Source organism: Aythya marila (genome assembly GCF_965140915.1).
Source record: "Aythya marila genome assembly, chromosome: 5".
NCBI classification, from domain to species: domain Eukaryota; kingdom Metazoa; phylum Chordata; class Aves; order Anseriformes; family Anatidae; genus Aythya; species Aythya marila.
The window spans coordinates 41,439,528-41,583,706 of record NC_139046.1 but is presented as its reverse complement, the minus strand read 5'-3'; the positions used below and the strand labels follow the sequence as shown (position 1 = coordinate 41,583,706).

Genomic DNA, 144,179 nt, shown 5'->3' with positions numbered 1-144,179 from the left:
GATGCAAATGTCCCTGAAAATGTATGCAAGCACAAACCTTAAGTGTTAATTAAATTTTAGATCAAATTTAGATCAAATTGTTTAAAGAGTCACATAGGTGGTGGTTGTTGTTCAATAAATGCTTTTAGTGAGCATAAAATGGCAGATATTGGTAAAAAAAACATTCTTGGTCATTGCTAATAACAAGTTCCTGAGCTCATTCCTCCTATCTCCTACACCAGCAAAAATGATTTTGTGCTTATACAGTGAACTGGGTCAATTTATGCTCTGTGTATAGCTGCTAAATACGGGTCACTGTTTCTATCGAGTGAGAAATTCCTTGACTTTTCCTTTTTCTTTCTTCTTTTATGATAACATTTTCTGTAGGAGATTCTTCTGTTTAACAGCCCCAGCGCCATCAGCAAATTCAAATTTCTGCAATCCAATGCACAACTTAAAAAATTATTTAACTGAAACCTTCATTTTTTGCTTCCTCTACTATAATCTGGCATAAAAATTACTTAATTTATCAGGAAATTAGGAAATATTTTCTCTTCAGACAGTAATTTTATGCTGTTGATAATCTCCTTTGTTGAGTAAAACCTTGTATAAAGAAATGAAACCAAGTCTATTTTGGTTCTTATGTGCCAGTAACAGATGACAACATATAAAATATTGCATATATCTGCTCAGATTTCCTGTTGCAGTGAAGAGGCAGAAAAGTACCATTGATCACCACTGCAGATGAATCTTGTCTTTCTTAAATGACAGCAGAACTAGAACTTGCTATCTAGGTCCATACCAAAACTAATTTGGGAACCTTGCTTCTGTGCATGGTGGAAAACAAGATACAACATGAAATTTCACAGGCCAGAAAATGTGATAAGAACAATTGGTACACATTAGAATTCTTCAGATATCATCAAATTATGTCTGGAAAGTTGCCAAGCAAAAAAGGTCATGGGGGTACTGGTGGACAGTTGGCTAAATATGAGGCAGCAGTGTGCCCAGGTGACAAAGAAGGCCAATGCCATCCTGGCTTGTGCCAGGAATAGTGGGGGCTGGAGGACCAGGGAGGTGATTGTCCCCCTGTACTTGGCTCTGGTGAGGCTGTACTTCGAGTACTGTGTTCAGTTTTGGACCCTTTGATACAAGAAGAATAATGAGGCGCTGGAATGCCTTCAGAGTAGAGCAACAAAGCAGGTGAAAAGAGTAGACAACAAGACATATGAGGAGCAAATGTGGAAATTGGGGTTGTTTAGTCTGGAGAAGAGCTGAGGGGAGACCTTATCACTCTATATAACTACCTGAAAGGAAGCTGCAGTGAGGAGAGTATCAGTTTCTTTTCTCAAGTGACAAGCGATAGGATGCAAAACAATGGCCTCAAGTTACACCAGGGAAGCTCAGGTTGGATATCAGGAAAACTTTCTTCACAGAAAGAGTGTTTAGGCATTGTTACAGGCTGCCCAGGGAAGTGGCAGAGATCTCATCCCTGGAATTATTTAAGAGACATGTAGATGTGGCTCCTAGGGATAGGGTTAAGTGGTGGACTTGGTAATAATAGGTGATGGTTGGACTTACTTGATGATCTTAGGGGTCCTTTCCAACCTAAACAATTCAATGATTTATGGAAGTTATTTTTGGACAAGTGGGCAAAATATGCAAAGGAGTGTGTCAGAGTCTCCTCTGCAGTCCTCTGCCCTCTGCCTCACATAATTATGACAGCCTGATTTTGTGGAACCTTTCTGGTCCCAGGTTAGGATGAACTTATGGCCATCCAGAGGAAATAAATAAGTGAGGTGTTATCTTTGGTACAGGTACTGCATTGTGGATCAGCCCAGACTAAGCACATTATCACTCCTTCTCCAACATGAAGAGTTTTACCATTTGTTGTGGGGCTTTCTGGAGCTGAAGTGCTTTTTAATTCTGGTTTTACTTCCAGGAGGGTATCTCAGGCTGTTTAGGAGATTTTAAAAGAGGATTTCAAATAAAAGTTTGGTTTTGGTTTCATTTTCCTGTAAGATTTCTGCATTAGTGCCAACTCACAGGTGTTGTGGCTATGCATATATTGAGGAAAACAGGCTCAAAACAGGCTCATAGTCCTTTAAGAAAAGTGGTGTGCTTTTCGCTCTACAGCTTACTCCCTGGTAATTTATAAAGACAAGTGAAAGAAAAATATCTGCCCTTTCTGGCAGTGGAGCACCATGTTTTAACACTCTCATATTTCAAGTCTATAATGCCTAAGACTGTGTCTGCATATTATGCAGGTCTGCAAGTGAAAAGTGTTTTCTGTGTCCTTTTTGGTTTCTCATTAACATCTATGCAAGGACAGCAGCCTCTCAGGAATCATAGAGATTAACTATCCACTGTTCTTGTAGACAACCATATCAGCTGCAACATAGATTTTACTGGTTTGAAGCTTAGATAGAGAATGAAAGTGCTAAGGCATAGAAGTGCTAATGTAGAGCAGGAATAATTTTCAAGGTAAGATACAGGCAATTTGGTGCCTGCAATTAAAACAATAGAAACAAGTATCTAGAAATAAGTAACTTGCAAACTAAATTTCCAATCTATAATGCAAATTGTCTTTTATTTTTCATTAATCTCATTTTTATAGAAAGAAATAGTGCTAAATTCATTAATATGTGTCTTTTTCATGCATTTATTCCAGGGTTTATGAATGCTCGTATTAGCTCTGAGTGGGTGGCTGGGTGGCTGCTGGAATGGGCACTGACACTGATACCAGGATGCCTTATCATTTCTTTCATGTGTTTCCCTCCTAGCCAGAGAAGAACTTCTCCACCCCCTCATCCGGGCTGCTAAAGCAAGCCCAACACTTTTGGTATAGGCAGAACAGAGGTTTGGTTACTTGTCTTGCTCCAGCTGCAGTGATAATTGGAGGGCTGTCCAAGTCATACACTTACTCATCACATGATTACATAACTATTTTTTTCTTTTTTCCCTTTTCCTGGTCCTCATTTTCTCCATCAGTGTACCTCCTTTCCTCCTCCAAAATAAGCAATCTAGCCCAATTTTGGCCCCAGTTATATCTGTAATCAAATTTGATATTTTTGATACCATTACCTAGGTAATCTCAGCCTTATATATAATTATCAACATGCTGTTCGCTTGCAGGATTGTACTCCTCTGAAATTAGGTGTGGTATTTAGACATTTCTCACGGTGAGTCACGGAATGATTTAGGTCAAAAGACACCTCCAGAGGACACCTAGGTCAATACCCTGCTCAGAGAAGATCTAATTTTATCAGGTTTCCCAAGGCCAAGTCTAGTCAAGCCTTGAACACCTTGAAGGCTGGAGATCCACAACCTGTCCCTCATGGGAAAATAAATAAATAAATAAATAACTTTTAAAAAAATCGTTATAACTAGCGTTTTTCATATTCCAGTCTGTGTCTGTTAAGTTCTCTCCAAAAGCTTTCTCTTCTCAAGGCTGAACAAACCCAATTATTTTGGTTTCTTCCAGTACGTCCCATCCTTTTTCTTGGGAGAGACAGCCTGCATGGCACTACCTTGTCGGCTCCTGTCAGCTTCACACACTATTATCTGTCTCATCTGAAAAAAAAATAAAAAATAAATAAAATAAAATTAATAATAATAATAATAATAATAATAATAATAATAATAATAATAATAATAATAATAATAATAATAATAATAATAATAATAATAATAAACCTGACATTTACTTTTGGGTGTGAATAACAAAAACTCATTACCCTGGCAGCTATAAAAAAGAATTACAGCATTCATAAAAAGAATGCCTACAACTGATCCTATATAAAAAAAAAAACAACTATTGAGCATATTTTTAAGCCTCACAGAATTCTAAAAATTTTTTCAAGCATTTTTCTAAATGTAAATAAATTTGGTTTGATTTTACAATGATAGATGAGCTCCAACTAGAGAAAATAATGTTTGACTTTTTCAATTAGAGAAAAATATGAACGTATAGAAAAACTGTTTTCAAATAAAGATTTTTATATGAGCTTTATATTACACTTAGAAAATTTCTGTACATGTAAGAAAGGAAGATTAGTTACAAAACTATTTTTAAAATTGCACATACCACATTTATATTCATAATGTCTCTTGGAATTAAACTATAAATATTTATGAATTAATGTTATTAATTCTGTAGCAAAAGAGATTTTCACTTAAATATTTCTGAAATAAGACTATTATTTTCTTGGATAATAGAATACAAATGATTAAATAAAAAATATTCACTTATAATAAATATCTAACATGATAGTTTACAAATAGATGTTTGATCTGCTTTTTATTACTATCACATATCCTACTAAATTGTGTACTATAAAAAGGATCATTATAGTAGGATAAAGCTATTAAACTGGCAAACTAAACCGTTAAATAATATGTGATATTGGAGTATTTTTTGCCTGAACAAATCAAGTTTAATCCTACAAGGGGGCCAGCTTCTTAGACACTCAATAAAACCAAAGAAAATACCTTCAGAACCTGATTTAGCCTATTAATGTATTGCCTTCCACAACTGTTAATTGCCATGGGACTTAAGAAGGGAACTACACTTCTGCTAAAATTAATGGCAACATAATTTCTTAAAACTTTATTTCTGTGAATTATTTTTCTCTGTGCAATATATTACATGCTACAGAAAAGATCTCCAGAGACTTAAGAGCAAGTATCAGCAATTTACAACTGAGTAAGTAGTAGCTGATTACCACTTAATTATTATTAGACGTTAGCTAATAATGTATTAATTCTGTCCATGAAAGATAACATTAAAGTATGTAACAAATGAAAAGTTTATATCCACCAATATGGGGAGCTCATATGACATTAGAGGATTAAATGCAGTTTGTTTAGGAGCCTTGCTAGGTTACTTGCTTGTGATGCGTAGATTCTTGACAAAGTTTAAATAAAAAGGAGCACCTTTGTACCGTAGCCAAAGCTTCCAGAATTTCTGTTTTAGGTCTCTCCTCTTCTATTGGTCAGAAGACTGAGAAAATAGACTTAGATATGAAAGAGGACTGCCAATATTTCATTATTTTGTTTAATTAAAAAAAAAAAAAAAAAAAAAAGCAACCAAGTAACCAGCATACAAGCTTGCCTATACACATAATTTCATGTTTTGCCCCAGAAGACAGTGGGGAAAAAGAAAAAACAAACAAACAAACAAAAAAGTAATGAAAAATAAAAATCTTCCAGTGATGGAAAACTTTGTTTCCTATATAATTTTAACAGGATTTTTCATCTTTAGCAACTTGAAATGGAAACTATTCCCTTTCTACAGCCAATCTAGGAATAACTTTCCAGACCATGAAAAAGAATGAGACACCCATTTTATTAAAAGACAACACCCAGTATGACAGAAACAAGTTTTGAAAGTGAACACAGTGGTTCAGAAGGTGGCACTGTTCCCCTTGCTGAGTTTAAATGCTGGCACGTGTACTGGGACAGGGTACAGCTATCTCTAATCATCCACTAATGTATATAACAAGGAAATGGAAAACTAACATGTATTTTGCTTAATGTTTTGCTTATCACAATGTGAGCCAAGTAATATCCTATTGCAACTCATTATGTCTGTTACCTCTACCTTCCCCGCTTATAGGATGCAAAATCACCTCTTCACATTAGAGAAATACAGGCAACAGAATTTCATCAAGAATATATATATATTTTATTGTTTTTCTCAAGGATAGGCATTTTTGATATGGTCTTTTATGTTTGTTCTGCCCACAAATATACACCAGACTCAATAAATAGAATATCTCCTATTTCTGTCTTATCTCACCTCTGTAAACTAGTTTATTATTGCTTTACCTAATAAATAAAACAATATTTATAGCTTTTAGTAGTTTTCAGAAAGGAAAATAATCCACTTTCTAGCTGTAATGCATTAACTGAAAAGCTGTAAAATAACAGATGTCAGTGCAGATTGGATTTATTCTTTCCAATATGCTTTTAAATGAATGAATGTGAAGCTGTTAATACTTGTTGTATCCTAGAAAGTTGGTTATATTTACGTGATTTTGATGTGTGTTTTTAATGCAGTCACATATGTGGGAGGTAACTGATGTCTGGCAGTTCCCCAAAAGAGCTTTGCTGCTATGAGCTTGTCATTTAGGATGACAGCCATCTTTTCTTTCCTATTTATTTTGTGATTTTTTTGAATCAGACATTTTTTTTTCCACAGTTAAATACTGAATTTATCATTTCTACTCACATTAGAGCTCAATAGTCAGGTAAGTGTTCCAACATTGCAATAGCAACAAAGGAAATAAGGTACATATATATTTTTCCTGGGAGACATTCTAGTCTCCTGAAATGGTCTTGTATTGTTGAATATAGATATACTTTCCTCTTGATACAGATAAAGAAATAGATGATGGTGCAGTGCATGAAAGCATCTTGAGAATACTGTAAAATGAGATCCACTAGTCAGCCTGCAAAGGTTATAATCAGGAAAAATAACATTGTAAAGAATGACATCCCACTACTCTGTATACATTCTTGAATACTGTGGAGTCAAATATACTTACGTTAATGGCAATTACTTTTTTTTTTCTTTTTTTTTTTTTTCACTTCAGTATTAATACAACTATATGAAAAACTGCAGTTTTCCTCCTACATCATCCGAATTGTCAGCTTAGTTCTGTCTGCAGAATCCTCATTAGTAAGGGAACTGTAGGGACAGAACAGCTTGCTTTTTTCAGATTCCAGATGGAGTTTGTAAATTTGACAGGTGGGGAAAAGAAATGAGTGGGAAAGAAAAATGTTCATACTTGTAAAATGACAAAAATCTGCCTAGAAAGTCTTGAGAAAATAAATATTGGACAAACCAGGTTTGTATACTACATCTTTCCTGAGTATATCAGCATTTGAGGAGTTAATCATTCAAAAATACTTGTAACTAATATCCAAATAATGTGCAATTAGAATATATAAAATAAATATAAATAAATATAAATAAAAATAAATAAAAATAAATATAAATATAATATATAAAATAAATATAAAATGCATACCAGCTGAAATTGTTGCCCTTGAATACATTACTTTGCATAAAGACTTGCACTAGTAGGTGTCTCATTTGAACTTAATTTTCATGTATTCTCCATGTACAAAATATTTTTCTGCTGTAGAAATACCAGTCTTAGGGATGCAACTTATATATTTCTAAAATTCAATTCCCTAACGTGTTTTCAGCCATCAAATAGCTATGCAGACCCAGGAATGCACTTTTTGCTTTGCTCCACTGAGTTTTTTAAGATTTCACATTTAATAAGGACTTTCAATACACTGGATCCCTTTCTGAGATTGCAAGCATGACATTGTGATTTTCCAGATATGGGTATGAGACAAAACTGCACAGGGATCAAACTAGGTAGTCCTCCATCTGGAGATCAGTACTTTTCTGCCTGCTTACTTCACACCTGACTATGCTGCTCATCTTGAAATGAATCAGACTAAAATATATACAACAGTTTATAAATCATACTTTGTGTCCATGATCATTTTCAGATACTGAAGGAAATGGAAAGGAAGTCAGATTGCAGGCTTAAATGCTAAGCTTTGTACTACAAGACAATTAGTTTCTGTATTTCCCAAATGTATTTGAAAAGCAAAAGGTAAGGTAAGAGCATGACAAAATTTGAATGTATGATGCTGAAATATATGAGTGAAAAATCAAATTTCCTTTTGTAGTCTGTGAACATATACATGGACATACCTGATTGTACTGCAAATCCAAACTAAGTAGCTATGCCACACTGCTGGCAACAGCAGGTGGATATAGACCAATAAAAAATATAAAATAAAGAAACGTAATCTCTGAAGGGTGAACAAAAGTTACTGACCTTAGGTGTATTCACATGCTTAACTTTGAGAACATGAGTCATCATGCTGACTTTAGTAACATTATTTTAATGTTTCAGAAAAGACAATCCACTAAGGCTCTTGCAGCCTCAGGATATAAAACAATGCTTTGACGTACATATTCTGTAAACAGAAACAGTCTGAAGTCTGGTGAGAAGAGACTGAATGATTTATTTTTTTCTTAGTTATGGAATGCAAAACTTCTCTTTGGGGCTTTAACTGTTTTTTGAGGTGCAAATGGACATGAGGAGGAACAAGTGCCTCAGAAGCATCAAGATTGGTCATAAAGATCATGAGAAGCAGGTTGCTGGTACATCTAGTAGTATTAATGTGCTAGTGAGTCTTTGTTAAGGAAATCAGTAAATAGAGAACAGGAAAGAAAAATCAGGGTTGATGCTTCTCTGCTTTCTGTGGTTTGGAGGTGGGTTTACTTATCAGGATCACAAGAAAATTTACCTGCTATCTGCAATTATTCAGATATAGATGATTTACTTGATCTAACTTATTTTTCTGTAGCCGTTGGCCTTTCACTGTTTGGACTTGCATTTATTACAGCAAGTATCTTATGGCCTTCCATGCCTACGGGTTTTCAGAGCAGTTGTGGAATTCTGAACCAAAAATTTTACTTCCTGGCTATCTATCATTTTAGGAAGATGAACTACATCACCCATGTGGTTTCTTCCATCATATTTGGGAATAATTGGAGTGAAATACCTGATGATGCTGAAGCAATTCCATTAATTTTAATATGTCTGGATTTAATTTTAATTTACTTTAATTTCATTTTATAGGCAGGCTACTGTGTTTCCATCTGTGAAGTTTCCTATATATTTACATATATATAAATAAAAATATGTATTTATATATTCTATACAAATATATGCATTTTATACATTATATATGCTAATATTTATAATATAGATAGAAGTAATCCATGTCATATATATATAATATGTGTGTTTGTACAAATATATATACTTCTAGATCATAGCATGTCATGATACAGACTTTAGATGGCTTTTAAGCTCCTCCAGAGCATTAATAAATACATGATGGTTAAAATAAACAGCTATGTGTCACTGTGTTGAGCTCTACAGTACTTTATGGCATTTAAGATTCACAGCACAGGTAACTCACAAAATTCTTTTATGTCACTTATGATCCTAACCTTGACCTTTTTAAAGAGTGACGTGCACACACACACAACACTTAGTTTACCTAAAAGAAAATGGAATATGATTATATTGAAAATAAGCAAGTTAATCCTGAAAAATAATACACTCCTTACCGTATTTCAAGATATTAAGACAGAAAACTTGCTTTCTGTCAGCTTGTCACTTTTGTATTACACTACTAAATTGAAATTAAAAAAAATAATAATAATAATCTAAGTTCCCTCTAAAAATTTGCACCATTTTCCTGTTTTGTATACCATTGGTCTTGGAATACATCTAATTTATGAGTATTACATTTTCTTATTATGGGTTTTCTTATTGCATGTTTCACTTGAGGTTTCAAGAGGGAACCAAACACTGCTGAGTTTAGGATACAAACACTGCAGGAGAAAACTGAAATGCAAGGAATGTTACATGGGGTCAGGGCAAAGGTCTATCTAATCCCAGCAATGGCTGGAAACAAATGCATAAGGAAAAAGTACAAGAGCCAGGGTGTTTATATGTTCCTTCCCCTCCTTGATTCTGGTAGATCAGTACAGCTGGAGGTTTAAAAGCAGAATGTTGTGCCTAATATATCAGTGCAATTATCTTCCAAAATTATCTTCTCCTACTTCTTTTAAAACATTAAAAGGTTTGTATTTATTTTTTCCTTAGAGTGTTTTACCCTTAAGCTTTTAAGTTTACCCTTAAGCTTTCAAGCTTAGAGTGTTTTACCTACCTGTATTAGAGTATGAATTAAGATGACTGTGCTTTTGCCTAACAGAATTGTCCCTGAAGCTGTGAGTGTGTCAAATGCAGTCAAAACACCTAGAAAAACTGATAGGTAAAAAGCTGTTTCTATGGACCAAAACGGTCTCCTGGCAGAGTTTCAAAATCCAGATATAAATTCCTTCTGACCACAGAAGGCCTGCTTCTGGGTCACAGAACAGCAAGTGCTTTCAAGGAATACAAGACTCACGATTTTGCTCTTGGTGGAATGCAAACTTCTAAAGGCAAAATGCCTGCAGCCCACATTCAGGAAGAACTATGACTCCTTCATATTTACAGAGAAATATTAAACTCCTAGATATCCTCTGTGGAAAAATGCATATGCTGTGAAAATATGTGTCCTGCCTCTGCAACCAGAAAGCATTGCATTAATGCCTGTATAAACTGTGGAAAAATATTTGGGACTTGCTATACTATGTTGTACACCAGAAATTCCTCAGATTTTTTTGTTACAGTTTGTTATATTTGCTGTAGTTGGATTGAGAAAGCAAAATACCTTTTGAAGTAGTATGCCACACCTTGTTGTCTTCAAAGTGTACAGAAGGAAAAGGAGTGTTAAGAGGTTGACTCAAAGAATTCTGATTTCTATACTGATTACTGATTTTGCATCTTTACGGATTAATCTAATCTCTTTAGGAAACAGCCATACTATTTATTCTCACAGAGGCCCTAGGTCAAGATTTATTAAAAGCATGCTTTTGAATTTTTCAGATTAATATACCATTGAAATGCTAAATGTCCTTACTAATTAAAGAAGTTGCAGCCTATGTAGACAAGGTAAAATGTATTTCATAAACTTATGCTGGAATCAAAAGCCACTGTATTTGTTTCCAGAGCATGTATTAGTGGTATGTAGTAAGAACTACCCATGTTTCACTAATTTTGTTTCCAACCAAAAAACAGGTATTCTAAAAATATGCTTAAAATATTGGGCAGCCTCTGAAAGCACTCAGCTTCAAATTAGTCATCAAGTTCTGTGGTATAATTATAGTGCCTTAACATGCTGGATGTGGGGATCCATAGTGGTTCTCTTTGCTGAAGCACAGCCAATGGCTCCAGAACGGTCCTCCACCTTTGGAATTCTAAACATGCTGTTTGGAAGCATGCTGAAGATACTGTGTAGCTTATTTTTTTAACAAAAAATGTCCACGACAAGCGTGACTAGGCTTGTTAGGTGCCCTGGGAGGCTGCACCTTAGTTGCCAGAGTGAGAAAATTGCTTCAGATTTCTTTACATGACATAGTATGTATAAGCCCTTTTAATGGGCATTAACCATTTTGATAGGAACTCTATACTAGTCTAGAGAATTAAGAGGAAATTTGTTGTATCAAATCACTGATTTTGCTGTCTTCTTCAGTAGCTGTCTTACACTACCACACCACCAGAGGCCCAAATGTGCTTATCAGCTTGTTTTACCAGTGCTTCCTGGTTAGCTCACATACTGGCACCAGTATCATGTTGGGTTTGAACTCTAAAACAGTGAGTTTGGTTTCCATCTGACAACAGTATCTTCTTTCTCCAGAAATATCCCCTAAGCCTCAGGACCCTCCCTCTTCTTCCACTTCTAAGTTAGCTTTGCGTGCACTAAAACTGTCACACAGAGAAGCCTGAAAAACAACCCTCTCCTTTCTGAGGCAAACCCATATTTCAGGTAACCAGCAACCACTTGACATGTACAGGCCTTTTTTGCTCAGTCTATGAATGCCCGCATTATACACTGGTTTTGGAATATTTGGCATATAAAAAAAAAATCTTAGGTGGTCCCCACAAATGCCTTTATCACCACCATACTTCAACTTCCACTGAAAACTGAACTGTACGTAGTAGCAATCTGCTCTATGCAGAGATAGCAGATGCAACATGCAATCCAAGCACTCTGATGTTTGGCAAAGATGTGTATGTTGGTGTCAGAACATGATATAAAGAATTTGGTTTTGTTCCTCTGTCCCCTTGTCAATCCCAGATGAAACTTCATATTTTTCTCCAACTCTCTTTTCTCTCTTTCCCTGTTCTAGAATGGCCAAGACATCTCCAGATTTGGCAGCTTGGAGAAAATCACCTATATTTTTATCGAGAAGTTGCACAATGTGCTGGGGACAGGCTGCTATGCTTCAGTGATCTCCCTCATGGTTTCTCCAATTTTTTGGCCAATAGTGGAACTCCTGCCAGATGGAGAGGTGTTTAACATGCAGAAGGAATGCTGGATAGCATGGAAGTCTGGACAAACATGTAACAACGGGAAAATTCTGAAGTAGCAAGTCATATATGTGATGCCTCCATCTAAGGAAAAGAAGCACACAAAGCACATCTGTTGCAGGCAAGCCAACCATACAGCTGGAGTTCAGATGTTCATCCTAGTTTCCAACAAGGCAAGGAGCTTGTGATGAATTTACCATTGTCTCTCATCAGGAGAAATATAACAGAGGTTAGTAGAGCATCCAAGACCAAGAAAAGAAAAAAGCAGACCTTTCTTTTCCTATTTCCACTTGCTTACACTTCTTAGCCTTTCCTTTTCTAGAGGAATAGCTAGAATAGCCCTGAGTCTCTTTCAGAAACCAGGATCTGATCTCCAATGTGGAGTTCAGCTACATTAAGGTCACTTGTGCTTTTTCAATGGAAATAAAAGTAGACTTCCACAGTCAACATCATCTAAGGCAATGCAAGAAATGTTTTCAAAGTATGGCAACATATTGAAATTATTTTTATGTCAGACACAATAGCCCACAAAGACATTAAAACAAACAAACAAACAAACAAAAAACTTCAAGTTTAAAATTTTCTTCATTTATCTGAGAATGGAATTTTAGCTTTATTTTTATTTTTTTTTTCCTGTGATTTAAAAATCAAGTAAAATATAATATCGTTAGACTTGTCTGCCACTGAAAAATCAGGAGTCTGAGCTCCTGCCCCATCCTTCTTTCACTCATGAAAGTATATGTTCACTATTGTAAACAGTGTGTTTTTAAAGCAATTTTATCTTATTTGCAGGTTTCTACTTTTCTGAAGCAATGCAGAACTCAGATATCAGTATTCTTATATGCATATTGACCAAGTCACATTTTTAACTTTTGAAAAAGGATTTCACATATACTGGGGGCAGAAAATCCAAGGGATGGTCTCTTTTGTATCCACTCCTCACAGAGATGATGGGCAAGAGATTTCCAAGTGGTGAATGCCACCTCCTCAGTTATTTAGCCAAATGATAGTCAACAGCAAGCTTGCTGGCTTCCGGAAAATATCTGTCCTTGGAGGTCAGTTGTTTACTTCAGCAGCTAAGGGTGAACTCAGCACAGACTTACATGGACATCAGCTCTTTCATCCGGAAGCTCTCCTGTCACTGATGTCCTGTCCTGTCCCTACAGCCCTCAGTCTGTATCTTTTTCACGGTCCTGGGTATCTGCAGCAGATGTCTGTACCTCTGCATGTTTATGAGACAGAAATCTGGCAGACAGATTCACTTCACTGCACAACTCCATAACCACTCGTAGGTCTGCTGTCAGGTTTCAGACTGGAAAGGCTTCTAAAAAGCACTGTGGAAATGACTGGGCTAAAAGATACCAGTATCCTGGTAGCTCATTGTTTGGGAATTTGCTGCAGGGCTGACCTCAGATATGGGAAAGTCTATGAACCAGCTGCAAAAAGCCCTCCTCAATGTGCCATGCAGGGGAAAAACATCAGGCAATCTGGAAAAGCAGGCCATATGCTCACAGAGCATGCAGGTATATATGCCATATTACGTGCTCTCTTTATTCATACCTGATCCTATATGAATCTGTACTACTTAATGATCTGGGAGTATATAGGTCCCCTATAAATGAAAATGGATGCGTGGCCTTAGATGCAAAGAGTACCCTTTCTTTCCAAAAACCTTTTCTCTAGTTTAGTTTACCTTTCTGTTATGTTAAATTATAATTCTATCCATTCCTCTCATTTTTATCATCTGAGAACAAAATCACAGTTCACTGAGTATTTCAAAATCAAATGTGTTCTGAAAAAAAATACAGAATTTCATTAAGTTTTCAGTTTATTTGAATGGTCTTAACTTCTTAAAGGACATGGTGAAGTTATCTGTATATAATGTTATGCACGATTGCAGTGTATTCTTTATTATCTTGGGGAGAAGGCTTTACTATCACAAACACTTGCATCTTACACTGTTGCACACCAGAATATTAAAGACATCCAGATAAAAGATGCCAGTTGAAAAGAAAAAATGTCTTTTGGCCTACAGGCTAAAAGTAGGGGAGGGACTTTGAAATCTTATGTCTGTATGAAAAGCTGAACAAAAATATATACATGTATTTCCAATCTTAGAAATATTTTCACTGGTATACAAGGAAAACATTTACTTTATTAAAGGAAAATGAATAGAAAATTTGGGGAAGGTTGCTAGATGAAAAGATAAGCAACCTCATTGAAATTGGCTAGTTACAAGAACCCGGTGAAGTCAAAGTGCACATTTCAGAGCTGGGCCAGATCACCCTGTAGAATAGTTGTCATCAGCACTGATGATGAAATGGAAAAAGGTAAGTTAGCTGCAGTGATATTCTTATTCTCAGAACACTAACTTTTAAAATTATCATTTGGATATAAGCAAGAGCATATTATTTCATGTTTTTCTCTTGCTCAATTGTCCTTTTAACTTAGGGATATTTTTTTGCCTGACTACTTTCTTCTACTCCCCCATAGTGAAAACCGAACATTATGTGACAAAACCTGAGAGGAGAGGGAGAGATAAAAAAAAATAATAATAATTAAAAAAAAAAAAAAAATGCCTTTAGGCACAAAAGCTAGTAAATACAGCAAATTTCCAAAAGTTTTTTTCACTTAAATAAGATAGTGTTAATTAATGCTGATTTTAGCACTGCTTATCTAGACACTAAATTGCTTATAAAAGAGAGATTTTACCTTTTTTTTTTTTTTTTTTTTTTGCCTGCCAGAGCTATGCAGGTTATAAATAGCACCATAGTGAAACAATGACACTATGACAATGTGCCAGATGACAATTATATAGCCTAGAAATGGAACAGAAATGAATTGCATGTACAATATCAATGAATTGCATGTACAATATCTTCTCACATGCTCTCATTTTCTACACAAATTCTCTTTCCTTACCTATCCTGTAAAATAACATTAGTCTTGAAAGAGGAATGTTTAACATAATGCAGAGTTACTTCACTTTGGAGATACGCTACCATAGATCTGGGGTTGGAGAGTGAGGGGTTGGGAGCAATTGCATTGTTGAAAAAAAAGCTGGATTATATTCATTACATGTATTCAAAATTAATTCTCTTTCTTCAATAGATTTATAATAAAAGGTTACTCCAAAATTTTATGTATCATTAATTACAGGTACTGAAAGTATTTTGAAAACAACTGACTCAAGACATTGATTGTGTTTAGTTTATTTATTGATTTATTATTTAATTATCTCTTCTCTTTCACAGACTGAGAATGTTTTACTATGTTTTTGCTTCCCTTAGCTTGCAGGGAGTAAAGTGTAGCTGAGAGCAACCAATCTGGAATCCTTTATTTATTTATTTCAGAAGTGTTAACAATAAAGGTTAATGAAGACAAAGCTTAGGTTGCAAAGAGGGTCTGCCTCACTTATTCTAACAAACATTTATAATTAACATTAATAATGATATGAAAGGAAGTTAGTTTGATTATTGTTACTATTATTATGAGAATTAAAAATTCTCAGATGAATTGCACTTTGAAATTAATCTCTGAGTATTCAGAGCAAACTTCAAGTACCTAGGAAGCTTATAAGCCTTCTCAGGAAGTTAGCATCACTAGACATTATATAGGTGTGTAGTAAAATCAATTTTCTTATATGAAGGAAAAGTAATTTATTCTTTTTGAAAGCCTAAAGCCCAAACATTTTTAAAGCACCTTTCATTACACATGGTCAAATCCTTAAAATATTGCATTGTAAATGCATTCACCTTTTTGTTTTTTTCCCCTAAATTTATTATACAGCTGTCGAATCAGCATTATTAATCTTTAAAGAAACCTGATGGTGCTGTGAATTGTGTTATTTGGTAAGTGATTTTTGGTGTAAGTAAAATCATGGGATCAATTAGACTTCACCTTCGAAAGAAATACACTGGATATCTATTGCTTTATTTTTCTGTGCATATATATATATGCATATATATGTATGCTGGTTTTGACATATGTTGTTGTAGTGGGTTTACATGGCAAAGTTTTGGTAGCAGGGGGCCATAGGGGTGGTTTCTGTGAGAAAGATCTAGAAGCTGCCCCATGTTTGGGAAGGGCCCCATTTTTTTCCAGAGCTGAGCCAATAAGCGATGTTGTTTTGCACCTCTGTGAGAGCATATTTAAGACAGGGAAAAAAATGCTGCGCCACACAGCAGCTGGGAGGGAGAGAGCAGTGACAAATGGCCTTGCAGGCACCAAGGTCAGTGTAGAAGGAGGGGGAGAGGTGCTCCAGGCGCCGGAGCAGAAGTCCCCTGTGGCCTGTGGTGAGGACCATGGTGAAGCAGGATGTCCCCCTGCAGCCCATGGAGTACCACGGTGGAGCAGGGTTCCATGCTGCAGCCCGTGGAAGAGACCACGGTGGAGCAGGTGGACCTGCACCGATGGAAGCTGCCGCCTGTGGAAGACCCCTGCCGGAGCAGATTCCAGGCCGGACCTGTAGCCCGTGGAGAGGAGACCACGCAGGAGCAGGTGACCTGGCAGGAGATGCTGCCCGTAGGGGAGCCAGGTTGGAGCAGTTTTCTCCTGAGGGATGGACCCCGTGGTACGGACCCATATCTGGAGCAGTTCTGGAAGAGCTGCTGCCTGTGGGAAGCCCACGCCGGATCACTTCATCAAGGACTGCATCCCGTGGGTGGGAATCCACAGCACAGGGGACGAGAGTGACCGAGAAGGAGCAGCAGAGAAGAAGCGCTGTAGACTGACCATAACCCCCATTCCCCTGTTCCCCTGCGCCGCTCGGGGGGGAGGAGGTGGAAGAGGGTGGATGGGGGGGGAAGGTGCTTTTGGTTTCTTTCTTTTGTTTCTCACTTCTCTAGCTTGTTAGTAATGAGCAATAAATCTTACTATCTTCTTATGCTGAGTCTGTTTTGCCCGTTACAATAATTATTGTGTGATTTTCTTGTCCTTATCTCAACCCTTGATGGGTTGAGATAAGGACAAGATAAATACACACATATTGTCTCCCCATTCCTCTTTGAAGAAGGGGAGTGAGAGAGCGGCTGTGGTGGAGCTCGGCTGCCCACTCGAGCGGAACCACGACAGTTGTCTGACTAGCTCCCTCAGGGAATGGTGTTATTAACCAGCTAACAAGGAGTGCAAAATTATCTATTGAGCATTTGATTTGTTGTCAGAATACACAAGCCCATTTCACCTGACTTTTTTCAAATGCTTGGAGGGGATGGGTACTACACAGTGTATGATTTGAAATTTGATTTTCTTAAATATAAGATAAAATTCAAAAGTTATTGAGTATACTTTAAAATTTGTTAAGCTTGCTACTGTTTTTTTACTGTACACAGTCAGATACCTTTAAAAGTTTGAGATATTTACAGTGCTTGAACTGATCAAACTCCAAGGCTCTTCTCTCTGAAGTCTCTTCTCCTGACGGTCCAGGTGGGTAACAGAGGGTAAGTACACAGCTTCACAATGCTCAGGCCTCACCACACAAGACTGTTCCATCTCTAGCACAGAAATCCCCAGGCACCTGTACTGAGCCTTTGAGGACTGTTATTAGCTCAGGAAGCTAATAATGTTCAATTATCTCCCCATAAATGCACACATAAATATATATGTATATAGGTTACAGATACAGATATATACATAAAAAAACATATATGTTCATTAAATAGGCTATGAATTTCATTCTTAAGACCACTGATTTCATTCTTTCTGCCTCTAAAGACAAGATTTACTTTATTGTCATTGATATTGGCAATGTATCTTACAGCTTTCAGATTGTAATTTGGATTCTGTCCAATAATCCTAATTATGCTAAAAAAGCACATTCCCCCCTCACACATACTTTTCTATCTGTTCATCTGTCCAAGGAACCTGTTCACAGAAATTGTGACTAATATAATTTCCATGTAACCTCTAGCACTGGCTATCACTGGACCTCTTTTAGTGGTAACTAGTTAGCAGAGCCTATAGTTGATTTTATTAGAAACAGATTTAAATCTAATCCTGAATTTAACCCAATTTATTTCACATATTAAGTTTACCATACAGAGAACTTTGAAATTATTTTTAATTTGATGTGTTCTCAGAAAAAGCAGACAGATGGTAAATGGTGGAAAAAGAAAGGCAAAAAAAAAAAAGGGGGGGGGGGGGAGGGGCAGGAACTCAGGGCATGTGCCTGTATTTGTATGTGCATACCTGTACTCAGTTATGGGCCCAGGCACTTGCACACACAAACAACATTCATCTGTCCTGCACAGTCAGCTGAAAGGCAAGACAGTTTGATAGCAGTTCTATTTTCTATGCATCCTCCAGCATGTAGTATATCTTCAGTTATCTGTCTATACTACCTTTAAATCTTGTTATTATCAAGCTGTTTCAAATATGATCTTTAACTTGAGGAAAATACATGTCTTGTATGTTTTATGTTTTAAATATAAAATCACATATTGGTTTATGCTCAAAAAAAATAAATAAATAAATAAATAAATAAAATAAAAAAGGCCTATAATCATTGCCATGATAAAAAATGAAAAATGAAAGGTTTTCTGCAAAAACCAAAAATTTTCAAAATCAGTTGGATTTTTTTCCATTCACAGATTCAAGTTGAATTGAACAAGAAGGTAATCTAGGAAGTGATTTAGGAAGGAATACTACAGAGCTAATAAAATATTCTCCAAGTGCTTTGTAGAAGCATCATAGAAGCATCCAGTTCTGTCTGCTTTTTCTCCACTTTACTGTAAAATTTATTTTTCAAATAATTTATAGGTACAGATTGCTAGGTACTCTCAACTCCAAAGCTAGAAATAAAAAATAAAATATAAAATCCACAGCTCTCATTGTTTTAAAATTAACTATTATGAAAGCACATTTCTAACAGTTCTGAACTCCTCACATTTCATACTCAGCCCAATGACCTTTAGCACTAGTCTCCACATGGCTATGATACTAAGCACTTAGTGATGATAAACAGAAAGGCATGCCACACAAATGATAGATAATTTGCTGTTGCATTCCCCATACCATATTACAAATCACACTACAATTTCTGTGGTCAAGTCATGTCCATCATCAGGCCAGGCAGCAGGTGACATCACACCTGTGAACTCCCCTAGTAAGCATTACACATAGACCTTATCTACTGTTCAAGAGAAACCTGCAATTAGCGTCTAAGCCAATCAGGTCTAATAAAATGTTACAGTCTTCATAGTCTCATAAGCAAGCACTAAGCAAAACCTTTTAAACCTCCTACTGGTGTCTAACCCACAGCATGACTTGAAAAGGACATCATGAGAACTTTAGGAAAATGTCACAAACTCTTCCAAGACCTCTGAGGTTCATTTGTGCTTCTTGCTGCATGTTCCAAAGCTTTCTGAAATATCACTGGTATTGAAAGACAATTCTTCTTTGTCTCATTTTTAGGTAGGTATCTTTAAACTGGTCCCTGCACATCCTGTGACAATAAACTTTCATGTGTTTATTTGAGGAAGCTGAGCAGTTCTAATGTATCCTAGTATTTTGAGATTCTGATTTTACACATACACACACACCCCTATATATATACACCTTGATGTTATCTTAATTAGATTTGAATCAAGGGCTATTTCTTTTGGACTGTGTTTATTCTTAATTAAACACTGTAATTTTCAGTTGGAGATAAGACTTAGGGGAGATCTGGGTTTGCAGCTAGGGATATTACTTTTAATCTAAACAGGAAATTAATAGACATCAGAACATACCAGTGAAAAAACCTGCTTTTTCTGTGAACACTAATAATTCCTATTAATTCTGTGTAGCAGGTTGTACACAATTTCTTTTTGTTAATCAATATTTATTAATACTGAGCACTTCCAGAAGAAAATATCATTCAGCACGGATAACAGAAACTATATTTTTATGTTAAAAACTTATTTGTATATTTTGAGAAATACCGGTGGAATCCTGCCAATTTATTTTCTTACTTATGCATGCATTCTTTCATCATCAGAAAAAGCAATACTGCTCATTTCATTCTGAAGCGAAAATAAAAGCAGAGTTACAGTCCTTCAAACAACACGCTGGGGATATGCTATATTTTTGTAGGATACACACTGCTCATTTCAGATGACTAGTTCCTGCCTTTATCTACTCTGAGTGAGGGTCTACCCCTACTGCTGCCAGCCCTCCACAGCCACCACCTGTGACTCTTCTGGCTGGCTGCTTGCCCACAAGGTAACAGCAACACCACTGGCTCTAGAGCCTGACCCTGCCACCTACCACATCCCCTGACTCACTTCGTTACTTGTAAACACAAGCTTGGATTTGCTATGCGGGGTTTTCTGATCTGAGGGCTCTGGCAATTAGCAAGAATAGCACTGCATGCAAGTGATTGCAGAAAACAATTCTGGCTTTAACTGTGCTGCAGCCTGAGAAATCCAAATGCCTGAGACACAGCTTCCCCCTCCACATAGTTCATTGTACCATGCACTTTCTTATGAGTTGTTATCACTATCTTGCACCTGTCAAGCATTTAAATTGGCTAATGACTTTAGCTATGTACATGAACACCAGCACTTGTTATTAGCAGCCTCGTTCATTCAGTTTATGCTATCTATCTTTAAATGTTATGTTTGAACATTTCCAGCCTGCTCAATTTCCCATATAGTACTCAGGTGTCTGCATGGTCTTTTGTTAGTCCTGTGATGGACTACAGACACCCTGCTCATTACTGTTTTATCAGGCTGGTTATCAGTGACAGTCCTAGGTACTCTAGTGGTACAGCTGCACAGCTGTAATAGATTTCCTACTTTCCAGGCCTGCACTTGGAGGCAATATTTCTGGGAAGCAGTTTATTGTCCGAAATTTGATTTTAAGAATCTTGTTTATCTCATGTACAAGCCACTTCCACAATCTCATCTGCTCCTGAAGAAAAGGCTAAATTTTGCTTTTGGATATTTGGATGAGTCTTAGGCCCGGATAGCCATCAGGAAGATCTCGGTAGCTCTGTTTCAGTGGAATTTCAGAAGCTGGACCTCCCTTCTGATCCCACAGGACCACAGAATGTACGGAGAAGAAGCTCAGTGTCTTTTTTTCTGAGAACTCAGCCCTGCCAACTCTCGTGGCTCTGAAGAGACGTGCTTTGGCAGAATTATTGAAAGTGGTTTAAGACAGTATCACTTGCCAGGTTTAAGCTCTGTCTCCTGGCCAGAGATTGCTGTAAAGGATGTTTAGGTCAGAAGTGAGGTTAGTTAACACTGAGGTAGTAGAATATGGATTTGGGTAGGAGAGTCACAAATGCATGACCTGTTCTACTGTGAAGACAGTAACCTCTGTGAAAGAGTCTGGCATACTGCTGTGGGCACTAGGCTCTCAAATTTATTCATTTAATTCTACCAGACATCACTTGTCAGAACCCTTCGGCACTCAAAGTATTTTACATGGTTGATTGACAGATCTCTGTATGAGTTATATGTACATGTAAATGCACTTACTTGCCTGGACCTCCTTGGCATGAAGGCTGAAGTCTGTTGGACAGTTTTGGTGTGCTAATCTAAGTAATAAATATATTCAGTTGTAGGATGGGAGCAATGGCTTAGCACACATGTGCCACTTGGCCTGACAAGGCCCAAGGACATTGAAGAAGGCATTTTGCAGAAACAGTACAAGTCACTGTAAGTGTTTAAACATAAACTGAAGTCCATCAACATAATTCAGCATTTCTACTAGCAACAGTTAACTTACCAAAAGTAAATACCATCAGATCAAAAGATGATGGGAGCAAAATTGAGACATATCTGAAAGGTCTGAGAGTAGCTGCGAAATTAAAAGCTGGATTTCAAGTTCTGCTCTAATTTGAAATATATCACCTGCAGAGAATCTACAGGGAAAGAAAAGAAAGAAACAACCACCACAACACACTAGAATAAGAATAAAGGAAATAAACATTGAAGGGCTGACAAGTGTCATTTTGATTGTTCCCAAAAGCATATTCAGCTTTTTTTCATCTTGGTTTCTGGCATTAGGCAATTAAATGACCTTCTCAGCTTGTGTTACTGTTCTATGTGGTTGTGGAGACATTAGCAAAGTTTAAAAGACTCGGTATTTATGTACTAGATAAAAACAGATCACATTTCTGGCCATTCCCAAGTTTATCCTTCTGAAAAATGACAGTCATGAACTCTTGAAAGGACTCAGTATGGCAACAGTTCTGATTGTCCCTGCTACTATGTGAAGGAGTAACCTTGTCTGCAGCTTTGCCTCTTGGAACTGTGGCCTGTGTTCCCGCATCCTTCTCAGGGCTGTGCATCCAGCCACAGGACCAGGAAGCCGGAGACATTTAGCTGTAACAGCAATTGGGATCACTCACACAAAACAGATCTATCTTTTGGAAATTTATTCTTAAAAACTGAAGGCCACTGGGGGCTGAACATCTTTACATTTAAGATGAGGAGGAAGTAAGGCGTTTGTGGGTGGCTGTTGCCTCCAACAAAAGTTGATCGGCCTGTTTCCAAGACACCCGTGCAAAAGCTATTGAAATTAACATGAGTCATTCACTGGATTTCAGAGCACTTTTAAGGGAGGCCTGAAGGAGCAGCAGTACGGCAGACTGTAATGGTCTGAGAGACTGAGGCCCTTGTGAACAACTGCCACTGCACTGCATCGGTAACCATTGGATTAAATGATGGGGACAAAACACACAGTGAGCAACCAATAACAGTACATTTTGTGTAACAAGCGGAAACTGTACTAACTACAGTTCAAGTTGACAATCACACAAAAATACAGTGTTATAAACACTGCAAAATACAGCACCAAAATATTTTGATACATCGAGAGTGTTTATTTTCATACTGGGCAGCACATTGTCTTTAGGCACTGGGTTCTCAGCGCTGCCACCGTGAAGAACGGCAGCAGTCCCAGCTCTGTGGCATGGGGCCGGACACCTCATAGCACCAGGAGCGGGGCGTGTGGCGACAAACTCTTTCCAGCCTCGATCTCTGGCTGTGGGCCGGGGTCTGATGCTCCAGCAGAACGTGATGGTGCTGCCCTCAGGGTCCCAGTGTGAGCCTGGGCAGTCGATCCCATTCTTTCCCGACGGGAGGTTCCCCGTCCGTGTTTCTTTCCGTGCTGTTGTTCCACCTGGGCGCTGTTTGGGCAGGCAGAGCCCGCCCCACACCGCCGGTACTCTGTGACAGCGAGCGAGCGCGCTCCAGTTTTCCTGCAAAACTCACGAGAGCGCTAAAAGGCTGCTTAACCGAGTTGTTCGGTAAAAAAAAAAAATTAAAAAAAAAAAAGCCGCTTTAGCGAGTAACTCCACTCCGCAGCTTTGTCCGCCCGAACTCCTGCAGCCGGGGCTCGGCGCTGACGTTGCCCGGCGGGGCTGCTTTGTCCCCTCCCCGCCGGCAGGTCCCAAACTTTGGTCCCAGCGCGTTGGTTTCCTCCCGCGGCCCGGAGCCTCTTCCTGTCCCCACTGCCGCCACCTCCACCGCGCAACGCCCGCTGAGCCGCCGGTTCGAGGCCGGCCCGGGCCGGGACCGGGGCCAGCGCCGGCGCAGAGGGCGCGTGCCTGCCGGCCGGCGGGGCTCTGTCTGTCGGCCGGCGGGGGTCCGTCGGTCGGCGGGCGGCGCGGATTGGCGCAGCCGGCGCACGTGGGGCCGCCCTAGCGCCTCGGCGCTGGCAGCGCGGCGGCCGCCGCCACGGGAGCTCCGTGCGGGGCGGCGCGGCACCCGGCCGCGGCGAGGAGGGCGGCGGGACCCAGCCGAGCCGAGCGCAGCCGGCACGAAGGTGAGCGGGGGGCGGCCGCGGCGCGCTGGGGGATCCCCGGGGGGAGCCCGGCAGGGTCGGCTGTCGGAGCACACCCCAAAACCTGCGCAACGCCGGCGGTGGGGGTCCCCGGGTTACCCCCGGTGAGCTGCTCCGAGGGGTGGAGGGCGGCGTACAGCCGGCCGGGAGCGTTCAGAGGGATCTGCTGGGCTGCTTCCAACTGATGGTTTAGGGGTAACCTTGACAGCCCGGGGGAGCCGCCGCCGCTGCCCTCCCTGCTTTCTGCTCTCAGCGGCTCCGTTAATGGGAAAGTAAAACTTGGAGCGCCGGGCTGCTTCTATCGGCATCGCCGAGGCACTGCCGCTGCTGAAGTCTGAAGTTCGAGGAAATATTATTGACCTTTATTTAGAGAAACGTGCGGGTCTGTTTTCACCTCGTTTTGCCCTCCGCCAGGCAGAGGAGTTGGCATTTTGCGAGTTGCATCCCTTTTAGAAGCCCTGCGTCTTTCCATAAATGTAAGTGATCTTTCGGGATATCTCCAGCTTGGCTGTTTTCCCTTTATGAGTCAGAAACAGTGTTACAGCTTTTCATTGCTTGAACGGGATCCACAGCCCCGTGGCATTCCTTTTAAGAGTTTTAAGAGTTCCTGCTCATGCGGTGGGAATAATCTGGCATCTCTTTGTGTTTGGCATTACTGAGGACAGGAGCAATCCTTTCTTGTTGAGCAAGGCTGGAGGATGTCAGCGTGGTGTCTCAGTTCTCTTTGGATTGCAACATCTCCAGGCTGCAGCATCTAGCTATGGAAGAGATCTTGGTGCTCTGCCATCCCTCTCATAAGAGAGGGGCAAACAGGCAGCACTGAAATTGCACCTTGGTGGTGATGTACTCTTTTTTTAGCAAGTTATAGGTTGCTTTTCCTTATATCATTTCCAAGCACCCCTTGGCTCTTGAATTGTTCAGTGAGTGTAGTTGGTTTAAAGAGTCCCCCCTTGAAATACAGTTTTACAGCTTCTTGCCCTTAGGAAGAATGATCCTCCTTGGGGATGATGGTACTCTGCTTGATACATTACTGGAGAAAAGCTCTCTTTCAGTAAAATGTTTTAGGGCCTTTCTACCTGGGGGGATGCAGTTACTGCATAGTCGTGCCACATTAATTTCCCTTGTGCACATTCTTGATTTACATTAAGAATATGCCTTAAAAGTTGGATGCTACCTTTTAAAGATGCATTAAATTAAATAAAGGAAAAAGGAAGCACTGTGACGTTTTCAGGGCAGGGTGAAAGCACTCCTTTGGGAGTTAGCCCAAGCACCATTTTGTGATAGCTTCCTCAGATGAAGGAATTGCCAGGTGGAAAAAGTCTTGAAGAACTGTGCTATGGAAAGTAGGTGTTCTTTTACCACTGTGTACGAGTGTTTGCTGTGGGGACTGAGACTGCTTTGAGTTACACACGTTGATTTCACATCTCCATTTTCTTTATCTTTGCATTCCTGAGTGTCCCCTCCATATGCAGTCTGGATCTGAACACTTTGAGTTAGGGAGGCATGATGAGAATGCAGTTGAAGTGTGCCATGGGAGGCCCAGGGGTAGTAACTGCTTAGGGCTTTTTTTTTCTAGATGTGGATTCAGATCATGTCACCTCTTTTTTGTGCATGTGTGATTTTTTTATGAAGTAAGGATGTATTGAAAATAAGCTAACTGTAAAATTCTTAGTATGAAGGGGGTTTTGTCCCCTCCCAATTGTGTATTTGTTCATTATGTAGGCTACTCATACTAGAAGCTCACTTCTTAAATAAGAATTCCTCAGTAGATACTTTGTACTGTTGTTAGTGGATTAGAGCGTAAATTTTAGAGACCTTAAAAATACCTTTTATCAAAAATGTGCAGTTTTTAAAAAATATGGGACAGAAGATCTGTGTTGTATTATGAATAAAATCCTGTAAAAAGAGATTCTATAGAGCAGTAGCCATAGGTCTGTTTTTTGAAGGAGGTAAGCTGTTTGAATAATAGTGCATTTGTTCTTTCTTCCTCTTTTCATCCTCTGTAACTTAACGTTCCTTTTCAGTGTACAGCTGGTAAGTTAGCCTTGCCAAGGTTGTACAAAGTGTTTTAATCACAGTTTTGGAAGCCAGTGTTTGGATAACGTGATGATAGATGACAAATTAGTTTCTCCTGTTTTTAACCAAACAGGAATGCTCTAGCTAATGTGTATACAGAGACAAATCAAGTCCTTCAAGAGAACACTTAATTTTCATGCTCTTGATTGGCAGTCTGTAGTGATGTTGGGGATTTGAAAAACAGATGAACTGAAAATCTGTGGCATTAATTTTTATCATAGCCAGATATGCCAGTGAATTCATTAATACACTTTTGGATATGACTGCAGCATGCAGTACTGTGTTAACTGTATATAAGTGTCTAAATTTAGTTGTTCAGTTTATTTCTTGTTGTTTGGAGTCAGGATACACAGACTAGGGCTATAATCTAAACTAGGATCTTACCAGTGCTGATGAGTATCACCTGATTGTTTCTGGTAGTTTGTAGTATAACATTGGTTCTCTAACTTGGTTCTACAAGTCTTTAATTGAGAATAAGTAAACCTTTTTTTATTTTTGAAAAAGTATGCTGGTATCTGAGACAAATTTCTTAAATAATAACATCAATTACAAACAATATGTTAACAAGAGACGGAAAAGGCATAAGTGTCATAGAGCATTTGAACTCTCATGTAAGTGGGGAAACTGGTTTAAGGGGACGAGGGAAGGGCAATGCCTCCTATTCCTGCCTTTTTTCTTCCTTTTTTTTTTTTTTTCTCCACTCCTCTGACTAAAGTGCTACGTCAGAAATGAATGATGGTTTCTCAGGAAGCAAATGTATTTTTAAGGCTATATATAGCAGAAATAAACTTGTGAAATGTATTCACTGGGTAATAGAGGGAAGAACAGAGACTAGATAATTTTTCAAAATCAGTGCATTCAAACTCTTTCAGACTCCTGATACCCTCCTGCCATCCCCAGAGGTCATGTTCTGGAAATCTGTTTTCTTTCTCCTGTATACATTTCTTGAAGACCCAGTTGAGTTTTGTCATACACTGTTTGTTGTGACAGCCCAGACTACGTAGCTGAACATTAAGGTAAAGCTTGGGCATGTTTTTCCATCCCAATCTTAGGCAGACATCCCCTGCACCTGAGTTCTTTGACTTTGAAACACAGAATGATGCTGGGGGGCTTCTTTGTCACAAGTATGAGAGGTCCTAATTCCTTGCCAGTTAGTATTGTGTGACTGTAGATTAGCTCAAGAGTGTTCTCTTTTCTTCCTTTCCCTTCCATATTTTTTATTAGGCAAATAGTATTGGGAAAAGCATCTTGGCTGTCCTTGAGTGCTGCAAGTTTGGGAGCAGTTTGGACTGCAGTGCTCCTGGAAGGGTGGGCTGTAGTCTTTGGAAGATTTCATGGACGTTGGATTTTTTTTATGCTTGGAAGATCTACCTTTGACAATGTTAAAGCAAACATATTTAACTTCTGAATTTTTATATGCAGATTTCAGATAATACAGTTACAGTAACCCCAGGGAAAAAATCTAGACATTTCTGATCTGTAACATTTTGATTTCCATAATAAAAAAAGGATTATGAGAGCTCAGTGGAGCAAAATTATGATTGCTCAGTGGAGCAAAATTCATACCAGTGGTTATGAACATGAGTTATTAAAGGTTTTAGTGTCATGAGCTGATATAGATCAAAGTCCAGCACTTAAAGGCGTTTCTTTCTTGCCCTTTAAACTTGGTTCTATACTTGCTGTGGGCATGAGAGCTCCAGGAGTTTTCTTCTTTTCATTTTTTTTTCTTTTTTTTTTTTTTTTTTTTTTTTTCCCTGTGCCTTGGCAGAATAGCTGGCATGGTAGACTTTAGACACTTTCTCTTCATTATCTTTTCCTAGAGATCACATGTGATTTTACATCTGTGAAGTTTCCAAGTAGCATAAAACTCAAGTGATGTAATTACAGCTAGATTCGTTAATGACAGGGGGAAAAAGCAAATTATATATGTCTGTATGAAACACTTCAGATGGAGAGACTTTGCAAAGCAGTTTTCAAGGTAGGTTCAGTTTGTCTTGTTTCCACATAAACCAGTTCGGCTAAACCTGCCTCAGTAATAAATAGTAAATGTGCATGGAGAGGAGTTAACCAACTCCCACTCCAGTTAAACTGAATCAAAACTAACCTGGTTAAGTGGTGAATAAAGTTGTGCTGGAAACAGTTCATTTTGCGTGAAGCATTGCTGTAAAGTCAAGTCAGAAATACAATTTTTATAAAATTCAGTGTTTGTCTGCAGTTAATCTGTGGAAAAAAGTCCTGTAAGTGCTTTTCCTTTCTTCTTGGTAACTGTGCTGGTCAACAAGCTTGTTATTTATGGACTTTGGTTTTGAGACTCCTTTTCACAGGTGATTCTTTGCTATACATGCAGGCTGTCAGAAAGCATTTTTCATATCTTGCAATTAGTTGATTATAGAATGAAAAGAGTAATTCCCTAATTTTGCTCTACTTTTTTTTTTCAGGATAGTAAAAGTGCAAAATTGGAAAGTGTTTCAGTTCCACTTCAACCTTGCTGGTGTAATTTTGAGGAAGGGAAGAGCAAACATTTGGCCATGTGTAATCCACACTTGGAAACTCCCTCTTGGCAGTTAGAAGTTCAAGGATGTTAACAAGCTGTCTCTTGAATCATTTGTTTTGTGGGCCATTATGCAAGGACATCGACTTGCCCTCTTGATTTAAAGATGCTTAGGTAATCATTAGTATTAGTATAGAGAAAGAAAAGATATAATCGATTACTGGCAGATTTCAGATGGTGGATTTCTGTGAGTTCATTTATTTTCTTGAACTTCTATGGCAGTTTCCTAATGCTGTAATAAAGAGCAACTGAATATACTGATATGCCCAGGGGTTAGTGACTAGTCTGTTAGCAACTTTGTGATTTCTGTATAAAACACTTCAATTAGTTTTGTAGGGAATTAATTCACTGTGGGTTAACAAACAGTTCTATACTCTAACATTATAGATAACACTTATAGAGTGTTATGTTATGTTACTATAGAGTAACACTTGGTTACTCTGTGGGACACACTGTTGGGGTCTTAGTCTTTCAGTCTTGTTGCATTGAAGAACAGATGGGTTTTCAAAGGAGGTGTGTTCCATTTACTCCTAGCAATGCAAAGGACTTCTTACCGGCTTCATGGTGGCCCTCAGCTCCTTGCTGATACGCAGCTTCTGTACCTTTTGTTATTACCAGTTCTTTCTTCACTGAATGCAAGTTATGTGATGCAGAGAGACAAAAAATTGTCTGGTGTCAGTATGCGTCTTTCCACTGGGAATGACCAATAAAAGAACATATCTTCAGCTGTCTTTTGTCTTTGAAAGCCAGATTTAGAGGTAGATATCAAAACTCAGAATTCGCACCTTAGTTTTATTAATTTTAAAATATATATCTACACAAAAGTGATTGCCTGAAGAAAGCAATCTGACTTAAAAACATAAAAAGGAAGATCACAGAATCACAGATGGGTTGAAAGAGACCTCTGGAGGTCATCTTGTCCAGCCCCCCCGATTGGTTGTTGTTTTTGAGATGATTGGAATTTTTTTTTGCAGATCTATCATACCTTTCTCTTTAGAAGAAAAGCTGTGCTAAGATTAGCTTTTGTTTGTTTTGTAGGATGTTGAAAGGAAATTGCTATTTGTAAATTTTGATGTTGACTGGTTAAGAGAGAATAACAAACCTAAGAGATTTTGTTTTGTTCTTTTCCCAGTGCTTTGTATGCAGATTGCCAACTGAGGATAGGGAGGCATTCACAAACAGCATGGAGTTTTAATTTACCAGATCTGAAACTTTCTGAAGTTGTCTTTTTTTTCTGAGCCATCTTAAACTGGGAACTTCCATTATACCACAGGTGACTTTCAGAAACAGTAGTATTACTTCCCTCCTGCCTCCCTGTGGCTAACATGAGAGCAACCTTAATGCGTTGCTCTCATGTTAGGAGGTTGCGTTAACAATCCACGTTGTATTAAAAGTGGTGGAAGAGTGATTTCATTTCCAGGCAGAATGAATGAAGTTCTTAGTTAATAGACCTGAAACTGTGAAAAAAACAATTTATTTATTTTTATCTCATTCAGTACAGATGTTCAATTACAATATCAACACACTTCCAGTATGCCCTTTGGGGAAGGATTATTCTTGACTGATTTTAATTCAACCTAACAAAAATGAAACCATGTGTCAGTTTACTTAAATTTTAAAAACATCAGTTTCACTGTAGCCTATATATACTTGCAGCTGTTCAGAAGTGTGTGTCAGAGCAGCAAAGAATGGTTCAGTGCTGTGTCAGGTGCTGGATACTTCCTGCATCATTGGTAATGTATTAAGGTTTGTATTTGAAAAATGCAGCCCAAAGTGAATATGTATGTGTGTTTAATTTTTTTTTTCTGTACAACAAACTAATCTGAGTACATTATGTTAGCAGACGGAGGTTGCTTTAAGGTAAGATATTTAGGTCACTTTCAGTTTACCAGGGCCTGAAGTATACATTTGTAATTGGTTGTGGACAATTCTGACTTAACTCTTACGGAAATTAAAGAAGAGGCTGTAGTTGATTTGACTGGGAACTGAACATAGTACCTGAGCATGTTTCATCCTGTGGAGTTGCTTCACTTTTCTAGCTCCTATGGTTTTAGGTAGGTTTCAGGCAGTGCTTTAGTATGTAAATATGGGACTAAGTGATACGCATTTTTCAAATGCTAAGATGGTAGTTATGTAATCTGTTCTTGAAATGCCCAAATATACGATTAAGGATTGTTCTCATGATGATGACTTGTATCATATGAAGGTCTTCATTACCCTGTAATAGAACCACAAAGTGCATTTGTGGTTCAGTCTGTGCTTAAAACTTGAGTCCTTTATGTCAGGCCTTGTCTTGCACTGCATGTTATGAGTTTATACTGTGACACCTAATTATCCCCAGGTCTATGGTGTCTGTGTTTCCTGTCTAGTCAGTGGAAGTAGTTGGAAGCCTTAAGGGCATGAATTGGAGCATTGTAGTGTTTCACAAAATAGTAATGGCATTACTTCAGTAAGCAGTGTGAGAAAGCATGGGCAGAAATAGCTTTTATGTGAGTTGGGAATAATCATAGAATCATTAAGGTTGGAAAGGACTGGGTGCTGTCCTGTTTACACGTTAGCCCACCACTCTCCATGTAAGCCCCAAGTTGATACTGCATTGTGAGTGGTTCTTTTTCCCAGCCCTGTGGATCCGCTGCTGGGCAACATCTCTGTTTGAACTGGGAAAGCCTTATGAAGGTAAGAGAATTCATTGATCTATGAAGCTTCTTTGGATTATACTAGGACTGATAATTTATATTTAATGCCTTGATGGGATTTCAGATATTATGTTTAATATTTAAAAGTAAAACCTATGTGTCTTGTGGTATTTTTACTATAAGTGCTTATCTGACAGAAGATTAATATACCAGCTCTTATAGGAGTGAGAAACTAAAAGCTTATACTTTGATTAAGAAATTTAGTAAATGTGAGCTTTGTATAGCACACCCTTAGATCATCAGAAGAATCAAGTAAAAGATTAAGGTTCTGTTCAGTTGCTAGGCAGTGTTTCAGTTGGGGGGGCAAACAGCATGTGGTTAAAATTTTAAACACTGGTAGCTTAATTTATTTGGAAATCATGAGCCTTAGCCTTCTAAAAAGAGAACTTTAAAGATACCAGCTGAAAGCTGACAAATATCTTGATACTATCATCTTATTTTCTATAAAAGAAAAAAAAAAGTGTACATGTGATATGTGTACACACACTTATTAGTCTTAGTCACAGGTAAAATAAAACTGCTTTTTTTTTTTTTAATGTTGTCATTGTGAAAGAGCCACTGATAGTTTTGAATGGAAGAATATCCTATTCCTAGTTACTTGTGTATTAATCTACTAACTCTTCTTACAGAAGTGACTACTTATGCATGAGAGTGTGCAGAGGTCTAGGCTTAGGTAAAGCTTGATCCTCGTGTCACTGGAGTGTAATTACAATGCTCTCCTGTGGTTATTAGGTGGGTGACAAGAATGTTTGCAACTCTGCTTCCCCTCCCTCACCGCTAACTAATTAGGGAGCTGACTGCTTTGTGGATGTTTGGGTAAATGAAACTGGGAATTCTCCAGTGATACCAGACGCTCATTTATTTGATGTTTGTCCCCTATGGAAGCTTGTGAAGCAGTGTACTGTCAAGATGCTGAGTTACCATGTGATTAGATGCTTGTTTTGAATAGTAATAGCTGAAGCGAATGATATGCAATCTTCAAATTATCTACCTGAAATCTTTAGAGAGACTTTAAGTACTGTTTTTTGTGTGTGCAGAAATAATATTGTTATAAATTCAAAAGCTAGCTATGTACAGTTTCGGATTTGTTGTTTTGTATTGATTTACTGGGAAAAGTGGAGGGAGGGGGTTGTCTTTGCCAGCAGTCCAGGTAGCACTTTGAATGCTAAGTGGGCCTTCCCTACAGCTCTCCTCTGAAGAAGTAATGGGGCTGAGGAATGCAGCTGTGCAACATGTAGTCTGAGTGTTCATCAGTGGCTGTCACCTGGGGTTGCACAAGTGCTTCCCAAATGCCAAGTTTTTCAATACATCCGGGAGCTAGGTGTGGTTAACCCCAGTTTACTCCTGAAGTGCGTGACCTTACATGAGTTGTTTAGGGTCATGCCACTTCAGTGATAAAACTGCAATCATAATCCGTCATTCTTTTTCCATTTTTAAAGATTGCCAGTGTATCAGACTTCATTTTTATCTTTTTAAGCAATCCAGAAAAAGACTTGAAGTGTACCTCAGTGAGCATTTGAAATCCCTTGGTATTTGAAGCCGTGGATTTATGCCATGTAGAACCTTGTCCAGTTGATAATACAAACTTCTGCCCCTTTCCATTTTATAACAAAACACTTATTTATGTTTCTAGAATAAAATAGGCAATGGTGTATATGGACTACTACGTTTCCTGCATGTGCCTGCTGTATTTTGCTCTGTCGTCTGACATACTTTGTGTAGATACCATGCACAAGAAGGAAATGAATTTCGCAGGTGCAGCAGTAAAAGCCACCCATGTGAACACTTAGGTGTGGGTATTTCTTAGTGACTTGTTCCTGATTTGGTAGCCAGAACTAAAGGAGTGCATTTGCTCATTTCCTGCTGTTGACACAGCAGTAAATCCAGAGTTAGCCTTCTGTATGTTCCCTCCATTATGCAGATTTATGTCATGTTCTTGCAACACAGGCTTCCCTGAACATGTTTTGAAGTTAGTCTCATGCTTTGATAAGAGAGCTCTTATCTGTTTCTGCCTGTTTCAAACCCATCCCTTCCACAAAGGTGGTATGAGAAAGATGTGACAGTTTCTCTCCTTCCAATATTGAAAGGGAATCCTGCTTTCCTGAAAGAGTGAAAAATGTACTTTTGCTGGTAGTGAGAGAGAAATATCCTTCTTATTTCATTATGTGTGCTAACATGAGAGTAGTGGGGATCAAAAAAGTTTAACCTGAATGGTGATACAATGTCTTGTAATAAGCTCTTCTGAATAAATTGTTCTGAAAATGGCAGAGATACTGTAAGACTTGAGAAAATACAGCAGTCCCACTGTAAACACAACCAGGATAGAAGGAGGTGAGAATTCAGTACTTCAGGAACACAAGACAAGTGCATGAGAAGCCTTTATCACACTGAGCTATGGAAGCTGGTAGGGCTGTTTATCTGACTAATGAACCAGTGGCACTGGTTCAGCTGTTCTTCTCAGCAAGGATTATTCCCATGACCTGGGCCTACATGTTACCCTGTCTAATCTCGCTCTTAACATCTTCAACCTTTATCATTTTCACTACTCTTTCAGTAGTTCTCATCATTTCATTTTGTTCTTGTCTTTTGAATGTGTCTTTAATTATCAGCCTGCTCTCTTTCAGACCTCATTTGGTGGTCCCCTGTGCCTTCTTAAAGGACTTTGTACGTGTGTATTTCCCTGTTGTGTTTCACCTTGAGCATAAAATTCTGCATCTGTGGAGAGAAGATTTTGACTAGAGATTGATTCTTCCATTGACAAGCTAGTCCTCTCCTCTCCTCTCCTTTCTTTTCCTTATCTAAATCACCATACTTCTTCATACTTCTTCAGCTTATCTTAACGCTGTCTTTTAGGAAGGGGAGAATGTGACTTCTCTAGCTCTTTGTTTCTCTGTGGTTTTCACTTCTCTTCCCTTTCACATTTTTTTTTTTTTTTCTTTCTTGTGGGAGTTGCATACTTTAAATGAAACAAAGTTGTTGGTGATAAGGGATGGAAGGCAAGTGTTCTGTAAATACCATTGTGGTACATTCTGTGTCTTTCCAGATCTGCTACACTGTGGCAGGAGGTTGTGAAATATTTTACACTCATTGAGTAAATAGTAGCTGTTAAAATAAACACAGTTATCCAGGTCTGGGTATCTTTTTCTAGAAAAACCTTGAACAAAAAGCTGGGAAAAGTAATATATAGAGTAAGGGGTTGAATTTGAGAATGCAGAATGGACAGAGGGCCCTGGAGATATGTTAGATAGGTAACTAATGGTTGTTCCTTCTGCTATATTGGAGCAAAAGAAGTCAATGCAGTGCTATTGTGGAAAGGTGAAAATAGAAATAAATGTTTGTTAAAGGAAAAGACAAATTTTGGATGGTGAGTGTTTTTTTTACCTCCAAGTGTAGTGTTTACAAGTCTAAGGTAGTATGTACTTTAATACCACGCAGAGTATTCTCTATCTATAAAGCCTAAAATTGGATTAATGCAGATGTAAAGGCAAGAGAAATAGACCCGTTAGTTATCTTTTAATCTTTCATTGAAAAGAGCAATTGATTTCCTTGTAAGATTATCTGTATCACAAGGTACAGGGTACTGAATAGCTGCCTCCTGCACTGGTTAGCTTTTTCTCTTGTTCCAGGAAGTCTGAGCACTTTAAACACTGTTAATATATTCATCATACTTACATATTTTTATTAAGAAAATTTCTATTTGTTACCCATAGCAATTTATTTTACCATACATATGTAAATTAATTAGACATCATCTATTTCTGAGACCTCTGCTTTTTTAGAGAGAAACTCATATCTTTTCCTCTCTATAATGTACTTATTTTTGGTGTTTTATATTTCATTCTAGTTTGAAAAATAGTCCTTATATTGAATATGGATTTTCTAAACTTAGGTATCTGTAAAAATCTTCTCTTATATAGATTATGCAGCTGAATAAAACCAATGGTCAATTTGCAGAGCTTCACTTTTAATATTAATAGTACACAAAAGAGCTTAGAACAGAAGTAACCTGAGATAAATTCTGGATTGATAATTTGAGTGCTGGTAAAGGATTTATTGATTGGGTTGATTGAGAAAAGACACATTTTTTGTCTTTGGACTGAACAGAAAGCTGAGGCAATAAGTATTTCTTGGAAGATTTATTTTGGAAGATTTTTTTCTGAAGTTTTATTAACACTGTATCCTTACTTGATTCCAGATGGAATTTTTCAGTTCTCTTTGGGATTTCTATGAAATTGTTCTTTCTACAGCAAGCAAATAATCTCTAGTCTCAAGTATATAAATGATGCTAGAATTGTCAAGCTGAGCGAGCAACTTAAAATAATGAGTTGCAAAGAATTCAAAGTATGCATCTGGCTATTAGGGCCATACCCACACTTTTCTGATATCATCCTTATTTGAAAAAATCTCTCTCTCTTCACTTACTGTGCAGATGGCCCTACAAAAGACTGCTCTTTCAAGAGAGAATGAAACGTCACTAGGCATAGTAGCTAAAAGCACAAAATGCACTTAACTCTGTCCTTCTCAATCTCTAAATCTCTCTGTCATGTGGATTAAGAAGCAGCTCTCATACAGATGAATCCTTTGACAAATTGATATGCTTGTAAAAATTAAATGAAAGCCTTTTAAGAAGTTGCAAGAGCAATGACTGTATCATTCTGTCTGCGTGCACTCGTGTATACCTTGTGTTATAGATGTCGATTTTCCCAGAGTTGCCTGTCTTTTTTTTTTTTTTTTAACAACACTTTGTGTATGAAATTTTCTTGGAGAGACAGAAGATTCTCAAATGGAAGGTTCATTAGCCCTTAAGGCATGTATACTTTGCATATGAAACTTGTACCTTTGTTGAGGCAAATGTAGTAATGGGTGTGGTTTTTGCATTCTTTTGCTGTTGCTAGTGGTTTTTTTGAGGATAAAAAAAAAGCTAAGCTTTTTTTTTTTTTTTTTTTTTTTTTTTTACAGTGCATTTTGGGAAGTTGACTAAGCAGGAATAATAGCTATATTGAAGTACTGTAACACTGGTAGTATCCCACTTTTTTAGAGTGTCCTGCGGTGTTGGAACCTTGAAAAAATCTGAACTTCTGGAAAATTCAGCTCAGCTATGATAGTGGAGAATGGAAGGAATAAAGCATACATAGATAAGTGCATGTATCAGACCTGTAAGGGTGATGTTTAGTGGTTTTCATTTTGAAAGTTCTTTGGCTGTCTGTATGTGTGGTGATTCATCTGTGGCCTCACTGTAGTTGTTCTGCTGGATGTAGTCTGTTATATTTTAGTTCAGCATTACTCTTCAGATATGTACTCTTCATCTACACTGCACATAAACTTTATTTAAAAATCATTTAATCTTTCTTGTGTGTTTGAAGACTTCAATTTTGACCTCTGAGTTCCTGTTTTTTGTTGTTGTTGTTTTGCTGCTTTTTTTTTTTCCCCCACTGTTTTGCTCTGTTCTGACTGATGATGATGGAAGAATTCAGAAAGCTGGCTAGTTTTGTAGACCTGAAGAGTTATTCTGTTCTTAAAACTTGACATAATCAAATCTCAGAAAGTGACAACTGTGATATTAATATAATATGTATTAACATATTAATGATTATATCTGTGATTAAAAAAAATATGGTTGAATCTTCCTTGCATTGGGAAAGATACATGTACTAGGAAGAGATGATAAATGTAAATATTTATCTTTGATGCTTTAAATATCTGTCCAAAGATCTCTGAGGAATTTTTCCAGTTGATGCACACAGTGGGCACAGAACATCATTAACCTTTGTCATGCTTTTAGCCCAGCAGGCAGCTAATTACCACACAGCCGCTTACTCACTTCCCCACAGTGGGGTTGGAGAGAGAATCAGAAAGGTAAAGTGCAAGAACTCATGGGCTGAGACGAAGACAGTTTACTAGGTAAAGAAAAAGCTGCACACACCAGCAAAGCAAACTCAGGAGTTCATTCTCTACTTTCCATCGGCAGGCAGGGGTTCAGCCACTCCCAGGAAAGCAGGCCTCATCTCACATAATGGTTCCTTGGGAAGGCAAACTCCATCCCTCCAGACATTTCCCTCTTCCTTTCTTTCCCCCAGCTGTTATTGCTGAGCATGTCACCATGTGGTGTGAGACATCCCTATGGCCAGTCTGTGTCAGCTGTCCTGGCTGTGTCCCCTCCAGCTCCTGGTGCACCCCCAGCCTCCCCAGTGGCAGGGCAGCACAAGAATCAATGTCCTTGTCTCTGTGTGAGCACTGTTCTGCAACAATTAAACCATTGCTGTGTTATCTCGACTATTTTCATTCAGAATTCAAAACACAGCATCATACCAGCCTCTGCAAAGAAAACTAGTTCTATTTTAGCCAAAAACATGACAACGTTAAAGAGACTTCTTCCTACAGTACAGGATACGATGAATTTGACTCCAATGAATGCATGATAGTTCAGGGTTCTCCTCCTCTCCAAGAAAGATATTTCTCTGTTCTTAAAAGTCTGTCCTGTCCCCATTGCAGGCTTGTCTTCCTGGGAAAATATAGTTCTCTTCTTTTCTTTCTTCCTATTCCAGTTTCATTCTCCTTATCCTGGTCATGCAACTGAGTTACTTTTATCTCCTTTTCCCTCCCTTCACCAAATCTCACTTTAGAAAGGATGGTTAAGAAGACTGTAGTTGCAGCAGGATGCCTCCTCAGATTACAGCATGATTATTCTGAAATTTTATTACTAAAAAGAAAACTTCAAATTAAAAGAGTGTTGAGCTATCAGCACAAATGATGTTTAAGATGATGTAGAGTATCATGCATGTTAAGATGAAGAATATTGATCGCAAAACAATATTAACAACAGTAATTGCAATAGTATTTTAACAATTCTAGGAGTTTCTAGCTTATGAAAACTTAGTTGAAAATGCTTTTGTTTTGACTTCAGCTTACATTCTTACAGCTGTTTGCCCTTCTCGCTGTATAGTGCTCAAAAATCCCTGAGTTGAGCCATTTTTCTTCCCTTTAAGAAGAGAACAGAGAAGACGATTGTTTTGTGTGAATACAGCTCTAGAACTGCGTACATGGAAATACTAGATCTGAATTGTTCTTATTGCAGTTGTGAGAAGGCACCAAAGTAGTAAATTCTATTGTGCAACAGCAAAGACAGCTAAAGGACGGTAAACATTTGGGTTTTCTCTTGAATCTGATGTGTATTTTTTATTTAACAAGGCTTCATGCTTTTGGAGTGGAAGAGTGGGGAACTTGGGGCAATTCTACGGTGAGGAGCAATTTGAGTTTCTATGTATACCTTTTTTATTTTTTATTTTTTAAACCTTAGATTTGCTGGTTGTCAAATACCTTGCAGCAGTTAACGTATTTACAAAAGGTAGAAGGAATACCACATACATCTTGAATGCTTAGCAAACATTTGTCCTTTACTTTAGACAAGCTCACAAGTGTCAGAATAAACTTATAAGGCTCCAAATGTGCTGGTATACTAAAAGCATTAGTAACCTCAGCTGGAACACAACTGTACGAAAGCATCTGAATATTATCCTTCTATGAAAGGACAGAAGCTGAACTATAAAATAACATATATATTTTACCCACACTGCTGCACAGGGTCACTGCAAAGCAATCCTTCTGAGCTGGATTGTAGGCAATGTCAAGATGATAGGAAGTTCTGTAGGTATGCGTGGTGAAGGAGTACCCCTGTTACTGACAGCTTTTTCTCTGCAAAACAGGGAAATCCAATTTGAACTACTGAAAGAACTGGGGTAGGCACAGTTCTCCTGACTTCTTAAAAAATAAGATTCTGAGGAGGGCAAGTTGTCCTTCCAGAAGGCAGAGAAAACCTAGTTGCAATAGAAGGGCCTAGTTTTTCCTGCTTTTCTGTGAAATGTAACTAGCATCTCTGCAGTTCAAGGAAGGAGAAGAGAGCATTGGGCAACATCTTTGTGAGAGCTGTGGAGTCCACAACAACTAGGTTTGAGAGTGTTGTAAGAAACAATTCTGTAATCTGATGACAGAGTATGTCCAGGGAACAGTGCTATGCTTTAGTTTGGGGTCTTCTCAGTTTATGAGAATGAAAATCAAATTACATGGGCTCGAAGGGAAAATACAATTCATCAGACTTCGTTGTCATTGAGGACAGCAGTAGTAGCCAGAACTGCTTGTTGATTTCAAGCAAACTAGGTAGTGTAATTTTATGTGATTCTAGGTCTTTTGGGATTTCTAATCTTGTTTATGAAACATGGGTAGCTTGAAGAGGTTGTGGGTGTGTGTTTCACATGGGGCCCTTTCTCCCTTTCTCTCGTCTACTCCCTCTCCATTCATATGTTGAAGTTACACCAGATTTTTACTGCGAGCTTCATTCATAAGTGGCTGCACATGTGTAGGCTTCACCTCTCCTCCCTACTGAAATAACGCTCAGGAAAGTAAGGTAATTATTGTGCTCACTGAAAGTATGTTGTCAAGTAATAGCAACAAGACCATTTTAGTAAGGCTTAAAACTGTGCTAGATTGCTCTCTCATCAAAACACTCTTCTTCAAAGAAAACAGATTTTTAGTTCTCATTTTATGACATATTCAAAAATGTAGTCTACTAGCGTATTTGAATTGGAAGAAATAGGCTCAAAAGTCTGGTTAGTTAAGTATTTTTCCTGGAATTAAAGTTATGTAAGAAATGGCAGTTGGGACACTTTTTTTTTTACTTTTTTTTTTTTTTTTTTCTTTTTTTTTTCTGTTACTGCACCTCATTCAGGGAGCACAACCCAAAAAGTCAATAAACTCAGACTAGTGTGGATCCGAGCAAGTAATGTTCCAAGGTTATGGCATTCAGATAAAATGCTTTGCTCCTAATTCCTTTTCTTCTATACCACCTGCAAAGTGCTGAAAAAAAATGTTACATACATTTAAAAAAAAAAAAAAAAAAGAAAAATTACATACATAAATTGGGCTTTTAGATAAATTATTTATTCACCTATATCAACTAAAGTTGCTATCCATTCTTTCCTGTATGGTGAGATCATAGAGAGAAATTTGGGGGGTTGCATTGTATTGAAATACAATGTACAGGTAGTCCTTTATGGAAAGGGGTCTGCTGAAAAAATTGTCAGCCAATGGGTAGGAAACTGGTGCTGAGGCTTGTTAAAGGATATGGATTGCTTAGGGCATTCCTCAAAAGTGTATCTAAATAGTAAGCACAGGTCAGGAGTTACAGCTCAACTGATGTGGAGTAGAGATATTGAACAGAATGTACTACTCGGGGTGAAAAATTGTATTTCCTTTGTGTCTGGATTATAATAATGGCAAAAGGTACAGAATGTTGGTGCTGATTTAGCATAGAGGCTAACTTTATTCTAAAACTACATAATAAGAAGCAATGTTGCAGTAGCACTGAGGAAACAAACAGCAGACGCTAGAAGGAATTATATTGATAAAGCTAGTTGGAGGAATTTATTTATTTATTTATTTATTCCTTTCTGAGGTGGAGGTTGTGGTGCCTCATAAAGGCAGATCTCTGAAATTTTCTGTTAATGTGAACAACAGTGAGACTTCCAGGATATGGTTCTCTAAAAATTCACTCTTGTAAGGCAAGTGAATACTTCAATGCAACCACTTTTTTTTTTTTTAAAGTCTTTTGATCTACGAGTCAGTAGACATCAATCTCAGTGATTCAAGCTCATGATTGTTTGAATTTTAATAGAAGCATTGGTTTCATATTGAAGCTTCTGTAATGCCAGTGGTGGTTGTTTAATGGAGTTTACTTCCATAAATCTATTTCTAAATTTTAGACTTCATTAGTAGTGCAGATACGTCACACAATCTTAGAACCCCATTCTTCTGAATTGTTTTTCCACGTGGTTTCTGGCCAGTGGACTCCGTGTTGCCCTGCCTGGGCAGGGTGTTGTGCCAGGGGACCTCCAGAGGTCCCTTACAATGTTAACCATTATGTGATATCCTTGTTTCAGAGTAAATGAAGAAGGCCCATTTGGCTACTGTTTTCTATGAGTAGCCATGGGAATATTCCCAGATATTTCCAATCTAGCCTTTGCATACTATTTTTTTCTTTCCTTCTTGGCTTAATAACATACTGGCTAGAAACCATACAACCACTCTGTCAAAATACTGTCTCAGGAGGGGAGAAGGGGTGCTGATGCAGGTCAGCAGAAAGATGCTAAAGTAGATGAACTTCCACGTCTAATGTTTTATTTCAGTATATTTTCAGTGTGTCTGTGTTCACTCAGAACAGAATTATAACTAATTAAGATTGATCTTTCCGTTTTGTGGTTTTGTGGGGTGTTTTTGGAACATCTTGTTTCTATTAGTAAGCCACCTGTTAGGCTGAAGTATTGAGGTTTATCAGTCAAGTTCGTAGTGTTTTTGTACCTTTTCCTTACAGAAAAAGATATGCTGTCTGCTCATAGGTGACCTATTTGTTTTGTGTGATGGTGCCAGAAGGTGATAACTGGCACCTCGCTTTTCCATAAAATTTAAGGATGCTTTTTAATGAATTTCCTTTGCTGTTCTTTAAGGGAATTAATTCACATATCACAAGAAACTGCGTGGAGGTTATGTATGGTATCTTATGGCTGTTTCTCTTTTGGCAATGCTTACTAAGCATGTTTCATGATCCCAGTAATTCTGTTCAGTCTAAGCCTAATTTTGGAAAAAAGAAAAACTGATGTGTTGTCTCTGTCTGGACTCAAGGCAAAAACTTTGTAACTGAAGGAATACATGGTTTGTGTTTGAAGAAATTAATATCTAAAGGGAAAACTTCAACATGAGTTGGAATCTTATGTTTTTAGTTTGATTTCAGCTGTTATTGAAGAGGTACTGTAATTTAATACTTCATTTAACCTTTCTTCATGAATATGCTCTAACCATGTCTCTGGTCTCTCTCTCTGTTTGGATATTTGATGACTCTCATTGTGGATTTTTAATTATACGAAAATGGCAACTTTAGTGTAAATGGCAGTTTTCGAATTCATTTTCAAATAGACACCTAAGATTTTTGTTCAGATTCTTGTAGATTGCTTTAATGCTGTCACACTGCTCTGATGGGTTCATAGAGTCTTGTAGCAGCTGGAAAAGAGTCTGTCTTTTATAACACTTATCAACATCGCCTTTTACAGTCCGTACAGCAAGCCATCTACTTCTTGCTGTGAAAGTGCTGAGCTATTCTAGTTTAGGCACATGTGACATGTGAGTCTGTTGGACACCTCTACCCTATGCATAAGCACTGAAATTACCTCATGCTTATGTATCACAGGCACGGGCGCTACTCCACTGCATAACACAGAATGCGTATGTAAGAGAGGAATGCCTGGTGGAGCAGTTTAATTAAGTGTGGTGCAAATAGGACACATGCATCTTTCAGACATTGACTGTATATTCTGCATCTAGTACTGATGGTTGTCTTCTGGACTATTGTTTTGATTGGCCAAATCATGATTATCAAGTACAAAATAGAAAAGTTTTTTTTTTGTTTTGTTTTTTAAATGTAGATTTGGAAGACTGAGATGTAGGTTTAATCAGAATTTGAATAAAACTATTTTAAGATCAGCACAAGGATAATGTTTTCTTATTTTTAAATGCCAATTTATTAATCCTACTACTGCGTTTTAAGATACCTGTGCATGTCACATAGGCATGCAGCTTGGTGGTGGTTGTGAGTTTGAACTACTGCAGGTGGCTCAAGCAGTACAAATGACATTAGTAGGTAAGTGGGGTAAAAAGATATTAAAACTCCTGGTTTTATATCCTGGAGGAAAAAAATACCTCTGCAAGGAGGTTACCTTGGGGTGGCATTAAAAATACTTTGGACAAATACTAGTTGTAAATGTGTGCTGGAGTCCTCCCTAGGAGGGACTGGATCTTTTGAAGTGCTTTCCAAACCTGTTTTTCAGAATTTCCATGAGTTCAGCTGCTTTCTGGAGCAAAAACTTCCACAGTCTTCTAGTCCTACCTCCCAGAAATAGAAGTTGGCCAGTTGTTTCCAGTTTCTACCATCTGATTGTTTCTACCATCAGTAATTCTTCATGGGTAGTTTACCTGGCATAGGTGCTAGTTCATTTAAAAAGAGAAAATAGCAATAGAGCAATCTCAGTGTTGCTTCTCTATGCAAGAGAGATAAGCAGAATAGGTTTGTTTTATCAACAAGTGGATATATATTGGTTACAATGGGCAGTTATGCTTTCCATTTCATACAAACAAACCAAAAGCAGAGAAAACCTGTGTGAAATAATGAAATCCTTGAAGGTCACCAAGGAATTCACTGTGGAATTATGAAATTCAACGTCAAAACTTTATATGATTGTTCATGGGGAAGTTACAGTCTCATGTTTTCATGGAAATGCTCTTGTGTATAGCCAGCATTTTGAGAGGTTAATTAATCTGTTAACATTTGTAACCATTGTCTTATCGATAGTTACTTACTAGTGATCTATGCAATATTTTTTAACTGCATAAATTTCTCAGAAAAAAACGATACCAAAATGTTAATTTCACTGTTTCACTTGTCAAAGAGCTATGCTATTTGAACTTCTTTTCTCTGTTCAGATGTGGTTATAGTTGCAAGGATTTATTTATTGATTTATTTATTTGTAATTCCTTTAAGTTTCCAAGACTATGTCTCCTTGGCATTCAGAAGATTGCCGTTACTGACCTATACTGAAATAGAACCATATTGAACTGTGAAGCAAGACTGTTTCTTGCATAATTCTCCTTTCAGGCCTGCTTGGTTTATCTTCTCCTAGGATGGAGTTATGCTCTGAAGATGTTGATAAATATTGATAAGGGTTGTTACAGTCTGAGCAGTTACTTATATTATGCTTGAACTGTTCCTGTGTTTGAATAAGAAGGAATTTTTATTGACACTGGTATGATGTGTCAGGCTCAGTAATTACCATACTGTTGTTAGAGGGGATATCCATCTCATGATCTTGATTTCACGTGAAAGAGCTGCAAGGCTTGGCAGGCCCTTTGTCTCATTTTTTATCTTTTTTTTTTTTTTTTTTTTTTTTTTAGCATGCTGTTATTAGGCTAGAGTTGCTTGTGTCCTTTTTCTTTCTCACTAAATTTCAGCACAGACTTGGTCAGCCTAAGAACATTCTTATGATGCTGAAGAGTGTTTTGAGGATAATCATCCTTCAGTTTTATTCTGTGCTTTCCAACTTTCCTACAGAAAACATCCTGGCTGAGAGACAGTGTGGCCTTTCTCAGTCAAAGCCAAATCATGCTGCCTCTGTCCTTCTGCAGAAGTCTAGCAGTCTTCCCTCTGAAGATCTGTATCTGCAGGTCTGAGGTCCTTATTGCCCTTGCTAAACACAAAGAAGCACAAAGTTTTCAGTTCACTGATGTAGCTTTGTGATGCGTGCTAACAGCCTTCCCTCTGCTCAGCTGCTGTGCTAGGTGGTCCGTTACCTAATTGCTTTTTTCTTTGAAAATGAAAAACAGCTCAGTCTGGCTAATGTGGCTGAATAGGAGATAGTACTCTGCAAGCTAGTGTTGAGGTGTGTGTGGGATAAGCTTCCTCCATCATGCTTCTCAGCTCTCCCTGGTTTGCTGTCATGTCGTGGTAGCCTCCACTCTCAGGTGATTTGCAGTCTGTTATTTAAAACCTTCTGAAAGCAAGTAAAAAATCAATACTGTTTGCTTGATTCCTTCTTTTGTTTTTCCCGTTCTCTGTCACAATGAGACTTGAAATAGCTGTGTGATAACAAAAGGATCCAGTATAGACTCTGGATCCTGCTTGTTTGTTAGTAAATTTGCTCAAGCTGTTGCTGATGTACGTTGTCCTTGTGCAAATAGTTACTTTTGAGCCACTCTTACGTTTTCTGTGTTGATTGAACTGCCTAGGCACCCCATGGTCCTATAACTGCTAAGACTATTCAAAATGCCTATTTAAATATGAAGTTTTTTTGTTTGCTTTACATTTAAAAAAGTAAAGGATTGCAGAAACACCAGTGGCTGTTGGCTGTGCAGGAGGCTGGATTGATGGTATTGTGTGTTGGTTTTTTTGTTTGTTTTTTTTTTTTTTTTTTAACACACAGATTGTGAACAAATTCGTAATCCTTTTTGAAAACATAAACCATAGTTCTTTAAAATGCTTTACTAGCCAAATCTTTTGACATGAGTATCCTAAATTTCTTTTGTATAACAAGACTTGTTTTTCTGCTGCTAGCAGTATCTAAGTAGAAGAAGATAGTAATGGTATATATTTATCTTGTTATGGACACTGTGTAAAGGAAACAGTTTGGAAGTATTTTGTCTGATGTATCAGAACAGCCTACTCCATTTGGAAGAAATGGTTTTCTGATTTATTTTAAGGTAGAGGGTAGACAAAGAGTGGCATAATTTCAATATTGCCTTTCAAAGCTCTGAACCTAGATTCATTTTGATTCTTATTGGGGAGAATAAAATGGGAACATATTACAAAATTACATCTCTAAAGCCAGTACTTCTCTGGCTATCCGGAAGTGATCTGCTGATGGAAATGCTGGTGTCCTGAACTCTGCACAATACAGCTGTGTTGTAGCTATTATGTTCTGTGCCTTTTGCATCTTTGTCAGGTAGCTGGCAGTGCAGTTACCAGACCTGAATGTCACAGTCACACATCGTTTGCTTTGCTGCGAAAAGAGAAAATAAAGGCTGGTAGAGAAGTGGCGATTGTAATGTTGTTTTTGTATTGGTCATATCAAAATAGGCATTTTACTAAGGAATTGCTGGGTGTCTCATACAGTGGTACTAAATTCTTAAGTCTCCAACTCACATTCCATCTGTTTGATCAGAATTATTAGTCTTAGTTTGGGCTACTCCTGTATCTCACATTAAAAGTATGCTCTTGTTATTTAATTGCCAGAGGGTTTCGTTGCAGATTTTCAGCATTTCAACTGTTTGGATGCATGTCTCCTCTTGCATTTGGTATGAAAAGCTGGGGGGGGTGGAAGCTTTCTTTTTAGGATTGAACCTTATCTAAGGCAATGAATAAAGAACAGAGATCCCATTAGATGCTAGTGGAAAGTAATATATTAAGCATAAATAGGATATTTTGGAGTTATAAGTTTCTGAAGGTGTTTGGAGCTGATTTGCAGTCCTGTGGATTTCACTGAGATATAAGTGCTCAGACCTTGTTAATGTTTTGACCTGCCAGGTTTTCTTCACTGAAATGCAAATTAGACACACCTTAGAGTAGTGTTGCAAAAGAAACCGGATAAAAAGGAGGAAGTATTATGTTAGAAAACAATGAGCCATGTGCAAAGGAGGATACAGTGATGACAGGGTGGGGAGGAGATACGTATACACAGGTAAATATCTCTGTTGAACTGGTTAATGCTGGGATTCTGTGCGTTCTAGGGTTAGACAAAAACAAATGTTTACAGAGGGAGGAGGCAAACACCATGTAGTGGTTCCTAATTTAAGTTAGTGCAACTCCACCAATATTAGGCCAGTATGTAACGAAAAACACTGTATTAAAAAATTAACAAGTTTTTCTAAATGAAAACACTCTACTGTTTGGAGATCTGATATCAAACTAAACAATTCTGAAAGTTATCAATTATTTGAGAAACTGTACTTGGGTCTTATTTGCTTCTTGTGACATTAAAATAACAAAATATTATTTTAATGTTTAGTTTTTGACACCTAAGACCTATGGAAATAAACTTTAAAGTTCAAAACCTGTATATTTAGAAGCTTCAGAGTTTTGCAGCTCATAATTGGGGAAGTAATTCTTTATTGGCAAGAGAATGTTTTATTTTAAATAAATTGTTTTATTTAAAATGTAAAATGTTTTATTTTAAATAAATTTTTCAAACATCTTCAGCATCAACTGCCATTTCAGTTTTGAGACGATAGTGTTAAAAAGGATAAGGCAGGAGCATGACTGAGGTTTCTGCCATGCTTTATTTCCTGCATACAAAATGAAGCCTGATATTTTATGAGCAAGGCATACTAAAGTAATTAATTCATCATAAACAAAACAGCTGTCCCCCAGAAGAAGAAAAAAAAATGGAAGAAAAAATGCTGGGGATAAGAATGAGTCATAGGTTTGGGAACTGTGCTAGTCTCCGTGCGGTGAGATCACCAGAAGACTTGAGGGTTTTCACTGTGCTTTCCAAGACGAAAAAACGTGTTGTGAAGTCAGTAAAACCTTCTTTTTATCCATTAGGTTTTGAAATACTGGCTAGTGAGGATACTACATCCCTGTATTCTCTGCATTCTGTGCAGCAGTGCCTAAGGTCAGAGCCATCTTTTCCTCGCTCTGAGCAAGTATGACTGCACTCGGATTAGAGAATTAGATGCTGTCAGATTGTCTCAGACCAGTGGTCAGGTGGAAGAAGAAAATGACTCAAATTCTTGGGCTTGCACGGGAAACAGGGAACAAAGGACATTTCTTCTCCCTGCCCCAAAAAAATATTTCAAGTGAACAGTCTTGAAACAATGGGTTTATTTTTTCACTGAGAAGTCATTCAGTGAGGATAACCCCCAGTGAAGTTCTCTGCTTTGCAGCCATTGTTGCCTGCATGTGGCAAATTACAGTTTATGAAACAAAACGGTGTCAGTAACTGTACACAGACTTGTTCTCTGAACTGTCACCAGCATTAGCTGTTTCATCTCTTGCTCACAGAATACACTCTCTGTGGTTAAGTACTGGTTCCAGGAATTGCAACATACTGTGCATGTGTCTTGCAGAAGTAGAATTACCTAAGTGTTTCATAGAAAATACTCACAAGAGTATTTTCTCAAGAAAAGCATAGGCCAAATCATATTATGCTTACCCCATGATTCATATTATGCTTACCCTTCCTTGACCATAATCTGGAAGAATGCAGCAAGCAAATGTAATGTTCATCAACTCTATTGTGTATATTTTAAAGATCCATCCTTCTTATCTGGAATTTGTACCATCCTTTTTTCATTGTCGGGACCAAGCCTTTCTGCCATTGGCATGTTCTTTGTAAAACAAGTAAACATTAGCATCTAAACAACCTAGAGTTCACCATGATAGGGCATGCAGAGGATCACAGTTGAGAAATAACGAAGGGGACATAATAAGCAACATGAAAGAATACCTACCCCATATCCGTTCCTTTTCTCCTCCCCCCACCTTGTAAACTGTAAATTTAACTTAAAATTAAAATTCTTTAATTGTAAGAATTCATAGCAGGCCCTTGTGTTTTGCCAGTGGAAACTATTAACAAGTATATGAAGGACAAGAAGGTAAGTAGGAAGACCCCACTGTAGTAAATTATGCTTAACCAACCTGATTACCTTCTGTGATGAAAGAACTTTCTCAGTGCATGAGAGGAGAGCGGTAGAGAATGGACAAAATGAGGATATATGTATACCTAGTGCAATTTATTTATTCCTGTTCTGATGTTATAGCACTTTGAGAAGTAGGGCTTTGCCTCCCTTTTTCCATAGCTCCCATTCATTTTGTTTTGTCACTGGAAGAGTGTGGGTTCTGTCTTACCCTGCTCTCATTCCTTCTAGGAGATGGTGATGGGGGGGGGGAAGTTTTACCTTTTCATCTTGAATGTAAAGATTGTTTTTAACTCTCTTGTGGCAAAATGTTTAACGACTGTACTACCTACCAAGAACTTTCTAATCTAGCACTTCTTGCATTTAGGATTATACTGTGCTTTTTTTTGTTGTTGTTGTTTGTTTGTTTTTTAATTGATATTTCAGTAGATGTTCTCAGTGTCTTTCTTCCTTTCTTTATTGCAAGCTGGGATTGCCCTCTTCTGTAAGCTTCTTGTCTTTACCTACACCATTTTGACAAACATACAGTTGTTTTATCCTTCCATGTAACCATGCCTCGTTAGTATCTAGATTGCAAACCTGTTAAGGTGGCTGTAGTGGTTTTTTTCTTTATTTTGTACTCAGTGTTGCTCTTTGTAACGTGGATGAATCAGGCACTGAAATGAGCCGTGGTCTTGGAAGTCAGCCTTGGAACTTTTGTAATTTGTTTTTCAATTTCTTTGCTAAATCTTGGTAGCCACTATCAAGTGAACTTGTTTGAAATAAATTGTCATAGTGTTTTAGTCTAATGAGTGGACAAGTTTCCACTGGATTCTTCCATGGATTCTGGAACCATGTTTATTTAAATACTGTCCATGTGGAAAAAAATGTAAAGTAAAAGGTAAATTGAAGTTTGACTTGGATTATTCATTATTATATTAACTTTTTTTTTTCTTGTAGTTGATTTTGTAGGTGGGTGGTTTTAAGGAGTTAGTATAAGGAGGTAATGCTACTGATACCTTTGTTTTGCTTTGTCTTGAGTTTCTCTGTCCCATAATATATGAAAGGAAAAGTCTACAGCAAAGTAAGATTACTTTGTGTAATATATCAAAGTCTAATAGCAGTGGGTAGAGCTTGGTGTGAGTAGAGTTAGAGCGGACATGTCCTGTGGAGTATTGAAAAAGAAAAAGCTGTGGAGAGGAGTCTATAGGTTCATTGCATTGAGGCATCATAACTGATGCCTCAGAAACGATGAGGATTCAAGAGCAATCAAGTTCCTGAGTGTAGTTCTCAGGCTTGTTTCTAAAGGCATCTACAGAGCTGAGAGTGTAGTCTCAAAACTGAGTTAACACAGTGAGCTGGAGATTATTGCCCAAAGTAGTACATGTTCTCATGAATTCCAGTGTTGATACTAATGATGTGCAGCTGCAAATTTTAGTAGAGGATTAGTGTTCTGATGAATCAACAAAAAGCTGAGAGATGAAAGAGGCTGACCACTTCATTTGGCAGCATCCCACAGTTAAACTGGCATAAGCTGGTGCTGAAAAGCAGCTTTTGGCTGAGGACAGGATTAAATTGATTTCTATGTGAAATAGTTTTTCTACCTGTAATTGGATATGTCTAACTTTGAGCTATTCTATGTATTGATACTCTTGCGTAGTGGTAGCTTGGTTTTGCACACATGGAGGATTTTTTTTTATAAAGCTGTTTATGCTGGAAGAAGAATATTACGTTTAAGATAAGCATGTATGTATTCACTTGGATTCCTTTTGTAGTCTGGACACCATGGTAGAGGATGCATGGCTCGCAGTTGTTAAAGATGTAATCTATTTCTTCATGTTACTCTGTCAGAAAGTATCTGTTGGATAAAAATCTTAAGATTGTGTGGGTTATGTGCTTGTTCTTTCAATTGGATGCAGTTTTATCTAATGGTGTTGTTAAGGAGTGTGCCTTTTGGTGTTTTCGTTAGATGGTTCCTGGCAGTAAAAAGTCTGGAGATGTCGTTTTCTTTGTAATATCAATGTTTACAGCTCAGCACTAGATATGGGATGTATTAAGTTGACTTTGGCACAGAACCATTGCAGAGGGTCTGTTGCTGTGGTAGTTAATTTTTATACTTCTGAAATTGATATGGAGAAATTCTTTATCCAGATGAAAATGTATATTTCTAAACTCGATGTACTTCTGGAGCTATGGCTATCTTCATAAACCTATGAAGATGTTTTGAGAGATGTTGCTTTAGGGTCTATAACTGCCCACCATTTAGAGAGAATGTAAATTATTCATAGGTAAGTTGTGAGTGGGAGGATATCTGATGCATTGATTGGGCTGGGATCAGTTTGAAAAATGCCGTTGGTTTGTTTTAAAGCAGCACTCCTGCATTGACACATTAAATGGTTAGATGCCTAAGAGTTATAAATGTAAGTTCTATAAGAAAGAAGCATAGAGTCATTCTTAAACTTCTGAAATGAGTGTTGCAGGGTTTTTGTGTTGTGTGACCTCTCATATAATACCCTCTCCTCCCCCAATGTTTTTTACACAAGTGTAGGTGTAATTGTTTCAATGTACCTTCTCATGCCATGCCGTATTGTAGTTAGACATGTAAAACATAATCCTTGAAAATGAAAGCATTGAGGGAAAGGTATACTACCATCTCTCTTTTGGGAAAATGTAAAAACATGATAGAAAACTTACTGCTTTGTGTTTGGGCTGTTTAGGTTCCTGTCTCTTGTGCATCTCTGTACTGTAATTTCAGTGTAAAACTAGAAAATGTTACAGTGTGTTGTACAGGTATCCACATACTGATTAACACAGCACTGATCTTTAAGAGTTTTCTTTTTTTTTTTCTTTTTTTTTTTTTTAATCTAAAAGTTATTGCTTTATGTAGATTCATAAACTTGATGAAAACTTTCATATCCTCAGGAAATCACTTGTGATACCTCGTGGTGTGTTTATACAGATATATATTTTTTAATCTGGTTTCCAAAGGGTTATCATCACCTGACAAGATGATTTCTCGCTGCCACCTACATGTTTAATGGAAATTTTCTATCTGTTAAAATAGAATGCTAAGTTGCAATCAGTGGTAGAACTATGAAAGCATCAAGGGAGAGGAAAAAGCCAACAGTTTCCTTTCTAGCTTTCTCATATTTCTGTAAGACTAAACAACAAGATATTCATTTAAAAAAGAACTCTTTAAGTGTATAAGGTCAGTTTGCAGTAGTTTTTCCATTAATGTTGTCAGGAGTGCAGAGTCAATCCAACATAGTTGGAGGGGGGACAGGGAGAATGGATAGTGTTTCTAATGATTTCTGAGATAACATCCCTTGAACAAAACACTTAACAAAGCCTTTTTTTTTTTTTTTTTTTTTTTGGTAGTTTTCTTCAATTTGTAAGTCTTCTGGGGGTTTTGCAAGCTTAATTGGGCTCCCCATTTTGAAATATGTGATACTTACGCTTGGGGGATTCATGGGAAGTAGTATGTGAAGTCAGAAATGTCTTCAACTTGTTATTTGCCAGAAAATCATAGTTAACTGATAGAATATATCAGGACACTACTAACAGATGGTTTACTACTTCTGCATGTTTTTTGTTTTCACTCAAGTAAAATGTTGGTGTAATGCTTAAAGCATTACAGAGGTCTCTCTGCCCATACAAAGATTTTGGTATCTAAGAACTGGGTGATGGAAGAAGTCTTTTGACAATAGCCAGTAGGTACTGATATATTTAATTCTTAAAAGAATTATATATTTTGTCAGTAAGTGATTTTTTGCTGACGTATTTGGAGTGATTGAAAAAATGTTTTTATTTACCTGAAAAAGCTGATTCACCTTGTGTGGGTGAAGTAGAACACTTCAATTACTTGGAGTTATGTATCATCCCCTTGTATTGCTCTGCTTTTGTACTTTTCCCTGGTGCTAAAAGTCATATAAAAGGAACATCCCTTGAGTTTACTGAGATTACTTCCCTTTTCCTCAAGATGTGGGTGTTGCAGATTAGAAAATTGAAAATTGATCCTGAGAGACCCAAGTTTGTTTCTGGCTTCTCTTTGAGATATTTGATTTAATAGATGATGGCAATGTGAAAAAAAACCTTACAGTTTATACCAATACTAGTTACATCAGTATGAGTGGAAATAAAACTGAAGTTTTTGGAAACATGATGATGGAAGAGTGTATGAAATGCACTGGTTGTAGTAAGCCATTGGTAAAAGCACTGTAAGATTGCTGAAGCAGGTTTTTTCTTCAAAACACCTTCAACTAACACTGCAGTAATTTCCTCTCTTTTAGCAACATGTATGCTAAATTATGAGTCCATTTAACACCTGGTTATTCAGTAATTAGCTAAACAGTACTTGCAGAGTTTGTCCTTGTTGAGCAGCTGTGATTGTTCATGCTAATAAGGGAAAATTGTGTTCCTCTGAGACATCTTTGCCAGAGTAGCTCCCCAGACTTAATGTGCTCTAGTTGCATGGGACATACTGCAGTAATAGCATTGCATACCATTTTTGGATATTCTCATTTGCAACAGGTTCTGATGGATTTTAGTGCAGAAATCAGAGTATATGCTAACAGAGCCTAATTTCCAGCTTTCCCTTTTGCCATGCCTCTGTTTTGCCCAACAAATAATAGAATCAGTACACCAAGAAATTTGTTCCTATCTTGAGACATGTCCTTTCTTATCAATGAGAAACCTCTTATGAAGTCCTGTGTTTCACCATTCTTTATTTGGTTCAATTCTGTGGATTCCTTTTTGCAAGTTTTGGTTTTGAAAAAAAAATGTTTAGGTTGTCTTCAGCCAGCCAATTTCACACTTCCATCAGTTTGGTAGAAGTTCCTGACATTTCAGAATCTGTCTTTTAATCATTGCTTCTTGATCAGTACAAGCTAACACTGCTGGTGCCTAAGGCAATCCCAGTGTTATCCCTGCTTTTCCTTCCCCTGTGCTGTCACAATCAGCTGTGTAGTGCATTGAGTCAGGGAGCTGATCTGAGTAAAACCAAAACTAATTACTATTTTTCTTCTTTTAAACTGGGTTAAACCTGGATTAATTCTCTTGTCTAATTCACTGCACTACCATATAAGCACTTTTTCTTTAAGGTAGAAAAGGGCACAGGGAAATTGATCATTTCTGACAGCACAGATGCACTAGGTGGGCATAAATTAATTGTGAAACAACAGAAACCTCTGAAAGAAGCTCTGGAACACTACAAATGGCAGTCCTTCAAACTGTTTTTTCTTTCATTAGGGAAAGGGGGCTGCTCTTTCTCTCCACAGTTCTTAAATTTCATTTTTTAATAGTTTTTCTTTCCAGATAAATTCGATGAACAATGGAATAAAACCTATTTTTTAAGGAATTAGAGGGTGACTAGAGAGATCTCAATTGATTTGTTTCTATGATAAGGTATTAGACCATGTGAGTAAGTTAGAACTGGCAGATAGATCACAACTTTAAGGATGCCTTAGATACGGTCTCATGTGATATGAGTCACGAGTGAACTAGAGAAATGCAGTTTATATGGAAATAGCATAAGATGTAGGAACAGAAGAATGATTGTAGAACTGTTTTCAGAGGAGTTGGTATCTTTCTTGTTCTAACTGGAGGAGTAAAGGGTGGCTGCGTTAGCTCCCAAACTGTTACTGACTAAAACGATGGAACACAGAATGTGCATACTAACTTTCAGTGGGTGTCAATCCAGAGAGATCTGCAAATGTGGAAAGGCAGACTTGGAATTCAAAATGATCTTACAGTATTGAAGAAATAGCCTAAAAGTAGTAAATACAGAAATCTCTTGTTAAGTGGGAGTAATGAGTTACTTAGATGTCAAATGAGAAACAAGTTGTGTAGTAGTAATTCTTCAGAAGATCTGAAGAATGTAGTAGACAATGGCTTTTGTTCTCATCTACATCTTTTGCTGATCTTTTGGAAAAGTGCTTCCAGTTGACTTTGCCTTAAAAGAAGCTTGAGGACTGCTGTCCAAAAAAGATGTAAGCTCATGGGAGGGAGACTAGAGAGGTCAGGTGTCTGGAAGCAGAAATCTGTGAGGAATGACAGAAGGAACTGTGGTAACAGCCTACAAAGTCTAAAGGCAGATTTAATAACTGGTCTTAACAGCTAAAAATGCCTAAAAGGTCATAAAAATTAAGCTGACATCTTAAGACTATGATTTTCAGTGTTGCTATGTGGAAGTAGTAGCTCTTGCTGCTATGAATGTCCTGATGTCCTGAAGTAATAAATATAACTTCCCACAAACGCAAATGTGGTATCTCTGGGGCTTTGTTATAACATCTGGCAGTTCCTGAGTTTCTCTGTGAATCTCTTTGTGAGGTTAAAAACATTCCTGTTGCAAAAAGATTATTCCAAGGGCAGTATTCCAAACCAGTTCTTGGTTGTCCTTTAATAAAACAGTTCATGCTTTGAATAGTGTTGCTTAATGTGGTATTTTCTCTTCATATTTTCAAACTTGTGCTTCCTCAAACAATTGTGACTTTCAGTCCTGGGACTCTTCTAATATGAAAATACAGTAACCCGTATCCACCCATGTATCTTCTTGTACCATCTCCTATATAATTTTGTATACCTTCTGGGCAGAGTTCAAACACAGTCTCAAAAAAAGCACAGTCATCCTGCATCTTCTGCTTTTGCTAACATCTGACTTGAGGAAGTAAGAGTAATTGATGTTGTGTGATCCCTCTTGCTCTCAGTTTTAATAGACTGGGGCACAGCTCAGGAATGAAAATGGCTGCTCTGTCTTGTGCACAAAAGTGGATGTGGTCCTCCTTAAACACTTGTAGAATTCCAGTGATATGCATGGTAATCTCTCATTGTAAGTACGTGCTTGGAGATTGTGTGTGTGTGTGATGGAGGGAGGTAAACAAAGCTTCTAGGTGAACTTTTTGAAAAAGATTGTTATGGTCTGCCAGATTGAGGCACTTGACGATGTAGACTAAAAGTACATTTCTGGTTTGCGTACCCATTTCTTTATAAATACCATTTAGAACTCTTGATGGTTTAGGTCTTCTTAGAGCTGTGGCTCCTTGCAAGTTTCACAGAACTTAAATCATATTCCTTTGGAATGAAAGGTTCACCCTGCTTAGGGTGAAGAACCATGTCAAACATTGATATTTTAGTTGCTTATTGCTTCTATTAGACATTAAAATATTACAACCATGTACTTTGCCACTCCTGTGTATTGTTTTTCTTTTTTCCTTGATTAAAAGCATCACATGTTCTCAAGCCATGAAGTATGGTACCCAGCATGTCCTTTCCCATTCCATTCAACCATTCAACTTATTCTAGAAGCCCTTTGAGAGTCATAGATCATTCAAAGCAGGATGCTTTGGGGTCAAAAACAAACAAACAAACAAACAAAAAAAAAGAATGCTGGGATTCTGTTGAACACCTGTAACCAATCCATAGCTTGGTTAAAAAACAGTTAAGGGTTGTAATTCTGACGTGCAGTATGGCAACCAGACACTGGATCATGTGTTTGACTGGCATCTGTGGGATTCACTTAAGGGGCTTCTTTGTTGTTTATCTTTTGTTTTAGATGTATCTTGTTGATTTGTTGTTTTAGATTTAGGAGCCGTTGCTCTCCAGTCTGCTCGTGTCCAATTCAGCTTGATTGGGCCGGCAGATTGTTTAGTAATTATACTGCTAAGTAAAAACACATTTTGTGTGACTGAATTGCCACTTAACTTGCTGGCTGCACAAATATGTTTACAATTCCATAGTTTTCATATTTTAGAATTAATTTTTATTTTAGAATTTATTCAGATGAACCAGTCATCACTGAGAGCTTATTTGAAAAAGTAAATTGGAAATGTGACTGCAAACAAAAGCTCTGGAGAGTGCTCCCCCTGCCCAGTAAATACTTGGAAAAGCCTTGAACTCTTTGTTATTAGGGTGTAATAGATTTTTTTTTTTTTCTGGCCTGTACAATGGTTTCCGCTAATTAAAAATTTCTCAAAGAAACTCTGTTTTCACTAATGGAGGGATCACAGAAGATACTCTGATCTGTTATTTCAATCCTTTTAAAGATTGTTACCTCAAAGTTTTAAAGCAAAGTTGGTCTACTGGTTAATCCTTGTTTGCAGAGCTAACTAAACTAGGTGTTATGCTTCTAGGATAATGTTAACTTAAAATTATCTACTGCAGACCAGCTCTAGAAACTGTATGTTCTAACATTTGGTTTTGGAGCACTTACTCATTATTTGTCTTTGTTGTGCTATGATGCTATACTTCTCCAAAGATGTAATAGCTAGTTGTTCGAGACAACAGGAAATACAAAACTTTTGATGAATGGAAATGATCAAACATAGTCTCAACATTTCTAGCAAGTAAATACCAGATAATTATCAGAATAGAAGAAGCTGGGCCTTTAATAATGTTGTCTTACAAAGATGTCTGAAGTCGAGGTCTTCCGTCAGGATGGCTAAAAGCGAATTTAAGTGCTTGTTAAAGCTATCAGCAGTAGTTGGTTGCACGCTGTAAGCAGAATTGCAGTGGTTACCCTGTCCTGCAAGCCCACCCCTGCTTGTGATTAAACAGTATCTTTGCACGTAATGACACTTAACATGCTGAACATTTTTTTTTAATCATTCATTCTCTTGTTTCTTATTTCTTCTTGCTGACTTACAAGTTCTGCATGCTGAGGATTAGTTTCCCCAGTGTGTCTGTGTACCATTACCTCAGCATGGATATTGCAACTCCTTTTCTTTGCACTTGTTTGCGTGGCCCTAGAAAACATCTGGGTGGAAAGATAAGTCAGGTGCATGTTGGCAGGCTGCCGGAAAGCCGTCTGAATTTTTGGCTGACCAGCAAACTATTCAAGCTCATTGTTTCTGAATGTGTGGGATCTCTTCAGGTATCTTCTTAATTTTATTTAATATACTTTTAGAAATTACCTTTAATTCCTACTTCCTCCTCTGTTCCATATACTGTGGACTGGTCAGCTTGTTCTTAGGAGGAAATTTTACTGATACAAATGCCATGGGAAAGCATTGTAGCACAGAAGGGTTTGAGGTGATGCAGTGTACATCAGGCACTAGATCAAATCTGCATGGAAACCTCTTCTCTCTGGCATTTGTGTAGTGCTGCGGGTGCAGTGAGCATCCAGACATCCTGCTCCATAGGACTGCAATGGCTGGAGTGAACACCCACAGGAGGAAAATGGAATTTTCTTTGTTCAGCCAAGAGCATCATTAGAATAATTTGAGCAGAATCAAGTATGTAGAACAAAGGAAGTGTGTGAGGCAGGTTAGTGTGGGCTCTTTACTAAGACTCTTGCATTTACTGAAATACTTGAATCCCCCTTGCCTCAGAAGGGTAGGGCCTTAGAGGCTGGTCTGCCCTGCCCCTGTCAGGAATGTTTTGAGCAAAAACTCTTCTGCCTTCCCACTGCTCAGAGAGCCTGCAATAACATTTTTTACTTCAAGGCATTTTATATTTAAGCATGTTTCCAGAATTACTTTTTTGTCCTAGATATTGAAATGGATACTTCTGAAGGAAATGTGAATTTATCCAGGATGCCTTTAGATAAGTACATACTGAGACCAGCACCTTTTTTCCTTCAGATCAGGTTGTTGTCCTGTTATAACCACAAGTCAGGTGGTTAAGGAATGGTTTATAGAGGTCAGCGCTTCAGTCCCTCAGGGTTATTATGATTCCCCCAACTATTGGGTAAGACCTATGCGATTAAATTTAGAGGAGACTCTGTGATTAAAAAGGATCACTCTACAGCCCTGTATAAATTGCCTAAAATTTCTCAGATGTGTATTTATGAGTTGGATCCTCTTGGATAGATTGCAGAGAGGTGGATGTTGAGTCATATATAGAAACAAATCCATTTTAAAGGGAACCACCACTCCAAATCTATCCAAAAGAGAATCCAGAAAGAGAAGAGATATTTCATATTTTGGATGCTTGAATCTGTCTCTACATTCACAGGGGGCTGATGTCTGGAATTGATAGTGATGGCTTCCATCCTCCAAACTGCATTCTGAATCTCTCTCTTTGTATCAAACAAAAAGGACAACAAAATATTGTTAAACAGTAAAATAAGAACGGTCCAGAACTGATACGAAAAAAAAAAAAAATCACATCATGGCTTAAATTTTTTAGTTTATCCATATATTTTTAATTTTGCCTTTTACTAGTTTTTAATCTATTGACGCTCCCTGCCCCAGGAGTTGCATAGGCCTTTCTGTCAAGTAAGCTCAGGGTTTGAAATCCTCGTAGAGTTAGTAATGCGTGCTTAATAATACAGTCATGTGTTACCAATAATACAGTACATATTAATAATGATAACAATACTAATGATTTTAATCCAGGCAATATTGCCTACCTTCCTTTTTCCATCACTGAAAAAGATAATTGTAATAGAAAGTCAATATGCAGTAATTCAACTATTTCTACATCTGTGTGTGTGTGTGTGTGTGTATATACATATAAAATATACATACATACACAAAGACATATAAAAATTATGATGACCTGGACAGGTAATTAAAAATGAAGGTAAGAAAAAAGCTGCTGCAGGAGGCTGAGTAATTTTTATTATTATCTACCCCCTCCCCACCCCCCCCCAAGCTGAATTTTCCCTATTCAGTTTTCAGCAGAGCTTTGATATTAAGTCAAACACCAAGAGTCTGGGGATGAATTGCTTTCCTGGCGTTCTTAATAATTTCCTATGCTTTGTGAGAAAGGAGATTTTTTTTTTTTTCTTCTCAGTTGTAATTAGATTGCTTTTCTGTAAAGTTCAGTAGACTTCTGGTGGCCAAAATAACCTTCATTAAAATAGCATAAGTTAAAGTGGGGGGAGAAATACTTACGTTCCAAAGTATTTGAATTCACACACAGTGGAAATCCACACAGTAGTGGAAAACTGGTAATGATTTGAATTCTTCATGGAGCTAATGCCAAGAACACTACTATATAAATAAATCTGCATGTACTACATGAAGTATTGCATGTACAGCCAGCATCTTTTTTTAATTAAGAGGTTTTTGTTGGAGGATGGAAAAAATTGAGAGTTACGCGTATTCATTGAGCAAGTCTTCCTTATTTTTTTTTTTTAGTAAAACAAATAAAAATACTGTACTAAAAATGCTTTTGAAAAAGAGGAGTGCTGGAATGTTTTGCATATTTAACCAAAGGTTATATTAAAGTCTTTTACATAGATCCACCAGTAAATATGGAGAAGGTTACTTATTTATACCTAGCTGCTGGTTTTTGAACTATGAGAAACAATTCAATACAAACTATACTTACTGACAGCTGAATCTCAGAAGTCTGTTAACACATAAGGATATAACTGTTGGGTTGGTGTTTTTTCTTGTTTGTTTTGTTTGTGCTAATGTCAGTTTCCATATTAGACTCAGAAATCATGTCAAGTATTAGATTAATCTTGTTATTCTGGCATTTGAGAGAGCTATATATGTTGAGAATGATTCTTAAACTAAATCTTGAAGTATTATATGAAAGCTTTGAAGCTATAAAGAAATATTTACTGCTACAAACAACTTTAGGTAAGAAAAATTGAAAATACGGGGCACTGAATTTAGTGCAATCACTCCTTTCTTTATAAATATATACTCTTTTAATCAAGGAGACCTTTTACATCACAGACTGTTTTTGAAATCATGCTTATTTTGCAGTGCATAAATCTGAGAATGTCTGAGAACAGCAGTGGTCCAACAGTCTAGTTGCAGAATTAACAGCCTCAGATTGTGGCTAGCTAGAGAACCTTTTTCTGTAACACAAGTTTATTTTTTACCTGAGAGAATGTGTTGGTTTTCCCATAGAACCACTTATTAGAAATAGTTTAAGCATGTGAAGGTCTGACACTGAAGTTATTTTGGTAAAGATATCAGTCTTTATCTCAGCCAGAAGGAGCTCTTTGTGATTAAAATCATAGTTATTAACAGCAACCTTGAATTTTAAATAAATAAATAAAATAGTCCTAACGTGCCAACAGCTCACATGCTGGTGTATACTGTAGTTATTTCCATAATACAGAACAGGGGAAAATTCTGGTACAATGACCACAAATGTGAAAACAGCCTTTTTTAAGTAACTTACAGGTTACTTACAGAAAAATCTTTTTGATTCTTTTTCCATGTTGATATTTGTTGTTAAAGGATAGGTAACTTTCATGGTAGCAGATAAAAAATCACATCTTTTTGGAGAGCTGAGCATTCTTTCTTGCAAAAAAACTTTTTCTCAAATTGGTCTAGATTTATCTTTTACAGGGGCCACTTTTAAATTAAATTGATTTATTATTTTTTTTGGTAGGAATGTATGTAAAATGACTTCATGCTATGACTTGTCAGAATTTGCACAGCTCTAATGTTGGTTAACTGTTCTGAAACTGGAGAGTGTTATTGCAGTTGTGTGGTTTTTGTTTGTTTGTTTTTTGTTTTGGCAAAGGATTCTATTTGCACCCAAAATAAGTAGCTTGTTAACTTGATTTGGACCAAATTGTGTTCTCTCACCTCCATGAACACAGGTATTGAAAACAAAACCATAACAGTATCATAAATAGGTACCAACAAAATGCTGAAACTGAAAATGCTAAGACAATTCATTTGCTTATTTTACGTACACTAATATGATGGTTCCATGACTCTCTTGGATTTATTATCTAATCTGACCAGAATTTGTGTTTCTCTTGTGATTAAATTGTGGCAAATATCATCTGCCAATATCATCCCACAGGTAGAATTCATGTCTTCATTAGTTGAGACCTGAATGACCATCTTTAACTTTCCTGTAGAAAGCCTGAAAAGCATGCATCCGTTACTTGTGTAATAAAAAATGAAAATGTATCAGGAGACCTCTCATTAATTTCTGATGCAGATTTAGAGGTTCTATGAGTTTTTCTAATTATTATTATTTTATTTTAAATTTTGTAATGTGTTTTACATAGTGTCTGAAAAAGATATACTGGAGACATTTTGTGTTCTGTTTATATAAGTGAACTTAGAGTCGGAAACAAAAGATCAAGTAAGGAGAAAGCTGAAGGTAGCAGTGTCAGCATGGGACTGGTGATTCTTGGAGATAAGGAATGTTCCTGTTAGGACAGGCATTGAGCAAATAGAAAATGGTCAGAGTGAAAAATAAGTTAGGCTTGAGACATCAAAACGAACGTTGTTCATTTTAAACTTCCCTGAATAAATAATATAGGGCAAGTGATTTAAAAAGTATATGAGGATCAAAAAAGAGGATTGCTTCTGGCTATGAAGTTCCTTTAGATTTAGCAGTCTGTTAGTGGGACCTACATACTTATTAACATATTTCACTGGAGAGTTATTTTGAGTTATAAACTCTGTTATCATAAAATCAGAGTTATATCAGCTCTGTGACTGAGTTGTCTATTCTTTTGTTAGGTTCCTCTGTAAGTTGTGCTCAGATGCACATTTCTTTTGCTGGACGTGCCTGGATATGCAGCTTTCCTCCTGCTCCTTCCCTGTTATGTTTTTTTCTCTCCAAATGTCTCTCCTAAATTGATTGTGCTATTACGTGATGAAACAAATTGAGGAACTGACCTGGGTTAAAATTACTTGGCAAAAATGAAGAGGTGTGGTTTTGTCTAAGCTGATTTTTCTGATGCTGTTTTCCTGTGCAGTTGCCCAATTGGCAATTACAGAGGAGTTGAGGGGATAAGTTATTAAAGCTGCAAGAATTGCAGGAGCTGCTTAAGGAGAAGCCCTGTCACTGAAAGCAATGGTCCTGAAAGAATAGTCTTACAGAGATTTTAGGCTTCATGTATTTTCTGTGAATGCTGCTACTTATGCTGCATACTGGCAGTTATACTGCCGGTATGACCTAGCTCAGAGTGGAAGCTGATGAATTTGACCACAGGCTCAGTTCAGTCCCTGTGTACATGGGACAGATGAATTTTCCACCAGTTACCAGAGAAAGAATTAATGAAGCTTTTATGCAGAATGAATTTAGGTACAAAATCTTCTCAGTGAAGAATTTGGATCACACTGAAGTGCTAGCATGGACTGCTCATGCCCAAAATAGGCTAGTTTGAGAGTTTGTGTGGATAACAACAAATAACTTCATGGATGACTACTTTGAAAATTCTGCATCACAGTATATGAAATTCTCTTGTAAATTCTTTAAATCATTAAAGACTTTATTTGAAGTTCAGAGGTTCTAATGTAAGTCAGCTGGATTTCCATGTAGCTTTGGAGTAGTTCCTAATACTTTTACTTATGATTTTATTTTTAGAGAGTGTGAGTCTGCTATATCTGGTCTACAATGAATGCCAAATCTGCAATCAACAAAGAAATATTTGCCCCACATGATGAAAGGATGCTGGGAGCTGTCCAAGTAAAAAGAAGAACAAAAAAAAAGATTCCTTTTCTAGCTACTGGGGGTCAGGGTGAATATTTAACGTACATCTGCCTGTCAGGTAAGATTAAAGATTTGGACATACATTTGTCTGTTTTGGTATTTTTGATTAACTGATTAGATGTTATCCCATAGCTGCAAGGTGCTGGGTGACTTGAATCTTAATAGTGGAAGCAGAGAATAATGGCACTTGAAATACAGGCTATTAATATTTATACCATATAATACATTGAACAGGTGGTTTCATTGTTCAAAAACTGAAGTGTTCTCACAGCATAGCTGCAGAATATGAACAAATAGAGTAATTGGAAACAGTCCTTGCTTATTGATGTTAAGATCTTTCTTGGAGGGCTGAACTTCATATTGTTTGTTTCTGCTTTTTATGCCCTGAAATTTCTGGTTTGAAGCAAATATATTCTTTTCATATTTGCACCTGTGTTACAAACTTTTTGTGTCCTTTAAATATGCAACTTTCAGTTAAAATATTTTCAGTTCAATGATACACAGCACCACTGTTGTGTTTGATCTCCTGACTTTAAAAGGGGTGAAGAAGGAAATAGTTGGTTTGAAGAAGAAAATGATGTATAGTGATCAGTTTTGAGGTCTCACAGGGAACAGGGAAATGATCTATTGCTGCTAATGTGCTCAGGTGAAATTCATTTGAGCTTCTCCAAAGTCAAACCAGTACCAATGAAAGTCTGAGTTTTGTGGAACAGACTATGTAGTAGTAGGTGTCTGTTTAGCATATGTTGTGCTAGGTATATTTTTACCCTTTCTAATAAAGGTAAATGTACATTTATTTATTTTAGTGTATAAATGAAATTCATTGATTGGGTAACCTGTGGTTAACTATGGTCACAGATTTTTGGCTGTTTTTTTTTTTTTTTTCTTTTAAGAATGTAATTTGGCTTATTCTTTGAATACTTTCTGGTTATTATAATTGAAAGTAAGATAAATTTTACCAGGATTATGTCTTGAAGCAGTTGGACAGTTGTTTGTGACACTTGTTTGCCTGTAGATTACACCTGTTTTCAAACTTAGCATGGAATTCAGTTGCTTGTTAGGCATTCAGTGCAGTTCTAGATTTCTAGAAATACCCAGCCCTTCCTCCAGGTACCTCTCTCTCAGGAATGCAGAAGTCCCCCTGTAGTTTCTGTGTCTGCCAAGTGAGTGTGTGTGATTATCTTTGATATCCTAAGGTGCTTTAGTCATATTTTTGAGTATCAGTTGCCTCCTTAGAGGGTGTGTATCTCACTGCAAGTAAAACTAGCAGTCACAGGAAGAAGTGCTCTTGCGAAGTTCGGAAGACTGATACTGTTTCTGAAGTAAATGAAAGATTATGTTTCATGGACTTTGTCAAATTTCTTTCCACGGAAAATTATATTTAACCTTTCAAAATGTAGGGTGTAAAACTCAGTGACTCTACAGCTGTTAATATATCACACACATGCACAGAAAATATACATTTATTAAATATGTTGCCAAATAACGTTTGTATATGTATGTACAAGTACTTATGTTAAATATAAGCTGCAGAGTATCTGTACACACACACTGAGGAGAATAAGACAAAACAGATTCAACACTTCTTGTGGAGTATTCTGCTTGCCATTCTTCCCAGGTACAGTAGTTTCAAGGAAGAGTTTGACTCACCTCGTCTTTTCCCTAAGGTTGTGGTTTGGATACCCTTTTAAGATGTAAGGATTGCAGGCCTCAATTCCCTCAGGTTGTGAAGGAAGCTGAATCTAGGTCTTCCATCTTTGAAATAAATGTTTAGATCACTAACTTGTTTTGAAGCAAAGGCTCAACTCTTACTCGTTTGGCAGTCAATTTTTAAGAGTCTTGAAGATGTTACATGATCTTAGATGTATCTAATGCCATTCTGCAACAGGATAATGCATAATGAGTAGGGAAGAAACAGCAGATGTCCTGATTTCAGCAGAGTTTCTCACTAATGACAAAGAGAAATATTCAGCGTCCAAATAAAACTACTGTATGTTGGTCACTGAAAAGCTGCATAATTGAACTAGGAGAGTTTTGTGTGGCTTGCTGTTAGTGAGGTTCTGCAGGGGAATGAGACTTTATTATTATTAAAATATTTAATAATAATAAAGCCTATGCTATCAAACATAATGTATGATCATTAATTTCAATTGACTGAAGAGGCTTGGGAGAGGACTGCCTGACTGTGTTCATGTTTGAGGACAGATTCAGAATTCCAGAGTGATCAATTTGAATATGAGCCAGCAGTGTGCTCAGGTGACCAAGAAGGCCAACAGCATCCTGGCTTGTACAAGAAACAGTGTGACCAGCAGGGCTAGGGAGGTGATTGTCCCCCTGCACTCGGCTCTGGTGAGGCCGCACCTCGAGTACTGTGTTCAGTTTTGGACCCCTCACTACAAGAAGGACATCAAGGTGCTTGAGCGGGTGCAGAGAAGGGCGACGAAGCTGGTGAGGGGCCTGGAGAACAAGTCCCATGAGGAGCGGCTGAGGGAGCTGGGCTTGTTCAGCCTGGAGAAGAGGAGGCTCAGGGGTGACCTTATAGCTTTCTACAGGTACCTTAAAGGAGGCTGTAGCGAGGTGGGGGTTGGTCTGTTCTCCCATGTGCCTGGTGACAGGACGAGGGGGAATGGGCTTAAGTTGCACCAGGGAAGTTTTAGGCTGGATCTTAGGAAGAACTTCTTTACCGAAAGGGTTGTTAGACACTGGAACAGGCTGCCCAGGGAAGTGGTGGAGTCACCATCCCTGGAAGTCTAAAAGACGTTTAGATGTAGAGCTTAGGGATATGGTTTAGTGGGGACTGTTAGCGTTAGGTCAGAGGTTGGACTCGATGATCTTGAGGTCTCTTCCAACCTAGAAATTCTGTGATTCTGTGATCAAAAAGTTAATGTAATGCAATAGGGTCAAGTGCAATTAGTTATTTAGTCAAGAACAATCAATAGCACAAAACTAAAGGGTGAGGAAAAAATGCTTCTGCCACTGAGGTTAAAGGAAATTGTGACAAGGATAAACTGCTTTGCTCTTCCCAATGGCTATGAAGTGATAATGGTTTTAGCTGCAACGAGTAGTTCTGTTATATTTTTAAAAAATAAATAAAAGTAAAATATAATTTAGTAAGGATATATGGGAATGGCAGTTGTGCTGTGTCCCCAGATGGTCTAAGATGAACTATATATGGGGGTTAAAGTATGTACTTGGTGACTTTCCATTTTTTCTGTGATTCAGTGCAAATTATTAGAAGCATCGACGGCTAGCTCTAGATATTAGTTTCCACTTCAAATGACATATGCTTTAATGCTGTGTTGCAACACCTATCTTAGAAACAACTTTATAAGCCCTTTACTCTTGTCCCACTTTTTCCCCAGGTTTTGCGACATATTAGGTAAATGTAGTGAGTAGAATATATATGTTCTTAGTTTTCTTAGACTGATTTGTGTGGCCTTTACTAGAAGGAATATGATAATTTACAGGCTAGAGCTTAATATGTCAGTTGAAAGAATCCCCTTAGAAACCAATTTGTTATGAGGATTATAAATGTTTGGGGATATAAAATGTCCTGCCTACTTATAATTTCATTCAAGATAGGGCACAGAAATCTAGACGTCAGCCATTGTAAAAGCTATTTCTACATTCTACTGTTTGTAGCTGAAAAAATTACACTGTTAACAGTTGTTTTCCTTTTCTCTTTTGAATTTAAAATACATTATATCACAACTGTTGTCTACCCGCATTTTTGTAAATGAGGATAGAGATCCTGAGCAGGGGGACTGTATCACTGCCACCTGTAGGACTCAAATAGCTGGGATAGTAAAGCATTAGAAGAGTCAAATGATGAAAACAGTGAGATGGGAGAGTAAGAATGATTATTTCAAATTTTTATTTGAAGTATGTACTGGGCTTCATATTTGACAATACTAAATATTGAATTGGTTAGAAGGAAATACCTATTGATGCTCCAAAAATGTGTACATAATGCTGTCAGCTGCAACTGAAGGTGGATTAACGTAAGGATGCTGTAGAAGGACTGTTTACTGCAACTGTGGAGACATGCAACCTGGAGCTCATTGTAGTGGCAGGGCTGACAAAGTTAGACTGGGAAGCAGCATAGCCAAGAGAGATCTTCTCAGAGATATTTAGTTGAAGAACAGCAAGCAAGGAGTAGACAGATGGGAAACACAGAGGCTGTAGGCAGAACAGAGAAGACAAAAACTGGGATTTTTTTTTTATGTAGGAAAGAATTTGACACAGTGAAAAAGCAAGAAATTCAGAGCTGAAAGTGGGTATTTATCACCTCCTCCACACTAGCAGACCTAGTGACAGTTATTGGATCAGATCTAAGTTTTAAATTTGTCACCATTGTCTTATGTAATTGAAACATAAATGTTTAAAATAGTTTTTAGCCTTATTTAGAATGCTGAATTAAATATGAAATACTTAAAAGGTCACTTCAGAGATACAGGATGCTGGCCATCTCTCCTAGCTGCTTGTGTGCAGTTCTGTGTGTTATTTCCTTTGACATGATATCATTATGGCTTCTAAGTAACTTTTAATATTAAAAAGGTTTTTAATTTCATATAGTGCATTGGAAGTGTTCCAGTTTATACGTATGGATGTGGCATTGACCTTTTCAGGACTAAAACTGTATTGCTGTTGCAATAAACTGAATAAACCAGATTGTTCCTTTTGAACCTGAATTCCTGTGTGTGATAACACTTAGCTGTTCCACTTTTTCTAGTCCTTCTAGTTAAAAGCTTGGAATTTGAGTGTTAGTTTTAAAAGCTAATACTGTTTAAAACTGGGAGTGGAATCCTTTTTTTCTTTGCTGTCTCCAAATGAAATTAATATATTGTTAACATTGGATGGCTTTATGTGAAAGTAAATTGAGAGTGATAGGGAAAAAAAAAAAAGCCCCAAAAGTGCACAGAAATTGTTAAGAAACAACATACAGATATAACATATATTCATTTTTTTTCTTTCTTCATTAAAATTTAACCTCATTGACCATGTCACAGTTATTTTCAAACAACAGGCAGCAAATAGCTTAAAAAGCTATTCGCAGTTACCACAGTATGCGGAGGTGTTGTTTGTTTTTTTTTTCCTGTTTCTAAGTATACAGAGAGACAGGTCTACCTTATTAGCTTAAATAGTTTTGTGAATACCCTCAGTTTGTGCTCTTACAGCACATTTACTTCAGCTAATATCTAACCACACTGCTTGGTTATGCTTCCAACATAAACATCGTATTCTATTTTTGTCTCTAGAGCCATAAAGTTGTCTTTCCAAATATAAACTTGTTATTCCTTCTAAACAGATGGCTCATGGAATAGAATATTACCTAGGAATGGCCTATATCTCTTCTTCCTTTGAAGGTAACTTGACATGACAGTCAGAAATTCCCCATAATTTCATGGGGATTTCCAGTGCTGATTATATGTAATTGACCTGTCCAATTTTCAGTTCAGTGACCATACAGAAAGTAGTGGGAAGGAGTTTCAGATCAAAATAATTCATTTTTTCTCCTATATCTTCTCATTTTTTCTTGTCAGTTTTGGTCCTGTACTGAAGTGACCATCTCCCAATTTAGTTTCTCATGTTGAAGAAAATGTTCCTTTTTCAGGAGCTTGTAGTGCAGAGGATTCTCATGTTTCTTTCTCGGATTGTGAGAAACAAAAGTGAATTTCCTTTTTCTGTTTGCTTTCAAGGAGAATGCTGTACTCACCTCATCATAGGGTGTAATGAGTAATTTGTTGGGACAGTTTCCTCTGTTTAAATGTTGTACTGGGGAATGAGAATGATACTTCAGTATTAATGGTCAGACATAGTGCATTCAATTTGGAGGTGGGTCTGGCCTCCATGGATGTCAGGCCCTCTACTGAATGTTTAATTACTTATGCAAAGTAGTACATCATCTACATGAGAGATTCAGCCAGCTCAGAAGAACATGAATACTAAATGGCAGTTTGTTCTTCTTCAAGTTTTGTGTGACTTGGACAGCTGTTTGAAGACAACTGCAGAGCAGCTGTGGTGGTTTCCCTAACCCCACAGATTTCCAGGTTGGTACAACAGGTGGAGCATCTGGGCATGTATTGGTATGTATGTTTGATCAGGGAAGATATCTCTGGTAGCTGTACTCAGCACAAGGGCTGCCAGTTACAAATCATGGCTTTAAGGTAAAAATTCATATACTGTGTCCCAGCGTACTGGGTTTATGTGGTAAGGCTTTGGTAGCAGGGGGCTTCAGGGGTATTATCTGTGAACACAGCCCAGCAGCTGCACTGTGTCAGACAAGAGCTGGTTCCAAAAGGGACCCGCTGCTGGCCAGAGCTGAGCCAGTGAGGGAAGCTGTTTGTGCCTCTGGGAGATTAGATTTATGAAAGGCAAAATATATAAAATAAAATAATAGCCTGCTGAGCAAGAGCTGCTAGGAGAGGGGAGTGGAAAATGTAGAAAGAAACAACACTGCAGACAAGGTCATTGCAGAAGGAGGGCAGAAGGTGCTCCAGGCACACAGCCAAAGATCCCCTGAAGCCTGTGGAAAGGCCCCTGGCGGAGCAGGCTGTCCCGCTGCAGCCCATGGGTCCCACATGGAGCAAATCTCCATGCTGCAGCCCATGGAGGAGGAGCAGATGGAGCAGGTGGCTGTGGCCACATAAAGCCTGCACCCCATGGAGAGCCCTAACAGGAGCAGGTTCCAAGCCAGAGCTTGGAGTCTGTGGAGAGGAGTCCGTGTAAGAGTAAGCAGATTATCTGTTGGGGGTGCTGCACATGGGGGACCCAGGTTAGAGCAGTTTGCTCCTGGTGGATGGACCCCATGGTATGAACCCATATTGGAGCAGTTCTTGAAGAGCTGCTGTCTGTGGGAAGCCCCCACACGATCAGTTCGGGAAGGATGGCATCCTGTCGGAGGGACCCCATGTGTTGCAGCGGCAGAGTGACCATGAAGGAGCACACAAGTGCTATAGACTGACCGCAGCCCCCATTCCCTGTTCCTTTGCACCACTTGAGAGGAGGAGGTGGAAGGGGGGGGGGGGTAGGTGTTTTTAGTTTGCTTTTAGTCTCTCAGTGCTCTAGTTTGTTTCTAATAGACAACAAATTACATTAATCTCTCTTGAATCTGTTTTGCCCATGACAGTAACTGGGGAGTGATCTTCCTGTCCTCGTCCAAACCCTTGAGCCCTTTTTCATTGTATTTTCTTGCCCTCTTCCTTTGAGGAAGGGGTGTGAGAGAGCAGTTGTGGTGGAGTTTAGCTAGCTAGCCATCAGGATGAAGCCACCGCAGTCAGAGAAGAGGAATATTAAGTATTCCTCTATCTTGGATGAGTTCATTGGATACTAACCATCACTACAGAAAAGCATAGTTCCAGTTCTTCACCTAACATTTTTTCATTTTATATGATACCTGATAACTTTCTGATGGCCTATGGAGAAACTAGTGCTGAATTCGATGGACAGGACTTTGCTGTGCAGAAAATGAAAGTAGTGTTCCTTCTGTATTGGCAGCTTTCTATGTCAAAGCACAGATTGATTGGAGACTTTCTCCTGTTGACTACTGATCCCTCTAAACCCTCTGTGTGTAGTCAGTACCTGCTTTTGCTTCCAATTAGACTCAGGTGTAACCTATACAGATTTTGTGCAACTTCTGCATTCATGTTGAACAAGTCAATGATAATTTGCTAGTGTGAGTGGAGTTACTATTACAGCATTCTGTGGTTTCCAACATATGCAATTCAATGGCAACTGCTTTGTGTTTTTTCTGGAATTCTGAGGGCTGATGCCTCTCACTGCCTTCGTGGTGCCTACGCTGATGTTCATGTATCTATATAGTGAGTTGACTATCAGCTTATTGAAACTTTTTGTCATTAGTTGTGCAGCTGAGCTGGTGCAAATGCATAAGCAAGGCTCTCTGGCCTTGCTTCATGAACTTCATGAACTTGCATTGTTATGAAACCATTTAGGCAGACATTACAGTTGTGAAAAACAAGTACAATGAGGAAGATGCTACAAGGAAAACTTTTTTTTTTAGACAGTAAGAATAGCAAATAATTGGTGTAGACAGCTTTGAAAAAATGTATAATCTGTCATGGAGACCTTTGGGAAGAAGCTGTAGAATTGTGCCAGGAGTTGCATGAAAGGTGACAGATTTTGCCTTCAAGATAGAAAAAGAGGCTTTGAGAGATCACTTGGGTTTACTTCTAGACACTTTTTTTTTTTTGATGACCGCATGATTGCATAGAGGACATTTTTCAGAGTAGCTTCAGGGCAGAAGAAAATAGTCAATACTTATATCATATATGAAATGGCATATAAATCTTGTTTCCATATTTCCATTTTCAATACTTTCAAATTTGAATATCTGGAAAATAATTTTCTGGGTGCATATAGCACACTATATAATACTTAGTTGAAAATTGAAGCTTATAGAAGACAAATTTGTATATTTATTTTTAGTCCTTCTAGCCATGGATCAGTCTTGAAAAAACAGCTTTCCTGTGGAAATACTTAATTTACTGAAGAAGTTTTCTAGGAAGCAAGTTGAAATATGTAAGCTACATATACATAAAATTTAAGGGCATTTGCGAGAATACCTTAAAGTTAGGAGGTTATGGCAAACATTGAAAAGTGCTGAGAACCATGTTCTTTTCAGTATGTATGTTTTTTGCTTCAAAACTTTGAGTGTCTGCATGGTGGAATAGGCTCATTACACTTTCTTCTTTGCTTTGCTTCATTAATTTAGAGGCATCTTGTTTGATCATTCCAATGCTTTCTGTTCTACTTTTGAGTGAGGAGATAATGCCTTCTTGTGATTGTGTACATGACAGATAACTCTATTTTCTTTACCACTTAGTGTGTTTTAGGCTGGTGTTCATATTTTTTTGCTTAGCAAAGTTATTTCTACTGATATTTAATGATTTTTTTTTTTGATTTAATACTATTATGAAAAAAAAAAGGAACAGGCTTACTGACACCTGTAAGATTGATATGAAAGCAATTTCTACATAACAAATTTGCAGTTAGAAAACATGCTTATACCATCAAATATGCAAGAATGATTATGGGCTTTCATTTTCCCCTTATTAATGTTTTTTCATAAGTCAATCTGAATGGAATTAGAATCCCTTTTAAATGCTGTAGAATTGAAGCAAATGGGTCTTTTCAATACCCCCACCTTTCTTTACTAGGGTTTCTTTTAACGTTGATTAACCACTTTAGGAATTTGGATGAATTCTGACACTTTCTCTGCCTTTACTTCACCTTTTATAATAGCTACCTAAAAATCTTCAACAGCTTTTGAGTTAAAACTCTTGAAAATATTTAAATTTTGTTAATTCTGAAGTATTTTAAAATTTAAATAGAAGTGCAATTATGCAGAGGCATAATGTTATCAATGTTAACATTAGCCTTTTTATTGAGTAAACTAGGGACCATTACAGCCTTGATGATATTTTTGTTCAAATGAAACAAATTACAAGGGATGTCTCAGACTTTGTCTTCTCTAACATGAGCCTTTAACAATACACGTGTTAAGGTGTTAGCTGTTTTTCTGGTTTGTTTTGCTTTAAACAACAATATCAACATCAGTTTTGAACTGTGCTTAGTGGTGCAAATTCAAATCCTTTTTTTTCTATAACCTGGAACAGAAATTAATAACAATAATAATATTAAAAAAAAAAAAAAAAGGCAAGCAAAAAAAAAACAAACAAGATTCTTTTCCTACCAGTTCTTCAAAGGAAAATGTTCCTGAACATCACCATCCCATCTTGGGAATGTCCTCTTTAAGACAAAGGTTTAATCTTCTAGATACCTATAGGGCAAATGTGTATCTTTGATGTTATGCTCAATGACCTATATTAACTGTTCTGTGTTGACTGTTAAGTTGGGTAAAGGAGAGTACAGATATTTTTGAATTGTTGCTTAACGTGGTTGGATTCAGACAGTATTCATATATGTATAATCTGTATAAATATACACTGAATACATACATACGTATGCATACGTATACATACTTACGAAGTTTTCATCTGTGCTTAGCTACTAGCCTCAGGGCTTGTTGAAAATGTAGCAGCAGTTGTTTGCAGTAATGGTGGTTGATACTAACTGATAGTGCTCAAACATAGCCTGTATGGTAGCTCAGAAGACTGACAGCACTGACAAGGGTAACGTTCCTCTCAAAACCAGTTTCCCTGTTGCATCACAGCCTCATGATTTTGCCAAGATGTTGACATTGTGGGTGCACAGCTCATATGAAAATGTCAAAATATAATTACCTTCATCTACTTCCAATAGTGACTGTGATAAATTGTGATACTGAATGGAGTTCTTAGCCAAGCCTCTCCTTTATCAGAATTTGTTTTGGTTTTAATAGGTATTTTTGATATTTTAACTCCATAGTACTCAAAAGGATTTTTAGAAGTCTAAAAACCACTTTATCTTAATGCTGATAAATGCCAACTTCCATTAAATAAAAGGAATTTCAAAAATTAATTCATGTAAGGGTCTTTGAAAATCTTTACCCGTGATCAAATTACATAGGTAGAAAACTGGTGGCTGTTACGTGGGAGCTGGATTAACTTTCTGTTCTTCATTATCAATCTTTTTTGTATTTATTTAAAATAGAGGAAGGAAGATTAATGTATTTCTTTGGTAGGTAGGCTAATTTATTGATCGTATTCAGAGTAATATTGTAATATACATTGATGCTATGATCCTTTCTGACTGTGTCCAGTTGTTCAATTTAAGGTAACCAATTCTTTTTCCATAAGAATTTTGCTTAAGAAGGAATCTTGTTATAGGAAATGTACAGAACTGTCTATTTAAAAGCATCTGGTCAGATTGTTTTTCTCCTTTCTTCTGAAAGCAGAGGAATAATGTATGTATGCTCCCATGCATACATCCTCCCAGTACACTACTTGGTCTAATTTACATGCAGGAAATGCTTTCTAAATTGCAGGCTAAAGGTGTGCAGTTCTGTGTCTGACTGATGTTTGATGTTTCACACAATTGCCAGCGGTTTTGCACTTTGATTTATTTATTTTTTTTTTCATAATAGAACCGTAGCAGGTTGAAGCTTGACAGTTACCTATTGTGCATCACTTTGTTTTATAAAATGATACGTAGATCCAAGGAACTTGTATCACTAATACTACCTTCAGCTTTACTCAGAATTGAACTTCTGGAGTTGCTTTTCCCTCCACCTCACACACACATGTGTTCCTTGGAACAACTCCCAAAATACCAAATCAGATGATTTTGGAAGGGAGAAAAACAGAAAGAAAAAAAAAAAAATCACACACACACACAAAAAGAAATCACCAAGCAAAACAAAACCATATAAATCCAGAAAACACGGTGGGAAAAGTAAGGAATCAAATCTGTTTCTTTAGTCAGACATAACTTTTGTAATAATCAAAAGGTATCCCTTTTGGTTTAATATTCATAAATATGAAGCATATATTGATGCAGTAAATTACAAACCTGTATGTTGGAAGTTTTACACTGGAAGCTGTATGTTGTCCTGTTCATCACAACTGAAGCTTAATGAGGTTATTCTTAGCTGGAATTTGTAGCCCTTCCATGGAGGAATCCCAGAATTACTAGGAAGTTTTACAGCAAGTGGTTGAGTTGCAGCATTCTTTTCCCATCCTTCCATGTTCAGAGGAGGTTGGCAACTGTATTCCTTTATCCATTCATTGGAATTATTTATGCTGGGAGGGTTAGCATTTCTAAAGAGTTGGAAGTAGCTTCCTTCAGCACATGCAACATACTTCACTGCAGTGTTTTGCCCAGAACACGGCAGATGCTTGCATCAAGTTTACTGCCAGGTTAAAATGTTTGAATGTCATGTTGTCTTTTGGAGGTGGTTCATTCATTCGTTGTCCAACTGAGTTTTTGGCAGGGGTTAATGCTATCTTATATGTGATAAAAATGCAGAACTAGAATTAAGGATACACTGAACAGTATTTTGTGGTAACTGCTCCTTCAGGTTGAAGTATGGAACCATGAACATAAGACCTGTGTATTTGCTAACTGCTAGCGTTAGAGGAAACGGTTGTCATTTTACCATGACAATTAAAATTGGTGTGTTTTGCTTTGAGGAGGGTTCAGTTTAAACAGTTTTCTTAGTTTTCATGGTACTGGAAAGCGGCCTTTACAATACTCCGCCTCCTTGTGATGTGAATTATTGAACTTTAATCATATGGGGTCGAAAGTATCTTGATCGTTTCCTTGCAGTTGCGTTTCGGAAAGCATTTCTGCCAACTACTGTGTAGTTTTGCTCTTCGTAGCTTCTAAAGAAGGCTGTAAGTTCTTTCTTCCTGACCATTGATTGCTGTGTCGCAGACTTTGAGCAGATAAACATCAGATTAAAATCTTATCCTTTTATAGTACTCCAAGCTATAGGAATTGAATCCAGTATGTTGTCATAATTATGCTCTTTGAATTCTGCACAATCAAATAACTTTCAGTGTAGACCAGCCCATAAGAAGTACTTAAAAAAAAAAAAAAAAAAATGCAAAGCCAATTAGAATATTGCATCCAGCTCTTTACTTTTGCTTTTACTGTTGCTTTGCCTGAGATGACTAATGCAGTCCTGTTCTCTAAATATTTTGTTTGTGAATTTTATTTATAAATAATAATAGAAGTGAGTTAAATAGAAACAGAACAGGTCAGGACCAATAACCTGGCTTGCTGCTGTGATTTGCCTGCATCCCCGGTTCATCCAAACTGTTGCCACAGGACCTTCAATACTGCTCAAGTAGCAGACCGTTTAGGAAACCCTGTAGGGAAGGAGGTTTGAGCTAATTCTGTCCATTTCTACCTCAGTGGTGTAATATCCAAATATTTCCAACTGTAACAGCACATATGCATACATACATGTATTATCTGAAATAAATGTTCTGTATTTACAGCAGCCAACTTTTTCCTTTCAGTCTGCTTAGATTAAGATTTTTACATAACTTGGATTTTGTAATCTGATTATGCATATCCTAACAAGAAGGGAAAAAAAACAACAAATGAAGGGTGGGGAGGCTGAGAGAATATAAACTATGTAAAGTTTTGTTGGCCCTGTATCAAGGAGGATCTACCCATTTGTCCAAGTTAAAACAATCTCTAGTAGCTGTTTAGCTGGAACTGCTTCATAGAGAAAGTCTGCCCCACCCTTTCAGTGGTGCTTTTGCTGTGTTTATTAGAGCTCAACAGTACATAATAACCTTCTGTAGCCTCAGGGAATGATCGAGTTACAGCTGTACTGCAGCTCAAATTTTCTAACACTAGTGTTTGGAAGAATGCCTCATTTAGGTGAAATTTTCCTCGTAGCCTTTTGGCCTCATTTTCCATTATAGTAGTTTAAACAGCTACCTTCATCTTTGAATGGTTCTTCTGAAATGCAGATCACTTCTCTCTAAGCAGATGAGTACTGTGAAACTACAATATCTGTGAATATAAGAAAACCTGCATTAAATTTTTTTCATTGCTTTACAGACATCTCATTTACTATGTCAGAGCATTGGCTTGAGACACATGCAAATTTAGCTGTTTTCAATAGGGGACTATATCTTGATTATTTGGTCTTCTTGAAGGTTGCTTGACACAGTCTTTTCTCTTTTCTGTTGAGGTATTTTAGGCTAATGAAGGACCTTAAAAGATTTAAGGTAAATCCCCTTTTTAGGGTGTTGGTCTGAGATACCATTATAATATTATGGAATATATGCATCACATGGTGAAGTTCCTTAGGCAATTTTATCTGCCTAAAACTAGGTGGCTATTAAAAAATTGCTTGAAGAGTCTAGTTGTCCATCTGTATTGTCTCCTCAGATGTTCAGAGGACAGGCTCAGCTGGAAGAGAAGCTGCAACATAAACTTCTTGCTGGATGAAATAACTACTAAATGCTTTTCGTGGATAATATGATATCAGCCCCTGCTGAGTTAGTTATCTTAAATCTCTGCCTCTTGTCACTCTTTGGAAAACAGTAGTGATTATAGGAGCTGTTTTCTGTGACTGGATCAATGTCCAGAAGAGAACATAACTTTTGATTTAAAAGAATATTTTCTTGCATAATTTATACAAAGTATGCTTTTCCAGAGTGAGGTGAAAAAAATAAAAGCTGAAATAAACAAAAGCTTTCAACCTCCAGTTATAACATTCATCTGCAATCATGGCAGATTCTTAAAGAATTATTGATGGCTCAAGCACTTATTTTTTCTTAAAGTTGTCTAAAATATTGTCCAGTAGGATTTTTTGACAGCTAGAACTTGTTAGATCTACTTGGAAACAACAAGAGCCTATGTAGAGAACTTTTGAAAAAGTTCTGGAATGATTTTCTCCTTAATTCTTGTATTCAGATGTCATGGTTTCTTTTAAGAATAGGTTTCTTATATTTAGCCCCCATAAACGTAGCATACAAGTACATACAAACTATCCATCAACTGTACCATCTGCCTGATGAAGTGCTGGTTGTTTACCCAGTGATCATTGTGTAATTGAAACTACTTGAGAAGCAAAAGGACAAAAATAAGCCTCAACTATGGACAACATAAAATTGAAAAAGTTTTGAAGGGATGCTATGAAATTTGTAAGGAATTGAAAAAAGAGGATTTGAAAGGTTCTAAACTGGTAGATAGACCACTGCATTTCACTAATTAGAAAGTCATGAAGTATTAATTTTTATTCATTTCGACTCTCAAACACCATTCTAATTTGTTAGTAAATTTGCAGTACACCATGGTTTTAAAATAAAATGTTTTCTTGCTAAATTAAAAAAGAAAAGATGTAAAAAAAAAATCTTGCCTTTGAATCAGCTTCTTGAAATAAATATTGATCTGTTTCATATCAGATTGTTGAAAACAATAAGGAGATTATAAGGAGATTAATATATATAAATATGATTAATATAATATATTATAATATATATAATATATATAATTAATATAATATATATTGATATATATTAATATATAAGGAGATTAATAAGGAGAGATTTTTTTTTCTTTAGCTGGAAACAGATGTAGCCTAATAAAGCATTTTTGTGCTAATGTCAAATAGCTTCTTTTCTTGGAAGAAAGGTTTAGGAGGGGAAGACCAGAAGAGAAAGAGTTACTGTGTAACCACAAATTAGTAGAAATAAGGACTTCTCTTGACCCTAATAACGTATAATAATGTGATGATGCATTTTGAAAAACAGGTCGTTCAATCCATTCTGAAATCCTCTGAGAAATAAAGCACTTAATTGTTAACCTCCAGTGGCAGTGGGTTGTTGTTTTTTTTTGTTTGTTTGTTTTTGTTGTTGTTGTTTTTGTTTTGGTTTATCTAGTTCATGGGAACCAACATAGATTTCATTAAAGGCTCTAACTACCTTTTAAACATTACAAAACCTACTTTTTTTATTTAGTGATATTTCAGTACTTCTGTTACACTAATTAAATAGTGTATCAAAAAATTAGTGTGTAGTAAGACAATTATCATTCAAGTAGTCTTCTTAAATGATTCAGAACAGCAGTGTAATCAGTAGAATTATTGTCAAGAATTGTATTAGTTCTTCATTTAGATAAATAACAGGAACATGTCTCCAGGACTTGAGTAATCAGGGTTGTGTTATTGCTTTGTACCACTTTGGACTCGAGGTTGAATGGAGAAAATTTCATAATTAGAAATTTTTACAGAAATCCCATGAGAGCTGTAGAAAAAGTCTCTGTCACTGAATAATCTTGGCAAGATTATGGAAAAGATCCTCCTGAAAACAATGTCAAGGCACATGCAAGACAAGGAGGTGATCCAAGACAGCCAGCATGGTTTCACTAAGGACAAATCGTGCCTGAGCAGTGTGGTGGCCTTCTGTATTGGAGTGACTACGTCAATTGACAAACACAGACCAATTGATATAATCTACCAGGACTTCTTCAAGGCTTTTGACAACAGTCCCACATGACATCCTGGCCTCCAAACTGGAGAGAGATGGATTTGATGGGTGGACCATTCAGTGGATAAGGAATTGGCTTGAAGGTCACACCCAGAGAGTGGTAATCCTGGATCTATGTCCAGGTAGAGGCTACTGACAAGTGGTGTATCTCAGGGGTCTGTCCTCGGACCAGTTTAGTACCATCTATGACATTAGTAACATCTATTTAGACCATCAATGACATAGTGGGATTGAGTGTACCTTTAGCACATTTGCAGATGACACCAAGCTGAGTGGTGCAGTTGATACACCAGAAGGAAGGGATGCCATCTAAAGGGACCTGGACAAGCTTGAGAATTGGGCCCATGTGAACCTAATGAGGTTCAACAAGTCTAAATGCAGGGTTGCTGCATCTGGCCTGGAGGAATCCCAGACAGAATTATAAACTGGGAGAAGAACTCATTAAGAGCAGCCCTGCAGAGAAGGACTTGGGGGTTCTGGTGGATGAAAGGCTCAACATGAGCCAGCAGTGTGTGCTTGCAGCCCAGAAAGCCAACTGTCCTGGGCTGCATCAGCAGCAGGGTGGCCAGCACATCAAGAGAAGGGATTGTGCCCTCCTACTCTGCACTTGTAAGGCCCCCCCCCCTAGAGTACTGTGTCCAGGCCTGGGGCTTCTAGCACAGGAAAGATGTGGACCTTTTAGAGTGAGTCCAGGCTACAAGGATGATTGGAGGCCTGGAGCACCTCTCCTATGAAGAAAGGCTGAGAGAGATGGGAATGTTCAGCCTAGAGAAGAGAAAGCTCCTGGGAGACCTCATTGCGGCCTTTCAACACTTAAAGAGGACTTATTAAAATAAATAAATAAATAAATAAATAAATAAATAGGGAAGTGACTCTTTGCTCAAATAATGACAGGACAAGGAGAAATGGTTTTAAACTAAAACCATTAGTTTAAGCTAAAACCATTAGTGGCAGGAAGGAGTTGGGAAACTAGTTGGGAGACTTTTGTGTCAATATTCTGTCAAAGGACACAAACAGTATGTAAATATACATAACTTCCCTTTTTAAAGAGGGAAGGGAAGGGGGAAAGATGGCAAAGTAGCCAGACTCTTCAGGCTTTCTTCTTGTGTTCTTTCTATCAGTTTCCCTTTTCCACTCTCATCTTTCTTGCAATCAGTAAGTAGATCTGAGGAATGGGTATTTTTCTTTTCATAGAATCACAGAATATCACAAGTTGGAAGGGACCCATAAGGATCATCAAGTCCAACTCCTGGCACCGTACAGGTCTACCCAAAAGTTTAGACCGTGTGACTAAGAGTACAGTCCAGTTTTTGTTAACATCATTCAGCTTTGTTGGGTAGACAGCACCAGTATGCACTATAAAACTTAGGAAGTAAGTTGTCTTGAAAAGCAGGGAAAATGTAATTTTATAAATCTTGAAATGTATAGGAAATACGAGGATATGTGTTGATGGAAGTCAGACAATTATTGCTGTCATTTTCCTTCCTGTTCAACAAACTTTCCTGAGCCCATAATAAGGATCTCTGAATATTTAAAAGGAAAGATCAGTCTAGGGAATATTTGTGTGAGCTTAAGTTGCACCCCATAGAATCTCTAACCAAATTCTTCAGCAAGTCTGGAGACTAGTCTGCTTATACAAGAGCAGAAATCTTTTGTCCTGGGCTTATCATGTTTATCAAGTTCACTCAGACAGGTGTACAATGACTTTACAGAAAGATTTCATGACTACAGAAGAGACAGGTTGCTGGAGAGGAGGGAGAATGATTACTTCTGCAATATAATTGCATCAGCATGCTTCAGTGGAATGATTTTTGTAGTTGATGTTATTTAGTGGTATTTTTTTTGGCATTAGCTGCAAGTAAAATTGAATAACAGTGAGGAAATGAACTTGACACCTCTTCTAGAAAAAGAGGAAGCCACTTCGTTTTCCAGAAAGTCAAGTTTCAAAACTTGGTTTGAAATTTTCATGCTTGGTAGGTAGACTTCAGCTGTTCCCTGTGTGCAACTGTCACTTAAAATTGTTAGAGGTACGTTCCATGTCAGACTTTAAATTTTCAGCATGGTAGACCTTAAGTAAACTGAGTTAGTTTTTGTTTTGTGAGGCAATTACTATTGTTAAGTTGTTTGCATTAAAAAAAAAAAAAAGAAAAGAAAAAAAAAAGCTTTTTAAATTTTTAAATTTAAAAATTTATTTTGAACTATGACAGTCATAGTATGTATCAAATATTCTGGCAAATTTTAAAAGTTTATTTTTGAAAAGAAAACCCTATTTGTTTTCTCTACTATCTAGCAATTATGCACAGCTATTGTTTTCTGAAAGAAAATGAGTAGGGCAAGATTATGCCAGGTAAAGACAAAAATACCACCCTTCTTTCAAGTATGTCCTGTTATTTTTAATTTTGTTCCATTAGTTTGGAATGTATCAAAACATCTCTCTCCACGGATGTGTTTAACTGCATTATACTACTCTTGAGGGGAAAAGTATCAGAAGATACAATTGTTTTCAGAAACCCTTTGAAGATAAGTCAAAGTTTCACTGACATTTCTCAGAATAAAAATAGATGTTCACTTTCTTATCAAGTCTATTTATTAGAAATGTTAATAGAAGGCCCAATAATATAGCAGGCAAAAAAAAAAAAAAATGATCTGTGTAAGAGTGTTTTCATGCAAATGACACATGTAAAATTTAAATCTCTTTAGGAAGAGATGAAGTGTGATGTGATGCTAAATTGTCTAATGTACTCAAAAAAAAAAAAAAAAGAGTTCTGTCTGTCTCTGCTTTTCCTATTTTAAGTATTTTTTCTGTAACCTATGGTTTCAGACTGTTTCATCTCAGTCTTGGTCACTTTTTTAATAAATTTCATAAAAGCTGTTCTCATTTCTTTGCTTACTGTGAACATATTCAAACATTTATGCTTTCTAATTACCTTTTTATTTTTAAATCTGTGTGGCTTCAGAACCCTCGATTGCTGATTCAGGGGGAATAATTTGATTTCATGCTGTCCTTCCCATTTTGCATTTCTAAAATGCATTCAAAGGCTGAAAAATGTTTGAAATGCCCTTTTTATGTGAGTAGTTTCTATAAAAACTGTTGCAGACAGCTTCTTTTAGTCTTCTTATTCATGAATAACTCTAGCAAGGTTTTTCCTAATTGTTTCTACTTCTAAATTTTCTGTTTCTTCATGGCTAATTAATTGGATTATTTCTGCTACCATATATATATATGTGTATGCAGCCTCTTTCTAACTATTTTCTGACACCTGATCGTCTCTTGTGATTGTGTTAGACTGTAACACCTTCTTGGAGAAATTTCTGTCACTAAACATAGTTCCTCACTTCAAGTTAATTCTCATTTTAATTTTGCTCACTTCCTTCCTGAATGTGACTATTCACTAGTAACATGCCATTGTCAACTTGCCTCTGTTTCTGCTTAACTTAACTTCCAGATGTTGAACTTTACACAAGAGTCTAAGTTTTTTTTTGGTTTTTTTTTTTTTAAACAGAAATAGCACTGTTCTTTCTTTCTCAACCATTGCTTATCTCAACCTCTCTTATTCCTAGCCCTGACTAGTAATATTGATGATTGTCTTTTAATGTCATGTGATTATTCCATCTCTTTTTACCTTCTTTGCTCTTTTAAAGCAGTCCATTCCTCTGACTCTTCTGTCTTACAGCCATACTCTTTAATTCTCAATACTACTTCTGTTCCGTTGGACCATATTTTTGTTTTGCTTTGCTTTGTTTTTCTCTTTTCCTTTGTTTCTAGAATCCTGCTACAGCTGCAAACCCAGGCTTCCGTTATAGCAGTTCTGTGAAAATTTGATATCCTATCACTTGGCATCATTCCCTGCTCAGGAGGAATCATTTGGAGTTTAGAACTCCTGTTCCTTCTTCTACGTGCACTCATTGCCTTCAGCACTTTTGGATGTTTGCTGTTTTCTGTTGGGTTCTGTGAATTCCATGCTCTGATTGTGTGCCTCTAATTTGAGGTCAAAAGGTATCATTCAGTTGATTTGTGTAATAATTAATGTCCTGTCTCATGAGCTCTGTATAGGGGGTTATGTAGCAGAAGGGCAGAGAGGTTGTTCCTGAAAGACGTTTATTTTTGACCACAGAGACTGGTTTTAAAAACCTAGGAAATTAAGAATTAAGAAATTAAGAATCTTGCTGATCTATATTTTCAACTCTGAATGAGTGGGTCATTAGGACATGCTTGTGTGGATGGATCATTGGAAACAACTGCTACATTCTCTTGTTTATTTTTTTTGATTCAGCTGTAAGTTTCTAACATAGCTAGTTCTGATTTGTCTTCCTTTTCACTTGTTAAAACATATTACTAAATCCTCCAGCAGTGCAAAGAGAGCTTTTGTTGGCTCTGCAGTTGTTCATGCTTTCCTTCTTTTTTGCATATGAATCTCAAGAGAAAGAGAATTCACAGCTTCTTCCCCTCTTTTTGCACAGTGGTCTGCATAAATAAATGCATACGCTTTTTTTTTTTTTTTTTTTTGAAAAAAAGGTATGTTATATCATCCATGTGTTGAAGCTACATTGAACAACACAGGAAAGGAATACAAATTGATCTCTTGACACATCCATCCTCATATATTTTAAAGCTAACTTCAGTCATAGTTCCTCTGTTTGTTATAAACTGTCTCACAGCATTTCTTGAAAGAGATTGCAGATAAAATTTGAGTAATATGGTGACTTAATTTTTTCCATAAAATGCTTTCTCTGATAGTGTGACAAGTTAATAACACAGTTTGTCAAACATCTGTGTGTATATAGAAAACAGAATAAAAGAAATGCAAATTATTTGGGCCTTAAAGTGATGCCAAAGCAGATAATTTCTCTTACACCATAACAAGAATGCATCATTTTGAGGGCTGATTTAAAATTAAATAAAACTATTTTACCTAAATATGTAAATTATTCTGAAAGGATAAATGTTTTCTTTCATTTTTAGCATTATACAAATACCTCAAGAACTGGATGGATTTTATATTCAATAAATTCTGGATATTTAATAGTGCACATGTAACTTTGTCAGGCTATGTCTTGACTATATGCTTCATCTGTCAAAGCAATCTGACTCAGAGTACACATAGAATTTCCTAGAATAGGAATAACTTGACTGACATGCCCTTTATTTAAGATGTTATTTTTACTGAGCCAGTAGTTTCATAGCCTAGTTATCAATATTCCTGAAACAAAGACAGTTACCACCAAGTTGCTAAGTGACTGTAAACTTGCATAAGGGGTAAGTAGTACTGTAAGGACAAGAAGTAGACAGCTCACTTTTAATGGTTCTGGTATAAAGCTAAGAATACATGTATTTGTCTGACTTCTCAAGTTCTTGTTTGACACTGACGTGGATACAACTGTGATGGAAATCAGTTTTATCTTACTGGACTGTAAGTACCATGAGATATGTTAGAAGAACCTTGGGATCATAACATGGCCCATTGCAGGGCCACCTTACACAGGGAATGCTGCTTCCATATTACCCAAAGAGGTTGGCTTGTGCTCTGATATACATTGTGCTGCTTCCATATTACCCAAAGAGGTTGGCCCTGCCATTGCAGGGCCACCTTACACAGGGAATGCTGCTTCCATATTACCCAAAGAGGTTGGCTTGTGCTCTGATATACATGTAGGAAGGCATTCTTAATGTTTCACTAATTACATTACTACAAGCAGACTGAGGCAGGCAAAAGGAGATTGATTTATTAAACTGATTAATATCCAAACATACAAAACCTGTGCTGGTAGGATTCTAGGATCAGGACAGGGTCATGATATTTGAGGAGCAAAAGGTAATTGTTATACATGTCTCTAAGAAATAGTGTGTCCTTGGAAAGCAAACACTAAGTGGTGTAATGAATATTGTCCTTTTTTTTACCTGGACATCTTTAGAGCTGTTTTGTTGCTCTGAAACACAGAAAATATTCTTAAATGGTTTTTGTCATTTTTGCCTGAAATTACTTTTGTCTTGTACCAGTAGTGCTTGACATACAGCTGATAACAGTATCTGATAACAGACTTCTAAAGAATTTCATATGGTTTTCTACCAGCTTCAGTGCAACACTTGTTTGAGGTACATTGTCAAAGGAAGTTGGTGAGGTGTCAAGAAGCATACTCCAGACAAAGGGGAGTGGAGAAAGAGAAGAGAGCTGCAGCATATCTGTTCATATCTGCAGCAACTGTATCCTGCTGACAGTACAGCCAACCTATAAAATTAGATGAATATTACCATATCCAGTTCCACCAAGTCTTGTTTTATTTTGCTGCATTTGTTCAGAATGTCATTAAAGTTATTACACAGATGTTTAGGTGTCTGTGTCCAACCTTCTGTTTGATTGCATTCAAACTTGGTTATTGCTGTTCCACAGAAGCTCTAGCTAGGATAATAGCACACTATTTGAGATGTGTTTGTTGTTTGTTTTTTTTTTGTTGTTGTTGTTGTCTTGTTTTGTTTTAAGATAAAGCATATGTATTTATTTTGCTAGGAAACCTTGACCTCTTGTTCATATAAATGTTTTGATATGGTGCAGGAGAACAGAAATTATTATTTTCCCAACAGAAATTCCTAGTCTCAGGAGTTCTGAGCCACTACTTCACCCAACTAATGGGATATTCAGTGTACTCTGACATACTGTATGGAACATCTTCCTTTGAAGACTGAAAGGTTTTGGATAAGTATGCTGTAAGGTCCTGCCATTCTGATTCCTGTTTCACGTAGGAAAAGGAAACGTTTACTTCCAGTTGTATGTGGTATATAAACATTAAGAAAAAAGAGCCCCGAGACCTAAATCCTGTTATCTAGAACCTCCATCTGTGATAACAATATACTGTGGTCTTGTAATGGTAAATTGTTCATCAGCAAGATCTTTTTAGTCAGAGGTTATGGATTACATAAGTATTGTTTATCATAATTTAGTAATAAAATTTAATAATTTCCTGCTCACATGCTGTTGTATTTTTTAACTCTACAGGGTCATCCACATGATAGTCATTCTTGGCTGTATCTCATCTGTATTATGTATTCCACAAGATCTCTGCTGGTGACATTTGTATAAGCTTTCAAGATGCAGCTGCTGCTTATGTTGTTAAATCCTTTTCATTACGTATTCCTTTGAATAAGTTAAGCAACAATGGCAAGAGTGAAGTCTGGGGCTAAACAACTGCAATTTGTGTAGTACTGTCCAGTATACTATGATCAATTTTAAATTTCAGCATTATTAATATACCCAGAATCCACTATGAATGTGCTATATAACTTCTAAAATTAAACTTCTTAAAGCTGAGCTTCATAGGATGGTACAATGAATTCGTAAAAAGGCTGGGATTCTTATTGAAGTTAACTATTATACTATATTGGCAAAAGGAAGCCCTCAGGGTAATATTAATCTGAGGACAATGGTGGTAGTTACAGTATGAGATTGTAGTTTAAAAATAAACCAGTGATAAATCCACATATCTTTAGAATTTATTACGTGTTCACAGAAAGTCTCCTAAACAAGAGAGCCACCCCTCTGCAAAACCCTACCTATAATATCATGCATTTTCTAATCTCTAAAGAAACAACCCTATCTGAGAGTTGTTCAGCACAAAAACTGGTCTGCGCTGCATGTGTGGAAGGCTAAGAAATTCCAGGAACTCTAAGTAGATATTGAGATGGTTGACTTTTCTCCAACACGTACAAACAGGAAAAAAATGTAAATAATTTTCAGTCAAGTATCAGTTTGTTTCTGCTTAGAGTACTTGAGCTATCTGGTATGCATCATTCAAAATCCTGTGGGCTTTTGAATCCATGTTTATTTGCTCCATTGAGAGGAATATATGCAGCTCTCATAACTCTTTATATTTCTCAGTAAAGGCATACTCAGATGAGATTTTGTCCTATTGAGGAGGAATCCAGGCAACCTAAAGCAGAATTCCTGTATTTCTAAGTAGTTCCAGACCAGCGTGTATAAATGCACATGTATTGCAAGTCCTGCAGTACATTTTATGATCTTTGTGCATGTAATCGATGCATATACTGTACAGGTGTTTTTGGGATCTTGGGGTATTATTCAATCTCCTCATCTCACTTGAGCAATAAATTTGTGGTAGATCATGCATGTAGTAGATCCTCTTTCTTCATACATAAAACACAATATCTTAAGCAACTTTATATAAGTGGGGTTTCCCATTCCTATCTGAACAAGAATATCCCTAGCAATGACCCAGAGAACTTGCCACAGCATTGACACAGGTACATACTGACATATTTATGCTCTTGTTAACTGTAATGATTTGGATGAGTTTTGTAATATATTCATTGATGCTTATTGATTTCAAGGTTGTAAGGCTTTAATTACATATTATGTTTTGGCATTGTTAGCGGCAGTTAGGTCCAAGTCCTAACTGCCAGTTCTGGTGTGGGAAGGGGTATTCTTGCACTTCATAGTTGATGCTTTTGCTAAAGAGAGTAGCTTCTGGGTAATCCAGTAGTAAAAGGTAGATTAGATATTCCTCCTGAACAAAAATTGTACTTAACAATAGCTCCAAAACATGACTATTTGCTGGAATAAATAGTCCCCTTTTAAAATTTCGTATATTAAGCTGTCATGATTTTAGAAGCAGCTTCACAAGAAGCCCAATTTTTAGTCTGTCTAGTCCTCTCCTTGTAGCATAGGTCACAGAATATTGCCCTGATGTTAAATTGAAATTTAGTCATCTGTTATCCAGGGGGTACTGATTGACACAGTCCTGGTCATGGAAAGCGAGGTATTAGTGTATTGGGGGATGCGTCTCAATGCAAAGAACACAGGTCTGAAAGGAGCCTGCACAGCAAGTCTTTCAGCATGAGTCTTCACTCTTAATGTTTTGATGGTAGCTCTGGGGGTTGCAATTTTCTCCCTCTCCGATGGCACTGCAGTTTGTGTAGTTGCGTACTGACCTACAGGAGCTAACTCAACTGCAAACTGATTTCTTTTCATGCATTTTTTTTATCTTGCTCACTTATGATTCCTTTTGTGACTGTGAAACCCGCAGTATGGGACACAGTAAATGCTGAGACAACGGGAGGAGACAGCTGACAGCAGTACCTGACTTAAGCCATAGAATTACTGAGCTTCTAACCACTCTCTGTGCTGTCTCTGCTCTGCAGCTCTTGGTGCTGCTACAAATCCTGCACAAACTGATTCCAGTCATTTGTCCAGAGCTGTATTTGAGATTAGTAAGATCAAGTGAGGTCCTTGATAAACAAGACGTGTAAAAGTGAAATTATATATATATATATATAATTATATATATATAATTATATATATATATATATAGTGTGTAAATTGTAACAAGAACAAAGTGAAATTCACATGGTGGAGGTATTAGGCAAGGAGATTTCCTAAGCAGTAGCTATAACCATTATATCATTATTTACTTCAGATGTGCTTTTTTCAAAGATTAGAATGGTAGTTTGCAGAGAGTGCCTCTAAACAATTTGTCATATATACTACTATATGTATTCCAAAGGAGCTAAGGGACACAGCTGCCCATTAAATAAAGACGATGTGGGCAAGCTGCTCAGTATTCTCAGCCACAGAAGGGTTGTTCACAACCCAAATAAGTATTCCAAGCTGGTCACTCAAGCCTCTCAAAGCATCTCAGCAATTGTTGCGTGTGTCCCATTGTGAAGATGATGCCTGTCATATAGGCATTTAACCTTGCCAGATTTATGTGAAATGTGGGCTATATTTTATTTGCCACTAATTTAAGATTTAGTATGTATCAACCTTGTTTGTAGGTGGTCTCAAATCTTCATATTTATAATTTATTGCAATATCTTAATTTTGTATTTATTGGAAAAGTCACTGTATAATTATCCTCCATCCTCATCTTCCTCAGGATAAATGTTTTGATTGCCAGTATTGGGCTAGTTCGGGGAGAACATCTGGCATTATTACTTTTGTTGTCACATTCTAATCCTTTTGAATGTCTCATGGTACAATACAAGTACAGAACTGTTTCCTTGTTAAGCAAAAGTATTGCTTCAGATTACATCTCTTGTCCTGCATTTATCTGCGAGCATGATGCTAACGTGTTCCATGGGTATAAAAGAAAGTTATATAGCTTGAAGGACTTTTATTACTGCACAGAAGACCTTCCTGCAAAACAGCAGGTTATTTAAAATGAAATCAGTGACTTGTGGACAATTTCACAAACACAGAAGGGTGGAAAAGTTTCTGCCATTTTTTGAGATCACTTCTTTAATGTTCAGTGTGTGTGGGTGATGTAGCTGTGAATCATCACTTGACTGATGATGCATTTCACCTTTGCTTAAAAGAAATTGATGTGGTTCAATTACTTGCTTTAAAGTAATCTGATCCCAGTTATTTTCTTCTGGCCACTTACAATACCTATTATTCTGGGAAAGGTACATCCTAATTCAACACAAAAAACAGCAGTATGAGACATCCCTTTAAGCTATAATTAAAAACAAGAAGCCTTATTATTCCTGTATTATTGTCCAGTAATCTCTGAGCGTTTGTGATCTATTGAGACGCTTTTTTAAGCACTCTGTTCATCCCTACCGTAGCTGCTGTTACGCTTCACGCTTTTGAGTTTGACAATGGAGATTGAGAGATTGAGATAAAACCCTTTCAAAATGGATGGGGCTGTTCAGCGCCCTTCCCCTGTAATCTTAGTCCTTGCATCCTTTCAATCCAAATGCCTTTTCCCTGATGTTACTTGTAGTTTCTGTAGCTATTCAGTTTACTCTGGATCACATTAAATTTCTTGTGTTGGCAGTCTTTGCAATTATACTGCATTCAGTAAATCTCTGACAAGGCTAAATTGACTTCTGAAGAGCCTTTTGAAGGCCTCATTAACATTAGTTTTTGTCCTGACATGCTAATAGGAACATATTCCTGCACTTCTAGCAGTGCCAGAGAATTAAGTGCTTGAATACCTGTCCTTATGCAGTATAAATTTTCTGGGTTAATGTTTATTTCTCTTTGTTTCAAATAGCATATTCTTTACAGTCATGGTAGAAGTGGGTCTGTATAACCCCTGGAACTGGGATGCAGATGTGGTTGCATAAGAAAAATTAAACCAATTGATAAAGCAACATACTGCTTGTACTCTTTCTAGCTGGCAAAATGTATTTAGGTTCATAGATAACTGTAGATTTAAGATTTCTAGTTCATATAAGGGTAAACCATTTCAGTATTCTCAGCCCTGGGCAGAGAACAGCAAGGTTCACTGATTGTCCCTTACCATGGTGATGGGAGGTTTTTGTCAGCAAATATCATAGACAGCTGTGTAGTAGTTAGAGAAGTCAGGTTATGCATGCTAATTACTTTATCACAGTGTTTCGCAGATATCCTGATGTCCAATTTATAATTTTTTGAACAGTTTGGATTCTGAAGCAAAACTTGTTGATTCTTGAAAATGTAATGACAGAAAAGGTGCCAGGGAAGAAAGAATATTCTAAGAATAATGCTTCACTGTTGTTTGTTTGCTTTTATGCATAATTTTTATTGTTTACCCTTTGATTTCTGAAATTTTCACATAAAGAGGTTGAGAGGGGGTATTAAGTCCTTTAAAGTGAGGGGTCCTATTTCTTCAATTTTTATTTGATTATTTCAAAGGGAAGCAAAGTACACTGGTTTTATTAAAGCATCTTACTCAGCAGTAGAATGCTCTTTCTGTACTGAAACTTCAATATTTTAAGCAGGTTACAAGCTAGGAATAATTACTGGATGGAAGAAGCAGAAATCTGTGAAACAATGAAAGATTTCTCATTAAGGGAATTAGTCTCAAGGGTAGGTTGGTTTTGGTCTTTTCTTTTTTCTTTTAAGATGCTATGTCTTATTCCTACTATTAATGCATACTCAAGTACTGAACGCTGGAAAATTTTTAAAACTTGTATTTCAAGGAGACGTCTGTGGTGGTGTTCTCTCTTAAATCTTAATCTGAAGCAGCTTAAAAATTAGAATGGCTTTGTTGCTCATTTTCTTTTTTTTTATTTATATTTTTTACTTAGGCTTGGGACTCAAACTTCCCACTGATTGTCCAGGTTAGTTTTCATGGGAGGCAGGATTCCGACCTGCAGGAGCTACAGTAGCTCTTGCAAATATAATGCTACTATAAATTCACAAAGATGCGAACATGAATCTTTATGGTGTGGAGCAAATCCTTTGGCTCTTCTATGTGAAACTAAAAACTGAACTAAATACCTAGAGAACTTTTAAGTTGCTGGGGTTTTGCATTTTCAACTCTATTTTTTTACCTTTCAGTTCTGTTTCTGGTTCATAACACTGTTCTGAATTGAAATTTGTATACTCAACGAAGATGAAAGGGAAAAAAAATCTATTATGGAAAGTAAAGGTTCATTGAATAAGGTGTGTGTTTGCAGGGATCAATCTGTGAAAATTAATATTTTTACTGCTTTTGTGGAATACTTGTTTCTCTTTAATGGAAGTTCTGTCACAGTGTTTCTGTCCTGCTTTTTTCTTTTCAGATAAATTTAATAAGTACTACATGAGACTTTTGTAGAAGGAAAGTATGGAAGCACACTGTACCTCCTTAATGGGTTGAGAAGAGCAGAGGTAGAAGCCAGCTATAGATGTACCATGTTTGACCTGCTTTGAATTACCTCTGTCCACTGAAAATGTGTGCTTATCTGCAGGAAACAAAGTTCTTAAGTGATTCATTAGGCAAGAACTTTTTGTACCAAAATTGATTCCTACAGCCAATCATAAATTGTAAGCCATGGTAACATGGTAATAAAGCAGGACTTGATACAGTGCAGCAAGTTCTTCCAGGCTGAGCAAATCAAAGCAGTTATTTATGACTGAAGCAGGATATGGTTTGACACTGCATGGTTGAAATTTTTCTCAGTTTAAACAAGAAATTAGCCTTAGGCCAAGAGTATAGAACAGTGGCTTGGAACTGTTTTCCTCCTGAAACATCAGCCAGAGATGTTGGCTGGCGATAGCTGGCTGTGAAATGGTGCAGAAGAGGAACCGTTAAGGAAAAAGATTGTGCCAAAACTTCCTGTCTTGTTCTCTTCTTATCTTGACTAAAGAAAGTTGTCATGCTGTTGTTGCAGGACTCAGATAGGAAAGGGAAGTGTTACAAGTCTGAACTCTGCAGACAGTACTAGCATATAATAAAAATGTGCAGTTCAGTTAAGCGTTAAGAAACAGTGATATATTGGGCACTAACAGTGAATTTCCCAGCTCAACTTCCGGGAACGGCATACAGCTGAGCTCAGTAAAAGAAATAACCTTTTTTCTAGATGAAAGATACTTTCCCTTGCTTGTACCAGTATACCCAAGACTTCTGTAGTATTCTTTTCAGCTCAGCATCTTGCTTAAGCCTTTAGTCCTGTAAGGGCTTCAGAGAAAGCAGCTAAGAAATACTTCTCTCAGTATTATTTGTTTTGGTTTGGTTTTTGTTTTTCTCTGAGTCAACAAAGTATTTACTATCTTTCAAGGAAATACACATTAAACATGTTTACATTATGTAGTATAGTGGGGTTTGTCTGAATAGCTTTATTGATACTCCTCTATAAGGAAGAAGTAGTTTGTCTATGGCTAGTGTACGCAGTGTAGCAATAATGAGAAACAGCCATCTAGTCCTGCTTTCCTTGATACTGGCTAATAATACTTGGAAGGCAAATATAAGAAAAGGGCAGTTTAATTATGAACTGTGTGCATAAATACAGTGTTGTTTTTTTTTATTATTATTATTAAACTAATTTGATGCCTTATTGTTACTTTGAGAATTTTTGAGAAAAGGGAGTAATTCTTCCGTATTCTTCATCTTCTTGCCATCCTTAAAGTTAGGAATTAAACTCCTCCACTGCCTTCACTCTGTAAGTGCTTGGTTTGTCTTGATACCACATAGCAAATGTAGCTTCAGAAGATGTTGTCCAATAGCTTTCTTTTTTCTTATATAAACTTAATATCTTATGCCTCTTCTAAAATGTATTTTCAATTTATGTAGCATAAGAAAATGCATCAATATTTCATCTCACCTCTTAGATGTCTTGTTAATTTTGATCAATATTCAGATTTTTTCTGAATTGCTACAGCTGAATACATGCGCATCTGTTCAGTAATATGGATATGCTTCATGAACACATCACTCGGGACACAGTCCCACTTTTGAGGGTTTTCTACAGGTATTAATAAATTAACAGATGCAACTGTCTTTTTATAGTATTTAATAACTTTATTATATACTTCAAATACATTTTATACCAAGCTTTTTATTTTAGAAGGGCAAACTTATGTGTTTGAGGAGAACATGGCTAATTATTAGGGTCTCTAGCTACTACTATTAGGATTTGATATGTCTACGATTTTCAGCAAGCTGTGAAAGAGTTTTATTTCAGATAGCATAATGGTTTAAAGAAACTGAAAAAGCTATGGAGTTATTGCTGCCAGCACTATAGTTCAAGGTCAAGCTATATAGTTCAATCTGTAGTTCAGTTACGTTCACATCTTAAATAATAAATTTTGTTGTAGTTTTAAGCCACTGAAAAATGTTCTGATACATATAAACCAAGTAATTTACAGTAAGGACAGCAGATATATTTTGTTTTTTGCTGCACCATTTTACTGGTTTTATCCATGAGTATTTAGGCATGGGGCTAAGAGGGTAATTATAGGAAAGCCTTCGTAGTGTAGACAGCAGACAAGCCACCGTTCCTGTTGATTTTTTACCTGTAAATTATACATTAGGTAGGAGCAAATTTTTGAACAATGAGGTTTAAAATAACAGAATATATTAATACAGTGTATTAGAGAATAGGAAGATCAAGAAAATGTTCTCTTATATGTGTGGTATCAGTTTAGTTAGGCTCTTTCCTTTCAGGATGGCGTCTGATTTAGGGGGTATGAAAGCAGGGAACAAAAAAGAAACCCTTAAAGGGTCATAACCAAGTGATGATGTTTAAAAAGGTAAATATAGACACAAAAATGCATGTAGTTAACATGGTAATAAATTTCATAACAATAATATAGGGGTTGGTTTGCTAAATGCTGACATTTCAGTTAGACCTGGTGTTTGGAAATTTTTAAGTTTTGTGATGTGAATTTGAGTGTGAATGGGGAGAAGCGGGGGAACAAGTAATTTGGTAGAAATGTTCTGGAGTTTTGTTTTTCTTTTACTTAATTCTCTCACTTCAAAGTAACTGCAGTTTTTAGAGTAGTCAGCACACTAAAAATAGTTGTGACGTAAACGTTAAGAATATAGAATGTATTTGAACAGAAGTAAATGCTGATGCTAAGATGGCAGGTAGTTGAATAACAGCATTATTTCTGACTAGTAGGTACATAAATTATGTGTACATTTAGAGTCCATTTGAGCTTTCACTGTAGGCTTATGTAACTATTACTTAAGTTGAAATGTGTAAATTCTCTGCTTACTGTAAGGCTCTTAGACTCAATGTGTGGTGTTAAATAATTGGTCTGATCTTAAGTGTTAGGCCTGTAGCCTGCTGTAATTAAGTAACATTGAAAGAGGCTATTGGTTAGGGTAAAAAATTTATATTATGCAAAACTCATACCAAAAGCAAAAGATTACTAGCTCACTGCTTCAGACTACAACAGTAAATCTATGTATTGATTTGAGTGGAATTTATAAATCTTGATGTAAATCTAATAGTGACATTATGGGAATGCAGTCACATAGAAGACTAGCAAAGGTTTCAATTCTCTGCCTTTCCATCCTTGCAAGCAAATAGGTACTTTGGGTTGAACATCAGGACTGCAAGGTGAGGGAAAGAGCTGGCTGAACCATAGGGGTCCAGGGTGTGATTCTGACCTCAGTGTCTCAGAGTCCCTCCGTCCAGCAGTGAATGATATTATGCAGAGGCCGATCCTAGTTCATGCACTTGTCTATGACCAGGACCATGGGATGTGTTGTGTTTCCCTCAGGTTTGCAGATGATACCAGACTGGAGGGGAACAGTCGATAGATGGGGAGGGGATAGGACTGTTAACAGGCTGCCTCTAGTTGGAGGAACGGGATGACGGGCACCTTGTGACATTCAGCAAAGGCAAACACAGAGTGCCCAAGGCTGTCACTGATACCAGTGGACATCTTTTCCTCAAGACTGGGTTTGGAGATGTCTCCAAGTCCTGAATCAACTCTGCTTTTAATGACAGGTGCATTACCTAGGAACTAGGATGCCAGTAAATGCAGAGCACTTAGAGAGAGGGAAGCTTCTATTACGACAAAACTGAAGTGATTTTATCCTTGCTCCTGAGAACTATTGTCCAAAGTATTGCTGCTGGGTCATAAATTTGTTTATTATCTTATTCAACATTTAGTAGTGAAGTGTTGCAAGACTGTAAGAATATCATGCTGTGAGAGAAATGGCACTTGAATTTAACCTTCCCAAATCAATTAGTCTCCCTTTAAGGAAATTCCACAGCAATTTCTTATTTGTTGAAGTTGATAATTGAAGCTTACTTTACAATTATAGCTTTCCTGTATTCATTGAGAAGCTATTGGTTAGACATGGTTTTATTTAGTGTGTTCATGTACCTCAATGTAGAACAGGTGGACCTAAGGTTGTGTGCTTTAGGTTAAGTGTTGTTGCAACAGGCGTATGAAGCTGAACACAAATCTATTTTTTTCCATGTGATGTCTGCAGCAAGCGTACTGAGACTATATTGCTGTGGACACAAAATATAAGTAGTCTCATTTCAGGACTCCTCTTTCAAAGAAGTCTGAATAATTATTTTGACCTGGCCTAGTTTGATTCTTCTGGTTCCAGGTTGGAAGAAACCAAATGCATGCTTCGAGAGGGTTTCTTGTGAGATATGTGGAGTGCTATAGGTTATCTGTGCTGTTACCTCAAATGCACTAGGATGGGCTGAAAAAGAAGTTCGTCATGAGACAAGAAAATGTCATGAGGCAAGAAAACTGCACTGTCAGATTTCACTTTGAAGGTTGTGCATCTCTTTAGGGGTGGTTGTAATTATAGTTCATAATTTCAAACGTGTTTAGAAAATCTTCTGGAATTTGTTGCATTTTATCACATCTTAACAGTGCCAGTTACCAGATTTGCCTGAGTTTATGCTGGTCTGCACCTCATTTCTTACCACGGAGAAGCTATAATTTGGACAGAAGAATTAAGTACGGGGAGGCATAATGAGCAGTTCATCCATTTTAGAATAAATCGCACTAATTGCAATGTGCAATGATTATATAGTGACAACAGTAGGAACAAATCTGCAAGGTGTTACAGTGTTGCTTGTAGCTTGTTCTCTTTATGTTCAGACTTTGGTTTCATGTGATGAGACATTTAATGGCACACTGCTTGTTTGTTTGCTTATTTTTGGCAGCATTTCTGGATACCCAGATTCTTAACTTTTTTTGCTGTTTAAAGTGATCCTACTCTATTTCTCCCTGGGCCGGGGAGGTGTTTGTCTTCCACATACTAGGACCTTTTTTCAGTATTGGAGCACTGTGGTTTTCTTCTTCTGATAAGGTGCTTGTTTGTGGGGATAAATCATTTTTTATTTAATTGCAGTAGTACTAGTTTCCTCTGTTATTAAAAGCAAACAAACAAAACATCAGGACAATAGCTCTACACCTCTGTAGCTATCATAACAACAATCACAGTGTGGTTCTAAGTTACAAAGGCATACCTGCTGCCCAAAGTTTGTGTCCTAGTTGTATAGTTGCCCCTTGATAGGGGCGAACATAGTGAAACTGTTTTTGAATATTTGGTATTCCTGATTTCTTTGATCTATATCTTCATTTTTCAGATCTGCCCTTTTTATTCATTTCACTTTTGAAGTCTTTCAACTGTTGCCTTTATTTATCTGTTTCAAGATATCTTTAGTTTTAACCTTCGAAGGTTAATGAAATCATGATCTGAGGTTGTTTTTTTTTTCCTTTCCATGGCTATAAATATAAATGTATTACTCATGCACACAAATTGTAAAAGAAAACATACAGTTTTCCCATCTCAAGGACTGATATCAGAGTCCTGTGTCTGGAAACACTATGGATATCGCTTTAAAAAATAAAATAAAATCCTGTGCATGTGTTTCCTTTATCTTGTCTCTTGTTTACTGCCCATTCACTTACACTTTCACTGGTTGTTTTCCGGTAGGAAACTGATCTAATTCAGTCATGGAAAACACACGCCTTCTTCAAATAATTCACATTTATCTGTGTGGACAGAAACAGTCTGAAGAATGATGAAAAAAACAAAACAAAACAAAAAAACACTAGTACTTCTAACAGTCAAGGTTTGATTTCAGTTTTGGTGGTGGGGTCATTTTTGGTGCTGCTTTTTTTGTTTGTGTGGGGTTTTTAGCAAAGCAGATGCATAGGCTTAAATTTTATGAGTAAATTGAGCTTTAGAGTTTTGATGTTTTATATTTTTCTGAGGAAGACTTTTTTTCTCTTTGTTTGCCACAGCAGACCAATCTAAAGTGAGATTGTATTCAAACACTAATCTGCTGCTATGTTTCAAACCAGGCATTAGTATTCCTTCCCTGTCCATATACCTTGACGTAGAGGACCAGAACCTTCAGCTCAGTTGACCCTGTGTAAAGATGATTAATAGCCCTTCCAAAGGCCACCCCAGTTGTTCATAAAACATGGCTGTCGATGTCTTCTTTTTCAGCTTCTGAGGTATCCTTCACTAATCTATGTTCTGATTCCATCATTCAGCCTCTAAAAGCAGAGTACTAGTATCTATGCAAGAGAGATGTTGAAAATAATGGCAAGTTGTCCTGTGAAGGAGGAGGAGTTTTTTAGTTATACCTTATTGGCAAAGGGAGAGTGGCTTTTTTTTTTTTGATGTTTCAGGAAAAAAATGATATATCAGTAAAGTCTGCTTGACAGTCTTAAATTGTCTTTGGTGGTAGAAAGAAGTACGTGGGTTTTGTTGGGTTTATTTATTTATTTTAATGAAGTACAGAGAATAGCAACATGGTGACAGTAATTTGTAAAATAAAAAAAAAAAAAACAAGAAACTATATAATCTGTTTGGGTGATTATAGTACTTTTGCCAGTGAGATATTTACTGTTTTCAGTTTTTCTTTGAAAAAATAGTTGTTGTCACAGGTAGGCATAGATGCAACCCAACTAAAGCAGTAGCAAACTATTAATCCACTGAAGAGCAAACAATGAAGCCTGTCTGATGTAGAATGCACAAATCTTATCGTGAAATATAGTCACATCATATGGATTTCAGCAAACCTGTTTGATAAAAAAGTAAAGGAAGTTATGATCCTAAAAGATACAGGAAGTTATGATCTTAAAGACATTGCTAGTGATCATGGCAATTACTTGCAAACAGGTCTTTTCAGTTACAACCAATGTGTCTCTAGGGTGGTAATAAGTTTGTGTTCCTTTTGGTGGATTTGGTGTGGAATACTAAGAATCATTTTTGTTTGATTTTCTGAAATGTAATTAAAAAATGTTTTCCCCCATAATAGCCCAGTACAATAAGTACAGTACAATAAAAAAAAAAAAAAGGTTGATGAACAGCATGTCAGCTGCTATCAAGATCTATAATGTGCAAAGAAGTAAGGTTAAGCTGCTCATTTTTATGCTCTAAAATAAATTAATGAAGAAAACTTCCTTTGTAGCACTGACAGCATAGATTGTTTATTTTTTGGAGCAGTTTTTAGAGGAAAAGTTTCCAGAAGAACTACTATGAACGGTAAAATACATTACCACAAATGAAAAATTAATGCTGTATTACCATAGTAAATTATTAAGGTTTTTAAGATATTATTTTCTGCTTAAAATGTTAGAGTTATTTCTGCATTCTGCTGTGGGCTTTTGAGACATTTGTGTCTGCAGTATATCAACATTTTTCTCATTAATCACAAGTCATTTGTATCCTAAACCTGTTTTAGATTTTTTTCTTTGGTTTAAAGTGTCATGTGCTATGTTATGGTCAGGACAAAGTTCAGGTTAGGTCTTTGTATCTTTGCAGTAAAGAGATTAAATCTGAAACCAAAATTAATTTAATTGATAGACTCATAAATAAACAGAAGACAATAGTCTTCCATATTAATGGCAAGAAGATTAGGGGCCAGTAAGGACTCTATGGCATATACTCCTATGAGGACTATGCCTATGAAGCAGCAGTATATAATCCTGTAATGTAAGGAGCTATACATCTTAAAATACATAAATTAATAGTCCTTAAATGGAAAAGAAAAGCAAAGTTGGAAAAAAAAAAAAAAAAAAAAGGAGCTGGTGGTATGCACTTGAGTTGTTTAGTCTTACCTTTGTATGTATGCCCATATGCAAACATAGCGAGGAAGGTAATTAGCTGGATGTACATTAAAAAAAAAAAAAAAAAAAGTTGTATTTACTATACAACATTTATTATTATTTGAGCAGTCTGAGAATGTACCTTTTCAAAGTAAGTTTTCAAAATAGTTGTTTAAATACATAGTCATCAATCACTCCTCTATGTGACTTCAGGAAGTTAGCCTGTTATGTGAATTTTTGAAGACATGGCTCAGGTAATCCTCCAATCTGTGACAGTGGTCTTCACCTTAAACTAGGGCTAGTCAATATTCTGGGGTATGGAAGTTGTTAGGAAAGTCCTTCAGCCATCTTTTAACTGCATATCAAAATGAGACCTATGTGCACATAACTCTGTCCCATCACAAAATGGATGATGGCCTCTATCTATGTCTTACTTTCTACAACAAATTTTCACCAGATTCTGGGGTTTGTTTTTCTTTAACGGCTAGGAAGGCTCTCTGTTATCCTTGGAAAAGAGAGGCAACTGATGCTTTTTGAAACTTTCTGTGAAAGTTTTCCTGATGAACAGTACAGATGAGAAAGTGATAGTGATGACTGCAGCTATCACTTAAGTCAAATTTTCAGCCCTGCCATTTCAAGATTGTGCAATGGCATATGAGAATAGTTTTGTTGAAATAAAACTATTAGACGTAAAAGTGGCAGTTGATGCATGTTTGGTGTTCTTTAAACTGAAATGTCTTCAACTGGAAGCATCACAAGATACTTTTTCTTAGGATCCTCCCCCAACGTATGTACAGAAGGAAGCACCTACTTACAGAACAAATTGATTCTAAAACACCTTTGCAGTCATTCACTGTCATAAAAAATGGGAAGATATGAGAGGGTTATATTTAATGAATATAAATAAAATTGAAATTGTTTTCACAGGAGCTCCTTCTACTGCCAGTGGGAATCTATGATGTGCACTTAAAGTTCATCTCTCAATAGTTAACTGAAAGTTTTCTGTTTTCAGTCTTTTCCAAATAAAAGCGTCTTTATTTATAAGAATTAGATCCATTTACTGACTCTAGCTGCAATAGAAAATTTTCTTCAGAGCAGCCTGTATGGTGCTGTGTATGGGATTTGTGAATGAAATGGTGTTGATAACACCTGCGTTTTGGCTGTTGTGGGCAGTTCTTACACAGCATCAAGCCCTTCATGTTTTCCCCGCTACACTCCTCTCCTTTACGCCAAGCAAGTGAGCTGGGAGTAAGCAAGAAGTTGGGAGGGGACACAGCTGGGAGAGCTGATCCAAATTGGCCAAATATATAAATTCCGTGCCATATAACATCATACTCAGCCATAATACTGGGGGTAGAGAGAGAGAAAGGCAGGGGGCTGTCTTCCAACGTGGTTGTGGCTTGGCTGGGCACTGATCTACTTGTGATGGGGGGCCTTTGTGTCACTTTCTGTTGTTTTCTTCAGTTATTGAACCGTCTTTATCTGGATCCAAGAGTTTTCTTGTTTTTGCTCTTCCCTAGCAGAACAGGAGAGAGAAATGGTGGGGGAGTGAGCGGCTGTCTGGGTGCTTGACTGCTGACTGGGATCAACTCATCACAGCTGTGGGTACAAGAAAAAGCTATGAAAGGGACAAACCCCTGTTTAAACAGTGTCATCAGAGTAGTACGGTTCAGTTTACTCTCTTTAGTGTTTCTGCCAGCAGTTCTTTCATTGTTTTTTTTCCAAAAATGCAAAGAATGCAATGGAATAAGAAGGATATATTCCATATAACCAGTTTAGAAATACGTAAGCTTAGTATGCACTGATGCGTGAAGTGAATGCTCTTTCTCCCAACTTTCTTTGTATGCGTGTATCTTGAGCGTTCTTCATCAACTTTAAATGAGCCATTTGGCTAACTTGTAAAAGTCTAGCTTTATCCTCTTTGTAACACTGATTTCTGAACTGCTTTCCTGTAATTTTGTTTTTTCATGCTACTGGTATGCTTTGTCACCTGTTGTTGCCAGAAAGTGGTGGTGCATTGGAAAAAGCTTTGTATGGATTCAGGAAAACCTTTTACATCACCAAATTTTTGCTGTTTTCTGTTGTAATATGAAGTGCCTCCAGCAAAAATGTAATAAGCACTGGTACCTGAGCAAAGGAAGAAAAAATTATAACAGCTTAATGTTAAATCTCTGAATGTTTCAAACCACTGGATGCTAAATCTATATATAAATAATACTTTATGTTACAGTCAAAGAAATATATTTTCAGTTAGGAATGGACAGTTTTTCAATAACAGTCTGTCTTTCCTTGAGGTAGGTGGAAGTTCAGAGTGTGGATTTTATGTATGAAGTGAATTGCTTGTGTTGAATCAGCAACATGCAATTCTTTACTATTTTCAGGATCCCTATGAGAGGATTTTTGGTAGAGCTTTTCCCAGTTTTTACTCCTGTGTCTTACAGAAAGTTTAGACGTGAGAATCATTCTGTGTTGTGTGACTTTGAGAAATTCACTCTCTGAGTATCATCTATAAAATGGTAATACTACTTATTTTATGGTGGTGCTCTGAGATTCAGTGCTTTGCATAGGACTTAGAGAGAGTAGAATAAGAACTGCAATAACAATTCAGTCACTAAATATTTTAGTAGATGTTCTAGCCCCTTACAAAGAAATCCTGTATGTTAATAAAAGTAACCATATGCAGTATTTCATATTCCAAGTATTTAAAATGCTACATGCAGTAACTCAGTGCTATCTGCTCATAGCACCTTCACATAAAATCTACTCCAGCATAGTTGTGAAATTTGTAACGTAGAGTGTAGAGTGAAAATTTTTCTTGCAGTTCAAACACGTTTCTAGAGTCTCATGAGGGATCGATTCCTTCTGAGCGTTTGATCTTTAAGCATACCTAGGATCCAAGTATTAAGAAAAATGAGTGGCTGTTTATGTAAGACCTGATGTGCTGTAATCCCAGATGTCTAAAAACTATTTCTCATAACATGTTTTGCTGTTAATTTCAGCAAATGCTATGAAGTAACTATTGAAGTAACTAAGCAGTCTTTAATATATGTGTAGTATAAATTATCTGTGTAGTAGGAAATGAGATGTTAACTTGCTTTTGAAGTAGGACACTCTTCAAAATATTGTTCTTCTTCAACTAAGAATTCTGCAGAGTTTTCTGGGGGAGCTTTTTTTGTTTGTATCCATACTAGTGATAGAATACTTTTCCTTAGTTCATATACTAGCAATGCTTCTATGCTCTCTCTTTACAACCCTTTAGTATGAAAATGGAAGATGTGTATCACTTGATTCACTGACCTGAAGTCTTACTGGCTATCTAATTATTTCTTTCCCGCAAAAATCATATCGCTTAGATGCACTTCCAATTAATGAGATCAGGAACTCAGAAGCTTGCTTTTTGGGCATGTTGATTATTTTGGAACATGCAGTCAGTATTTATCACTCACTTCTGGATTTGTCTGCAGCTCCTTGGTCATTTTCAGTGCAGTGAATTACAGGCTTCTAGCTCAGTCTCTAAGTGTGGGTTGGTATAGCACAAGTACCAAAGTACAGGTGTGCTTCAGTTTCTAGGCACTTCAATTTTCTCCCTCATGTCTGCAAGCTGAAACAATCTCAGTGGGTAGCTACGATAAATCAAGTGAAAGAAAAATAAAGTTTAAAAATGTTACTGTTACACAAATTTTAAATGGAGCATGAACATAAAGCATGGTGGAAAGGGATGAAGGGCCAAAACATTGGGCCCTAGTTCACCAAAACATTGGGCCCTAGTTCAGCAAGACACTTTTTTCTGGAAAATATATTTTCAGCATTTTTGAACATAGCTTTCAGTTCCTCTTCGTTTTCAAATCACTGTTTGTATTCTTTAAGACTTTAAATTTTTAAATATTCCTTCCATCATTTTTGCTCTCAAAGTGCTTTTTGTCAAAGTGCTAAATTGGAATAAAAATAGGTGGTGATGACTTCTGACCCTGAAATGGTGTTGAAAAGGAAATAGTGCCTGAATATCTTGGCAAGGATCAATACTATGTCTATTCGGATAACTGAAACTGTAGGGAATGTTTGTGAAGGTTTTAGGAAGTCTTGATTTAGTGGTTCATGTCAAGAATATGTGTTGGTTGATACCCACTGAAAAGTTGAGGGCTTCGCCATTGAACTTGGTGTTTGCAAGAGCAAGGATTGAAGAGACTTATTGGGTGGGTGGAGAAGAACAGCACTATAGGCATTCGAAGTGTGACAAGGATGCTGTCTGCTGAACTGTCTGTAAAACACTGCACAGTATTCCATACTGTGGAGTTTTTTGGTCTCACCTCTTAACCATCTCAATAGCGTTTAATAAGTAAATTTGCAAAGACTGGCGGCTAATGTTGTTTTGTTGCTTTCATGCTTCTTAAAGCTGTTAAAAATTGCCGGGTATGAATGCATTTCAAAAGTGCGCATACACACACTACTCTGTGGAATACTGTTGGATAGGTAGGATATCAAAATGAGACTTATTGATACGTAAAATATTATTTGGATATTTTGAAGACACATATAACAGATGAACATTCTCCTAAATCTAGTAGTAGCGGTGCTGGTGGTAAGAAGTGGTGATAGTCATATTTTTATGAACTTAATACAAGTTCAGAATGTTCATTATTATACTCACTTTAGAGATTTTCCTACTTTTACATCTCAGGCAATGCGCTACGTGAAATGTGGGTGTTGCTTGCTGTATTCATTTTAGTTGTATGCAGAAAATAATTCAGACCTCTTAAAAAAAAAAAAAAAAAAAAAAAAAAAAAGTCAGCATGTGAAAACGTCCCTTCATTGCAGTTATTACACTTCTAGGCATAAAATGCAAGAAGGGATGGATATTAGGTTTCTATTGTGTAAATGCATTGTGGGTTATATATACTCTGGTAAAGTACTTTCTAGGTTGAGATATGTTTTATTTTTTTTGTTTGTTTTTGTTTTGTTTTTGTTTTTTGTTTTTCTGTTAGTGAGTGGATAAGATTTAAATAACTGACTTCAGTTAAAATTGTATGATGATAACTTGGTACTGCAGTTGTTGGACCACTCGTTTTTCTTCCTACTTGGTCTTTTCCTTCAGTAACACTCTGTATTTTTTCACAGATGTGTTTGTGAATTTTTGGTTTGGTTTGGCTTCTGGTTTTGTTTGTTTGATTTAACTTCATAATCTGAAATGGTTGAAGTGCACTTTTATAGTTGCTTATACTGAGAACTGGATGCTATCATGCCACATGTGAATGTGATTTTTTTTTGTAGAATTGTCATCAGAAACTTAGTCATGAATATGCAAGAATCTTTCCACCAAGGTTCTGTCTTAGGCTCCTATGTAGTAGAAGATAAGGATTTTGTATTGAACAGTTATAGTAGAATCCTTAGGTGCATCTGTTGTATGCAAAGTATTTACAGGTAGTCTCTTTTACTGTCTTTCAAGTCATTGATTCAGTTCAAAATCAAGGAAAAAGCATAGTTTTAAAAATCATTTTTTTTAAAAAAAAAAACCTCCTGCAAATATCTATTCTGTTGCAATGGTTCCTTTTACATTCTAGAATCTTAAGTCATTGAGCAATTTATTCCAGCACCTGAAGACTGTCCAGTTATCTAAGCAAACTTACAAATGGAAAACTATTCCCTAATACAGTACTTTTTGTGAGATACTGAGAACAAATTGGAACTTCAGTTTTCCAGAGCCTCTTCCTGCCCCTCAGGACACTTGCTGTGAGGTTCAAACATTGTTTTCAGGCTGATGAGGTAATTCCTAGTGTACTCCCTGCATGCGGATGCACATCTGTTAAATTGTATGGGAATTATGCCAAATTCCACTTTTTAAGAGAAGTACTTAAGTGGTATTGTCTTTAACCATAGTTGCTGGTGCTGAAATGACTAGAATGTAGCAAAAAGAATATCTCGAGACACCTTCATGGACATTCAATGTGGTCAATATTTTCAGACTTGATTTCTAATGTAGATTGAAGTGAGATTTCCTGAAGTATGCATGAGTGTTTGCAAGGCTACGTAAAGTATCCTCGGCAATGTTTGTGTAGGTTGCCGTCTTCATTTTAATGAAAAGAAAGTGAATAATATTGAAACTGTAAGTGATCCAGGCTAATTCTCAGTCACCAAATAACTTCTAGTTTTGAGGTGAGGCTCCACCATGCTCAATGAGGTAAAATGCTAATGCAGAATGCTTTTAGCCAGGATCAACAGTAGTTCTGGGCTGGTTGAGAGGTCTCTGATGATGACTTTGGTCCCTGGGTTGTAAGGAAGTTATCTTTCTTCCCTGGGACATGGCAGACATACCTAATACCTTTTTGTGCAGCCGCAATGCCTTGGTAGATAGATCTGTCTGAGCACTATCTTGTTCCTCTTAGCTAGATTTTAATTTAAAAACATCTAAAGAACTTTTTTTTTTTTTTTACTTTTTTTTTTTTTTTTTTGTATTTGAATGGAAATAATTCGAGTTGCAGTTGACTATCTGTATGCAGGAAAAAGGAGGTGGGAAGAGTTTGAAAGTTGGCTGCTCTGCAATGTGGAATAGTAAAAGGCAATTCCAACAAAACCTGGAAGTTCAGTCGTCATTCTGGAAGTGAATATGTGTTTAATAAGATTCCTTTCCAAATATTTGCAGTTAAGCAGAAGCATTTTCTCTGGCTATAAAACAAAGTCTGCCATTCTTTCCACTATTAACTGCATCTGTTTATACAACTATGCCAGAATGAAAAACAATTACTTTGGTATCAATACATTAAACTATATAAAGAATAATTTTAAAAAGCCATTAATTTATAACTGTAATGCTTCTACTTCTCTAGCTTTAAAAGTTTGGTAGCAGTAAAAAAAGAGGCTGTCAAATTGCAGTGGCTGGATTTTATATGATGTTATGGGAGTGGGGGGTTAAAGTGATTAAATAGGCATAAAGAAAAGCATTTATAAGGGCATGTATATACATTGTTCTGTGAAAATAAAAAATGGAAAACCAGGTGAAAAACTGAAGGGAAGGGCACTGGTAATGGGAAAGAGTTTGTTGTTAATGCACTTTGTGGTATGTTTGGAAAGCATACACGCACTCATATATCACTTCACATTGTCTTACACAACATAAACTGTGTTTTCATGTATGTATTGTAACCCAAAGTATTTTTTTCCTTTGAAGACACAACAAAAATATTCCTTAAATTGTATGTTGAACAATGTATGATTAAATCTTACTTAGAGATACATATTGCTTCCCTTGCCATATATTTTTCTGAAAAGCAGTGAGGCTGGCATCTTATTCTGGACAGTAATACAGAAGGTGTTTATTTAAGCAGGTGGGTAACAAAAACTGTTTTTTGTTTGACCTTCTGGGAAGGACTCCGGGAAAAAGTATGTGTTTAAACTTAGGATTGGTTTGCCTCTGTTGCATTTGAAAACTTTTCCTTGTATTTTTCAAATTGGTGTCAAAACGTACTGTCATGCCTGAGGAAATGGAAGAAATTCATCTTTGATTAAACTGCTGTGTATTTAGGGTCATTGACATCCACTTGCCCTATTTAGTAAGTGGAGAAGATGGGAGCTATGCAGCTGTTCTATGCTTTTAGCTCTTTACATTTCTGATGGTGACAAAAAGCAGAATTGCCAAAGAAAGGAAAGAGGAAAATGGGTAAAAGGAGGAAATGCAATTCTAAGAAATGAAGTGACTTACAAGCCATTTTGACACCTGGCAACCCTTGAGGAGCAAGCAGGCATTTAAAAAAGCCCCCTATCCCTTGCTTCATTTTTAGCTCCTTTTGCTTATTTTTGGTAAGGATTCAAGTCTTTCTCAGCTCACACTGTTGAATGGAAGAGTAAATAGGAAGTGCAAGATGCAGAAAGTCAGGACTTGTGGGAGTGCAAGACCAAGAACACAAGTTTTAATTTGTGCAGTGCTTGTGATAACTACCAATGCAAAATAAGGATGAGAATAATATTGAGGTGAAAGTTTAGTAGGTATTTTGTGACTTTGGGGGAGGTGATGGAGAGGTAAAGTCTGTAAGGTTCTGGAAAAGTACAGAAGATCCTGCATATGTTCTCTTCTCATTCTGTTAATACCCTATGTTGTTCAGGTATCTAACCTGGAATCTCTTCTGTCCCACACACTTTTTAAATGAAACCTGTTCCCCAGAAAAAACTCCTTTTTTTTTTTTTTTTTTTTTTTTTTTAAGAAGCAAGATGCAGAAATGAGCTGCAAAACCGCAGACAGTGCTCGCAGCAGTACAACTAGTCCCAAGAACTATATACAAATAACTATATGCAGTTCCGAAGAACTGTATCTGCATAGAACTCTTAGTGGGACTACCTATTTTCAGTTGCGAGCATTTTTTTTTATTTTTTTTTTCCTGTGCCTAAAATTAATTTTGGAGGTGACCTGGCTACTTAGTAGCACTGCTGTCTCAGAGCATCTCTTTGTATTAGTAGCTGAGGTCTAAGAACAGTGGCGGGTCTCAAGGTTGCAGGAAGTTGGACAACCACAGTGGTAATGCTCAAAGTTCTACAAGAATTAATTTGGTCCCTGTGTTAAATCAGTATTTAGTTGCAAATGCTGAAAACTGGAATTCATAGCAAAGCTCACAACTGTCATGTGAAGCTGCCTAGAAATAGTTTTCCTGAAATCCACATGGTATGCGAAGAGAATTTCATGCATCTGGTCCTTATTCTTTAGTACCTAAGTATGCTAGAATGCACCTTATTTAATTAATCAGCTTTATTTGTCTGACTGTTGAAACGCTATTTGGGGAAATTTGGGAAGTCTTTTATTTGAGCCTTTGTCCATTTCCAAAATGAAATCTGTTGTGTGTTTCTTTAAACGTTTGAGACATTTCCATCAGTTACTCTTGCCTTGTTCTCTGAATACAAAACCTCAGACTTGTGCAATGGAGAAGCAATTGAACAGAGGAAAAGAAAGGTCACTGTTCTTTTGAAGGTCAGAAACTACAGATCACCTGACTAACTAGTAGCCATAGCTTGCTAGAATTCTGCACAAGACTGTCAGAATTTTAGTCAATGAGCTTTTGCAAGCGCATGAAACGGTTGTTCCTTTGGAGGCTGGTATTGAAGGGACTTGTTGAATTAGAATTAGATTTAATTGCACAAACAGAACTCTGGAGGGAAAAGGCAGCTTTTCAATATGTAACCCTAGAGAACTGAAAAGTATCGAGGAGTAATTACCTCTTTCACGGTCTGTTCATAACCTACTTTTTTTTTTCTTTAGGAGCGGGGTTTAAAAAGAAAGCATTTCTACCACAAGTGCCAAGTCATTTTTATTTATTAGAAAAAATGTATAAAATCTGTATCTGACATTAAATACTATGTTAATAAAAATGTGCTGCTGCTTTTAAATTTACTGTTTTTATTGTGATTAACTGAAAAGTTTCAAAAACTCTTGGCATCTAACTCTGAGAAGTTTTTGCTTTAGGGCAACAATTCTACAACAAGGTAGGAATTATTAAATTCTAGATGCAGTGACAATGAACTTGCATCACACTGCCATGGTATCCAGTTCAACATTTTCTTCACCAAAGATTTATTTTGAAGAAGTGTTTAGGCTCTCTTGCATTTTAAAGATTTTTTTCCCCATTGTTATTATTATTATTATATAACATATAATATATAATAATAATTGATAATATATATCATATAATTATACATCATATAATATAACATATTATAGCATAATAATATAAATTATATGATATGTCACATAATATAATTTATATTATAGCATAATAATGCTACATATATTATATAATATTATATAATCATATGTCATATAAATTATATTATTTTTTATTTATTTATTATTTATTTTATTTTTTATTTATTATTATTTATAGCATAATAATATAAATTATATGATATATAATATATGATTATGTAATGATATTATATTATTATTATTATCTGTTATTATTAACAGCTACTTTTCATCATTGGTTATTTGTGAGCTGAGGGATGAATATCCACTGCAGCTCTACAGGATGTGATATACAGCTAGCTTATGCTGACCTAACATTAAATTGATGGGTAGTTTTGAATTGAACTACAGATACAGCCAAGTATATTCAGTAGAATTCTTCACTCAAAAGCAATCTTCAGTCTGTCAGTCTTACAAATGAAAGTAATTTTTTACTAATTTTAATTTTTTTTCTCCTACTTCATTTGTACTATTACCTTTTCTGAAGAACTAGTGACACAATAGCAATAAAAGCTTGGGCTACTGTAAGAGCTATGGAGTACTTGTGTAGTGTCCAGTTATTTAAAAAATAAAAATTTAAAATATCCTGTTATAATGTGAACAGATGCAGCAATCACTAACTGCTTCAAGACTGTACTTAATTTCTCCCTTCAGTAGATACTTCAATCACTCAGGAGTTTAGAAATATACTGAGATATGACTAGAAATTCTGTGAGACAATCAAACCATTTTTAATAAGATTCCTAATTACCTAAAGAGTTTAAAAGTTATATAATAAACATATCCAAATTTAAAGAACATCCAAAGCTAAACACAGATATACAGAGTCAAGGCTTCAAGTAAAGATGTTTTTTAGATATGCATTTCAAATGTGATACAGTAAATTTCATAATGGGATGGTTTAGAACCTTCACACTATAACTCAGGAACAGGTATTTTGGTGCAGGTATTTAAGAAATTATCACTTCTCATCCTTTTGTCTTTTCTGTACATGATGTACATTTCAGAAAACTGACAAAAAAAAATATATTCTGGGTTGCAGATGCAATGAATTTTGACTGTGACTTTTTTCTGCCTTAGCTTTCTTTCTGTGTGAAGAGCTGTATAGATTCACTGATTCTAGTGACATGTGGCACTGGATTCTAGCTTAGGTCTGGAGTTCAAATACATTCATTTTAGTGTGCTCTAAGTTATGGGAGCAGTGACTTTATTAACTGTCACAACATGATCTAAACTTAATTATTTCTGCCTCTTAGTTTTGATCTGCTTTTGAAACAGAGTGTTTTACTTAAATACATGTCCTTAAACTTTAACAACATCTTTGAAACTTAATGCTGTGTCTTATTTTTATTTATGACACAAAAGAGTTAGTAATGTCTTAAATCCCAGAAGTAATGCTGTTTCTGGCTCAGTGCTTTTTGGTTATTTGTTAATATACTGTTCTGTATACTGTTTTTTTCTTTTTTTTTTTTTCCTTTTCTTTTCTTTTAAGGAAAGGTCCTCAGTGTCTTCAGTTGTAAATTGCTATAGTTGACTTTTCACACATTCTTTCTTAACTTAATGTTACGTGTATATTCCCAGAAATCAGATAAATAAATCTGTTTTCCCTGTGTCATCATCAGATGCACATAAATACTGTGTGGACCTATCTATTGATGATTTTCAAGCAAATACGTTTTGTCCGCACTGTTCCAACTTCATATTTTCAAGGTCTAATGTTCTTCTACCAAAGCAAACAAACAAAAGCAAACAGTAACACACACACGTACGCACACACACACACACACAAAATTGAAGCATAATTTTAACATTGTCTCTTATTAAGGTAGATAAAGATCTTAGCAAACACATCTGTATGACTTGTCAGAAAGTGTGGCTAGGAGCATGTAATTGCTTCCAATTTTTTTCAAATTTTTTCAGATCTATGAAAAGACTTCTTACATGTTTGCAATTTAACACCCACTCAGTGGCTTGTGTGAAAGTGCTCTAGTTTGCAAAGCAATGTAATGAGCAGCTGGTGAGGATGGCTTTTCCAGCTTCAAGGGAGTCTGTGCAGAGTTTTAATGACTTCCATGCTACTGTCAAGCTGTCATGGAGGCTTTAAATGAAGGCTTTAAAGCATATTTGGTGGGTTTGTTAGTAGTTGTGCTTAGAATGTTCTGGAACATCTAGCTTTTTCCCCTAATACAGACACACAAAAGGTGAAATGCAACTAAGTCTATTTTGCTGCAAACAATAATTACAAATGAGAGACCTAACGCAAACTGCCGGTATTCCAGGAGTGGCACAACAGCTAACTTAAGACCAAATTTTTATCTAAAACAACAACTGAGATGTTCAAGAGCCTTGTAAGTTCCGTAGGACTCAGCCTTTCCAAGCTTTAGTGTGTTGTGGATGATATAGGACCACTCTTCCACTCAAGATGTTTTTATACTTTATCACTAATAGAAATTTTCAAGACTTGCTGAAGCTTAGACACTCAATGTGATCTTTTTGCTGAAATGCTGACTACTAGCAGCTCCAGCTGAAGAGAAAGCTGCTGTTCATTGATTGTTAAAAGTGCTATACAAAGAAATTTAAATAATTAGATTATTCAAATAGGAAAATGTAAACTTAGCCAAGCAATACATGGAGTTTTTGACATTGTTTCACCATCAAATCTGTAAAATCTGATATTTTTCACCTTGAAAGAATAAATTACCTCTGTTTTGCAAAAACACCAGAATGTATGTCACGTATGAGCCTTCAGAGCAGTGAGAAGTTTGTTGAAATCAAATTTAGGGTTGTAGATCTCACAATCTGTTATCCATAAGATTCTGAGAAAAAAAAAAAAAAAAAAAAAAACATTTGATTATACGATTGTTTTGTTTAGTGCTTCCTATTTTTAAATGCTTTGTTTTGCAACACTGCTGGTGTTGATTTTATACGTGGCTTACATATAGTATGCATGTTTTTACTTTTAACATGTCTAATTCAGCTGTATATTATTGTGTAAATTTTCATAGAAGTGAATAAACCACAGAAGGAATAAACCAGAGATCCTAAAATTTGAGCCACTCTTAGATAGCCTTCTACTATTAGTATTACATAGAAAATATATGGAACTGAGTCCAACATAAGAGAAAATGTATGGAACTAAAGTTTCGTATTTCAGAGAGGTCCAAGCATTGAGACCATTGAGCAATCACTGAATCTTTAATACTCATCTCACTCACTTCTAGTCTTTGCATTTCAATAGTTATTCTGATCTAAGTTTGCTGCTACTTTTCTGATACTGTGTTGATTTCCCCCGTTCTGTAACATTTGACCTGCGATTCTGAATCACATACTATGTCAATTTGATTCTCAGTGTTTCAGCTGCTGATTAAGAGACTTCTGGCAATGTGTTCATTATATTGTCATCAATAATCTTGTCAATTTATTGAGTCCAGCTGTGCTTTCTAGTCTGAGGTAATTTCTCAGAAACAATTATCTACCATGTAGAACATTAATATCTGATTTGATTTAATGTACTAAATCTTCCATGTAAATAAATTTTCTGTTAATAACAAATTAAGTTCCCGTAAAGCTGCTTAAGCTTTTACCATAGCCATACGTTGAAAACACATAAATCTGAGATCTTGAAAAAGAACTTATCATATTAATCAGAAATTCTGTTCTAAAGTACATTGAACATCAAGCCATGGACCTCTGCAATAGTAAATTTTCATCCTAAAAAGCAATGTTAGCTCTTTTCACCATGTGGAATGATGAGGCATTACATCAATATTTAGTTACTGTACACCTGTGCCCCTGAGTGCAGAAGCGTATGCAGTATGTGTCTTCAGCTTTAGAAGCCTGTTAGCTTGTTAGTTTTCCTGGTAATTTGGGTAAAGTGAGTGCACAAAAAGAAGCAATCCTTACTACATAAGTCTTGATTATTTAAGAAGCCTTCTAACTGCCAGCATCTAAAACCAAAGAGGAAAGTAACCATTCCCAATACTACTCTTTTTGGAAGGCCATATGGATTAAAAGGATTTTAGGAAATAGATCTTAGCATGGAAAACAAATAACACACTAGCCTTAGTATACTGTGTGGTACAATCATTCAAAAAAAAAATTATTTTTTCACTGAGAGTGAAAATATGTTTTGAAGTTGACTTAACATACATCAGCAGAAAAATAACATGAATGTAATAGTGAGTGTGATTATATAAAACACCTAAAATTGTTTTAAGCAAATTTGCAGTGGTTTAAAGTATGTGTAGTTATACTGATGAAAAGAAAATGCATTTGTTTAGAGAGAAAGTATAGTACAGGAAGCCGTTTTTCCTGCTGTTGAAAAGTTATCTGTAATGTTTAAGTACGCTTTGAATACCTGATGCTGAGTCAAAGATGCACTATTTTGAGTATTTTATATTGACTTTTTTTTCCCCCAAAAGCAGAACTTTCATGTATGACTTATTCCCATTGTTTATAATTTTTAACGTACTTTGTTTGTAACATGCAAGACTGTTCTTTTTTATGGGCTTTGATTATGGTACCTACTATTTGGAGGAACAGGATGGAACGATTTCCACAGGCTGTTTTTGGTTTGGTGGGTTTACTATCTTAGTGCAGTAAGTGTGTATACTTAAGTCTGACTGTAACATGGGAATTGATGTCATAGATGTTAGATGAATGAGAGCTACATGTAGCATCTTATGAAAAGACTGGAGAAACCTGTAGCTTTTTCAGTGCTTCACCAATATTGAAGTCAGTCCAAAGTAATAGTTAAATAAATACATTCATGCGTATATGGACAGTTGTCATGTTTGTTCTCTTATCTTAAAAAAAAAAAAAAAAAAAAAAAAAGAGAGAGAGAGAAATAAACAAATAAGAGGCTGTATTTGAGAATTAGCATCTTTAACTCAGCATCAGGTATTCAAAGCGTACTTAAACATTAGCTAATTAGCATGGTGAAACAAAAATACTAAGGTCACAGTAAAAATGCAGACAGGAAGAGCTCAGCTTTAGTTATGTTTTTTACAAACCGTTGGGAAATAAAGCTGATAATGGCTGTAGTGTATCTAATTTTGAGTTGTATAACGCTTGTGTGAAATTGTACCATCACATATAGAAAATACACTGTCAAAATTGCTACTGATATGGTGAACTAAACAACACGTTTCTGAAATATTAAACCCATTTCAGTTGCATGCTTTTTCTTTTATATGTTTAGTGACAAACAAGAAACCGGCTCAAGCTTCTATTACGAAGGTCAAGCAATTTGAAGGCTCTACATCTTTTGTCAGGAGAACGCAGTGGATGCTCGAGCAGCTACGCCAGGTCAATGGTATAGATCCTAACCGGGTAAGTCTGAACGGTTATGGCAAATGAAAACTGAACTTTTAACACCTGATTCACAAATCAGTTACATCTTTCATTATTCAAAAGGCAGATGGAATGATGAGATACAGGATTAAATGCAAATTCTCAAAAAAGAAATAACTTAGTGTGGTATGTGAAATAGATTTTAATGGGAAAGATGGGAGGAGGCCAAAGCTCATAATCAGGTATTTTCTTCTTTCCTTCCTGTCTTCCCCTACTCTTCCTCCTGTTCACTCTCTTCTTTGTAAAGAAAAATAAGAGCTGTGTTTGTCTTGTCTTCAGCTATAAGCCTCTCGGGTTCCATTTTGGCATGCAGCTCTGTTGTAAGAGAAGTAACCAGAAGCAAAGACAAGAGAGGTTACTGAGGTTCAAGTGCATGGAAATATTTTGAATCTTGCTTTTTTTTCTAGGACAGTCCTCTCCTCAGATTCTTCTGCAGTTTTTATCATTCTGTACAAAGGGCTGTGATGTAGTTTATCTGCTAGTTTAAATTTAAAGCAATTTTTTTCTTTTTGATTTAAAACAAAAATTAAAGCAAACAAAACTCCACAAAGTGTTTTGGAACTCCTTCCAGAATGTTTGCCTCAAACATATTTTTTTAATGTGGAATATACAGAGTGCCTTGAGCTGTCTTGACAAAGCCACACAAATATGTAATAAGCTTACGAATACAAATCAGAAAATGATCACAAAGCAACTTAACCGTGTTCGTTGTACAGCAGAATGTTTGTAGATAACTCCATTGGTTTGCTCAGGGCTGTGCTCTGATCAGCTGCCTAAATCTTAGCGGCTTAGTGGTGCAGACTGCTGTTTCAGTATAGTCTTGTTAACAAAAATGAAGCCTTTGGAGTTTTGTGGAATTTTCTTTGAGTAAAGGAGCACTGAAAATGAGAGCAATGATAATACAGATATGGGATATGAGTTTTAGGCCCTTTCCCATCAACTGTTAAGCAGCTCTCTAAATAGCAGCTTGAGATACTTTCACATTGAAAGTCCTATCAAATTCTTCAACTTATACGCATTCCTCTAGGACTTGTTTTCCTGTGATTCCTAGTGCCACTGACTCAAAATAGTTTTTTGTATTAGTTTACGAAATGAATTCTAGCAAATATCACTAAATGTATAGCAGCAGTACTCTTACAGAATCCATTTACTTTTGTTGTTGATGCATGGTACGGAGGTGGGGTGTTATTTTATTCTGGCAGTGCTCTTTTGTTCTTGTTATCTTGAGATCTATACAACAGTTTATGATAATAAGTTAAATACAATAACTGCAACTTGCTATTTATTTTCCTTTTTTGGGTGAATATAAAGAGCAGAACCACATCTTCTATAATACATTGCGAGAGCAATTTTGAGACTGAGAGGCTGAACACATTAAAATAAAAATGCCTATGTTAATACAGAAGAAACATAGTAACTATATATCTGTAGCTAAAAAGGATTTCTTATGAGATTCCAACTTCTAATTCCTTGGTCTAAAACCCATTATTTTCTGGTATTTTTTTTCATAGCTGAATATTCCTCACTAAAAGAAAAAAAATATCTGCGAGAAAAAATATCCTGCCTGTGTTTTCATCCAAAAATGTGCAAAAGAACAATAATCATAGGATGGTCTTTAGTTGCATGATCTTTGTCTTTTTTTCCTACATAACTGCTTTTTAAACAATGGCAGCTCTACATCTTTTTCCAAATCATTAATAAAACCAAAGTAGTAGTAATGTTTCGTTTTTTTTTCTTCTAGGATTCCCCAGAATTTGATTTACTATTTGAAAATGCTTTTGACCAGTGGGTAGCAAGCACAGCTTCAGAAAAATGCACATTCTTTCAGGTTCTTCATCACACTTGTCAGCGATACCTGACAGACAAGAAACCAGAATTTATCAACTGCCAATCTAAAATTATGGGAGGTAAGTCAGTTGAAGCTGGAGTACTTACAATTGAAGCTGGAGTACACAACCATGCAGTTGGACATGAAATGATTTGCACCTGAGTTATTTTATGTCCAAATGAGCTTGCTACCTATCTACATCTTGAAATCATGGGTCTGAATACGCTGATTTCACAGTGGTGAAATACAGGCTTCACAGTTTCTCCATCAAGCACCACTTCAAATTCTTACAATATTTTTTTCTTATGTTTAGTTCTAGAGGTAATATCCACTACCTCCCTTGTGAGAAGTCATTTTTCTCCCACTCTTAGTAGCATTCAATTTGTTTCCAAAAATATTTCTGGGCTGCCTGGAATATTTCCCACCCAAAATCTGTTCTACAGGGTCATTTCCTAACAAGTGTTCCCAAAAGTGTTTATTACCAAGTTCCTGTAGTTTTTTTGAAATTTACTTTGATCTTGACAGAAATCAGTTAAGTTTTATTTTCATAATTTGTTCATCCTAAGGTATCCGTCTGATGTCTATCCAGTATTAGACATCAGGTTTAAAAAGAAAGAAATAAAGGGAGAGGGCAGACACAGGGGGACACCATCTGGTCGATATATAGAATTGTTGTTTACCATCTACTTCATGAACCACAAACACTACTTTTGGGGAAGGATTTTTCACTTATTTCACAAAATATTCTTTGGGAAAATAAAGCTTACGGAAGGTAGGTTACCTTATTTCTAAAAATAGTCACCTTTTTATCTGCTCTAAACCAGAACACTTCTAAAACCTTTTATGCCTTCTCTGTTCCACTCAGCTGGAATAAAAAGTTACTTTTGCTTTTTCATTGAGTTTTGTAACATTTGATATCTCTAAACTGTCAGAGATGCACAGGCTGGCTTGGGGTTTGGTTTGTTTGTTTTCCCCCAAGATATCAAATACAGATACTGCCAGCCTTACTCAACTCTTTCTGGTAGTTCTGTCTTATAAAACCAGTATCTGTTCCAGTACACCATCAGAAGTACATTTTGTGCACCCACCTTTGCTTTTACAGCAAAGTTTTGCTGTAACTTTGTCTTCCATCCCTTTCTTCTAAAATACCAATGGTAAAACTTGAGGAAGGGGGGGGAATCATCTCCAGTTTGGCGCGTACGTTTTGGGTAGTGACACTGAGGTTACCACCAACTTTGCAGTCAGAGCTGTTCTGTCAATCATATTTTGCTTTTAGTGTCTTCTAAAACTAAGATAAAAGGCACAAAATTTTCTTCTAAATGTCCTTTTTTTTTCCTTCCTGTTCCATTAATCTTCTTTCCATCATCTTCAAAAGCTTTTGGATTACATTATATTTAAAACCTCAAAATGTGTTTATCTTACAGAGGCATGCTTCCTGCGCTGAGTAAAAATAGACAAATAACTGTCATTGCAACTTTGAAATATCTCCAGTTAAAGGCAGCCCTCCTTCATGATATCTAGTGCCATGAAGTTAGTTCGGTTTACTGGTTTATTCTAGTTGGTCAATTACTTTGAGGCAAACAGAGAAATTCAGTGACCAGAAATAACACTATTCATTGACTTTAGAAGCTCTTCTGTTAGTTCACTGGTTCAGATGCTCAGCATCTGCAGTTCTGCTAGTTCTGGTAAGCCCAGAGATGGGCCAACAACACACCAAAATCCAGTTAGTCTGAAACCTGCAGTATCAGAGATCTGCATGAAAAATACAGGGAAGTATGTAACAGATTTCAAATTCATCCTCACTGGAGAAAACGGGGCATCAGTATAGCCAAGCAAGCCAAACAATGTATACCTGAGGATATATCTTGAATTACATTACAATCAGTTTAGAATTTGCAACTCTTCCCCTCCATTTTCCCCTGGTAACTAACCAAAGCAATAGATTCAAATCATTCTGAAACCTTAGCACTGTCAGATTATGGAGGGAGCTTGTCACTTTGTGCCCTTTATGTTTTAAAATAGCCTTCGTTTTAAGTGACATTCTTTTGACTTTTCTGGGGGATATGCACAGTAATTTCCTCTTGGATGGTTTAACTTCTAATACCAAACCAGTATGTTTTAAATAAATTATTACAATATATGCTTACGTAATGTTCTAGATATGCACATCAAAGATGTAACTGTAACTATACGTATTCTCTTAAAAAAAAAAAAAAAAAGACCTAACTTCTTCCCAACCAGAACTGAAGATGAATGAACTTGAAGGGTTTGTTTACAAGCTTACTGATTGAGCCTTAGTCCTTCCTAAAGGATGCAAGTGAAGAAAGTGAAATTCATGCTGTTTCTGCAGGAAGTGCTTAAGAGCTTATCCTTAAGTGAATAGGTGTCATCCTGTGGAACTGGAGACCCTCTTCATTGACTTCCTGAATTTACTACACGCATACATGTGCACACACACACACTTCCTCCTACTGGCCTGATTCTTCTTTTCCAGAACTATTTTTTGTGTTGAGTATGGTGTAAGGGTGTAGTCTGTGGAATTACATAGTCTACGCTGTTTTCTGTAACTTGCTTAATGACATTAATTATAGTGATAATGAGAACTGATGACAGGAGTGGGTGCTAATTCTCAGAACAAAGAACAAATTCAAATTTGTAAAGACTGTAATGAGATTCTTCCCTGTATTATCTTGTATGAAATAGTTTATTTTTTGTTTGGAAGAGGCCTCTCTATTGCTTACATGTGATTTCTAGGTGTTGCTTTGGGAAGTGGAAGACAGGCATTTGGAAAGAGGGTTTTTTTGATTCAAGTAGGAAAAACTTTCTCCTTCCATGTCTTTCTGATGTATTGGCTCCAATACTGGCATATGTCTAATCTGAGGCATTGTTGTGTTATGTTAATTAAGTAACTAAGCTAATCATTTTTTTTATTTAGACACATTACTGATGTTAAAAAAAAATAAAAAATAAAATAAAAAAGAGAAAGTTTGAGGTGAGCAGTGAGCTGAATATTTTTATTCACAGATTATGATCATTATAAAAACTTAATTGTTGACCTAATATTAGGCTGATACTAAGAATGCATTTGGTCTTTATATTTCTGGGTAGAACCCTGTAGACACAGTGTTTGAAACCTCAGATTCTGTGCCAGTAACAATTAGCAGTTGCTGCCACCTTTAGACACACATCAGAAGTGCAGAATCCTTGGAAAGACAGGTTGAAGGAAGATATGTTCCTGTATTTTTGTTTGTTTGTTTGTTTTAAGCTTTGTCCTACAAGCTTTGGTCACCCTGTCAATTTAATTAAAATATTCTTAGAAGTTCAAAGTAGTGATATCTTTGCCTCTAACCTTTCCTCTAGGACAGCTGGCAAGAGTTACTAATGGATCGTTTTTTCTCTTCTCCAAAAATATATTGCCAATGTGAGAATAGTAATGAGTTTCTTTTTTCGTAAGCTATTGATGCATCTTAGCTTCAGCGATCTAGGAATAGGGCTTTATGATGTTTTCATTAATTCTTTGGACTTATTTGAAGATGAAATTTCTACATGAAAAAGCCAGTTTGCATTCAGTTTTATAATGCAGATCTATACTATTTTAGAAAGTAGGCCACTGGGTCTTATTTCCAAATAAAAACAAGGACAAACAGTTATTGCAAGGCTGTATTTTGGAAAGCAGATTTCACAGAGGTTTTAAAGTTTGCTAGTAACTACAAGCTTTAAAGCAAAATATTTTTGTTCATGTTGTCTGAAAACCTTCTGTATGTTGAAAGAGATGTTCCTGTGGTGGATGATATGTGGTAGAATACCACATTTGGGACCGGTAAACATATAGTAGTTTTTACCATACTGTGCAAGCTTAATGAATAACTAAATGAGACAAATGGAATTAGGATAGGAAGAAAGACTATTGCTCCCCCCCCCCCCGCCTCATTCCTTTCACATATCTGATACTTTTTTTCACCTCTTACCTGATATAGTCATAGAAGAAATGTGTGCTTGAGCATATTACCCTTACAGACTTCTACTTGTAAATTAATTCTGTTGCAAGTGACTTTGACAGATCTAAATTTAAAAAAATAAATAAATAAAAAATCTATCACTTCATTTTGGCAGCATTTTGGTATTTTCAAATTACTGACCTGATTAATCTTAGCAATCTTTCTTTATGGGAACTGCAAAATTCTTTGCATTGAGTTAAGATATTTTTTGCCAAGAAAATAAAGGTCAATGTCAGTCTAGAGACTGAAATATTATAAATTATTTTCTTTTTACTGTCAGAGACCATTTCAGGCACTTGCTTTTTTTTTTTGTTTTTCTTATAAAATTAGCTGCTTATATAAAAACATCTAAAATATTAGCTATCCACAGATATGAATATAATAATTTTATTAATATGCAAACTTTGGAAGTAATCTATTATGCTCTTGTTCTTCTGATCATCAAGAAAAGTAGTAATTATTGAGCCCTCATTGTGTGTAGTTATTACAGTTCTCCTGTTGCAATACTACATATCTTTGAGAAGGTGGTAATGCATACTGGTAGATAAACAAGTACACAGACCACAAGTCTGATCCACTCTGACAATTATATTTACTTACTTGCTGTTTTTCTCTCCTTTATAAATCAAATACAATTGATTTATAATGCAGTGCTACTGAACTGCTATATTTTATCTGTAATATGTTCCAGCACCTTTGAGCCATAAGCTTGTTTGTATTTTGTTTTGTTGTGTGTCTGTGCCTCTGTTGTGATTTTTTTTTTTCCCTAGGAAATTACTGCATTTAAACTGAATGTGTTGTTTATTGTGGCTTGACAGTTACTGTACTGTTGGTTTGGGTGTTGTGTTTTTTTTTGTTTGTTTGTTTTTTGGCATGAATTCTGCTTGAAAAAATGCTTGTGTGTGAAAGAAAGTGAACAGTCTGTAAAATCAAATTGACAGAGAAATCAGTTTCTGAATGTCAGTCATGTTAGGAATCTGATTCCAGGACGAAGTAGTGTCACAGCTCCATCTATGACAACAATAAGCTTGTGTGGTTCCACTGTTGCAGTTCAGTGAAGACAAGAGATCACAGCCTCCAGTTGTAATGAAAGTTACTGTATCTGAGATAAAATACAACTGCCCGGACTCAAACTAATGATGTCATTGATGAGAACTTTGGAACATCTTTGAAGTACTCCCTCTGGGGAGCTGAGATTTGCTTTACATTTCTAAAGAAAATTGCTGAAGAAAAGTTAATTTGATAGCCATTTCAGAATGCCCGTTGTAGCATGACAGTAGTTTTCTAAGGGTATAATTTACTGATTTTCTGTCTTTGTCTTCACAGTATTTAAACTCCCTCATAAAATTCAAAACAGATCAGATTTGCATCACCTTCACTCAATATGGACCTAACGCATTGTATTGCATCTCTGCAGCTGTAGAATACCTTGTGGGGATAAGAGGCACAATACTGGCATCGCTGTATTGATTTCCAGGGGCAGAGTCAGATCAAGTCTCAAATAACAATCACTAAAAACACCTAACTCTCCCATTGTTGAAGGTATAAATGAGAAGCTGGTCCAAACTACTGCAAGACCAGTTTCACCTGCTAATTGTGACAGATCCTGTGCTACTATCAGACTATGAACAAATTATGTAGTAATTTGTCTCATCTCTACATTCCACTAGAAATTTTTCTTCAATGAAAGGATACATAGCTGATGAATTTACGTTAGTATTTTCTATTCCATCTGCACTGCCAGACCTCTGACAAGATAAACATCAAATGACTTCTTTGCCTCTTTGGGAAGGCCTACCAGCACATAACCTTGGTTTACATGTATGTATGTATCTATATAACCAATATTTTTTTCTTGTCCTTCTCCTCTCCTTCCCTCCCTCTAGAGGACTAAAGCTGAAATGGTGCATTAAAGCCAGTTTTGGATTTGGACAGGAAGGTATTGAAAGTACAGTTCTCTCAAGTGTCTTCTTAAGCTTGCAGTTAGGAATGTCATTGCTGTTCTGACCTGAACAGATTATTTAATAGTATATCCTTCCACTCCTAACATTATTCTTCAAAGATAAATTGAGAAAATAATATTCTGATGTCAGTCTGCTGATTCAAGTATTTTAAATTGTAATTAAATTAATAAGTTTAGTAAAGGTACTACTTTAGTGAATGTTCTGTATTTCAGAACACTTGGTCATCCTTTCTGGCTGATAATTTAAATATTGAAATTATCTAGAGACTAACTGGGGGGGTGATTTTGGGAGGGCGAGAATTTGGTGGTGAAGATGTTTCCTAAGTGCTTTCTAAAGGAAAAACAGCACTAAATAGCACTATACTGTATATCTTCTTCCCTTCTTCAGACTATTTTACTGCTTACAAAAAAAAATTCTTTTTTTATCTGCAAATTGTTCAATATCTTTCTCTTCTCTCCCAAGACCCTTAGATTTGTATTGATACTATAATTACACAATGCCTTTGGCTCTTAGGTGATCAGTGCAGTCAACAAAACACAAAACAGTAAAAATAAAGGAAAGCCATTCTTCACTTTGTTTCCAAACTTCTGTTCAACTTGTAGTGACAACAGTATATCCTAGTGTAAATCATACATTGTCATACAGGCGGTCTTGTTAATAAATTTGAACTGATTGCTGTTATACTTTTAACTGTACTTTATTCATTGATGCAACTCCAGTTTTATGCCATTCAGTGGGAACAATATATAGCTCATTTTCTTATATAAATAGTTTTGGTGTGATGAACAGAACTTCTTAATTACCATAGCAATTCATGGTTATTTCCTTCTGGAAACAGAAGGTAATTGCTAAATGCTGTGTTAATGCATGTGCAATTAAAAATTAAATGCTTGTGTTTACAAATCAGTCACTGTAAAGTCTTATCACTGTTGTACAGATAAAGCTCTGGATTAAACTGAAATAATTTTTATATGGCTAATAGAGAATGTGATGAACCTTTTATGAATGTGTGTTAAAACAGATCATGCAAACTGCAATAATGATATCTCAGGAGCCCAATTAGTTTCATCATTAAATAGACCAATTTCCATACTGATTGATGATAGTTTCTGTTTATCTTTCAGGTACTGTGTATGACAGGTTAAGAATGTTCTTTGTGCATTCTCTGATGCAGCTTGTGATCATAAGAAGAAAAATAAAAATTATAAATGAGGCTGACAGGAGCTGTGTGGTGCTTCCTGCAAAGTTTTGTTTCTTCAGTTTTTCTGTCCATCAGCAAGTAATGTTTCCAGAATTACTGGTCTGAAGCACTTTCCCAAAGGCCACTCTGCCTCTCCATTGTTTCTGCATCTTTGGGCCCAATCTGTTATGTATAATTGTACAGGTCACTAACAGAATTTTCGAAGGAGAAAGAATTTAATTCCAGCAGTTCATATTCTGCTACAAGAAATTCAAAATGAAATGTCTGACTTGCTAAGCAAACTGGATTACCAAGCTGTGTAGCTATTAATCAGTTTGGAAATCTGAATGTCAGAAAATAAGACAATTTCAGATAAAAGGACAAAATATCATAGAGAAAAAAGAAAGCTATATTAAAAGCCACCCTATTAAGCCACTTATTTGAGTAACTAAAAATAAGTAGTATGCTTCTGTGCTTTTATATATAGCAAACATACTGTTGAAAAACATTGAATGAAATCCAACATCTTTCTTGATTTTAGTTTGACTGAAATTGACCTAAACATACACATTTTGCTGATATTTGAAATTAATATTAACCTAATTCTTTAGATTAAACTCAATATAAATGCGTATTTTCCCCATGTCATCTGGCAGTATTTATTTGCTCCACCTAGTGCGTGAGTCAGCAAATACTGCTGGGTTAAAAATACAGGTTGCCCTTTCATAAAATGATGAAGTATCTTTACTTCTCTATTTTCCTTTCTTGTTTATTTGAAAGAGAAAAGTCTGTAGTCTTAACTGCTGGGATCTGCTCTACACAGCTAAAGAAAGTTGCATATGCTTCAGAAACTGGAACACTTATGCATACCATGGTTGGGGGGTTGGGGGGGGGAACAAACACCACAAGTATGTGACTCTACATACAATGAAGACTGTAGGCATGCAAAATCTGCAAACACAGGACCTTCTAGATGAACATTCTGGGAATTATGCAAGTGGCCTCCTACTAAAAGCAACCCAGAACATCAGCTGATCCATACACATATTTTGGTTATATTTATCTCAACTTGCAAGTGTTACAAAATCTCTTTCCTGAGAAGATGTTACATGAAAAGGGGTTTCAAGTCTGTTGTTGAGGGGACTCTGTATCTGATCTAATAGATGAGACCTGAAACCTTCAAAGAGACAGAAAAAAAAAAATGTTAATAGTTATCACATCAGTAGAAACTAAGCAAGGATGAAAGACAGTTTTACCAGACTCTAGGAAAGAGGTACTGACTACTACTCTATTTATCTATTTATTTTTAAGTGATTGTCAGTCGACGGGGAGAAGTTTACATCTAAGTGGGTACAGCTCAGGCAGTTTTGGTATTCAGTCAGAGAACTAACTTCTCTAGAAATTTTGCATCATGTAGTTACCTCCTGAAGAAAAGCTTGAATTTTTTACAAGTTATAAGAAGAATGCTATGTGATTAGTTCATAGGAATGATTCTCCAATATATCCAGTACAAATTTTGCTATTCAGGGATACAAATGTAAGGAGAGTCAATCATACCAGAAACCACCTACATATGCTCTAGAAATACACTGATTAAATTCAGTAGGCTACTGAGATATGGATTTCTGTGTTCCTCATAGATTAGCATGGATTTTATTTTTTTGGTTTGCTGATGTTTCAGCTCAGCAATCTGTATTAACTAATATTCACCAACAAATTTTAAGACGATGTCTTAAGATGGTGATGAGTTTTATAAAGCTCTCTACACACTTTGATTCCCTTAAATTCAGTGGCAGCTTTCTGGTTGTGAAAAGTACCAACAGAGTTAATCCAGTGTTTGGGAGCTTTTAGAAATATTTTCCTAGAAAACTAATGCTGATTTTAGATCAAGCCATGAAAAAAAAAACGGAAACCATTTCCAATGCATTATTGCCCAGTACATGTGTTTACAGGAAAAGTGACCTGAACAAAAGCCAAAATAAGCTTCTTAGAAAAATCAGTGGAACTGGCTTTAAACAAGCAAATTATGAAAAAAGTAACGACTGACTGAAGAACTGTTGAAGTAAGAAAGTGCATGATGTTTAAAGTGGTTTCACTGGTTTTGTCAGACTCCTCAGGGGCTGAAGAGAAACCACTTGAAAAGATCAAGTTTCACTTCCATCTTGACAAATTCCAGCACACAGTATTCTTAAATATTCATCTCTTCAGTATTAATGCCAATTTTCTTTTCTAAACGCAACTTATTTTTTCCTTACTTGAAGTAAATAAATAAAAACATCTGGAGATGTTCCACATCCTATACATTTTGTGTTTTTAATTAGTAATGTGAATAGTGTAACAACATTGGCAGGCATGATATCGCATGGCATGCCTATCAAGTGTTGGCTTGATATTTCTTTAATTGATTCATCATTCATGAGTCAATGTGTGTAGGTTCTTAGGTCCCTTCCACCTCCTCCCCTTCTCCCCCCCCTTCCCAATAACTTAGTAATAGTTTTTATTTAGTTCAATAAATCTGGAAGATATTGTTTTTTCACAGGAATTAGTGCATGTAGCTTGCGCTGCTGTATCATAGGCTACTTGGAGCAAATTCTGGTTTCACTCTTCATTGTTTGTTTGCAGTTTCGAAGGAAAGAAGTATTATCTGTAACATTAGTCTCAATGGATCTTTTGTTCTTGGCTTTCCTCATGAAAATTAGTAGCAAAATAACCATTCAAAAATAATTTTGGGGTTTTATTTATTAACCTGAGAATATTTTTCAGTAGAAACACTTTTCAGATTAATTATAAAATTAGTAGGTAGGTGTTTATTTTCAGTTGTCTTTGTATGTCTGTAAGAATAACAGACTGTTGTAACACAGATTTGCTGTGGTGCTCACATAAGTTTTGTGTATTGAACTAGTTTTATAGTTTCACCAGCATAATGCATTTAACTATTGTATATTTGTTTTTAATTCTGTGAAAAAAGGGATCTGGGTGAATGTAACATTCAGGGTTCTAGTTCAGAAAATTAGCAGTGACAGTATGCCTCCTGGTTAATACTCTGTGTATTGGCTTTCTGACTCTCACAGTGCCTTTGTATATGTCCAGATAATTGATTCCCTGTGACGTAGATTGTTTTAAAGCTTTTGGAGTTCTAATGAAAGCTACCAAGGAACTCTCATACTACCGTATTGTGGAAAGTTTAATTTTTACTAGTCCTTTTGCTGAAAAGAATAAAGGATAGGACATAATTTTTTGTTATGCATGGGTTCTAATACATATACCAGTTCATGCTGATGATATGCAACTTTACATAAGGAGTTTTCAGTTTGTACTGTTGTATGTGTTGTTAACATTCATTGTCAGTTCCTTCAAGAAAGAGAATAAGCCGTTTCTTGGGGCTCCTACACTGTATGCCAGAGAAGAATCAGATAAATTATTAAGCAGATGTGGACGATAAGGCTAAGGGTTTAGATGATACTGAGTCTTACTTTGGCTTTAAATATGAAGGTTTCAATTTAATTCAGTATGCTGTGACATGGAGCATAACCACTGTTTCACATGGAGAAGGGATGAAGATAGATCAAAGCAGCATAAGATGACTGTAGCAATAGTGTTTGGGTGGAATTGTAAATGAAAGATGATTATTATGATTATAGTACAGAAGAAAACGGTGCACTCCTACAGAATTGTCCTGCAGAGTTTTTCATTTATTCTACATGGACATAGTGTGACTGTTTCAAAGAAAGTCACTCTATATAAAGATAAGAGTGTTTGGAAGAAGCTGTGCACTTGTAATCTGTGTCATGGATATAATAGAGTAAGCTCCTGAAATGGTGTAAGAGCACAACACTGGAAAAAAAAAAAAAAAAAAAAAGTCCAAAAAAACCTGTTTCCTTATATTTCCCAAGTACTACGTTGCAATACTGTCTTTTTTATGACACAATTTGATTGAAAAAACAGTAACTTATCCCCGTATCGATAACTGAACTAGATGACAAACATGACAAACTGGCAGATAACACGTTAACTCAAGAACATTATAAATGAAAATATATTATTTACATTTATACTTTGTGTGTAATATAAAGTATATCTGCATTTGTGTATTTTAACAGCTTATTTTGATATTGCAGGAAACAGCATACTCCATTCAGCAGCAGACAGTGTGACAAGTGCAGTGCAGAAGGCAAGTCAAGCTTTGAATGAGCGTGGTGAAAGGCTAGGTCGAACAGAAGAAAAGACAGAGGAGCTGAAAAACAGTGCTCAGCAGTTTGCAGAAACTGCACACAAGGTAGGACTTTGGGACAAGGCTCTCACATTCCAAGTCACACATTCCTTTCTCATGAGGAAGCTCTAGAAAGAAATACAGTCAGTCGCTGTTTAGAAACAGCATACACTTTTCCTTGTAATTGTTCCTCATTTGGCTGATTTCTGATTTATAAATTCTGTGAATGGATCTGAGGTTTACTGAATTCCTACTTGGATTGAAATGAAACTACCTGTCCTAACCTTTCTGAAGCATATTTCAAATCCATCTTTCCACTCCTTTTATAAGACGTTGTAAATAGGAACAATTGGTACCTTCAGGCTGTTTGTTTTAGTTTGGTGTGGGTTTTTTTGCTACAAAAAATATTCCATATTAGGATCCAATTTTGCAATTCTACTGTCTGTTCTGTGATTAAGTGGAGAGCAGGGAGTAACAAATACTGTCAAAGAGCATTCTGGATGCTCTTCCAGAATTCTGTTATTAAGTATGAATTTCTTCATGCTTCCTTCTAACACTGAGATGGGAGAAGATAGATCTTCCTTCTGATTTAAGGAAACAGCTACTTATTCCTGCAAGAATGATTGCTTTACAATCAGAAATGCTGATAATGCTGCTCACACAAAATAGGAACTAACTTCTTCAGAGCATAGATTCTTTAATCTATTAGTTTCTGATCCCAGTCTCTAATCTGGCAATTTTTTTTTTTTTTTTTTTTTATTTTTTAGCTTTAGATAGGGAAGCAGTTCATTGCTACATTAGTGTGACAAAAAAATTAATGAGCTGGTGGTCAAGAAACATTTCACTGAGGCTTCAGACATTCTTTAGTCATATATTAAATGTCTGCCTGATGTCACAGTGGAGGAAGTAGGGGAAAAAAGAGTAATACAGAAGAGCAAATCTGAAGAGCAGCTAGACACACCTATTGTGTCTAGACACACCTTTTTACATTGATGTGAATGCCCACCCCTTTTTTACGTACATTTTAAGATATCTTGGTTTTACTACTAGTAAAAATTCCAGTCAATCTGCTTCTTGGCAGTCTTATTTTTGTTTTATTTTACTTTATTGTATCTCATTTATATACCAAGTTTTGAGGATATTCCTTTTCAGTATGACTCAAACTGATTAAGTGCTATGTTGATAAATGATAACAAAACCATGACACCCTTTTACGTAAGGATATAAGAATATCTTAGGTTGCTCAGAATATCCTTAAGTGTAAATTTAACATTACAGTGATTAAAAAGTCATCTGTTAAAAGGCCATGGCAAAAACAATAGGAAAAAAAATGAGGATGAGGACAATCAGAGGAAAAAGAAATCAGTACTTTTGCAGTAATTATTATCAATAACTGCATTTCAGATATAAACTTTGCAATAATTTATGGCATATTTTTGGTGTTTTTTTATGGGGAGTTTTTTGTTTGCTTTTTTATTCATTTTGTTGTGTTTTTTTTTTTTTTTTTAAACATCTGGTGCATATGGAATGAGATAATGCTAGTGTTGAGAAGGCTTTAAAATTCAACTGTGTATCGGTAAACTGTTGTGAAACTGTCCGGCTCTGTACAGACTGCAAAAACACACTGCGTGCAGCAATACAGTAAAATTATTGTTAATCCACCTTTGATTAGAAGTCATAGGCTTGTGACTGTTTCTGAAGAGGTATCTTTTTATATCTGCAAATGTTATGAGGATTTTGAGTAACAGTTCCATCTCAGGAACATATGGGTATTGCCTATTTTTGTGGAAGATATTGATAATACTGTGCCTGTTGCTTCTGCATGTGCATAATGGTGTTCAACTTCCATCTATCTCTGTGACAGAAGTTGTGGGCATCTACAGAATTTGATTTGTTGACTTTATAATACATCCACAGCAGGCAGAATGCTTTTCAAAAAAAAAAAAAAAATTAAAAAAAAAAAGCTAAATATTATAAATGAGGTCTCAACTCAATCTGAATTTTGTAATATTTATAAAACAAATATTTCTAAAATATATTTCTAAAAGGTATAAAAGGCAAGTAAACAGCGCTGGGTGTGTGGGGAGTCTACGCTCCACCAACACGCACACACAAACATCAAACATTATAAATATACAGAACATTGCTTTACATACTAAACACAAGTATGCCTATACATACGTACAATCAGGAAAGGTAACAAACAATCCTCTGAGTTTCATGACTTACTAAACTTGAGTACACCTATCCATATGTGATTCAGTGATTCAAAGATTGAAGCCGAAATTCCTTTAAGTGGTATATTCTTTATTGCAGCGCTGGATGCACGGGGCATCTCTCCACCTATCGTGCATACCCAAAGCAGAAAGCAGTCTTGAATTTATACAATCAACCAATATTCTACAAGCGCCTATACATATTCATCACCTATCCCTGCCTTCGCTTCTCATGCTAATTAGCCTTTTGGCACCTTGCGCCTGCATAGAGCCTCCCAAGAATTGTGGGCAGGGGTCTTTGGGAGGAAGACCCCGAGTCTTCCTCACAGTGTACTTTTCACCTTTGGCCAGGAATCTGCTGAGTTGGCAGGTTTCTTAATTGCAAGAGCTGGTTGTTGCTAATTCTTCCGTTTGTTGTATCTTTATAATGAATTCCAATGTCCAGTTTTGAGATTTATAGTCCTTACATTTGTTTCTCTGTCCATCTGTCGCTTCCTTATCATGAGTTCCAGTGTCTTGTTTTGAGATATACAGTCCTTGTCTGGGGATTGTCCTTGCCTCCCCAATGCCTCCTTAATCATCAGAAAAGGTAACAAACAATCCTCCAAGTTCCATGACTCAACAGTCTCCATTTTCCACTCCTTTTCTTGATTACATACAAGTCTCCATTTTCCATTCCCTTTGAACAGTATGTCTTGCTTTAAGTTGTCAAGCAACTCAGTCTTCAGGCCTTATGTATCCCGTTCTTCCCGGATCGAAGAAAAACATATCCATCTCCTTTTCAAGGCCAATTGGGCCTGGGTCAAAAGGCACGTCCAGGTCAGCAGGGGGCATAACAGCAAAAGCCTTCGATGGCAGTAGCTGTGGGGGGCCCATGGCGTAGCAGTCAGATCAGTAAAGGAGCCCGCAGCTCCCTCACTGTCTGGTAAACCACACGTTTCTGACTGTGGTCCCACATGGCTCTTTAAGGCCTCAGAGACTGCTCGCCAGGTTGCCGAGCAGTCCCACTGCAACCTTGCCATTTTTAGTTGCAGAGTCCCACACCTTGACCTCAATTTGGTTCCATATTTCAGGCTCATAATCTGTCCAATTTTTAATAAGGAGAATAAGCTGTAAGGTTACCAGGACAGTCTTTGTTCCTAAGGACGTATGATTCCCCGTAATGCACAACTGCTTACCAGCGAGGGGCAGTTGTGTGCGCAGGTCTGCTTCTCTCAGCTCGAGCTTCTCTCCAGCTCCAGTGCGCCTATTTCCAGCGACTTTCTGTACAAGCTTCTCTGAGCAGTTTGCTGAGTTTGGCCGAACCTATCTTCATGAGGCAATCAAAGTGCCTGTTTCCGTCCTGGTCTCCATTCTGTGAGCCTGTTCCTCTTCACTTCTTTTTCCTGCTTCCTTATTGATGTAACTTCATCGTGCTGCCTTTTTTTTTTTTTTTAATCTTGAAGGCAGGTTCCCCTCTTATACCCTTCTCTCCACAGCAGTTCTTTTCAAAACAACTTTTCATTGATCAAACAACTTTGAATGTAATAACAACAGCAAACACCCAGAAACTTCCATGCCTCAATGGCTGGAGAACAAGAAACCCTGAGACTGCTTGTAGTCTCCTGAATCACCCTTCTTTGTTCCCTCAAAACTCTTTTATATTCCTGATGGCCTCGTCATTAAGAGTCTAATGTTATCTCAACCACTGGGCTTTTGCTGCTTTGTTGCATTAGGACCAGAAGTCCTGGATTGGTACTTTGCAGTTCTATACAAGCCAACTCTCAGGACCCATGGATTTATCTCATCAGGTCCTGTGAGCTTTCAGGTTCCTTATATGATCTCAAACCTGATCATCTCCTACAGTGAGCAGTTAATCTTTCTCCCAGTCCCTGCCTTTGCCTTCTGGGGCCCAGGCTATGTGGCTGGATCTCTTGCCAGTGAAGACTGAGGCAGAAGAGTCATTGAGTACCTCAGCCTTTTCCATATCCCAGGTAACCAAGTCTCCCATTTCCTTATGGAGAGGGCCTACAATTTCCCTAGTCTATTTCCCTAGTCTTTTATGGCTAGATCCTTGAGTATGAAAGGTTCGTGTCAATTAAATTTGAGTTATTTGTTAGTCGTCATTTCACTGTTAGCAAATGACATGTTAGCTGCACCTACCAGTTCAGGTTTCTAGACAACTCATCTCAGCTTTATATAGCATGCTATTATCTACAGATATCTTTTTTTATATTATACAGAGTCTAAAACTAAGTTCTCTAGTTGATTTGGCAAAGTCAGTTTGCCTACAGTTTTTATACAGGATTTATCTCACTTTAGCTCTTTCTTCTCTCTTATTCCTAGTTTTCAGTCCATTTTTAATTATTTGAACTATTCAGTAATTGTAGAGGTAGAAAGACAATCCTTAAAAAAATCCTTAAAATCAATCTTTAATTTTTCATCATCTTGTAAAAGCAGAGCTGCTGAACAGGTGTTTTAAACTCTCTAGAATTTCTGATTGTAATAATCCAAATCATTAGGCCTAAATGACCTTTCTTACATGCATGTCTCTGTATCTAGGCTCTTGCTTACCCACATAGTTCTCATCACACATAGCAAAATAATGGAACATTGGGAGACATAGCTCTGAAAACAGATAAATTCTGCCTCCTCACCATAGCAAACGGAAACTTTTAGATATCTAGCACAGAGACAATTTGTTTGCCTATCTCTGTGCAAAGAAGTTCACGATTTCTGGCTTCTTTTGGAGAATCCAGTTTAGAAACTCTTCTGATCCAAACCAGCCATGTTAGCTTTATATAGCCATTGGTACAAATGATGCCTCTCTAATTCTTTTTTTCCTTTTTTTTTTTTTTTTTTCCAGCTTGCAATGAAGCACAAATGCTGAGATACTGCCCAATGCTGAAATCTTCCTGAGAGAAACTGAAAAGTCTAGATTCAGCAGTTTTTACAGGAGATTAAGACTTGTGTGCTTTTTTCCTTCCAGTTCAGTGGAAATGCATTCTTTCAAATTTCTGTGCAGGAAAAAATGTTGCATTTCTACCTTTTTGACTTACATTTTGTTCCTTTTTTGTGATACTGCTACACAGTCCAGCAGTACTTTGTAACTGTATTTCTGTTGTTACAGGAGCCTAAAGCAAACGGGAACTGGACCAAATGACAAGCTGATCAGGATTAAAATAATAATATTCTTCCCCAGTACTCTTTCCTGATACTGTATGATACTTTTTCCTGATATTGTATAGCAAAGTTGTTAACTGGGTGTTGACGTTTGTGTGGAAATAAAATCCAAAGAAGGGATACACTTTCCTTCATTTTATGTAGCATAAACAGAATTTGAATGTTGGAGTTGATCACCTGAGATTGTAACTATGGTGGAGATTACTGCTTTGTCCTGGAAAACACTCTTATCCTACCCAGTGTAGGAAGTTTTGCATGTGCCATCACCAGCATTCAGATATGCATATTTGAATTTCATAGGGGAATCATTTGAAGGCATTTTGAATATTCCTATTTTACCTTCCAGATGGATTATTTGAGCAGTAGAGTGAAACATAAAGAATGTATTCTTGAAGTTTCAACACTGAGAAAGGAAGTAAATTATGTGTCTAAACACATATAGCTGTGCCTCAGTCGAGTATTTAGCAATCTGCTGTAAAATAACGTTTCATTTTCTTTATACCTATGATTCTCTGGCCTAAAGGCCTACATAATTGAGAATTCATTTTCCACATCATATTTTTCATAATCTTTCATAAAGTAAGATTTTTTGGGAACACTCCTGAGAAATTTGGTTAGAATGACTTCTGTCTTTAGTTAATCATCTGATTTTTAAAATGGAGGCTTTGAAAAAGCATGTCTCAGTATATTAGAATCGTACCTTCTAGTTTGCTTCATTTTTCAACATTTACATTATCGCTGGAAGTGTGACTTCATACATCATATTATATGCACTGTATGCAATATATGGCCTGTAATCTTTTACAAAGATAAGCAGGTTACTCTTTTTTCTTTTTTACTTCACAGATGATTTCGTAACATTTTTAAAACATTCTAATATGCTTTAAAATTAAAAAAATAAATAAATAAAAAATGCTTTGTTTGTTTGTTTTACACCATTAAGGAAGAAATAGAAATCCTAGCAGAAGTTTCAGCCTTCATCTTCCAGAGACGCAGCTCTTTAAAAGCAATGCACATCAGAATCTTCTGTCCTCATCTTACCAGAGATCCAGAAAGCTGTCATTAAATGAATGTACTGTAGTTTTCATTTTCAATGTAGAATTAGATATTTGCATTATTAATGACACTTTAAACAGTCTAAAGTCTTCAGAGCAGTGCTTGAAAGAAAGATAAAAGCTGCTGTAGTCATTGAGAATATCTTGGTTACTGTAAGCTGAAGCAACTTAAATTCTGTCTTGGAAACACTCATCGTTAAAAGATGTTTGGCTTTAGGGAAACATTCTTATATGAATTTAGAGACATCACATTGTTAAAACTGATTGCATTCAAACTTTACGTCTACTTTTTCATGTATTTTAAACTGTTTTATATGAAGCTTGTTATTTAACATCACAGTGGGAATTGACAGAAGGCATAAATTTGTCATCTGTGTAGTACCATACGATCATTTAGACAGATTTAGCATCAGCTCTAACAGTTACCACATTGTGCACTGTCAGTTGAAAAGGAGTTTGGCCAGCTCTGTGTTACAAGTCAGAACAGGCTCATTAACAACATGAGCTCTGCACACTCAGTCAAGTTACTTACAATTAATGCTTGCCCTGGACATGTCAGTAGCTTTCTGAGTGCCATTGTAATGACTATATTTCTGCAAATCAATCAGGAAAACAGTCCCTCATTGGAAATTAAATTTCTGCTAGAAATAAAATGTTAGATGAATTTTTAAAAATAGCTGCATTAGAATTCAGTCTGGGAGTACATATTTGACCACAAATTTTTTTTTTTTTTTTTTTTTTTTAAACTTTATCCTGCTGCTAACTTCCAAGTCCGTCTCCTGAGAGAAGGAATAGACTTTGAACTGCTGCCACCTAGCTGGCCTTCTGAGCTTGTCAATAATTCAGAAGAAATGTTGAAACCCCAGATCAGATAAACCTGAAAAGAATTACTTGTCTAAACTGATATAAAAAGGCATAGGTTTTCAGGTGTTTACATGAGTATCAGCTGAACAGGTCAAGGTCACAGCTGCACTGCTAAGTTCTAGGTCATTTGTGAGCTGAACTGTTCTAAGGCATTGCTTTAATCTTAATGATAGTTTTTCAGGATATTTTTTTTATATATCCTCCAGTAAAATGTATCGTGTTATGTATCATAACTCAGGACTTCTATCTCACCATCAAAAGCCATTTACTGTGGGAATTCTGAGTAACCTAGTGTTATTGAATGAAGGAAAAGGGGGTTATTTGTGTGTTCACTTTGTTCTTGCTATTCATTAAACTACTATATTTGGTAGTTTTTAGAAGAAAAAAATTAGAGGTGTATAAATGTCTATCCGAAGGTAAATCTTAGAGCATTGCAATTTCCTTCTGGAACTTAGCTTGTAGTGTATACAATATAGTATTAGATAGTCATGTACATAACATATACTATGATTCAGGTTAATGTTTCATATGAAAGAATGTATTTGTAAATTGTAACAATATCAATAGTTTCTTTATCCTTTTAAAGTTCTGCAAAGAATAAAAATAATGCATTGTTAGACTTGAAACTACTGTACTGCAAACTCTGTCTTAAAAGGCTACTTTTGTGTCTAGCAAAAGTTGTGCATTATGTGAAATATTAACCAAAATGTGCTCTCTAAAAAGTGATCTTAAAGGTTTTGCTATGATATGGCAGAATTGTAATACTTGCTGGTATCTATTGTAACCAATTCCTCAAGAAGTTCTCAGAGATGTAGAAATTTTGTGCCATTATGGGTAAAAAAATAAATAAGAGTGGGACCTGCTCTCTAGGGTAATTACTGGAAACCATAGTTTTGTCATTAAATACTTTAACTGTGATCAAAAGAAAGCTGTCCTTGGATTTTTTCTATATGTCTATTAGAATTTGTTCATTCAAAATACAAATGATTTTTAAAAAACATCTTTCTCTTTCACTCTAGGAGAATTATATTTCACTCTAGCAGAACTGAACAAAAAATTAGTTTCCACTAAGATGAAAGGTTTCGGGAGGGGGGGGGGAGAGTAATAGGAACTAGGTAGAATGATTTCATGTCCAAGGAGATTCCAGACCATACTTAACACAAGTAAGAATCCAACGTAAAAGCAGGTTGAAAAGAATTCCATGTTAAATTTTATTTCAATTTTCTATAAAATGCTTATTGATAAATTGTTGTTTTCTTTTGCTCATCTACTTTTACTGATATTTTTTTAATCAAAATAAAAGCAATTCTGATTGTCCGGTGGGAATAAAGCTATAAAGGCTGTGTTCTTAAACTTCTATAAACACAGAGAAGCAATGTTATTTTATTAACAAAATATTAAAATGAGGGCTGCTTGTAGATTTACATCAAGTATGAACTGATTCTGATGCCATCTGTTTGTTTTTTTTTCCAGGCTTTTACAAGGTCTCTACTATTTCAGCTACTAAGAGAAATTTGCTAGAACGCTTGTCAAAAGTCTGATGTTGAACACAGTATGTGCTCAGTGCCCAAACTGCTTGAAACTTTTACTAAAAAGAAATAGATTTCTGGTGTATCAGAACAGAAATTGATCAGAAGAGCATTTTATTATAATTAACAAATCATAATTTGGCCAATGTAAAGAAGTTCTTTTCTATACAGTGGTGAGCAGATCAGTAAGATGTAACCAATATTCACTAAGGATGTCTCAGGTTAAGAAATTGCTTTAATTTTTTTTTCAAAACTAATCACATGAAAGTGGTCAACTACCAGTGGGCTAAGGACATGGACTTACCTAAAAATTGTTTTGTTTTTTTTTTTCCAGTAATTCTAAAACTGAGCAACCAGTTCGTAGCTCATAACCTCAGCTTGTTTTGTGTGTCATATGAAGCACTGTATGATGTTATATGTTTCGACTCTCTCTTTTTTTTTTTTTTTTCTGAGTGTTTCTTTTTATTTGCTGTTATCTCATAAAGTCTGCATTGTCACAATGACTGGGTAACTCCAGACTGAGTGTAAGCGTACTGTTTCATGTATCTTGATTCATCATCAATGTTAGGCCTAAGTATTCTGGGTATAAAAGTAAACTTGTTAGCTAGGGAAATTGTATGGCTTTAGAAACACAGAAGGTAGATATCTAACAAAATTCCAAATGATGTTTTAAGTCCTTTCACAGCTCTCTGATGGTAGCTAAAATGATAGTTGCTTTTGCAGGGGAACTGACGTTCTAGCCCATATTGTGTTGGAATTTCGTTGCTGCTAAAGATGTGAGGACAAAGTTTTGTTTGATCATAAGTGTTCTCTTCTGAATAGAACAGAAAGGAAACCTGGAAAAAAAAACAGATTTTGGTAATGTTTCATAATATATCAAAATGAAAATCTTTGTATGGAACTAAAATTAATTAACAAGCTGGTTTCCAGTCAAATCAATGAGTCAGTTTTTTTTTTTTTTTGTCTTTCCCCACCCCCATCGCATTTCAGAAAGATACAGGAAAGCTTTCCTTGCATAATAAATTTATAGCATGATCAGAAAAGAAGGATTTCTACAAAAAATTATTTGTGGGAAGTATTAAGATTTTAATGAGAATCATCTTTCTTTCCAAAATGTTTACCAGTTTTATTAAACATTACATCTATTAACATTTACAACAGCTGTGAGATCCTTTATGCAGCTATGGTTGGCCCTCTGATAAAAAGCATTTGGCTTTAATAATAAATTGCTACATTCAGTTGTATGAGCCTTGTAAGAGAGTTTAGCTCAGTCTGAAGCATTCCAATATTGCTTTTTAGGGATAAAGTATGAGTACTATTCATACTGCAAATCAAGAGCAGCTAAATTCTGAGGTGAGAGTGGACAAGATGAGGAGCATCTTGAGCAAGTCAGGAGAGGTTATAAAGTAACTGCCAAGTGAGCTCTGTGAGCTCAAGTGAGCCAAGCATCTCCAAGGAAAAAGAACAGCAGTGGTGGAGAGCTTGCCATTAGTGTTTTCTCACAAGTCGGCAGAGAACCATCTGTGCTTTTAGCAGCCAGTTCTAGCAAAATTCTTTCAGGATGTTCCCAAGTAGTCTTTACACCTATGTATTGAGAAATGAGTGCCATGGGTTTTTATCTCGTCTGTTCGTTTCTGTTGCTTTTCCACGTGCAGTCCTTCAGCATTTCCGACAAGCTGAAAACAGGTCTTTTAAGTCAGAGCACTCAAACAGGATGACAGGTACTATTCTTCATGGAGAACATGAACAGTCGTAGAGCTGCCAGTGTCTGGCTGAAATAATAGCTGTACATACAGGATCATTTGTAAGACAGATGGCTGAGAAAGGTACCATTTATCTGCCAGGCAAGGTTTCATAACCCTTAGCATCCATTCATGAGGGAAGCATCATTAACAGCTAGATGTTGCCAATTACCTCATCTTAGTGTTAAAATCCTTTCTTCTGAAGTCTCTATTCAATCTCTGCAACAGCACTGAAAGAGGAAAAGGAGGTGGGGCGAGGTAGGGTATGTTTTCATGTTCATTGACAAGGTAATGCTTCACAGAACGCACTCCTCTGTCTTTACATGTAAACAGTCTTTGAACAGTCTTTCCATATTCAGTAACATGTTTCTCTCTTACTGGCACACTTGCAACTCCCTCATCCAAAGAGGTGGCTCCATGGCTTGCCTCTCATTTTTTTAAGACCATTTTGAAGCATGATCTTTAGCCCTTGCTTGCCCTTTGGTGTTTAACAGCTCTTGTGTTATTTATTGACTGCAGTTTGTTACTGTTTGTAGATGAAGACGGAGATGTGTATTGCACATAAAATGAGAACTCTCTATAAGGGCAAAGTTGTAGTGAAAGATTGAGGAGGACAAGATTTGTTAAATGTTAGATGTACATAGTGCTAGGCTAGTCATGCTCTTCCTTAATCTTACTAAAGGTTTTTTCCAAAGTCTGGGCAGAGGCTGTAATAATACAACATATTTATCTTCAATGTAACATTTTTCACCCTTCTGTAACAATTCAAAGAGAAATATCATCTTTATTTTTTTTATAATTTTATTATTATAAACTAAGGTTTGCAAGCAAGTAATTTAAAATAAAATAATGGTCAGGATAATATAATAATAGGGATCCGAGAATATAAAAACCAGATTCTCTTGTGCATCAGAAATAACAGCAGGCTTCTGGCAAAGACTTTTTTTTTTCCTTTTTTTTTCTTTTTTTCTCCTGCTCCAGCAGTATATCTTTCATAGTATGCACTCTGCAAAGCCTATGAAGCATGACCAGTTGTTGCAAATTTTTTTTTCTGGAGAGAGACCCGGGGGTCGCAACACTAGGGAAGGCTGGGCAAAGAAGGCAGTAAAACTGCATCACTTCTCTACTTGGATTTTACAAGCACCACAAGAACTGCTCAAGCAGTTCTCTGACAGTTGCTGGTTTAGTGTAAGGGACAAAAGCGTCTGTGTCAGAGCCACACAGACTGCATTGTTGGTATCAACTTGCGTTAAATATTGCCCTTTTGAAGCACACTGAACCCTCCCTCCTAAATGGACAATATAATTCAAGGAAAAGAAGCCAAATCCTAATAAATATTTAAAATATTCATATTCTGCAATACTGTAGTGGTATGTGCCATAGCAATTCATATTGCATACAGTATTTCAGGAAGACAAATTTAAGTTGTTTTCTTAACTCAGATGAATAAATTTAAAAAGCTGTTCAAATTCTTTCCTGTCCCTACTTCTGGAATTGAGAAATAAGGCATTGGGATTGAGAATTGAAGTGAAAGACACTGTGCTATGAAAGCACAACATAGAAAAGAAGACTTAACCACTACCTGTGTGTGAATGATGCCCGATAGGGCAGACATGCAGTGAACAAAATGTGGCAAAATGTTATGGAAAACAAATTAGGATAGACTGTAACACCTGGCTCTCAAAGGGCTGCAAAACTCTATATCTGAGGGAAGAAGTGACAGTCTGTGAACAGGATGTGATTTATGGTTGTCAAGAAAGAAATAAGGCAATCATGTACTGTTAAATTTCCTAAGATCTTGCAGAAATATTTACAAATAGAAAAGTGGGTAATGCTTATCTTATTATAATAGCTTAGCTGTCTCTAATGAACAGGGCAGGGCTTCATTTTAACTTATAACAACATTAACTGGACCATTTTCAATTTACATGCACTAAACTGTTGGTACGTTTTCCATTTCTAATCAAATGCTAACATAACATTTACCTTTCATTTGGGTTAAATGTCTTAATTTTCATTCTAACTGGTCAAAAATATTATCCCTTCCATACAAAAATATCTTTGCAGTGTTGATAGTTTATTGTTTCACCAGCTCTGCTGTTTCCTTGTCCTGTAGTGAGGTTACGTGAAAACTTTCAGTATCTCCTGTCTTCAGACTTCTTTGGTTCTGAGATTCATAAAAATGTTACTTCTTGAATGACACAAAGCTCTCACTTCCTTTTTGTTAATTTACAACAGTTTTTATATGAGTGCATGGTGGATTTAGTGACTGTTAGCTCATGTATTTCTCCGATGATTTATCAAACCAGTGTGGTGTTGCCAAGTTCCAATCAAATTCTTTATAATGATAAATAAATATTATTTTTTGTTTTGCTAAAAATTGAGTTTTAAACCATTATTTCACCAATGCAAGGACTGTAAAGCAGCAGACTGGCATTATGCCAGATAGGCAGTAATTCCACAAGTAAGATTGCAAGTGCATCAGGGAATTCTAGAAATCTCTCCAAGTAAAATACCTTCAGGATTTTTGTTGCTAAGAAAGTCAATGTGAAACAATGATGGAAAGGCTTTGGGAATGGTAGTAATAAGGTATTTTATTTTTTAAAATTGAAAGGAATAAAGAGAATGACTGGTTGGAATCCCAAGAGAGCACTGAGCAGAAGCATTCTAGGCAGTGAATAATAGGTAAGGGTTATTTTGTATGAACGATTGGATGTAGGCTTGTTTGTAAAAATCATAGACTCCCTAGACAATTTTTGTGCTTCATCAAAAAATGCTATATAAAGTTACAGATTCCTGCCACATGTACAACTTAAAAGCAATGCCTCTACTGTTTCATTTTCTTTACCATAGACTCATAGAAAAGTTGAAACTCAGGCAGGATACTGATAATCTTCCACTGTTATTTGCACTGCAGTTGCCTTGAACATACACATTCAACTACACAAACAAGACAAAGGTCAAGGGAAACTTAATCTCTCCTTAAATCCTGTTCAGTCCAGGAAGACTGATGGATAGACCATGGAATTAGGTCCCTTGGTTTTGGAACATGATTCACAGCTTCAGCTCTGAGATTTCTGTGAGTTTCAGTATAGTACATTGTCCTGAAATCTCTGAGTCTCTGAATAGGATTTGTAAAAACCAACATGCCATCCAGGTAAACCTTCAAAGATTTCATATTATGCTTCTAAAAACAAAGAAAATATGCAGGTACACTTTTAACGTGTCTTTTACTGAAGACTAGACTACATGTACAGATGAGCGTTAAAAATTCATTTTAATGGATCAAGTTAGCAAAAACATATTATTATATGAAAATGCCTATTTGCCAGACATACCTGTGGGTTAACTACTCATTATAAAAATACTCATATGTTCAAATCAAATACAAGAATATTTTCCAGCAAGAAGGTGCAAATCATACAGCTTTCACCCTATCAGTTGTGGCTGATCCCTAGGAAGATGTTATAGGTACATTAGAAGCAATTGATACCATGGTTTAATGAGCTCCCTAGTTACATTCTGACCACTAACTGGGTTTAGGCTTCACTAATAAAACAGATGTGCTTAAATTGCTCATGTAGGTATCTAGCTTTTTCTGTGTTTTAAGCAGTAAATTCCATTTAACCATGTAAACCTAGTCTTTTTGTGGATTTTTCAAGACCCTGTCAGAACAGTTCTGAATAAAGAAAGGAACAATGTTCTCTGCAGAAAGTATGCTGAGCTGAAAAGAGAGAATACCATAAGTAGGTACCATTTCTACTGTCAAAAGGCACTTATTGAGTTAATTGGCCTATTTACTACAATGAAAAGGAAAATGCAATTTCTTATAATGTTTGATAATTCTACCATGCTGATTAATAGGAGCAATAACGATAATGTGCTTTGTTCCCTGTGTACTATGTAGACAATGGGATCCTAGAGGAGAATCCAAAAATAACTGGAATCTCTTAACTAGAAAAAATATATATTGCCATAGTGACATTTTGTTGTCCTAAATTAAGTGCTATCTACAAAAAAAGTTGATCCTTCAGTTGTTGGTATTGAAAGGGTGTACAACTATACTCTCATTTCTAAGGGTGCAAAATGTGTTTTAGAAATTTATAATTTATCAGAGATTAAAAGTTATTTGAGCAAGCTACATATAGAAAACTGCTCTGTCAAGTGAGAAACTGATTATTTCCTTTATGAAGTATCAGAGAAAGAAAAAAATTAGTGGTAAGAAATTGTATGTGTTTTTTTGTTTTGGTTTGTTTTGTGTGTTTTTTTTTTTTTTACTATATTTTTAACCACCTTAGTTTAACAGCCTCACTCTAGTTCTATTGATTTATCATCTCAACATTTTTTATTATGTAATGTAACATATACTGTCAAGTATGTGTGTCAAAATTTACATAAGATGTGTTCCTCTTCAACAAATATTTACATATTTTCAAGTATTTCAAACCCTCTTTGAAAAGGTGTATCCTACCCTCATTGTGACTTCTGCTGTAGGCATTCATGTTCATCAGCCATTTGCTTTAAGAGAAATTCTCTGAAATATTTTCATTTATGATAGTATGTGTTTAATTGCTTTTTTGCTGATGATGCCTTTCTGTGTGTATTAGACATATTTTGTCAACCTTCTGCAGTATCTTCCACAAGCTCCTCATGAGTTTTTCTCTTTTCCTATTTCATATGCATAATTAGAATAATGGAGCAGGGCTGAAACATAAAAATATTGATGTAGTATATGTTTTGTTTTGTTTTGTTTTTAATATTTATTAGTCATTTGGAATTGAAATAATATAAATATTCCTACAGCCTTCCAATAAAATTATTCAAGTGAGGCCATCAACAGTTAGTTCATTACCTTTATAAAAAATCAGATCTGACCTCTTATAACAAAAATGCGGTGCAATATGACATCAAATTCAAGATTGATGAAATGGCACTTTGGATATTTTCAAGACATTTTGAAACTGCCTCAAGTATCCATGTATATGCAGAGACTAGACTCTTCCTTTTATGCAATTGGATTTATAAATTATTTTAAGTTTATTGCTTCAAGCTACGTGACTGGTCCGATACTGGATCCAAAACAATACTGTTTTCTGGTGAGAAATATTAAAGTGAGGCTATGAATGATCATATATACTTTAAAGTAATGAAAAGTCATGATTAAGGCTATCCACTTCATGTCAATGTAAACTAAATTCTCAAATTTAACTATTTTTAATTAGTCAGCTGCCAAATATAAATATTTTTTTCCTTAATTTTCTGAGCATGACTATTACCTGAAGAAAAAACTGAAAAATACAAAAATAATATCGCTTCATTATCCTTTTTTCTTTTTTCATCCTAAATCAGTATGTGTGATTTTTTACATGGAATTATTAAATCATGACTATTGTCTTTTGAAGTAATTAAAACTGATAAACAGTTCTATTTATCAGTGGTCTTTTAACAACCACCACAGCTATGCTAGACAGTTATAATGTCTGTTATATGGTTCTGAAAAAGCTGTTTCTCTCCCAAGTACAATATTTAATGTATAAATTATTAGGATAGTCACTTGTAGAAAATAAAATAAAAAAAAAAAATTAAAAAGGGAAAACTTAATGACCATACCAGCTAACTTTACTGTTGTAGTTGTCACCTCTTATTTCATGGTCATTCTGTTTCAGATGCAATTATTTTACATTGTCACTTCTGTTTTAGCTTATGCTCTGCCATCTTCTAACAGCATTTTTTTTTCTATAGTTCTTCAATAACATTCTGTACGTTAAGCTAGGACAAATGTTTTTTTCTATGTTACAATAACAAAGAAAATAAGAAGAGAAACAATAGAAACAAATTTATTTTGTTAAGAAACATGAGGAATCTGGGATTGTTCTTGCTAACTAATTGTAACTAACAAATCATCATACTTATCAACATACTTATCTATTACATAATTTGATTGCCTATTATTGGGATATAAATTTTAAGTTAAACAAAGCTCTAAAATCCCTAAATTCTTTTGAATATGTATATTTCTTACTCTCTAAATGCAATATGCAAAAAAATAGAATTAAGTTAATGCATTAGTTACTTTTTTTATGTAGAAAAAATAGAGTGGTTTCTTCATCCAAATTTAATCTGTTCTTTCAGTTGTATCTCTGAACTATAATGTAGTAAGTGTCCTTCAAAACTGAGGTTGCTAGTCAGGTAGAGGAGTTAGTTAACTATTTTTTCCTAAACATTCTTCACAAGTAATGTGGCTCTTCACCTTGCCTTACATATCTACTATTGATTAGCTTCTTTCTGTTAAATTCTACTTCTATGCAGCAGCAAAGGGCTGCATAGAATTCTGACAGATTGATTGGGATGTGCAGGATGCAGTTCAAGGAGATAATAACTCTGACCTTCAGCTGAGAAGCCAAACCAAGTTTCTGTGTGAAGTATATTCTCTAATTACCCAAACAATTACATTGATATTTTATCTAATTTCAGAGATAAATGTGGCATTTATGTAAGTTGCTATATGTGGTAAGCAAAGTTACACAAAGAAGAGTTA

At 36.4% G+C, this 144,179-nt stretch overlaps 1 protein-coding gene across 1 annotated transcript; it reads left to right on the top strand.

The window, feature by feature from the left end:
- Nucleotides 1-23,420: 23,420 nt before the first annotated feature.
- Nucleotides 23,421-135,305, top strand: STXBP6 (syntaxin binding protein 6). The gene is made up of 6 exons (XM_082760941.1): nt 23,421-23,753; nt 62,538-62,721; nt 113,742-113,872; nt 115,635-115,800; nt 126,982-127,139; nt 132,135-135,305. Exons 2-6 carry the CDS (start codon nt 62,568-62,570, stop codon nt 132,156-132,158), a joined length of 633 nt encoding a protein of 210 aa, XP_082617067.1. The 5' UTR covers nt 23,421-23,753; nt 62,538-62,567; the 3' UTR covers nt 132,159-135,305.
- The last annotated feature ends 8,874 nt before the right edge of the window (nt 135,306-144,179 follow it).

Coding starts and splice junctions, on each gene's coding strand:
- STXBP6 (XM_082760941.1), top strand. CDS start 62,568: ATGAATGCCAAATCTGCAATCAACAAAGAAATATTTGCCCCACATGAT. Junction 113,873..115,634: donor ATGGTATAGATCCTAACCGG/GTAAGTCTGAAC, acceptor TTTTTCTTCTAG/GATTCCCCAGAATTTGATTT. Junction 115,801..126,981: donor CCAATCTAAAATTATGGGAG/GTAAGTCAGTTG, acceptor TTGATATTGCAG/GAAACAGCATACTCCATTCA.